This window comes from Arvicola amphibius, chromosome 8 (assembly GCF_903992535.2).
Source record: "Arvicola amphibius chromosome 8, mArvAmp1.2, whole genome shotgun sequence".
NCBI lineage: Eukaryota > Metazoa > Chordata > Mammalia > Rodentia > Cricetidae > Arvicola > Arvicola amphibius.
The window spans coordinates 1,558,386-1,685,949 of record NC_052054.1 but is presented as its reverse complement, the minus strand read 5'-3'; the positions used below and the strand labels follow the sequence as shown (position 1 = coordinate 1,685,949).

The following is a 127,564-nucleotide window of genomic DNA, read 5'->3' as shown; positions in this document are numbered from 1 at the left end:
AGCAGATAAATTTGCTGCAGAATATACATAAGGGGAAATAAGAGAATCAAGTGCACTACGAAAATATTGGAGGAATAAAAAAGACAGACCATTTTGTGAGGATACAGAATGTGAATTTTTGTTTATATTTGAGGCCAAAGACCAGTCAAACCCAGTTCTCCTTCCTCAGCCTTCTAATAGGATTACAGGTATGCAATACCATGCCCAGTAAAATGAGTCCTTTTTTTTAAGATTTATTTATTTTTGTGTTTTATCTGCATGTATGTCTGTGTACCGTTTGAAAGTGTGGTGCCCACAGAAACCAGAAGAGGGCATCAGATCCCCTGGGAGTAAAGTTACAGACAGTTTTTGAACAGTCTTGTTGTGGGTGCTGGGAATTGAACCTATGTCTGTCTCTCCACCATAAAATGAGTCTTAGTAGATTCAGAAGAAATATGTGTAAAGTATCTTCTCTGACCACAATAAAATGAAGCTAGAAATGAGTAACATAAAAAAAAAACTGGAAATTTTACAAAAATGTGGCAACGCCTATGGTACTAAACAATTAGAAGTGAAGACTGAAAATGAAAATGCAATTGAACAAAACTTAGGAAATGCAGTTAGAACAGTGTTGAAGAAATGTATAGCTATGAGACCTTCCTTAGAAAGAAGAAAGCCAAGTCTGATGTCTTATGCCTATAACCTCTACTTAGGAATCTGAGGCAGGAGAATTGCTGTAAATTAAAGGCCAATCTGGGCCTCAAGTCTCAAAAATATTAACACACACATAATTAGTCATGAGCCTGAAGCAGAGGGATTACAAGTTCAAAGACTGTCTGGGCTATGGATGGAGTTCAAGATCAGCCTGGGGAACTTAGTGAAACCATGTCTCAAAAAGTGGAAAGAGGGTTCAGAGACAGAGTACTTGCTTAGCTTATGCAAGGCCCTGAGTTCAATGCCCAGTACTGGCAGTAGTGGGGGGGGGGGGGGCTATCTCAACTGACATGGAAAGCTAGTTCCTTCTGTGTTTATCTCGGCATACATCCCCGCCAAATGACCAAATCAAGCATGTCTCTCTGATTCCTTTAACACAATCTGCATGGAAAGAACTATTGAGTACCCCTCCATCCATGTCCTGATAGCTTCTTCATGCAGGCTCTTTGTACGGCGTGTTGAGGAGCAGAAACCTGAAGGCATGTTAATAGGATATCAGCTAGAGTCCTGCTCAAGTAGAAATATACTATCGCTATTCCTGCAGTGGGCAGGAGACAGTGAATATCGCCTATATTTCCTGGCCAGCCTTTTCTGTCAACCTGACACAGCCTCAATTGAGAAAATGCTTCTATAAGATCAGATTGTAGGCAAGCCTGCAATTAGTGATTGATATGGGAAGAGTTACCCCTGGGCTGGTGGTCTTAGGTTCTGTAAGAAAGCAAGCTGGACAAGCTAGGAGGAACAAGCCAGCAGACAGCATTCCCCTCTAGCTTCTGCCTCCAGGTGCCCACTTGGTTTGAGTTCTACCTTGGTTTCCCTCTAGAGACTGTGATTCAAGATATGTAAGCCAAATAAACCCTCTCCTCTCCAAGTTGCTTTTGGTCATGTGTTTCATCACAGCAATAGTAACCCTAACTAATACATCAGGGTCACCACAGAACAAGTGATGTAGGTGGTGCCTTCAAAAGGGCAGGGAATTCATGAATCCAGTGTCACAATAGGCCAGGGACAGAATGAAGACACAGGGACTCTGCCCACTGAGCACTGTTGGGTCTGGGGACCAGCAGACACCGCAGTAATGAGCGTAGGGACAAAATATCCAGCCTCTGGTAGCTGCTGAGCCCATACCCAGTCTTTCGCCCACCCTGCTGGATACATCTAGACTCTTAGCCCAGGGTCCAGTGTCCAAAAATGGCTACTGGCAGGTGGCTGTGGGAACCCAGAGATGTGGCGTTGTGGTATTAACAGAACACAGTCAGTATGAGATAACTCTGACTCTTCACCCAGACCCCTTGAACAAACCCCACGTTCGTGATGGTGGAAGGCAATATTTGACATCTCATCCATCGCAGAGATGATCTGAGCCCTGAGGTCGCTGTGTCACACTGGCCAGAACTCAGCAAGCATGAAAACGCATTTCCAACTTTTAATTCCTTGCCCCCTCTCAGGACACCATCACTTCCCCCTTGATCCCATTCACAAAGGAAAGTGTGGTTTCTACTATAAAGAGCCACATAAACTGGGAGCTGAAAATGCAGACGGGCAAGGCAACAGCTGCTGAATGAGGCCGGGCGGCTCCCGCGGCTACTGATGTGGCCTCTGGTTAGGCGGGCCTGAAGCAGCACCGCAGCGTTCGTAACCACACAGAACACTAATTTCAGTCAGTGCCCTCTGACAAAGCACCCCAATGAGACGGGAGAGAAGGAAATGTCAGGTTATGTCCCGGGCCCACCTCCCGCCCACCCTCCATCTGCGCCTGTGTCAGGGCTCACAGGAACATATGCTGCCTGTTGCCCACTGACCATCTGTTCACAGGGCTGTGAAGTGTGCCCGTTACCTTGGAGATGGGACCCTTGATTGGCGCAACACCGCACACATTTGCTGCTCAGGTTCCACTTTTATCTGTGCTCTGGAATGGGCTAGGGGAGGCAGAGGGAAAGGGGGCAGAGAGGAGGGAAGTGTGAGCGGAGAGGCCGGCCAGGCACCAGGGAACGCTGGAGGAGGGGCGGGTTCCAGGGTGGGCTGGGAAGAAGCTTTCCTAAGCATTCCTGTTTGTTCTCCCCAGCACCCCACCCACTGCAGGGTCCCCACTCAGGCACAGCTGGGGATGCTGCTGATGAATCCAAAGCAGGGATCTGCCTCTCTTTCCCAGGGCTCCTTGGGCCTGGCTCCAGCACAGAGTCCAGCTCAAAAGCTGGTGTCTGTGGAGTCTCAGCCTTCCATCCAGGCTCTGCCTCACGATGGGACATCTGTCCTCCCCGCCCTTCTGGAGTTAGTGTGAGGGGAGACAAACGAGCTGCTATTAACAACAATCAGTCCTGGAAAACATCTCTTGCTTAGTTTGGATAGTGGAGGGGGCTCTGCCATGGTCCCAGGGGGAGTTCCAGATTTCTGGCAAGGGTCAAGAAATTGGAACCACATCTTTTAACAAGGTCACACGGCCGCCATCCCAGCATAGGACAGTCACCTTAGCACAAGGCCAGGGTCAGAATGGGTTCTGCTTTTTTTCTTATTAGAAATCTGGGGGCTCAGGCTCACAAAGTCTCAAGTCTATTTTCCTCTGCTGTCGCACAGGCTGGTAGCAACCTAGCCAACATGTAGGATCCTGGGGGTGCATGACCACAGGGACCACATTCAGTGCTTCATCACATCGGGCAAATGCGTTGGCATCCCCAGCCAAAGGAAAGACTGGACAGCTGTGGTCTAATTGCCCAGCTTCCCATAAGCTCTGCTTGGGGCCTCTGGAGCCTCTTTGTCACTGGCAAAGGAACAGTGCCTCAGGGAATATGTCCCCAGGGAGCCAGCATCCCTATAAGTTTCCATTTGGGACAAGGAGAGAGCCCTATCTGAATGGCATCACCCCCTTGCAACCCAAACCCTCACATTCTTAAAGGCCTTCCAGAAATGTCCTGGCCAGTGTGCTGGTGGTGGTCACAGCTTCCAGAATCTTAATAAATCTATTTTAAAAGTTTCTGTGCAGCATTAGAAAGTACTGAGACCTCAGTCAGGGCCTGGGCCTTAAAGGACGTCTTACCACTTCATCCTTCCCCAGTTTAGCAGGGCCTGCTCTCTGTCTTACCTCCTGAGTCCTCCAAGGCCAAAGGACCTCTTCTGACCTTAGCACCAATATCTCAATACTGTCTGTTCAATGCCTGGCCAAGTCTATGAGAATCTTGTTTTGAATATGACAATCAACCTCCCTAAAGACTGGCCCTTACTCAGTCAATTGTTTATCATGACAACTCTTTAACCTGGAAACTCTTAAACCTAAATAGCATCATTTAAATAAAATTAAAATTCAATCTTTAAACAACTTCCAAAAGACCAAATGTGTTGGGCACCAAATAGGTGTGAGAATAAGTCAGCCTGGAGTTTTTACCAACTCCTGCTGAGACCGAGGCCAATTTCTTTGCCTCATTTACATGTTAATTCCCATTTAAATAGGTGTGCAAAAAAAGGCCCAGCTCTAAGGATAAGAACTTCAGGGTCACTGTGGCTATATAGTAAGTTTGAAGCCAGCCTGGGTTGCATGAGACCCTGTATTTAAAAATAAATAATAGATGATAGAAAGATAGATGGATAAATAGATAGATGATAGATAGATGATTGATAGATAGATAGATAGATGATAGATAATAGATAGATAATAGATAGATAGATGATAGAAAGATAGATAGATAGATAATAGATAGATAGATGATAGAAAGATAGATAGATAGATAGATAGATAGATAGATAGATAGATAGATAGATAGATGATAGATAGATGGATGGATGGATGGATGGATAGATAGATAGATAGATAGATACTCACTTCCAGACTATCAGTATAAGCAATGAGAAATGTCGGTTCTCAGTTGCTGTTTTTTCTGACTCCACCCCTGCTTTTCCTGACACTGACATAAAGCCTCAAGTTTTCCTACAGAGCTAATATAGCATTTCTACCTAAGAGTAAAAAGACAGCTTCTAAAACCATGTTTCTCAGCCTGGCGATTGTGACCCCTCTGATTTTGAGTGATTCTTTCATGAGAGGCCTAAGACCATCTTGTGTATCAGATATTTACATTACAGTTCATCAGAGGAGCAAAATTATGAAGTCACAACAAAAACAACTTTATGGTTGGGGTTCACCACAGCATGAAGAATGGCATTAAAGGGTTGAAGCAGTGGGAAAGTTGAGAACATTGTTCTAAATGCTGATGTCTCAATGGCCATGCCAAATCTTGCTAAGACCTTGGCAAACTGTGTCTCATAGCTGAGAGTTACTTAGGCAGTCTAAGGGTAAAGCCTTGTGGAATTACCATTTAGTAGAACAAGCAAGAGCAACAGTGTGATCATTTAGAGTTAGACACAGACAAACAGGTGAAATTCAGGGCCCACCCAGTCTCTGTTTTAAATTATTGATAATATAAGGGATCCCTTGTGTATGCTGCCGTATAAAGGGGATGCTGGTGTGCTCTCAGTCAGACCAAATCTAAGTCTCTGTGAAGAAATGTCCAAGAATAAATAAGAAAACCCTATAAAAAGGGGAAAAATGAAGAAAAAAAGTGATAGAGGAATTCATTCTATCAGAGAGTAACTTCTCTGAAGTGCTGTTTAAAACTATGTGCTACTGGCAAACGAGTAACTAGAAAACATCAAATTTTCAAATTATACGAGAAAGATATTTAAAGTACTATAGGATTTTCCCGTGATGGTGTTGAGTTGATAATTTCCTAAAAATATGACAAAGTTTGTCTGAATTCAATTAGAATCAATTATAGGCAGATCAGAGATTTAAATATTAAGGATGATGTGGGGGCGGGGAACAACAAAGTCTACTAGAAAAGAACCTGGGAGAAGTATTTGTTATGTGTAATCATAGCACTCTAAATATAGTACAACCAGAAGCTACAATAATAATAAATATTATTCCACAAATTAAAAATATTTCTGCCTAAGACAACAAAAAGAAAGGAGTTCAACAGTTCATGAAAGATAAACTACAAGATGCTCCTCCTTCATGGAAAGATACCTTGTAACAACGCCACTGCGAGCCCCACAAAGGCTCCATTTGTGGAGCGCAGATTCAAGCTGACTTTCTCCTGCACTGCAACCCTTCCTGAGGGAGGAAGATGTGTCCACGTCCATCAGAATTAGAGCGACACACGGAAATATCCCAGATGTTCTGTCTCTGGGAAGTGATTCTGACAGAGCCTGTGTGAGGTTGTTCATGAAGGCGTCAACTATCCTAGAGTCCAGGTCTAGGCACCTGTAGCCGTATATACCACTGTTAGCTGGGCTCACCTGTTACAGCAAACTACCTCCTTGTTCGAGGTAGACAATGGACTTCAGTGGAAACTGGTAAGACATTGACACCAAAGGAAGCCACATCTCTTTTTAGAAGTCAAAATCTGGGATGAAGTTGCCCCCTGTACTAGTTACTTGGCTCACTGATAGGAGCAAACTCCTGATGAGATCAGTGCAAAGACGGAAGGATTTATTCTGGTTAGTTTGGCAAAGGAAGGCATGGGGTAGGGGTCAAACAGAAGCTTCAGGCAGAAGCTGAGAAACTGAGAAACACCCACACAGTAACTCCAGTTCCAGGGGACGTTATTTTGTCTTCTGATCTCCTTGTGCACCAGTCATGCGTGTGATGAACGTACATGCAGGCAGGCAAAACATTCATACATGCAAAAAATATATCTAAACCATTTTTAAGAGTTATGTTCCTTTTGATATTTAGAAATAACTCACCTGACTTCCCTGAAAGTTTTGTTCAAGGGCACACACAGCAGACCCAGAAGGCTGTGACTGGATACCTCTCTGCCCCAACCTTAAACAGCTTACCTGTGACAATGGCCTGCCTGTGTGCCTGCCAGTAACCTCTCTCTCCATATAGTCCAAGCCTCTATTAAAGAACCAGGGTTAGGCAAGACAAAATGTGTGGGAGAAGACCTGGAGGTCACCTACCAGACCCCCACATGGGAGGAGTGAAAGGACCCTGAGCAAAAGTCACAGATCTATAAGTCTGTGATCCATCAATAGAAGCAAAATGTTATTCAGAATATCTGTAACATGCCAGGAAGCAATGTGTGTGTGTGTGTGTGTGTGTGTGTGTGTGTGTGTGTGTGTGTGTCTATATCTGAGAGGGGGGAAGAGGGAGAGACAGACAGAGAGAGAGAGAGAGAGAGAGAGAGATCTGCCTCTTCCATCCAGGCACATTGTTGGAGGCAAGGAAAGCAAGGAGTTGGTCAAAGACAAGTGCTCATAGCTCTTGCTGTCCACAGTAGGCAGCCCCGTGACAGTGGCTGGATCAGTTTGTGAGCAAATGAGGCAGGCTAGGGTGGCCATTCTTGCTGACCACACCCACCCTCAACACTGCGTCCCCAGAAAGACACAGCAATGCTGTGAGGCCAGCACCCAGTTTTAGTTTTGCACACAGAGATCAGGATTCTATTTTCACTATGTGATGATTATTTAAAATATGTTTTCTTAGTTAAATAAAACAGTTGCTCCTTGGCATGTGGTAGCAAATGGCCTGGTCTGTAGCTGGGGTGTGAAGGGGGTGTCTGTGGCTGTATGAGTCCCTCAGAGAGAGTACACTCTCGGGAGCTTGAGAATGCTCAAACAACCCCTGCCCCTGTCCCATTCTCTGGCTCACCTCCTGCCACGTCTCCTCACCAGTTCCAGCCTTTCCCATGCCATTCCCATTCTCTGCAAAGATCAAGCTCCCTACCCTACCACCTCCAGCTTGGAGCTGGCCTATCTTCTGTTTTCCGGAATGTCCTTCCCTGAAACCTGTGTCTGCTCCCACCATCACAGGAGAAATGCAACCAGCACGTCCACAGCTCCCAGGATCCTGTGCAGTGAGAGAACACCCATTGCTCCCTAGCTCCTGCCTCTCTTCCCAACAGCCTCACAGATTCTTCTCTGGAAAGCCATGGCTCATCTCCCATCTGCATGTTCAACGACATCTTTGCATCGTCCTGTTCCTTAGCCTCTGTGTTAAACAGATCATCACCTGGTGCTCAAAGTTCCATCCTGCTGTGACCGGACATTGGAGGGAGCCAACTGTGATGGGCCAGAATTACCCCCAGCCAAGGCTTACTCCACCTAGTTCTCCATGCTTCATAAGTGAAAAAGGAATCCACCTTATAGAGACAAACAATATAAGCACATGCCACACTTCTGTGCTCATCCCATGTGTCCACACACTACACACAAAACATGCCCTACACATGTTTCCATATGTACCACATAGTCCACACACAAACATACACACACACCATATCGTCTACATGCACACGCCACATGTTTTCACACAATCCACACAGGCACACACACATGTCACACAGGCACAAATACACACCAATATCAGGTGCTTCTGGGGCCCTAACCTCCTCCAGCTCCAGTCTTTTGGTTCCATCATGGGTTCCTGCTGCTCTTTCTCAATCATGCCTCTAATCTCCTGCCCACATCTGTGCTAAAATCCAAGTTAGGAGTTAGGAGTCTGGTTTCCTCTTCACCAACATCAACACCAACACATGAAGGACTCTGGGGCTCTGTTTGCCCATTCTGCGTCCACTGGGGGTGGAGTCGGGCCAGGAAGAAGAACCTGGTCAGAAGCCCGTGAGTTCTTACCGCTGGCCTTTCCCAGGCCCAAACTACTCTCTATGGTAGTTCCTGCACCTGTGGCCACGTCTTTTATACTGTGTCCCTCACCCTAGTGACCTCTGTGCCACCTCTACTGTGGCTGTGAGTCTGCTCCCCATGGTAGTGTCACATAAGACTTCACAAATATCACCGGAGAGGGTCCTCCAAGACCTGCCCGACAGTGACAAGGACAGCAGGGAAGGCTGCAGTTTCAGAGTGGTTCCATTGAGTTGCCTATGGTCTGTCTTGTATGTACTCTCTACGTGCATGGCTGAGGCCACTTGTGTATTGAAGATCAAAACAGAGTGGAAAGTGGGTGCATGGCACGTGGAAGGATTTTGCGGTTGCAGGCGGAGTGATGAGGAGGCTGCAAGTGAGCAGGGAAAGGTAACAGGTAAATAGAGGAATCTGCCCAGATGACAGACAGCAGGCTACCACACCTGTCCTTTGGCGTCTCCTGTGTGGGGTGCAGGACAAGGACAGGGACAACTGTTCTCACCTCTTCCACCCTTATTGTTTGAATTTCCTACAAGCTCATGTGGCTTTTGTGGGTAAAAGACAATCTTAGGTCTAAGTCAAAGAGAGGACCACAGGTCCATTTCTACCTAATTCTACCTTCTGTTTTGGCATCTATCTCTTAGCAAAAATATGATTTCCTGTGAAAGTTCCAAAGATTAAGAACACACTAAGAAAGAAAGGAATTCCTGGCCAGCCAGGGCTTTTACAGAAGGCAGAGATGAGAGAGTCATCCTATGGGAATGGCAGTCAACCTTGGTGCGAGAAACTCTCACGTCCTGGTGATGAAGGTGTGGGGATGGGGAGGGGGTGGGGGACATCTTGCAGTGTCTGAATGCTGCTGGTGGCTTTGAAGTGTTTTTGTACACACACACACACACACACACACACACACACACACACCCCGTTAGCTATTCTCACACCTAGTTCTGAAGAGCAGGGACCATTTCTTCCCTGACCCCATGTCCTTTGGCCACACCCTCAGTCCAGTGGTTCATTCTCACAGGCTGGATGGGGTCACTCATTTTATTGGTCAAGTCTTTCACATTTTGGTGAGATGTGTTCCAATTTAATATACCTTGGGGCTATTTTGAATGACATTGTTTTCTTGGTTGCTTTTTCAGTCTGTTGTTTATATATAGGTAGGATACTGATTTGTTTGTGTCTCAATTTTACATTCTACTTTGCTAAGTGTGTTTATCAGCTATCAGAGTTTTCTGGTAGAGTTTCTAGAGTTTTTCTCTTACAGAATTGCATCACCTACAAATAAAAAATACCTTTAAAAAAAGCAAACTTGTTCATTTTTACCTTTACAGTTTTATCCCCATATTCATCCACAGCTGCCCATTACCCCAGGTGCTTTTTGGATTGTTATGCAATATGATAAACTTGGCTCTAGGATCCACTAAAGCCTAAGTAATTTGAACATTAATAACAGACCAATTCTTTCATCATTCTAACAGAGGGCAACCACTTCCAGGGACTTAATTTATGGTTGCTGGAACTGGAGAGAATGAATCTGGCTCTCTCAGGGCCTTGACACCCTGAACCAAGCAGTAATGTGGATTTGGAGAGTGGAGGTACGTGAGACCCTTTTAAGAATGATTTTATGGCTCTAGTAACTGATGAGCATGGGCCAAGTGTGATGCTTGTTTGGCAGCCCAAAGGCTGGGTGTCCACAATACAGAGGAAGCATGCAGGTGAGTGGCCTCTTAGGTCTGGAAGGCAATGGGTTCTTTCCCATCATCTCATGTTGAGGTAAATTCTGGATCTGCTGGAACTCCCTTAAGCTGCAGTGACTTGGGGCCTGGGTCTGTTAGGTGGCCTTCGGAGCCAAGATCACCCTTGAGATGGGAACATGTAGATTTGAAAAGAAATATCTGTTATAAAGGGGAAGGATTGTGTAGGATCTGTGTCCTGGATATACCTCGTAGTCTTCCAGTCTGAACAGATGACATGCACTGCCTGGCCTTAGAGCTTCTCCCAGGACCTTACAGTTGCCTGAGAAGGTCTTCACTGACAGCCCAGCAGGGTGTGATGGGCAGGGCTACAAGGCTGCATATTGTAGAGTTCTCGCTCTTCAGACAGACCAGAGAACACGTTGCCCAGAGAGAGACCTACATTTGTAATGGGTGGGCAGAGCTATTTTGGTGTTGCTTTGTGGGGGAGATAAACACAAGGGAGTGTTATTAAGGTGAGTCCATGGAGCAAGCACTTGCCCAGAATGTTCTGTGCAGACACTGTGTTGCTCTGATAGAACACACTTCTTATTATTTTTCATTTTTAATTGTTTTTATTGAGCTGATGTGGGATCTCTGTATGCTGCGAATGCCATTGGTTAATAAAGAAACTGCTTTGGGCCTATTGCCGGGCAGAATAGGGAAAGGCAGGAAATCCAAGCAGAGAGAGGAGAAAAGAGTAGGCAGAGTCAAGGAGAAGCCATGTAGCCGCTGCAGGAGACAGATGTCAGATGCTTGAGGGAACCTTACCGATAGGCTACAACCACGTGGCGCTACACAGATTAACAGAAATGGGTTAATTTAAGATATAAACACTAGTTAGAAATATGCATAAGCTAACTGGTCAAACAGTGTTTTAACTAATACAGTTTCTGTGTGGTTATTTCAGGTCTGGGCAATCGAAAATGAAGAAGCAGCCTCTGCCTACATTGAGCTATATATTTTTCTCCACTCCCCTCCCTTCCTCCCACTTCCCCTTCTATCCTCTCCCATGATCCCCACGCTCCCAGTTTACTCAGGAGATCTTTGTGAATTGTAGGCTAGTTTTTCTTTGCTTTATGTCTAAAAGCCACTTATAAGTGAGTACCTATTATATTTGTCTTTCTGGGTCTAGGTTACCTCACTCAATATGCTGTTTTCTAGATCTATCCATTTGCCTGCAAATTTCAAAATGTCATTATTTTTTCTCACTGTGTAGTATTCCATTGGAATGCACTTCTTGATACAGGAGACAGAATCCATTTCCCAACCCAACCCCCCCACACCCTCACCATGCCACCCTTGTACTTCAAATGTCACCTGCAGAGAGACCAAGACCAGCAACAGCCACATGGGTCAAAAGATCCCTCCCTGGCTTCCAGGAGGCTCGGTCCCAGCAAGATGTCCAGCAACACACTGTCTGGTTTGTGTGCTGCAAAGGAAGCCCAGAATCGGTCTTTCCAGACCTGACAAATAACAATACAAAGTCATAGTAAATACTGAAGCTTCTCAGACATTCTTCAGGGAAACCCGAAGCCTGAGGGAGTGTTTTGAAGAGTCCCAGGAGCTTTTGTTCATGCCTGTCATCTCCTGGACAGAGCTGTTAGGTTTCCCTGCCCAACTCTTCCAAGAACAATCCCAGGGACCCACCTGAACTTCCAGCTCCTTTGTGAACTCAAGGATTTGATAGAGTTAAGCCATTCACACTTCCCTGAGAAGTAGTGCTGCACCACCTCCATCCTCTCCCTCTGCTTACAAGTGGCCCTGAGGATGAGATCAAACGGGAGTCCTGCCCTCACACAGCCAAGGAGCTCACAAATGCCCAGGTGTGGAGAGTTGTGTGGCTCAGACAGCCCGGAAGAGAGGTAAGGAAGGGAGAAAGTCTGACTAGCCACCACCAGGTGGGTAACAAGACGAAAATAAAATATGAGCTTCTTCCCACCTTAGGAGATGGTTTGGGGAGGACTAATCTCCAGGAATCCTGTTTTCCACAAAGTGACCCTGGTGGGATGTAGGAGTCTCAGAGGTCCCCACTTCATATTTTCCCAGGTGCAGCCCAGGCAGAGCTGGCAGCTGGGGCCCGCATGCAGAACTTCCTCACCAGAGAGAGCCAGGACAATAAAAAAGTAGAGAGGAGAATGTGGTAGGAAGTCACAGTGTGAAAATCTAATTCAGGAGCTAGGGTGGAAAACATGGATTAGTATCCTCTAGGTGGGAAAGTGGCCCCTTTCCATAAGTACACACCAAGAAGAGGCTGAGAGAACATAAAAGCAACATAAGCAGCTCAAAGAGCTTCAACCAGGGTCAGACAATAATGACGCTCTCACGTTAGATCTCCAGCCTCCGTGTCTGGGACAGGATAAATTCCTGTTGTTCCAGCTGTCCAGTGGTGTTGTCTTGCTATGGAAGCTTCACTTTTCCACCCTATCTACCAGATCCTGAGACTCAACCTGACTGAAATCACACATAAAGGGTACCAAGGCCGCTACCAGCTGACCCTGAGTGACAACACAATACAGAACCTATAGTGCCATATAATCCACCCATTGGTTCCCTCCTAGAGCCGTAAGGACAAGAAAGTAGCATTCATGGAATAGCACACAGTGGGGACTCACTATAGTCACTGATATCTGATGTCACACACGCACTTCAGTGACTTTATTAGCGTAGGGGTGTGCATACATAAGGAACTCTGAGCCTGACAGAATCTGTCTGGTGAACGAGTTTAGCAAACACTAAGACCCACTTGTCTGACAAAGGGAATTGTGATTTGAACTGCTATGGCCCTGGGCTGTATCTTTGATTAAATTGCTGTTGGTCACCAGAAGGGAAAACTTTCTCCTCAGGGACAGTTCTGCTGGATTAAAGGTGAGGCAAATGCAGGTCACTTATTAGTTTTGGACGAGACCTACTACACGTCTAAATAGCTTTAATCTTGTCCCTTCCAGATATAGGGCCTCAGAGCACTGAGAGTTCTTCCTGATGTGGGAAGCCATGCATTCCTGCTCAGAAAAGTTGTATTTGCTATCATGGACAGCAGTGAATGTCTAGAGCAGCCATCTAAAAGCAAGGTGTGAAAGAATGAGTCTCAGGCTCCATTAATGTAGTTTAAAGGGTGATAAATCACAGGCTCAACCTGCGTGTACCACTAAGCTCTCTGTTGGAATCCAGCTTCTGTTACGGTCTCTTCTTCCAATAGAATCAGAACATCTACTGAGTGATCAATCAAAACCACAAATGTTAGACCCCTGGCTTTCACTTGGAATATCTGTCAGCTTCCTGGCTTTTGGGTTACAGCATGAGGACTTATTCCTTCCGTTCCTACCAAGCTTCCTATAGAAAATAAACCTCAACTAGCCACACAGAGAACACACGCACTGTTAGAGGATGTGGTAATTCGAGTAAGAATGGCCCCCATAGGATCATATAATGGAGTGGCACTATTTAAAAAGATTAAGAAGGCCGGGCGGTGGTGGCGCACGCCTTTAATCCCAGCACTCGGGAGGCAGAGGCAGGCAAATCTCTGTGAGTTCGAGACCAGCCTGGTCTACAAGAGCTAGTTCCAGGCCAAGCTCTAAAAAAGCTGCAGAGAAACCCTGTCTCGAAAAACCAAAAAAAAAAAAAAAAAAAAAGATTAAGAGCTGTGGTCTTGCTGGAGGAAGTGTGTCACTGGAGATGGGTTCTGAGGTTTCAAATGCTCAATGTAGGACCAGTATCTCTCCCTTCCTTATGTTTTCAGATCTGAATGTAGAACTCTCAGCTACTTCTCCAGCACCATATCTGCCTGAGTGTGGCCATGCTTCCTGCCATGATGACAATGGACTAAGTCTCTGAAACTGTAAGTAAGCCCCAATTAAATGCTTTTTTTTTATTAGAATTGCCTTGGTCATGGTGTCTCTTCACAGCAATAGAGCACTGACTAAGATAGAAGTTGGTACCCGGAGTGGGGTGTTGGTGTGATCAGCCTGACGTTACTGCTTGTTGGCAGAATGTGCATTTTGGAATTTTGGATTAGGAAAGCAGTTGAATGCTTTTAGCGGGGCTTAATGGGCCGTACTAGTAGGAGCATGGGAGACAGTGGTGCTGGGAGCAGTGTGGATAGTGACAACCTGACTCTCAAGAGCATTCGTTGCAGGAGACCACTTGTTTGTTCCTGGCCGCCCAGACTCCTGAAATAACCACACAGAAACTGTACTAACTAAATCACTGCTTGGCCTATTAGTTTATGCAAATTTCTAGATAATTCTTACATCTTGAATTAACCCATTTCTATTCATCTGTGTTTCGCCATGTGACTGTGGCTTACCAGCAAGGTTCCATTGTGTCTGCCTCCAGTGGTGGTTACATGGCTTCTCCTGACTCCACCTTCTTTCTCCCAGAATTCAGTTTAGTCTTCCCTGCCTAGCTCTTTTCTGCTCTGTCACAGGCCCAAAACAGCTACTTTATTAACTAATGATATTCACAGCATACAAAGGGGAATCCCACATCACCTCCTCTTTCTGTATAAATGAATAGAAAGGTTTTAACTTTAACATATTAAAATTGCATATAAAAAAACTGGTATCAAGAAAGAATTACAATTACAATATTTACATATACTTTATCTTTTATCATAACTAATGAAAACTATAACTATCTATTCTTCAATTCCATCAAAGATACCAGAAGAATATATTACCTAAGAAAACAGGAAATGCATTGTAACTGCCAAAACTCTAGAATTGACAGAGACATCTTGCTGCCTAGATGGTCACCCAAAGTTCTTCTGTAACATTGTGGGCACTCATCTGTAGCCTATTGGCCAATAGTATCCAGCAGACTTTTCCATGAAGCAGGACATTTGAAGATCTATTCTGTCTTGCAATGGCAAAATCCATCAGTTGCATTCTTCTGTGTCCTGAAGAATGTCTGACAAACTCTTTCATGAAGCAGGAATCCTGAAGGACTGTCTCACTTTCTTTAGGCGACTTCAGCAGACATTTTTCTGTTGATTCTGCATGTCCAGTTCATACAGCATAACATCAAGCAGTCCTGGCAAGAGCAGTTTGTTGCCCAAATGACTAACCAGCTCCATAAGAAGCCTCTTCAATGCCCATCTTCCTCCTGAAGTAGATTGGTGCTGCCAGGAGCAGATGTGTCTCACTGTCATAAAAAGTCTTAAGTTCTTAAAACATTCTAAATGCCATATTCTGTAGTCTTTGAGAGGTTTGAAAAATGCCTATCCATCTGAAATACTTCTCTGTACATCTAGAAAATCTAACTAACATGACTATAAACTTGATTATTATAGATGATTATCTATTAACATATATTTCTTAATTATACATTATACTTTAAATGAACTGCACAAAAAATACCTTAATCAAGAGCAGAAATATAAAGCAAAATTGATCTTAAATTTATATCAATAAACCAAGATCCATACCAATGCAAAGTATCCATCTCTATAGCATATTCCCCTTTAAATGTAAACAAACATTTATAAACAATATTTGGGAATTTGGACATAGTTCTCTCCAAACTGCTTCCTGATTTTTGCTGGGCAAAGTATTTTGGGGGGTATTCACAGTGACCTTTTGGGGGGTCTTGGTCCATCAAACCACATCAGTCTAGAAGCATCCCATAGGCTCTCATCCTCTGTTGAAACAAAAGCAGAACCTCTTTTCCAAAGCAACAAATCCTTAGACCCAAATTTTGGAATCAAGATACCTTTAAAATATATAGGTTGGTTTCGCTGAGCAGCCCATACAATGAAATGTCTCTCTGTACTTAGCTCCTTCACAGTCAAAAAATCCAAAGAAAACACAATAATATACATAATCCAGACTCTCTGTGTATAGTCCATCTTTGTGTGGCTTATTTGTTTTTACTCTATTACTTTTTACTATTTATTATATTATCTTTATTCAGCCCTTGCTCAAAATATCTGCCTGAGGCTAAATTGAAGAGTTTTGGATTAATAAGATGCTGCACGTGAGTCATATAGAGATCTTTAAGGTCCCTGGGGCCACTAGGTACTTCTGCCTGAGGTCTTGTCTGCACATACGTGGCCCTAGAACCCAAAATTATTAGCCATGCCATGTAACTGAATCATAATGTAATGTATATTTGGTATGTAATGTATGTATATTCTATGCATTGTTATGTGGCAAATATGTGATCTGTTTTTGTTGTTGTTGTTGTTGTTTTAAACAAGGGATTACAGTTAATAGATTGCCTTGAGTTTCAGAAGAGACTTTGGGCTTGGACTTTCAAACAGAGTTGAGACTATTAATAGACTATGGGAACTTTTGAAGTTGGCCTGAATGAATTTTTGCATTATGAATAGAAATAGCCACTATAGACTCATATATTTGAATGCCTGGTCTTTAGGGAGTGATTACTTGAGAGAAATTAGGTGGGATGATCTCACTGGAGAAGTTATGGTCTTGTTGGAGGAAGTGTGTGACTGATCTCCTCTTCCTGCTGCCTGCAGACCCTGAGGTACAACTCTCAGCTTCTTCTCCAGTATCATGTCTGCATGTGTGTGGCCATTCTTTCCACCATGATGATAATGGACTAAACCTCTGAAGCTGTAAGCAAACCCCAATTAAATTTTTATTTTATAAAATACCTTGCTTTGGTCACGGTGTCTCTTCACAGCAATAGAGCACTGACTAAGACAGAGGGGATGGAACAAGATAGCTATGTCCCCTACTGCTCATTATAGCTCTTGCTCTGAAGTCTTGTCTGCTGAGCCCCAGGGTCTCCTCTTGGAATGAACTCAGGCCTATGCTTTAAATCCATAATTCCTTACCTACTATGGTTATTTTGCACCTATTAATCTCCTAGACATGTCTTCATTCATTTATTAAATAAATAATCAAACATATAGAGTTCTTTGCACACTGGGAAAGAATATTGTAAGGTTTCTACCAGAGAAGACCACTTAGACACAGTTTGGTATTCTGTTGGGCATCTTCCCATTTTGTCCACCTGGTTTCTTTGTGTATTTGTTGGGTTCTGGGGCAATTCAGGTTCTGAAGAGACTCCACTGGTACTAGGGATACCTTCTGGATGGCCAAGTCAGCTTCCCTGTTCCCATGGACCTCTGGGGATTTCCCTTTTGATGCCCTTTGCAGAAGACAATGGTTCCTCACGTAGCAGCCATATGGGCTCTAGTGGGCATGATGGACATGTACCATGGCAAATGCATACCCCTGTGCACACAGTGATGGATTTGCCATTCCCCCAGCAAAGTGCCTGAGTTAACTCCAGAAGCTCAGTCCCTTGTGCTGGAGCCCCTTGGCTGAGGAACTGGGCCTATACCATCCTGTCCAAGGTGACAACTGAGGTCCCAACATTCCTGAGTTTGTCTTGAACAAAACTGCTCCCATACGGTCCCTGTTCAGAAATGATGGGTTGGATTGTACCAATCACTTTCAGGAAGTTTGGGCTGACTCCTCTAGAGGTGGAGTCTGGAGCAGAAGCCAGAGACTCCTGGCCCACCAGCCCCAGAGAGGAGTAGAGAGGGGAAACAGCAGCCAGAGTGAGAGCCCTGCCTGAGGAGGGAGCTGAAGTTGCTGCAGTTCATCTTCTATTGCAGCTACAAGCGCATTGCCAGTCCTGGCACTAGGACTGCATCTCTTTTCATGGGGGTTGGTTCCAAGGGAGCTCATCTATATCCAAGGCAACCTGAGGAACTCATACCCTGCTGTGCCCTGCATCTGTTCAGTAGAATCGGATGGCCCTAGCTTAGCTGTTCTCTTGGAGAGGCTCTTTTGGGTTATCATCCGGCAGTAGGCTGACAGAGCTGATGGATGAAGTTTTACAAGAATCAGAAATGGGGCTGGTCCAGGAGAATTGTCTGGTAATGCATTGCTTAGGCATTGTACAACCACCTCTCTGGGGTCCACCTTAGGAAGGCCTGTGCAAAGTGTGGGTTGATTAGGAACAGTTCTCTTTGCCTGTCTTAGTTAGTGTTTCTATTGCTGTGATGAAATACTACAACCAAAACACCTTGAGAGGAAAGGGTTTGTGTGGCTCACACTTCCACATTATCACTGTTCATCACTGAATGAAGTCAGGACAGAAACTCAAATGTGACAGGAACCTAGAGGCAGGAGAAGATGCAGAGGCCATGGAAGGGTACTGCCTATTGCCTTCTTGGCTTTTTCAGCCTCATATTTTATTTTTTTTATGTAAACCAGGACAACCAGACCAGTGATGGCACCACCCACAATGCATTGGGCCTTTCCCCATCAATCACAAATTAGGAAAATGCCTTATGGGTTTGTATATAACATAGTCTTAAGGAGGTATTTTCTTAACTGAGGTTCCCTCTGATGACTTTAGTCTGTGTCAAGTTTACTGAGCCAACACACTGCCCAAAGTCAGTCATATTGCCCAACTTAGTCTTGTAGTATATATAAAAGACTTTTCCCACAAAAAGAAAGCATTCTTCAAGAATCAGACATTTTAGGGATTGAGCCAGGGACCTGGGCCAAAGTGGGCCTGGGACAGTGAACTCCACGAGAACAGGAGCAGATCTAGACCAGTGACATTTGCAGAGGCAGGACTGAGCCAACAACCTGGGCTAGAACAGACCTGAGACAGCAAACTCCACAGAAGCAGGTATGGGGAGCAACTGCTGAGCAAGTAGGCCAGAACCAGAGACTGCTGCAGGTCTGGACATGAGTCTGAGACCTCCGAGGAACTAGGCCTGAGCCAGGACCTCTGAGGGTCTGGGAATGAGTCTGAGACCTCTGAGGGAATAGGCCTGCGTCAGGTGCTCTGCAGGTCCAGGCTCACCCGAGTCTGGGAACTCGAGGGGGGAGATCAGATCCAGAGACCTTTGCAGGACTAACCCCAAGCCAAGAACCTCTGCAGGAGCATATCCAGACCAGGGACACTTACAGAAACAAATCTGGGCTGACAACCTAGACCAGAGCAGGCCTGAGACAGAAAACTCCACAAAAGCAGAGCAAACCCTGAAAGCACTGAACAACATCCAGGAACACGGAGTGACTGTAGTGAGGAGCTGCGGGCAGCTTCCCGCTGCCCTGCTCTCGGCCATCGGCTAGCTTATGCCCCAAAATAACATCGCACAAATTGTATTCTTTTAAACACTGCCTGGCCCTTAGTTTCAGCCTCTTACTCACGTCTTGACTAACCCATATCTAATAATCTGTGTAACACCACGAAGTGGTGCCTTACCGGGAAGTTTCTAGCTTACGTCCATCTTGGGCTGGAGCTTCATCGCGTCTGGCATCTCTCTGAGGAGAGGCATGGCAGTCTGTCTAACTTAGGAGAGGCGTAGCATCTGACTGAGCCATCTACCTCACTTCCTTCTTCCTGTTCTGTCTACTCCACCCACCTAAGGGCTGGTCTATCAGATGGGCCAGGCAGTTTCTTTATTAATTATCCAATGAAATCATCAGATAGATAGAAGACACACCTACATCAGAGTGACCACCTGGGTAACTAGACCCTTGGCACTGACTGTACCATGGGGAACAACCATCTGAGCCTTGAATCCACTGGCACATAGAAGATTAATCACCAAAGTCACAGACAGCACCAACCACACCAATTAGAGAAAAAGATGAGTATACAAGGTAACACACACACAACACCACAGAGAGCAACAGGGCACCAATAAAATCTAGAGACCCTACAACAGCAAGACTTGAATAACCAAATATAGATGAAGCAGAACAATGACCTAAAAAATAACTTCAGGAGAATGTTTGAGACTCTTAAAGAGGAAATGAGAAATTCCCTCAAAGAAATGGAGGAAAAGACAAACAAAAAAATTGGAAGACATCAGCAAATTCCCTAAAAATAACTAAGGAAAAGCAATCAAACATATGAAAGAAACTATTCAAAACTTGAAAACTGAAATAGAAGCAAAAAAAAAACCCACAAGCCAAGGGAATTATAGAAACAGAAATCATGAGAAAATGGTCAGAAACCACAAGTGCAGGCATAAAGAGCAGAATACAAGAGATGGAAGAGAGAATCTCAAGTGCTGGAGATACCATAGAGGAAATAGACTCATCAATCAAAGAAAAAAATAATCTAACAAAAGCTTAATGCAAATTAGCCAGGAAATATGGGACACTATGAGAAGGCCAAACCTAAAAATAATAGGTATAGAAGAAGGAGAATTCAACTCAAAAGCACAGAAAATATATTTAACAAAATCATAGAAGAAAACTTTCCCAACCTAAAGAAAGATATACCTATAAAGATACAAGAAGCATACAAAACGCCAAATAGACTGGATTAAAAAAAAGTCCCCTAACCACATAATAATCAAAACACTAAACATACAGAATAAAGAAAGAATATTAAGAGCTACAAAGGAAAAAGACCAAGTAATATATAAGGCAGACCTATCAGACCTACACCTGACTTCTCATTGGAGACAATGAAAGCCAGAAGGTCGTGGTCAAGTGTTATGCAGACATTCAGAGACCACAGATGCCAGCCCAGATTATTATACCCAGCAAAACTTTCAATCACCATAGAAGGACAACACAAGATATTCCATGACAAAACCAGATTTAACTAAAACCAAGCCACAAACCCAGCCCTACACAAAGTACTAGAAGGAAAACTCCAATCCAAGAAAGTTAGCTACATCAACAATTGATGTCACAGCAGCAAATCCCAAAGAAGGGAAAAACACACAAATTAACATCACCAACAACGAAAACTAAATTAACAGAAGAAAGCAATCACTGGTCATTAATATCCCTCAATATAAATGGACTCAACTCACCTAGAAAAAGATACAGGCTACCAGATTTGATACCAAAACGGAATTCATTCTTCTGCTGCATACAAGAAAACATATCTCAACTTCAAAGACAGACATCACCTCAGAGTAAAGGGTTGGGAAAAAAAAATTCCAATCAAATGAACTTAAGAAACAAACTGGTGTAGCTATCCTAATATCTAACAAAATAGACTTCAAACTTTCAATCAAAAGAGCCAAAGAAGGACATTTCATATTAGTCACAGGAAAAATCCATCAAGAGGAAATCTCAATACTGAACATCTATGCCTCAATTACAAGGGACCCTCATATGTAAAAGAAACATTTCTAAAGCTTAAATCATACATTAAACCCCACACACTAATAGTGGGAGACTTCAACACTCCCCTCTCACCACTGGACAGGTCTATCAGACAAACAATAAACAGAGAAATAAGGGAACTAACAGATGTTATAACCCAAATAGACCTAACAGACATCTATAGAATATTCCAACCAAACAGAAAAGAATATACTTTCTTCTCAGCACCTTATGGAACCTTCTCAAAAACTGACCACATACTCAGTAACAAAACAAACCTCAACAGAAACAAATAAATTGGAATAACCCCATGTTATCTTATTAGATCACCATGACTTAAAACTAGAATTCAACAGCAATACTAATTCCAGAAAGCCCACAAACACATGGAAATTAAACAGTGCTCACCTGAATCATCAACGGGTCAAGGAAGAAATAAAGGGAGAAATTAAAGACTTCCTAAAATTCAATGAAAATGACCACACAATATACCAAAGTTTATGAGACACAATGAAAGCAGTGTTAAAGAAAGTTCACAGCGCTAAATGCCTACATAAAGAAGCTGGAAAAAAATCTCACACTAGTGAATTAATGGAACATTTGAAAACTTTAGAACAAAAAGAAGCAAACTCACCCAAGAGAACTAGATGGCAGAAATAATCAAATTGAGAGCTGAAATCAACAAAATAGAAACAAAGAAAACAATACAAAGAATCAATGAGACAAAGAGTTGATTCATTGAGAAAATCAACAAAATAGACAAAAGGCAGAAAAAGAATATCCAAATTAACTAAATTGTAAATGAAAAGGGGGACATAACAATAAACACGAAGGAAATCCAGAGAATCATCAGGTCATATTTCAAAAACCTGTACTCCACAAAATTGGACAACTTTCTGGATAAACGTTACTTACCAAAATTAAATCAAGACCAGATAAACAAATTAAACAGACCTATAACTGCTGAAGAAATAGAAACAGCCATCAAAAGTCTCCCAACCCCGCCCCCCAAAAAAGACCCAGGACAAGATGGTTTCACCTCAGAATTCTACAAGATTTTCAATACTCCTCAAATTGTTCCACACAATAGAAACAGAAGGAACATTGCCAAACACTTTTTATGAGGCTATAATTACCCTGATACCCAAACCACATAAAGACATTACTAAGAAAGAGAGCTACAGATCAATCTTACTCATGAACATTGATGCAAAAATACTAAATAAAATACTGACAAATCGAATCCAAGAACACATCAGAATCATCATCCACCATGATCAAGTCGGCTTCATCCCACAGATGCAGGGATGGTTCAACATATGAAAATCTGTCAACGTAATCCATCATATAAGCAAGCTGAAATATAAAAACCACATGATCATCTCATTAGGTGCTGAAAAGCTTTCAACAAAATACAACATCCCTTCATGATAAAGGTCTTGGAGAGAGCAGGGGTACAAGGAACATACCTAAACATAATGAAGGCAATATACAGCAAAGCAACAGCCAACATCAAACTAAATGGAGAGAAACTCACAGTGATCCCACTGAAATCAGGCACAAGACAAGGTTGTCCACTCTCTCCATATCTATTCAATATAGTTCTTGAGATCCTAGCTAGAGCAGTAAGACAACAAAAGGGAGATCAAGGGGATACAAATTGGAAAAGAAGAAGTCAAACTCTATTTGCTGATGATATGATACTTTACATAAGCAATCCTAAAAATTCTACCAAGGAACTTCTACTACTCATAAATATTTTCAATAATGTAGCAGGATACAAGATCAACTCAAAAAAATCAGTAGCCCTCCTGTATACAGATGATAAATGAGCTGAGAAAGAAATCAGAGAACCATCACTCTTCACAGTAGCCACAAACAGCATAAAATATCTCGGAGTAACTCTAACCAAACAAGTGGAAGACTTGTATGACAAGAACTTTAAATCTTTTTTTTTTTTTTTTGGTTTTTCGAGACAGGGTTTCTCTGTGGCTTTGGAGCCTGTCCTGGAGCTAGCTCTTGTAGACCAGGCTGGTCTCGAACTTTAAATCTTTAAAGAAAGAAATTGAAGACACCAGAAAATGGAAAGATCTCCCATGCTCTTGGGTAGATAGAATTAACATAGTAAAAATGGCAATCTTACCAAAAGCAATCTAAAGATTCAATGACCAGTCCTGGGTCATAATAACCTAGGTTTAACAGCATTCATGACATGGTACTCAACAGTGCAGCAAAGGTGGGCATCAGAGCCACTTCACACCCTGGCCATGGTTGGCCACAAATCTGCAGAACGTACTAGCCAAGCCAGCCAGCCACGGGGCCGAACACCGGTTTTCATGGGTGTTGCCTTTGCTTGTGAGTTCTAGCCTCGTATCTTAACAACATGGGGGCTATCCCAGGCTTCTAAGCCCACCTTGTTGTGTTTCCTTGGTTTCACACTCCAGGACAAGCTGCTGCCTTGTGCAGCCATGTGACATCTCTCAGGTCCTCTCCTTTTAAGGCTACCGGGGATCTAAGCCACAGGTGGGAAGCTGGACAGGCAACCAGCATGCAAGAGTCACCATGACACATTGCTTGAATCTGAAGTTTCTAAAATGTAATCTGGACCACCTGAGCCTCCCAGAGATGCTCAAGTGACTTTGTTTCTGCCACCTCTATGGGTACCAAGCAGGACCATGTGCTTAGCATGAAGCACAGTTTGTGAGCCTCAGCTGTGTGAGTTAAATGTAGCCTACAGCTGTCGCTGGCTCACTCCAGAAATAGTCTCCGAAGTAATAAAGATAACGGCAGAGGTGAGGATGAAGCTGTGGGTAGTGAACCATAACTACTGTCCCTCAGAATAAAACCCGTGACTCAAGAGCTCACTAGCAGAGAGCTCAGAAAACAATGCTAAACTGTAAAAGAAGGCAACAGTTATTAGAGCGACCCATTGCTGAGATAAAGTACTCTGACAAAAGGCAACGTGTAAGAGAAAGTATTGTAACTCACAATTCCAGGGTATAGTCCATCACCGAGGAGAAGACAGACAGCAGGAAGCTATAGCAGCTAGTTCATCCTATCTGTAGCCATGAGCATAGAGAGAAGTGGGAGTAGCTTAGCAGGTAAAGAAGGTGCTTGCTACCAAGCTTAATGATTTTTTTGTTTTGTTTTGTTTTGTTTTGTTTTTTGGACAAGGTTTCTTTGTAGCTTTGGAGCCTATCCTGGAACTAGCTCTTGTTGACCAGGTTGACCTCGAACTCACAGAGATCCCGAGTGCTTCCCGAGTGCTGGGATTAAAGGTGTGCGCCACCACTGCCCAGCAAGCCTAATGATCTTAATTCCACCCCAGGGACCCGCATAGTAGAAGGAAAGAATCTTCTCCTGTAAGTCCTCTGACTTCTACACAAGCCCCCTGACCCACAAAACAAACAAACCTAAAGACTTTAAGTTTAAAATTTTTAAAAAGAACAGAGAGAAATGATTACACGCATGCTGAGGGCATGGCTAGTTCCTACTCCTACATAGTCCAGCAGCCAAATCCAAGGCATGGTGCTATCTACTTTCAGAACAGGTCTTCTCATTTCAACTAAGGCAATCAAGAGTAATTCCCCACAGACACACTCAAAGACCAAGCTGAACTACAATCCCTCACTAAGACTCTCCTCTGTGGTTCTAGGTTGGTTGACTTGAGGATTAAAACTAACCATCATTACCATAGAAAAGGCTTAGCAGTCAAGAGCACAAACTTCTCTTGCAGAGCACACAAGTCTTGTTGCCAGCACCCATGTCCACTGGTTTACAATCACCTATGACTCAAGCGGTAATCCAGCCCCCTTCTGACCTCCTTGGGCACATAAACACATAACTGGGCTGGTGGGGGTGACTTAGGAAGGAAAGGCACCAACATGCTGGAGGATCTGAGTCAGATGCCTAGGATCCACGTGGTGGCAAGAGAGGGCCAACTCCCACAGGCGGCCTGCTGATCTCCACACGTGCCATGGCACACTCATCCACCACCAAATACATAAATATATAAGCCAAAACACTAAAATAACAATAAATCTTAAAAAGCCCTAAGCATCGTAACCAGTAACTGTGGAAAAACTTGAGCATATGAGTGATATTTGTACCTAACATGAAGGTAAGATGACAGTGTAGGAATATGAAAGATGAATTTTTTTGGAGAAGCTGAGATGAGATAGAGCTTCCTGACAAACAACACCCATTGGACTGCTGAGTGATTGTAAGAGGCTCTCACCAGACCAGCAGGAAGATCCTCTGAGGGAACAGGACAAGTTGCTTAGAAACTGCAAATTAGGACTGGAGAGATGGCTTAGTGGTTAAGAGCATTGCCTGCTCTTCCAAAGGTCCTGAGTTCAATTCCCAGCAACCACATGGTGGCTCACAACCATCGGTAATGAGGTCTGGTGCCCTTTTCTGCCCTTCAGGCATACACGCAGAAAGAATATTGTATACATAATAAATAAATAAATTTAAAAAAAAAGAAACTGCAAATTATTGCATGTTGACATAAACAGAAGAAAACAAAACAAAATGATACTCTGATATTACAAAAATATTTCTGGGGCCAGAGAGATGGTTCAGCTGTTAAGAGCACTGACTGCTCTCCCAGTGGAACTGGGTTCAATTCCCAGCACCAATATGGAAGTTCAAAACAGTCTGTAACTCCAGTTACAGGGGATCTGACACCCACATACAGATATAAATCCAGGCAAAACACCAATTCACAGAAAATAAAAGAATTCTCGTTTTGTTGTTGTTGTTGTTGAGTGTTTTTGTTTTTTAAAAGAGAGATGGAGGGAGAGAGAAAAAGAGAGAAACAAAGGTTTAGTGGGTAGAGCAGTGGGGAGGATCCGGGAGGAGTTGGTGGAGGGGAAATGTTGTGGGATATTGTACACTGTGTGAAGATGTATGTATTGCTGTGATTGGTGTAATGAAAAGCTGGACGGTCAATAGCTAGGCAGGAAAGTACAGGTGGAACTTCCGGGGAGGGGGAGAGAGAGAGAGAGAGAGAGAGAGAGAGAGAGAGGAGAGAGAGAGAGAGAGAGAGAGAGAGAGAGCACAAGGAGGAATCGAGGTGTACAATTTTGCCAGCAGACTTGGAACAAGTTTGTACTAAGAGGTAACCAAGTCACACGGCAGAACATAGACTATGGGTAAATTATGTTACAAGAGCTAATTGGGGAAAGTCAAAGCTGAGGCCAAACTTTCATTATTAATAATAAGTCTCTGGGTAATTATTTGCAGGCTGGTGGTCCAAAGATAGTCCAACAATTTGCTACATGAAAATATATTTATGAAATTTTAGTTTTTAATTGAGCAACAGATCTTTAGGGGCTGGAGAGATGGCTCAGCAGTTAAGAGCACTTGTTGCTCCTGCAGAGGACCCAGGTTAAGTCCTTAGAGCCCACTCAGTGGATACAACCACCCTTAACTCCAGTTCCAGGGGATCTAATGCCCTTTTCTGACCTCTGTGGGCACCAGCACATAATGTGATGTAAATACATACATTTAGGCTAAAGCACTCATACACATAAAATAGAATACATAAATCTAATTTTTAAAAAGATTTCCATCCCACCCCCTTATTGTTTAGATAGTAGAAACAGGCTTAAACTACTTTTCTAAATAATTAGACTTGTTCAGTCGGCAAAAAAACCAAACAAATGTAATCAAGTCTCTAAATCTATCCATTTATAGAAGAAGAGAGCAACCAGAGACAACAAGAACATGGGGACTTTGCAAGACAAGCCACCTTGTTTCTTTGATAAGTAAATTGCAAGTGAGTGAAGGTGTGAGGGAGTGGGGACTTCAAATCTGAACAAGCTGTTAACAGACACTTCTGAAACCATCAAGGGCATTTTAGCAGATGGGATATTCGATACTGAGGAACTACAGTTAATCTTGAAGGTATGGTTAAGATACTGTGACATGATTATAAAACATAGTCATGATCTTTTGGAGGCACTGGAATATTTACAAGATAAAATTATAGACATTCTGAGATTTGTTTCAAAATAGTCTGGTGGAGAACGAGGCAAGGTTAGCTGTGAACAAACAGCTGACGACGTGGGTGAGAGGTACCTGAGGGTTTCTGTGCTGGTCTCTGTGTTATTCGTATGTATCTTATGATAATAGACAGATGTGAACCAACAAAGATTCAGAGAAATTCAAAGGAAAAGGGGCTTGTGTGTAGTGGTGTTTTCAAACAAGCACACTCGGCATTTTAGTGATAAAAAAGTTGGATAATGTTGTCCACTCCACAAGTATCCCAGTTTAGACATGGCCTATCTAATGATGATTATATACTGGTTAAAGTGGAATACTTATACTTTAAAACATGTCTCTTATCAACTCAAGCCAAGTGCCAGCGGGGCTGATTAACAGACAACAGCCACAATAATTATAAATATTTTATGAAATTTGGTAGATTCTTTTGGAATCATACGAAGTTTGAGCTATTAAATACGGAATTCTAAATTTATGAACTTCTGTCCTAAAATTTAAAAATAAATGATAACAATACCTATAAAATGGAAAATCATCCAATATTAGGTCACTCTGTTCATCTGAGTGGCTTTTTCTTCTATATTAACATATTTATGTTTTCATGCACTTGTGATTGCTCTGCACAACTCTGTGCTCTGGATATTTCGTTTCCCTTGTGCCTTAATGTTCTGCCATGTTGCTCTAAGGCCCTCGGTGCCTCTGTCTCCAGCGGTCACACAACGTTCCATGTAGCCATATGAACTACTGAGCCGTCTGCATTGTCACCCACTCTATTAGTCAGGGTTCTCTGAGGGAACAGAACTGATAGAAAGAATGAATACATATTTATTTATATATTAATAAACATATACCTGTATTTATATATAAACTGTTCTAAAATTTAAAAATGAATGATAAAGGTTCATTATATAAGGAAAATATAAAATTTAAAAATCATCCAACATTAAGTCAGTTTATCAAGCATATATATATATATATATATATATATATATATATATATATATATTTCAGTTGTTTTTCAGTCCACAAGGCTATGCGTCCGGATAGTTCTAACCTGGTGCTGTAGTCCCAGAAGACTTCTGGAGAGGGGCTGGTCTTCAGTCTGCATTGGAACCAAGAAGAAGCGCATTCTGACAGCAGTGAAGGAATTGCCTCTGCAACAGGACAGATGGGGTTGCCATCGGAGTGAGGGCAAGCATGGGAAAAACAAAAGCTTACTTCTCCAGTATCCCTTTATGTTCACAGCACCAGAAGGTAGCGCCCAGATTTAGCGTGGGTCTTCCCACTTCAAATGGTCCAATCAAGAAAATCCCTCACAGGTATGTCCGGATGCTTGTGTTTTAGTTGATTCTAAATGCTGTCAGGTTGACAACCAAGATTAGTTATCACAAGTACAGCCCCTTGTCAACCTGACACACAATCACATAGCCAGCCTTCTGCTATGCTTAATTTACAAATGAAAACAACAGCCAGGTCATAATTATACCTAACATGCTGTAACTATATCAAATACAACCAAAAACATGTTAGATAGTTTAGAATAGGTACCAGTGTCCCTTGAGGAACACTTAGTCTTTGGGGGCTTCATAAATTAAATGATAATAACTATACTACCTCAGTTTGTTACATTACATGATAAAGAAATAGGAAAGAAAACACAAATATATGCTTTATATATGTATGTACAAACATATTTATTTTTCTTTTTTTCTTTTTTTTTTCTGATACATGGTTTCTCTGTGTAACAGCTTTGGCTGTCCTGAAACTCACTTTGTAGACCAGGCTAGCCTCAAACTCACAGAGATCCACCTGTCTCTGTGTCCTGAATACTGGGATTAAAGATGTATACCACCACCTCACGGCTGCACAAACATATTCTTAACAAAATAGGACAGAAACATCAAGTTAAACCACTTTGCAATTTACATGGTTTCCAGAGCCTCTGGAAATCGCTGTACTTCACCAGGGCTGCTCAGGATCTGGTCCTAGTCTCTCCTGCCTCTGACTCACACTGGTTCCCACAGAGTCGCTGCAAACAGCAGTATTCCTACTAAGGAGTTTTCCAGGGCATGTTTCTTTAAGACTTTTGAGCCCTACCTGGACTCCAAGTGCTGTGTAGGCTTTGTCATGGCTTCAGAAAATTGCAGAGACTCTGAAAGTTATACTCCCAAGGGCAGAGAGAACAGACTAGTGAGTTTGGGCTGTAGATGTGTGTTCCTAATATTCTAAACGAGGTGAAAACTCGGTAAGAATACCACACAGCAGCAATGCTGTTACAATTAATGCTCAACAATCCATTCTAAAAGCAGATACAAATACCAATATGATGAGAATTGAGAATGTAGAAGAAATCATGATCTACCTATTGCTTTTGAAATAATTAAAATTAAAATTTTAAAAATAATTAAAAAAAAACTAGGCATGCTGCTTTAATTACAGAATTTAGGAGGAAGAGGCAAGAAGATATCTGTAAGTTTGAAACTGGTATATATAGCAAGTTCCAGGCCAGCAAGGCCTGTAGACATAGTGAGAACCGATCTTTAAAAAAAAAAAAAAAAAGTACATAGCTCCAAATAAATCCAGTGTTCTGATTTTTGTGCCATAGGCAATTCCCTTTCTCCTCCTCCTTCTCTGTCTTCCAGAACAAACACATAACTAATACGCCTCCAGTACAGTTACCAACAGTTTTGTTGAGTTTATCTTCTTCTGTCCTTTGCACTTATTTAATATGTGAATAATCTGAGATAAAAGCATCCACAAATTGTCCCTTTTCCAAGTTAAAGAAAGAACAAAATTCACCCCTGCAGCTCAAATTCTCCTTTTTCCTGCCTACTACAGAAACTAAACTCAACCCTGGGGTCTGAGGGCAGCAAACTGGGGCATCAGAGGTAAATCCACAACACCATCTGGTGGCCTCTGGGAGAGTGACATGGTGTCTGGCAGTCTTGAAAGAGTGACTTCAGCCAACTCTGTAGAACATCTCAAAGCAGGAGTCAGGTCATGGGTCTATTTGAGGCTACAGTGGAGCCCACAGTTCAAATCAGCTGTGTTCACCAAATTATCAGCCTTACGGACAGTAAACCCACCTTCCATATCATAAATATTCCCTTCTTATGGAAGAAATATTTTCCAAAGATAATCCACAAGCTCTAGGAACCACTCAAGAGCAAATAGTAGTCCTAAGAGAAAACTTTTTATCTCTAATTACCCACGTTAAAGAGAGAGAGAGAGAGAGAGAGAGAGAGAGAGAGAGAGAGAGAGAGAGAGAGAGAGAGAGAACTGAATACTTAACGATGCACCTTAAATAAAGCCTCAGGAAAAAAAAAATGAGAACAAACCAAACCCGAAATCAGTAGATAAGGAGAAACACTTAAGGGTAGAAATTCATGAAACAGAAATGACCAAACAAAACAAAACAAACAAACAAACAAAACCAAAAAAACAAAGAATCGGTGAAATGAAGTTAATTCTTTAAAAAGATAAATTAGACTGACAAACCCTTAGCTAAATTAACCAAAAGACACAGAGTGCAGAGCTAAATTAGTAAGGTCAGAGATGAAAAGTGAAGACATTACGACAATAGCCCCTAAAAGTCAGAAATTCATAAGAACATATCTTACAAATCTATATTCCACTATTGAAAAAATCTAAAGGAAATGGATGGAATTCTAGGTGTATATGACTACCAAAATCAAATCAAGAACAAAAAGGTACCAAGTCACGTGGCTAACAGACAAGAATTATAGGCTAATGTAAGGTATAAGAATTAGTTAAGGGCTGGAGAGATGGCTCAGCGGTTAAGAGCATTGCCTGCTCTTCCAAAGGTCCTGAGTTCAATTCCCAGAAACCACATGGTGGCTCACAACCATCTGTAATGAGTTCTGGTGCCCTCTTCTGACCTGCAGGCATCCACACAGACGGAATATCAAATAAATAAATAAATATTAAAAAAAAAGAATTAGTTAATAAGAAGCCTAATCTAATAGGCCAATCCATTTATAATTAATGTAGACCTCTGTGTGGTTCTTTGGGACTTAACGGCTACAGGACCAGGCAGGACAGAAACCTCTGCCAACAAAAATGGTTTTAATATAAGAGATGTCATCCATGCCCACAGAAAACTAGAGCTGATAAACACCTTCTAAGTGTCGGGTTACAGAATTAGCATATGAAAAAGCAGAATGCCAATGACAAGCCTGCTGAGGAAGAGTCGGGGACAGTCCCATTCACTCCTGCCACACACAAACTCTCTACTCTCTCCCTGCCCCTCCCCATCTTGGTTGGAATAAACTTAACCAAGGAAACAAAAAACCTCTATAAAGATACGAAAGAAAGAAACTAAGGAAGAGAAGAAGAGACTGGAAAAACCTTCCATGCATAGGGATTGGAAGAATTGATATTATCAAAATGACCATCTTACAAAAAAACAATATACAGATGTGTGCTGGCTAGTCTCATGTCAGCTTGACAAACTAGAGTTACCTCAAAGGTGGGAAACATAATTGAGAAAATGCCTCCACCTCCATAAGATCCAGCTGTAAGGCGCTTTCTTTATTAGTGATTGATAGGAAGGAGCCCAGCCCATTGTGGGTGGAGTCCTGAATTCTATAAGAAATCCAGGCAGTGGTGGTGCATATTTTTAATCTCAGCACTCTGGAGGCAGAGGAAGGTAGATCTCTAGGAGTTCAAGGCCAGTATGGTCTACAGAGCGAGTTCCAAGGCTACACAGAGAAACCCTGTCCCAAAAAAAAAACAAAAAAGGAGAAACAAAACAAAACAAAAAAAAGCAGGCTGAGCAAGCCAGTTAGCTGTACCCCCTCCATGGCTTTTGCAACAGCTCCTGCCTCCAGAATCTTGCCCTGTTTGAACTCCTGGTCTGGCTTCCTGATGAACAGATGTGGAAGTGTAAGCAGACTAAACCCCTTCCTCTCCAACTTGCTTGTTGGTCATGGTGTTTCATCACAGCGATAGAAAATAAGACACAGATGCAACACAATTTCAGTAAAAATTCTTGGACCACTCTTGAGAGACATAGAAAATAAACAAACAAGCAAAAAAACAATCTTAAAATTAATATTGAAGCACAAAAAGACTAGAAATTGCCCAAAAAAACTCAGAACAAAAAGAATACAAAAATCACCATACCTGATTTTAAGTTACACTACAGAACCACAGTAATAAAAATGGCATGGTACTGGCACAAAACCAGACATCTAGATGAATGGAATAGAGGACACAGATATAACCACGCATCTACAGTCACCTTGTCTCAAGAATGATGCAAAAAAAAAAAAAAATACATTGGAGAAAAAACAATCTCTTCAGCAAATGCTGCTGGGAAAACTGGATATCCACTTGTTGAAGAATGGAACTTGATCCTATCTCTTATCCTGCATAAAGATTAGCAATAAATGAATCAAACAACTCAACTTAGAATCCGAAACTTTTATAGCAGCAAGTAGGCAATAGTGGCTAAGATCGCTGACGGCTCTACCAGAGGATCTGTGTTCAATTCCCAGTACCCACAAACTATCTCACAATCTGTGTAACTCAAGTTCTAGAGCATCTGATACTTTCTTCTGATTTCCATGGTGCACAGAAATATATGCAGGCAAAACATTTGCAAACATAAAATAAAATAGGGAGTATGCATCACCACATAGGCATAGGTAAGAAGGTTATGACAGGGCTCCAGTTGCATAGGAAATAAGGATAACAATGAACAAACGAGAAGCTGAGAAAATAAAAAGCTTCTGTGTAATAAACAGCCAACCAAGAGAAGAGCAGCCCACAGAATAAAGAATCTCTGAGAGCTGTATACTTGATAGAAGATTTTTATTTAGAATACACAAAGGCCAACAACAACAAAAACACACCAAGAAAACAGTGAGAACCTGTTGCATGACAGACTTTAGAGAGGCAACATACATGTCTACTCATCCTAGATAGGGAGTCCACAACAGGGCAAAGTATGGACATCACAAAGTCTGACTTGGTGAACCAATGAGTTTTATTGAGGTTATTTATAGGAACATGGGTGAGGGGTTAGTTATAGGAGCAGAAATGACTCAAAGACAGCTGCATCCCCAAAGCCCACCCCAGCATGGGCGACAACTTCCAAAAGCTGGAAATCTGGAGCACTCTGCACAGCCTGCAGGCAGCCCAACAGGTTGGAGAGTGTCTTCTCCAGGTGCCTCAGTTGGTCTAAGCCTCTTCCGGAAAGATCCACTGGTTTCTACTTCCAGGCAACTGGTGTAGTCTCAAATTCTTCTCCGCAGCTTGGCCTGACTGAGAATAACTCTCAACAGTCTTTATTGTTTAATCTTGGAGGGAGGAACCTAGAGAATCTGGTCAGTTTCAGGGACTTCCTATAGGCATTTTGATTTATTTTGTGTCTTAAAGCACTTACCCCGCAGGATGGAATGTTTCAACAAGAAAGGAAATTGCCACACAATACTACCGAAATTCCATCCCTGGAAGGAGAGAACTGACCTCCATATTTGCATCATGGCATGTGAGAACAAGTGTGAGCACACAAAACTAATTTTAAAAAGAACCCATTTTTTTTTTACTTTTAGTTTATTTTATGTGTATTGGTTTTTTGCCTGTATACCACATGCATAATTGATTCTCTGGGTCTAGAGTTAGCGTTTGTCAAGAATTACCATTGTGGGTACTGAGAACTGAACTTGGATCTTCTGGAAGAACAGTTAGTGTTCTTAATGGCGGCATCATCTCTCTAGCCCAACATCCTAATTTTTAAAAGTTGGTTAATTAGCCAAGTAGTGGTGGTGCACACTTTTAATCCCAGGCAGAGGCAGATGGATCTCTACAAATTCGAGGTCTGCCTGGTCTATGAAGTGAGTTCCAGGACAGCCAGGGCAACTCAGAGAAACCCTGTCTCAAAAACAAAACAAAACAAAAAATCGGTTATGGAAGTGTTTTTGCTTCATTCTGTTGCCATGATAAACACCAGGATCAAAAGGTAGAGGAAAGGGTTTATCTGGCTTATACTTCCAGGTCACAATCTATCACTGGGAGAAATTAGGGCAGGAACTCAGGGCAGGAACCTGAAGGTAGGAATCCTGGAGGAATATTGCTTACTGGTTTGTTCTCCGGCTTGTTCAGGGGCTTATAATCAGCTAGGTTTCCTAGACAGCTCAGGCCTACATACCTAGGGATGTTGCTGCCCATAGTGGGTTGGGCCCTTGAAAACCAATCACCAATCAAGACAATCTCTTACAGACATGACCACAGCCTGATCTGATCAGGTAATTCTTCACTATGGTTCCTTCTTCCCAGATGATTCTAGGCTGTGTGAAGTTGACAAGAAAAAGAATCAGGATGCTCCCTCCTTGCCAGTTTAAAACACACAAATCACTGTTAAATATTTCATTTCTTGTTTGTCAACATATTCTCATGTAGTATCATAATATAAAATACAGTACAATTTTGAAAACCCCATAGTCTTTAAAAAATTCCAATGCCAATTCCAACCAGCTGAGATGGTTCAACAGTTAAGGGCATTCCAAGAGGAACTGAGTTCAGTTCCTAGCACCCACGTTAGAAGTAACTCCAGATCCAGGGAATCTGAGACCTTTAGTCTCCAAGGTACCTACACACATTTGCAGGCTGATCTCAAGTTAATTTGAGGTCAGCCTGCTCAGCAGAGTGAGTTCCAAGACAGTCAAGGCTACAAAGAGAAACCCTGTCTCAAAAAACCATGAGAGAGAGAGAAACCAACTACTTGATAATCTAATTAAAAATACAATATCAAAAAGTTTGAAAGGAGGTACCCTGCATGGATAGATGATCCCAGAATGGTTTATTAAACAAAAAAATCCCAGTGCCAGGCTTGGAATACCTTCCTATGAATTATTAGGTCCCAGGTCCCCCCAAAACAACAAGCTGTTGTTCCCATTGCTCTTAGTGCCCACCAGAGTCAAATGGTAAAGTCCTAATGCTGAAGATACCATATACTGTGGATGCAGGACTTGGAGAAATCCTACTAGAATTAAGATGGAAGCTTCCTCCTTGCTGGCCAGCTTCCATGGTGCTGAGAGTTGCTACATAAACAGCTGAAGGAAAACAGTCTGTCCATCTGTGGACCTGACATGCTGTAACAACATGCCAGCCAAGGTGTGGCCACTGGCGCAGTAGTGGCATGACCATTATAGGGATAACCATCTGGTTTCTACTTGGGTCTGAGATCTGCCCCTCAGGAGGGAGTTCATGACTGGTACTGTGGACCTGGTCAAACATCCATGACTGAGGAGGCCACAGGCCAAGGTGAAATTATTGCTTGTTTTGCCAAAAGGACGTTTTCAGACTGCCTCCTTTTTTATTGTTATTATTTTAAGACTGAGGACCATTTATTAGATTTTAAAATACAAATACCAAGACAGGCAAATTATTAATATCACAGCTGCCCAGAGGAGGGGACTTAGAGAAAGTAAGCCAGCAAGGTGGTCAACGACAAGGGTAGGGCTCAGAGAATAAGGAAGCCCAAAGCACTGGGGAGTTAAGAGTATCCTCAAGCTCTGGCCACCATCTCAAAAAGAAGACAAAGAAATAATTATGTCTTTCTGAGTTGGGACTTAATAAGATAGGCAGACCCAACAGAACTTCATGGTGGATAGTAGGGACTATACTGTGGAGTAGGAATTCTGGGAAGGAAAGCTGTATTATTGTAGGTGAATCTGCTGTCTTAGGTGCAGACATAAGATTCACTCTCCACTACAGCAGTTTTACAAGTTTGTCTAGCAGCCTCTTGGACACATGTTTATACTCAGACTACTAACCTGAGCCTTGGTCAGATTAGCTTTACGCAGTGATGACAGTTAAGACAGAGTCATGGCTGGTCACCGTGCTAATAAGTGCTGAGTTATCAGTTTTAATGAGGCAGCAATGTTTTCCCTTCCAAGTCTCTTTAACCATATACTAGATGGGAAGGAAAGAATGCATGGGCTGGATGGTGATGAAGGAGAGCGGTGAGATGCTGTCCCCTGGGCATGGCCTGCTCAGAGCACTCATGAACTCTCATAGCTACAGTTGACCTTACAAGGCCAGCACAAGACTGAGTCTGTAAAAATTTACATCATGGTTTGGGGAGGAGCTAAGGGGTCTGGACATGTCTTTACGAAGTTATTGGCAGTTGATGGCTGATAGGTGAGGAGCCATTGACTTCTGCCTCAGTTAGGGTTATTATACTGTAAAGAGACCACAACCAAGGCAACTCTTACAGAAGAAAACATTTAAATGGGGCTTGCTTACAGTTCAGAGTGAGTGTGTGATCATCATGAAGTGGAGCATGGCAGCGGGTAGACATGCGTGCTGTGGCACATGTGCACCTCTCCCACATAAATAAAAAGCAACATGGCAGCTGAACTCATGCTACAGTAAGGCACAGACATGTGACTCGACCACTGAGCAGAGGGGCTGAGCCTGTCTGAGTGCTCACAGCCACAGTCAAGGCTATTCCTTCCTTGGGATAAAATGAACGTACAGATGCAATCTTGAACTGCACATAGATCCACTGACGCTAACAGACAAATGCATAGTCATCTTGTGGATGAGACAGTATCTCATTACCACTGATCTTAGGGAACAGAGCGCAGATAAGAAGCGCAGTAAGTTTCCTTTTTTAAAATCAACAATTTCCATTAGGTTCTTTCAATCCCTTCCATTTTATGCAGCAAGAATAAAATCATCCATATAGAGGTTGATTAAAGTGTGTTTACAATCTTCATTAAAAGCCACCCAGATAATTGAGTTAGCTCTAAGAATTACATGACAACACATTCTGAACCTCAGCAACAAGGCCATGCCAAAAGGCTTCAGAAATTGTGTTAAAATAATCTGTAGCTAAAGAGAATTGAAAGACACTGACAAACACAATCTTTATATGATCTGCTGTGGTGGTTGAGGGATCCACTACAGAAGACCATTCAGACACAGGTTCAAGCAAGAAAGTCTTTATTAGCCAGCAAGTGACTACATTGGATGCATTGGATGTCCGGGACCTGAGCCTTTCTCAGGATGAGCACGCACGCACGCACACACACAAAATATCCTGGATTGACATACCTCAGCTACCAGCAACAGTTAGTCAAAAATTCTTGCCCAAATGCGTCACTTTCTCATGTTGCTCCTTCCAATCCTTGACTATCCAGCCAAACCACGTTTCAGCCCAGGAATACAATTACACAATTGACCACTTCTCAATCCAAGCAAAATGTATGGCCACATGCTTTGGCTGAGGTTTTACCCATTGCTAAAATTTCCCTTCACCAGTATCTGTCATGACTGTAATGATGCAGCTGCCCACTTCTAGGTGGTGCCTGCCCAGCATGCCGAATAACCAGAAAATCAGGCCCTAGTTACCTTTTCTTCAGTCAGCCAATCATAAAGCATACCCCATGAAGCTGTAAGAACATGCTTGGGAACAGAAGACAATGTAACAGGAATAGAAAAAAAGGTAGCTAGGCAACTTCATGTAACTTGCTTGTTCTCTGTCTATTTGGACCTGATCAGGTACAAACCACTTCCATTTGATAATGGATTGCTGCTCTTCACATCCAACTTTTTGGCTTGGTGGGTCACCTAGTACCCAGCAACCTGGGTTTTTAGTTTATTCCAAACACACTCAACTTGACAACCGAGATTAGTCATTAAACTCAGGAGGCACAAAACCTTGGGTATAGCCACAACATAAACCGTGTGGTGGTGAACACCTTTAATTCCAGCAATTAAAGGAAGTAGGAACAGAGGTCCTTAACTACATAGCAAGGTTGATGCCAATATGGTATACGTGAGATCTTGCCTCAAAATAAATAGGTAGACAGACAGACAGACAGAATAAAAAGAAGCAAGAATAGGGGCAATTTGTCATCTCTCCAGAGGCAGAACAGATTCTCCTCCTCCCCTGGTCATCAGAACACAGGTTCTCAGCCAGGCATCTTGGCTCACACTTATAACAGCACTTTGGGAGGCAAAGGCAGAAAGATGACTGTTTAACATTAGCCTGGGTTCCAGTATAAAGCTGGAAGAACAGTACCCTGGAAGTCCTATTCAGTTGAGCCTCAACTAGCTATGCTTACACTAACTCTGGAGAATGTTATTGTGGCCTTGACAGTTCTGTATCAACTCCCCTAATAAATCCCTTCTTATTTGGTCCATTTGAGAGCTTAACACACACAAACACCAACATCTGTTATATTCCGAAGCCTGGAAGACACAGCAAATGTATTCATAAATTCTTGACGTATTTACTGGTTTGGGTAATTTTTTTTGGAAGGGATAAATGTAAGGAAATTTGTCTGGCTTTTTTATCATTCTTAAAACACCTGCATATACATTTACTGTCAAAAACACTCCATATGTGGAAGGAGCTGTGGGCTGCGTTCCTGCCGCCAGGCTCCCGGCCGCCACACTAGCTTATGCCCCGAAATAACACACAAATTGTATTCATTTAAACACTGCCTGGCCCATTAGCTTTAGCCTCTTATTGGCTCTCACATCTTGATTAACACATTTCTAATAATCTGTGTACCACCATAAAGTGGTGGCTTACCGGGAAGATTCTAGCCACCGTCCGTCTTGGATAGAAGCATGGCGACTGCCTCACTCTTTCTTTCTCCCAGCATTCTGTCTACTCCACCTATCTAAATCCTGCCCTAAATCAAAAAGCCAAGGCAGTTTCTTTATTAACCAGTGAAAGTAACACATAGACAGAAGACCCTCCCATATCACCCATACGATCTCCCCTTTTTATAAACAACTGAACTCTTTAAACATTACCAACTAGCAGTAAATGCCACCACACTTGAGGTAGTTCTGTAGTTGGGTGAGCCCTAACATTTACAGTTCATCTTATTCAAGTGTTATAAAAGTTAAAATGCAGTTTTGCTTAAAAGGTGCTTGCTGCCAAGCCTGGTAACCCATATATGACCCTCAGTGATGTGGGACTTCCCTCTGCATGCCATGATTATGTTCGATTGCCATTGGTTAATAATAATTTGGCCAATAGCTTAACAGAATATAGCTAGGCTGGAAAAGATATATAGAGTACCAGCAGCAGGAGAGACTCTGGAAGGAACTTTACCAGTAGGCCACAACCACGAGGAGATACAGATTAGTAGAAATGGGTTCATTTAAGAGCTAGAAATAAGCTTAAGTTATTGGCCAAACAGTATTGCAATTAATATAGTTTCTGTTATTATTTTGGGGCTGGGAAATGAACAAGCAGTCTCTGACAATAACCCAGGACCCACCTGGTGGAAGAGAGCCGACACCCTCAAGCTGTCTTCTGTCCTCCACACGTATGCCAACAAACACAGATGCAAACAATTTTAGTCAACAAGAAAATTCTTTAGCCAGAAGGTAGTGGGACACACCTTTAATCCCAACCTTTGGGAGGCAGAGTTTGAGGCCAGCCTGGCCTACAGAGCGAGTTCCAGGACAGTCAAGGATAGAAGGCTACTGAGAGAGAGAGAGCAAGCCTGTCTTGAAAAACCAAAAAACTAAACCAAACCAAACCACCATCTCCCTAGTCCTGTTTTCGTCATTCTTCACAGCTGGAGATGGGCGTATGGCTCCTCCAGGTGACCCAAGTTTGGATGGCACCATCTGACAGCTCCTGAACACCTGTAACCCAGCTCCAGAACTGACACCCACTTCTGGCTTCCACAGGTACCTGCACACATGTGGCATATATTCGCATAAGCACATACAAAATGTAAAGTAAATATTAAAATAAATAAGCAAACCCAAATAAAGAAAAATTCTTTTACTGAAGATTTTATTTTTCATTATATATGTACTGCCTACTGAGGACAGAGGAGGGCACTGTATCCCTTGGAACTGGAGTTACAGGTGGGTGCTGGGAATCAAACTTAGGTCTTCTGCAAGAGCCACACTTTCTGAACTGATGAGTCATCTCTTCAGCCACAAAGGAAGAAATTCTTCCCAATTTGTCACACCTAGAGAAGACACTGTAAGAAAACGAGCACTTTTCATGCTTCTTTTTAATAAACACAAGCTTGTATACAGCTCCAATACACGGCTGACAATCAGTCTTTCCGGAGGGGAACAGTCTCCTCCCTGATGCCCTCCTTGGTCACAATACAGATCCTGAGGGCATCGCCAGTGTACACGTCCCTCTCAGCTGCAGAAATAAAGACATCCTTCACCAGCCGCATAGCTCTGTCCAGAGACAGGGGCACGTGGTCCACATTCTGCATATTTTTGAAACCAACCTGGAAAGACAAGAGACTCGTATGAAGCATCCCAACATCCACAGCACACTCCCATGTCCCAGGATTTGTACTGATGCCCAGCATCCCACAGCACACTCCCCCGTCCCAGGATTTGTACTGATGCCCAGCATCCACAGCACACTCCCGTGTCCCAGGATCTGAACTGATGTCCAGCATCCACAGCACACTCCCCCGTCCCAGGATTTGTACTGATGTCCAGCATCCACAGCACACTCCCCCGTCCCAGGATTTGTACTGATGCCCAGCATCCCACAGCACACTCCCGTGTCCCAGGATTTGTACTGATGTCCAGCATCCCACAGCACACTCCTGTGTCCCAGGATTTGTACTGGATAGAACAGGTTACATTAGGATGTCAAACTAAGAATATTCTAGTTCCAGCTTAAACACACATAAATCTGGCAAAGCTCTCAACTTCTCAAGAGCACAAACACTGAGACACAGACACTGTGAAAAAAAATCATAGTAAGTGGGGAAGGGGTGATGGAGTAGTCTATGTGTTGCTTTCATTGGTTAATAAAGAAACTGCCTTGGCCCTTTAATAGGACAGAAAATTAGGTAGGCGGAGTAGACAGAACAGAATTGTGGAAGAAAGAAAGCAGAGTCAGGCAGATGCCTCAGGCAGTCGCCATGCCTCTCCTCTCCATGCCTCTCCTCTCCGAGACAGATGCGGGTTAGGATCTTCCCAGTAAGCTACCACCTCGTGGTACTACACACATTAATAGAAATGGGTTAAGCAAGATGTGAGACTTAGCCAATAAGAGGCTGAAACTAATGGGCCAGGCAGTGTTTAAAAGCATACAGTTTCCGTGTAATTATTTCAGGTGTAAAGCTAGCCGGGTGGTGGGACGCAGCCCGCCACCTCACTACTACAAGGGGGAGCCAAGACCGCCCAGAATGGCCATTAAGTCCGGTAAAAGGCAGCTTCATCAGAAAAACTTGTGCAGGTTATATGGGGGAGGGGGGGCTGAGCTGAAAAAATACTTCCATCAGACTGGCCTATATAGATGAGTCTGGTGGGACATTTTCTAGATAAAGATTGATGTGGGAGGATCCAGCCCATTGCGGGCAGGTGGTCCTAGGCTGTATAAGGAAGCAGGTTGAGCAAGTCATGGGGAACAAGCCAGTAAGCAACATTCCTCCATGGCCTCTGCTTCAGTTCCTGCCTCTAGGTTCTTGTCCCAACTTCCCTCCATAGAGTACAAGTAGCTAAGCTGAAATAAACCCTTTCCTCACCAAGTTGCTTTTGGTCGTGGTACTTTTTTAATGGCACAGGAAAAAAAACTAGGAGAAGACATTGAAATTGAAGAGCATGAGCTATTCCTGACTAAAGTGTGGATCAGGTAGAAGACATCATTTCAGGCGAAAGCAATGGCTAGGTATGTTATAGGAGAGATGAGATGGACAGATAAACATCAGAGGGCAGGGGACAGGAATCATGAGCAGCATGAATTAGATAATTAGCTTGGAGGATGAAAGAATTATTAGAAAACCCAATAATGCAGGTCTGAATCTAGGTGGAATGTAAAATAGGGATAAACAGAAACAGTAAGGGTAATGAGGGAAGCATTCATGTGATTTCAGGTAAAGATAGCATGGACAAGACCAAAGCCATAACAACAACTGCAGAGAAAGAGTCTATGAAGCCACAGAGCAGATAAAAAAAAAGGGCACCAGAAAAACAGAGAAAAAATGGTTTGGCAGGCAAAACCATCAAGAAGACCTTAGCAGCATTTCGGCTGGAGGACACCACAGCTGCTTTAGCTGCCACAGGCAGAGGCCATAGGCAGGCACACAGGTCACAGTACCTGGTTGTCAAGCAGAGGCTGCAGCATGGCACTTGCTGAGCCCCCAGCCTTGAAGGAGTCTCTCTGGTAGGAGCCCACTGGGTCAAAGCTATACACAGCTCCCTTTCCTAAGGAATAAAAAGTACACATTACACCATGAGAAATACTCAGAACATGATACAGAGTGTTATCGACCTGGCCACTCTTTTGGCAAAGGTTAGAATACATTTTCTGTTGTGCAGTGGACCCCAGCAGACTATGTTTTTTGGTTTTTTTTTTTTGTTGTTTTTTTTTTGGTTTTTTTTTTTTTGTTTTTCGAGACAGGGTTTCCCTGTAATTTCTAGAGCCTGTCCTGGATCTAGCTCTTGTAGACCAGGCTGGCCTCAAACTCAGAGATCTGCCTGCCTCTGCCTCCCGAGTGCTGGGATTAAAGGCATGCACCACCACCGCCCGGCTCAGACTATTTATGGAATAGGGTTGGAGATAAGAGGTTCACATCTTGATACCCCAACACTGTGGCCAACTTGCCTAGAACTAATGTCACTGACAACCATTTCATGGCCCTGAGCAAGCAGGCCATTCAGACATATTAGGTGATGATGACAGGCCTTTATTTCAAGTTCTAATCAAAATCTTCATACTATTACTAACAAATAAGCTTGTGTAGTTTCAGCATAGACCTGATAGTTAAAAATTTTCTTAGAGCTGAATATAAGTAAAAATACCAAAAACTTACTGTTTATCTTTTTACTATTAAGTAAACATACTCTTTACCAACATACTGTACAATTCATGCGTACCACCTAGTTTGATGTCAACTTGACACAAGCTTGAGTCATCAAAGAGGAGGAAACCTCAACTGAGGAAATGCCTCGTAAGATTGGGCTGTAGGGAATCCTGCAGGGCATTTTCTTAATTGATTGATACAGGAGAACCCAGTCCAATGTGGGTAGGGTCATCCTAGTCTGGTGGTTCTAGGTTCTGTAAGAAAACAGGCTGAGCAAGTTATGATAAACAAGTCAGTAAGCAGCATCTCTTCATGGCCTCTAGGTCAGCTCCTGTCTCCAGATTCCTGCCCCTTCTGAGTTCCGTCCTGACTTCCAGCAATGATGGAAATGTAAGCCAAATAAGCCCTTTCTTACTCAACTTGCTTTTTGGTCATGGTGATTCATTTCAGCAACAGAAACCCTAAGACACCACATTTTAGGCTAAGGCAGGAGGATAGTGAATTTATGACCAGACTCTGATCAGGTAAGAACCACCCGTTGCCAAACACCAGCAAACCCAATTTAATGGTAACATTTAATCATTTACTTAATATAACAAAACACAAATGTTATCAGGAAGAGTTTTATTTTCCCCAAAATGTTATAGCTTGTTTTGATCTACTAGAATGATAATGAATAACTTAAAAATAGATTATTTTAATATATATATTTAATATATTCACATGTGAATGTCCACATCATATGTATAAATGTTTATGGAGGCCAAGAGATTCCTTGGGGCTGGAATCATAGGCAACTGTATAACACAGGCCAGTATGTGTATGACGGGCTCCAAACTCAGGTCCACTAGAAGGACAGCAAGTATTCTAAATGCTAAACCATCTTTCCAGCCCAAGCAACTTTTTAAAAAGAGAGAGAGACAGAGACAGAGACAGAGAGAGAGAGAGAAACATAAGAAACCAGCGATCCTTACAAACTCCACTGAAATCAAATTATGTCTTTTGGAAAAGCGATTTGACATCAGTATCTGTCCAATGTAAGTAAGTAAAGAAGCCCATACCCATGACACAAAAATAATTTCATTTGCAGAACAGGATTTTGCCTAAAAAAATTGTAAATATAAATTTTTTACAAGTGCATAAGAAAAAATTAAATTACAGGTAGCTGATAAGGACTCATTTTTTTCTGAATTTCACATCCACTAGCCAACTATGTCAGACAGTGAGGCTGAGCTCCCACCAAGGAGATGAGGTGCAGTCACAGGGATAAAATGGGCCCATGCTGGCCCTGCTGTGCTGCTAGCCTCGTTTGGGTTCCGGTGCATCTTTTGCAAACAGAATTGCCTTGCCAAGATACTCTGACTGTGTGTGTTTCTTTGTGAAACACTGAATGAAGTTATTTATTGTTTGTTTCTAATATAAGCCAGGCAGATATTTTTGCAATGTTCAAAATGGCAAAAAACTTACAGAAATCTTAAGTTATTAGAAAAGTGGCATTCACTCACAATAGAAGCATAACATTGTTTTAAAACGAGATGAAGGAAGGGGGACGGGAGAGAGGGGGAAAACTACAGAGGGAGTTCCAGGACAGCCAGACTGTTACACAGGGAAATCCTGTCTCAAAAGGAAAAAAAAAAAAAAAAAAACTAAGATAATAACAATTCCCTGTCCTCACCCCCCCCCCAAAAAAAACTAAAGAAAGCACCTAATTCTTGGAGCCAGACTGCTCCACCTGTTGCAGCCTGTCTGTTGGTTTCAGTTATATACTCAACCTGCTCAGAGTGCTGAGAGTGAGCTAACATATTGCTAAGACTGGGGTCAGTACTAGAAAGACGGATCAGAGGGTAATGGCACTTGCTGCAAAGCTGGTTGACTTGAACTTGATCTCCAGAACCCACTTGGTGGTGGCGAGAACCAGCTCTGGAACACTGTCCTCTGACTTTCCCATCTGCACCATGGCCAATGTTCCCTGCTCCAACGAGTAATTTTAAAACAAACAAAACTGGAAGGTACCATATACTTATGTATCACTTGAGTTTTATCAAAGAAAACATCACTACAATTTTAGAAAAGATCTTTTAAAAAAATGTGTGCAAGTGTTCTGTCTGTATGCCTGGAAGTACACGACCCTGTGTGCATGTACGATTGTCTGTACACTTGTACATACATGTGTGCGTGTCTGAACAGGCCCCAAGAGGGCATGGAATCCCTTGGAACTGACATTACAGACCTCTGTGAGCTGTCATATGGGTTAGAAACTGAACCTGGGTCCTCGGAAAGAGTAGCCAAGTGCTCTTACCTGCTAAGCCATCTCTCAAGCCTTTTAAAAACTGTGGAGCCAAGTGTAGTGACTCCTGACTGTAACCCCAGCTGAGAAGTTGAGACAGGAGGAGCATAACAAACTTAATGTCAACCTGAGCTACAGTCTGAGAGAAACCATCTTAAAAAACAAACAAAACCCCCAAACCCCAACAAACCATGGACCATTCACAGGGTCTGACTTCCCATGGTAATACTGGGGACCAGATCCCTGGTAAAATCAGAGACCACCACAGAAGCAGCCTCAACAGTCTCAACAGCCCCGAGGTCCCCAAGAACACTGAGGCTGTAAGAACAACGCTCCCACTCTCCCTTCCACCACACAGCACCACAGCAGGGGAACCTATTATAGCCAGGGGGATTTAAGAATCTCACCTTTCAACTCAGAATATATGTGTCAGCAATCATTTTACAAGTATAATTTTATCTTTTTAATTTAATATCTACTCTAGCATATGTTTCATAATGGTTTAGCTTTTGTTTGTACATAAGTTAGGCTCCCCACTCCCGATGCTGCCCCTTCGGTATTTAGAGATAGGGTTTCTCCAGTAGCCCTGGCTGTCCTGGAACTCCCTCAGTAGACCAGGCTGGCCTCGAACTCAGAGATTCTGCCTCCCCAAGATCTGGGATTAAGGGCATGTGCCACCACTGCCTGGCTGTAAAGTAGCTCATAAGACCTGATCTGGTAACCCAGTTTACAAAGGCAACTTTTTACTCTTCAGCCACCCCTCATATCCCCTCTCTCCTACACCTTCTCATCCTTGATTGACCTTTTCTCTTCTCACTTTATCCTAAAATTCCATATCTCAGACAATCTCTAAAATCTGCAGACTTAACAGTATTATGCTTTCCCTTCCTAGCTACTTCACCCACCTTGAATTATTTTTCTTTACAAAGTTGACATAATACTTAATCCTTATCCTTTCCTACCCTACTTCCCTTCCACTCCTAATCTTATTAATTAAAATCCAAAAAAGTATACTGTATACTACCCTTGGTGATTTATCTCCAACAGTTACTGAAGTCTGAAAGGACACCATTATTAAGTGGCTAATAGAACAACTGCACAGTAGTAATATAGTACCCACTCAGGACATGAGATGGAGCTTAAATGAAGAACCCAGAGCTCTTGAAGGAACTATTTCTAAATTATAAACTATCAAACCCAAGTACCACCTAAACATTGCAATTATTCCAACTGAAAGAATATAGCTAATAAACAAACAAAAATCACCAAAACATATCAGCCATGCAATTCACAATGCAATAAGCAGAAACTAGAAAAGCAACACAACGTCAAAAAGAAATCAATCTGATAGCATTTACATCTAATCACAGTGAGTTAAATGCAATTCCAAAAAGAAAATACAAAACAGTAAGTATGTTCAAAGGAGCAGAGTCGGATGAAGTTGGGGGGGGGGGGGTCTGGTTGGAGGCAGCGCGGCACCTGCTGCTCTAAGTTTGGTTTCCAGCACCCACATGCTGGCTCACACTCTGTAACTAGTCAGGGGATTTCATGGTCTCTTCTGGCCTCTGCAGGCACCAGACATACATGTGGTACATATAAATATATGCAGATAATCACACATAGAAAATAAATCTTAACAAAAAAATCAAGTAGGCAGTGATGCCTATATGAAAGAAGAAAAAGCAATGCGGAATGCCAGAAATAAAACACATAAGTTAATAATAAAACTGTAACGTCTCAGCAGCAGAATGGATCATGGAGATCACAGATCATCTGAGCTGAAGACAAGATGGGAAAACTGCGACAACCCCCACGAACAGAGGTAAGATATTAAGAAGGAACCGGGGAATCCCAGGATATCCGAGGACACGGGCTAGAGACACAGAAGAACTTGTTCTAGTGGCAAAGAAAACATTTTTAAAAGAATCCTAACAGAAAAATTTCCAGAATTAAGAAGAGACATCAAGGCTGGGCGGTGGTGGCATACACAAAACCCCAGCACCCAGGAGGCAGAGGCAGGAGGATCTCTAAGTTTGTGGTCAGTCTGGTCCACATAGTGAGTTCTAGGAAAATCCAAGGCTACAGAGAAAACCTATCATGATGGAGGAGGGTCCTCTGTCTGCGTGTTACTTTCATTGGTTAATAAAGAAACTGCCTTGGCCCTTTAATAAGACAAAAAATTAGGTAGGCGGAGTAGACAGAACAGAATTGTGGGAGAAAGAAAGCAGAGTCAGGCAGGCGCTTCAGGCAGTCGCCATGCCTCTCCTCTCCATGCCTCTCCACTCCGAGACAGATGCGGGTTAGGATCTTCCCAGTAAGCTACCACCTCGTGGTGCTGCACAGATTACTAAATATGGGTTAAAACAAGATGCGAGAATTAGCCAATAAGAGGCTGAAACTAATGGGCCAGGCAGTGTTTAAAAGAATACAGTTTCCGTGTAGTTATTTTGGGTAAAGCTAAGCCGGGTGGCGGGACACAGCCTGCCGCTCCCATCACTACACTATCACAAAAAAACCACAAAACAAAAACAAACAAACAAAAACCCCACTATACAAAACAAAGTGAACACACTGACAGAGTAGAGAAGAGAAACATATAAAGTCACAGACAAAGGCGGACCCATAAGGGAAACACCATCTAGACCCTGGAGGTCCTGACAGGAAGCACTGGGCTCCAGGCTCCCATCCTAGAGCACAGGACAGCACAGCAAGTCTTTGGAGACTTTAGCGGACTTGGGGCTTTAGGCTGAGTGGGCAAGAAAGAACTGAAAACTGACCCTCAACAAAGGTTCCAGCTGTAAGCTGAGAAGGTACATGGAACCTGTAATGTATTATATGCATATATGAAATTATCAAAGAACTAAATTTTAAAAATTATAGTAGTAATAATTTGGTAGTTTAACTACAGCGGTATGGCAGTATACTAGTTATAGTAGTAGTAATTATGGTAGTTTAACTACAGCGGTATGGCAGTATACTAGTTATAGTAGTAATAATTATGGTAGTTTAACTACAGTGGTATAGCAGTATACTAGTTATAGTAGTAGTTATGGTAGTTTAACTACAGCGGTATAGCAGTATACTAGGATACTGCTAATGACTGCTAGCTAGAGACAGTACATCACTCTTCATGATGAAGAAACAGCCCTGAATTAACAGGCCATTATAATTACGGCTCCATTACAAAATACAGGGGAAAAAAAAACATGAAGAGAACACAAAACTTCTAATAAAGTACAAAAAGTAACAAAACTAGTATAATAATAAAAAAACCTTAGACCTTAAAAATTAAAAGACACCAGAAATAAAAGCAACAACAGAATTAAAAAAAATAAATAAATAAAACAAAAAAATCCTTGAGGGAATTTCCAAAAAGCAGGACAAGAAAAAAATATGAACTATTCACAAGGCAAAAAAATAAGAATGGGCAATATCTAAGCTGCAGTTATGGAAAGAATAGGGAGTGACAGACGAGGAGAATGAAGAAGAGGAGAAGGAGAAGAAATTGAAGCCAGAGAGCCACTGTAAAATACCAACACGAGCCGAGGAAAAGCAGGCATGAAACACAGACTCGAGCAAGGGGCAAGGCATAGGACTTCTCTCTGTGCGGGGGGGGGGGGGGGGGGGAGAGTGGGTCCACCCTGGGGAGAGAAGGCCAGGGGTGAATGCACCAACCCTGAGGTAAATGCCTCACCTACATCCCATCTCCAGAGCCCCTTGCTGGGATCCAGCTAAGGAAAGACACATCAGTCACAGAGACTCATTTCTTTTTAAAGTTGCTACTTTTTAAAAATTATTGTGGCTTTTAGTCATATAATTTTTTATGATTAAGTTTGTTCTTTTGACAATTTTATACATAAATGTATGCACTTTAACACACAAACATACACAGACTGATTTTTCTTTTAATGATTTATTTATTATGTATATAGTGTTCTGCATGTACACCTGCAGGCTAAGCCAGAAGAGGGCATCAGGTCTCATTATAGTGGGTTGTGAGCCAACATGTGGTTGCTGGGAACTGAACTCAGGTCTTCTAGAAGAGCAGTCAGTGTTCTTAACAGCTGACCCATCTCTCCAGTCCCCACAGAGTGATTTTTCTTAAGACATAGTAATCTTAAAACAAAAAAAGTCTGGGCTGGAGAGATGGCTCAGTGGTTAAGACTATACTTACTGCTCTTGCAAAGGACCCAAGTTTAAGATTCCTTAGCACCTGTGGGGAGCTCCCAACATCTCTGAAGGCATCTGCACAAACATGCATCTCACACCCCACACACAATGAAAGAATAATGTGCAATGATTTCTTAAGAGTTTCCATTATGTGCACCTGTGTGGGTGAAAAGATGGTGTGCCAACTACAATGACCCTTTTCTGGACACTGAGGGGCACCTGGGCATCAGCACTCACAGCAGTGTGATTCGCGAGCAAGACCTCGGCAAGCTCAAGCCAACACAGAGAAGGGACGTGGACATTAGTCCCCTCTACCAAAGGAGTTTTTGTCAACTGACAGCTGTTTATAGAGGGAGAGCTGGTTTTCTTTAAGGGTATGTCCCCAGGCAGGCTGACCACATCCTAGTGGAACCCACACATCGAGAGTATGAGTAGCAAAAACTGCACTTATTGAGGCTTAAAAAAAAAAGAAAAGGAAAGAAAAGGAAAGAAAACAAAGAGGCCCCGAAGCTGGGTGGGCATTAGGGAGTGGTATACCTGGGAGGAACTGGGGAGATGGGCAACTATGATCAAAACATACTATACAAAGTGCTCCAAGAGCTGATGACAGTGAGGAGGGGGTAAATGCACACACACACACACACACACACACACGCACACGCACACGCACACACACACAAACCTATATTTGTTGTTTTGTTTTTTGAGACAGGATCTCTATGAAGTCCTAGCTGTAGTGGTACCTGCTATGTAGACAGGGCTGGCCTCACAGAGACCCTTGCTGTGGAATAATCCTCTCGTACACTGTAAAGACTTGTCACTTGAACTGGTCTAATAAAATGCTGATTGGAGCTAGGCAGAAAGTATAGGCTGGGCAACCAAACTAAGAATTCGGGGAAGGAGAAGGGCAGTCAGGAGTTACCAGCAGACATAGAGGGAGCAAGATGAGAATACCAAGCTGCATGGCTTAGCACAGAAAACAATCATGGGTTAATTTAAGTTTAACAAGCCTGAGTTATCAGCTGAGTATTTATAAATAAGCAGCTGCCAGGAAGGGGACCGGGCAGTTGAGACAAAAATCTCTGGGATTCGGTCTACAGATCTTATGCCTGAGAGCGGGCATTGCATGTGCTACAACATCCCGCCTAATAGATGTCTTAAAAAATGTATCCTACCTTACTCTGACAGAAAAATCTAAAGATGCCTATTCTGAGAACACTGTGAGAAGTACAGGTATTAATTAACCCAAATCACCCTTGCTTTTGGAGACAAGGTCTTGAACATGAAGGATACAATCCTGCTTCAGCTGCCAAGTGCTGGGGTTATGGGCATGTATTACCATGTCCAGCTCCAAAGACTAAGAAATTACTTTAAAAAAATTTAATTTTTTTTATGTATCTTAGTCTTTTGCCTGCATGTACGACTATATTGTATAGCAGTTTCCTCCCTGATTAAAACATTCCATCCTATAAGAAAGCTAAGACAGAAGATAAACAATTCAAAATAGCTTCAGGAAGTAGCTGGAACTAATCAGATTTACAAGACCCCTCTCTCCCAAGAGAAAACAATAAATAATGCTGATAGTCACTTTCAGACAAGCCAAGCTGCAAAACAGAAGCAGAGATTGGCTGGGCTGCCTGAAAGCGTGTTGTTCAACTATCTAGAAGTGACACTCTCCAACCTGTTGAGCGACCTGAAGGCCTTACAGGTTTCCTTGAGTCACTTCTGCTCCCGTAGGGAACCCCAACAAAACGCACTAGTTCACCACTCTGGACACAGTGGTACCCACACTGGTCTGCTGTTGGCAACCTATCTAGGTGAGCAGTGTGTATGTATTACATCTCCCCCAGGAAAAGTATGCTACACAACAGGGTGAGCACCACATGCCTGCCTGAAACCCTCAGAGTTCAGAAGACGGCACCAGGACCCCTGAACTGGAGTGACAAATGGTTATGGTTGTCAGGGCTGGGAACCAAAGTCAGGTCTTGTGCAAGAGCAGGAATTGTGCTTAACCTCAGGTTCTTCCAGCTCCAGAAATTCCTTTTTAAAAACTCTTTGAATTAACTGTCTGTTATGTAACCATACACCAAATTCTGTAGGTCAAATCTGTAAGATAAAAGCTAGTAACTACCAACACATTCCAGATCCTGAGAAAATGTAAGCGACGCCTTCACTAGGTGCCTTACGCCTCTGGATGTAATTTATCCTTTCAGCTTTAGCTTCTTATACTTTCATGATCAGAGTACACAGCTGCTGCGCTAGATGGCTCAACTCCAGGCAGAAGCATACACATTTATGAAACAACACTTTTGCATTTGCCAGAAAGCAAGATGCTACCTTCTTCATCGAGTCCCCCGATGATGTTGTAGACATAGTACGGGAAGAAGCGCCGTGAGTACAGGATGGTAGAAAGCATTGCAGCAATTGCCCCGGTTGTCATGGCCTTGTTATTGGAGTGCTTGTACATCTTCACGGTTTGGAAAACAAACAAACAAAAAAACCAGGAGAGCAGAGTCAGAATCTGTCAAACTTCAAAGAAAACCAGTACATAATATAGGTGTTCCTTAGTGAAATACGAAAGCTCATTCATTTATTCATTCACTTATTATTTATTTGCTTACTTATTTGTTTGTTGTTTTTTTGAGATGGGTTAATCTGTGAAGCAGTCCTGGCTGTCCTAGAACACACTCTGTAGATCAGGCTGGCCTCAAACTCAGAGATCCACCTGCCTCTGCCTTCCAAGTGCTGGGATTAAAGGCGTGCACCATCACTGCCTGGCAAAAGTTTATTTCTTTCATGACCAAATAACACAGTATTACTAACATAAAATGATAGTTTAATTACATATATTTGAGGTGGTTATCATGTAACAAGTTTTTCAGAATAAAAACATTCCCTGGAAAAAAGAACAGACTCTTTTTTAAGACTCAGGAAATGAATAAACCTGACAAATTCCAGGACAGTTGAAATCAGATTAAAAGGGCCGTTCTCAAGGTTACACGCCAGGAAACACCCGCTGGGAAAAAGACGACTCTGCCCGTTTGCTGGTGGGAGAGTTAAGCAGCCTTCTGAGCTGTCACCCAAGCTCCGGTGGGCTTGTTGGTGATGCAGCTGCCTTTCAGGGGCCCATGTCCCTCTAAGTAACCCCTCATCTGCAGTCATCTAAAGAACTTCAATAAGCTCACTGGTCCATACGGTAGGACTCTGGTAGAACTGTTATTCTGGTCTATACTTGGTTCCCTATACTAACTGAATAAATGGTTGTCCCAGCACTCATGGAGACAGAGGCAGAACAACCTCTGTGAGTTTGAGGCCAGCCTGGTCTACTACACATCAAGCCCCAGGACAGCCAGGACTACACAGAAACCCTGTCTCAAACCAAACAAAAAGATTTTTAAGGGAAGGATGTGAAGAATACTGGTTTAAAGAGTCTGTTTACCCTGCCCTCTTCATTTCTGACACTACTAATTCAACAACACTGTAATACGCAGGGCATATATGGTGAGCCTGAGGAAGATGTTCCAAACGCATCTCGTTCCTGCACTGTGCACCCCAAATGGTATCAGCACCAGGAGTCAAACCTGACCTAATACCTGATTCTTTAAGTAAAAATTTCCTGGAATACAGCCATGTTGTTTATGCTGCCTTCTCAATCCAACAGCAAACCAGGGCAGTGGTGACAGGAATGCAATGGCCCTTGAGACTTAAAATATTTATGAACTGATTTCTTACAAAACACAAACAGAATCACTGGACTGTATTATTTGGGGTCCCACTCTTCGTAAACTGCTAGACAAGCACACTGTTGAAGGGCAGCGGTCTTGCTTTTCAAGTCTACAAGGAAAACAGTATAAAAAACATGCTCAGCCAGGCGGGGGTGGTGCACACCTTAAATCCCAGCACTCAGGAGGCAGAGGCAGGCGGATCTTTGTGAGTTCGAGGCCAACTTGGTCTACAAGAGCTAGTTCCAGGGCAGGCACCAAAACTACAGAGAAACTCTGTCTCAAAAAAACAAAAAAAAAAAACAAAAAAAAACCTCACCATTATGAGCACTTGCTGGTCCTGCGAAGACCTAGATTTGGGTCCCAGCACCTACACGGCAGCTTACAACTACTGACAGACATTTCTAAGGGCTCAGGCACCATTTTGACCTCCCTGAGTACCAGGCATACCCATAGTGAACATACATATGTGTAGACCAAACACCCATACACATAAAATAAGTAAATGAAATTAAATAATCAGGTTAAAAAAGATCTTAGGATGCCAAAACAGGAACTTCGTAATCCTGATATACTATATCCTTAAAAACTTTAAATTATCCATAAAAATAATAAACATGAAATGGGTTTAAGTTCACCATTTTTGTTGTTTATCACATGGTTTCTCTGCGTAACAGCTTTGACTGTTCTGGAACTCATTTTGTAGACCAGGCTGACCACAAAAGAGATCCACCTGCCTCTGTCTTCATAGTGCTGGGATTAAAGGCCTGTGCCACCATGCCTGGCTGAGTTCACCAATTTTTGTTAGTCACACAGCAAGCATTTCTAAAGCAAAGCCTAAGTGCTGTAAATCAAGGTCAAAATCCTGAACAATTACAGGTAAGCTGTATGACAAAAAGCAGACAAATTTTTAAGATATAAGTTATAGTATAGGATGGAATAGGAGGCACGGTGTGTCTGCTAATAAATGTAAATTTCTGAAGCTTTCAATACTAGATGTTCTAAAATACACAATGGAATAATTTCTATACAGCCCCACACATAGCAAATGTGAGTTGAGTAACTATCTCATGACTATGTGATGGATCTCCTTAAGTAACCCAAGAAGGCAGAGGATGTGGTCACCCCTGCTCACGTGTTCCTATGACATCATGCCTTGGTGATTTCTATTGAAGCTGCCGCCCTTCATCAATGCTCCAGAGATTAGTTACGCACCTGCCTCTGGCACCTGGGCTATTTTCTGCCAGAGCAGACTTGATACTTCAGAAGGAGAAGCCCCAGAAGAGCCCTCGGGCCACCTCCAGAAAACAGAGAACACGACAAAGCACAGGGGTGTAAACAGTCTGATGTGCTGCGGTTCCTTGTTATCTGTGTGACCCCAACCACCAGTGGTGGTACTGCCTTATTTCTAGGATCCTATACGTTAACTCCACCTGCTAACTTGCTCTCTCTCTAATGCAGCAGTTATACTGAGGCTCAGAAGAATCTTATGAATTATTTTGACAGGGTAGACATGTACAAAAGCACCTACCTTTAATCTTGCTTCAATAATCTTCGTCAGAGTAAGACAATCTCCATGAAAACCACTGCAGCCAATGACTGTTTTGTCTGTTCTGAAAAAAAAAAAAAAAAAAAAAAAAAAAAATCAGGAAAATTATTTGCTTATAAACAACAAAACAAAACAAAACAAAAAACAAGGCATACAAACCAACAGCTAGTCAGTCCTTTTGCAGCATGGGAGTCTACATACTAATATCATTTGGTCTTACACCAAATGAATTTTCGGTAAGTCAAAGATAAACCACTAACAGGCTAAAGAAAATAAGGGTGACTACTTTACAGTCTATGGCTGGGAACTGGGAAGATGAGACAGACTTCACTGCTTCTCATGGAAGACGCGAGCCATGCCCAGGACAGAGACACGCCAAGGCTGCTTCTTTATGCTCTACTCCACGTCTTAAACTGCTGCGCAAAGAATCTAAGCACTGCAAGTTTAACCGAGCTTTGTAATTAGCCAGGCACCTTTCCAACTGCAACCACAAAGGCAGGTGAAATGTCTTCAGACATATTTACTTATGGGTTAGAGATGGCTCAGTGGATGGTTAGGAGCACTGGCTGTTCTTCCATAGGACCCGGGTGGGGCGGGGCTTAATTCACGGCAGCCAACAACTAACTACAACTCCAGTTCCAGGGGATCCGATGCCCTCTTCCGGCCTCTGTGGACACTGCACATACATGAAGCGCAGACATACATACAGACAAAACAAATAAAATAAATCTAGAAAGAAAGGCTGATTTACTTACAGTTTATAACATTTGGGGCTATCTCGGGTATGAATTGAAAATCCTTCACTCAACCGAGTGTCTGAAGCAACAATGGAAAAATCTTCTCCAGCAATAGCCAATACAGTACTGATTAAAAAAATAGAAAAAAAAATTTAATTCTTCTGGGTGGCAACTCTCTCTTCAAGTAGGAGTGTGCTCCACAGGACCTATCTAGGTAAATCTACTAGATATAATATATCTACTAGATATAGCATTCAAATGAAAGACAGAAGTCTGGAGGAAAGGATCCCTGGCTACATGTCATCTTGGAAAGTTCCTAACCTAGTTTCTAATGGCGCTCTCCCCATTCAGCAGTTATAAGACTGAGGGCAACCTAACTACTGAAGGCCACAATTTTCTCAAAAATACAACACAGAATACAAAATGGAACTGTTCTAATATCTCCTTGGGAAGCAGTAACAGGAAAAACACTAAATCAACCTTCATCATTAAAGATCAAAAATATTCATGTATAGAAAGCACTGGCATTACAAAGCAACACGTTTGTCTCTTGGAGACCAGGTATAGATAGTAATCCTACAAGCAAGCTGAATTCAGGACCACATCAATTTCTTTGTAAGAGAGCTGTTAGGCAATGTCTATTCCTCTGGATGGAAATATCCTTTGCAGGGCGGGGCAGACTCATGAGAGTCATAAGGAGAATATTTGAGGCAAAGTAACATTCCATGAAAACCTGAGAATTCTTGGACCTCCCTCACCTCTGCCCCCAATTTGTGCACCTTGAATTCCAGCACCTGAGAGGGAAAGGTGGGCTCTGTGAGTTCCAGCCCAGTTAGAACTTCATGTGAGACCCTGTCTTAACTGTTGTGGGAGGAGGCTCTGACCAGCCAAGCTTTAAGAGATTTTCTGAATTCAGGAATTGTGAGCTACCTACAAATCGTACAGAGATCTAGAGCTTCTCTAATCATCGACTGTGTTGGGGTCAACTTTTCTAAGATACAGTTGATTCATCTTTGCTTCTCGAGGTACCTCCTAGCCCATACTCCTGTTATAGTAATCCCAATAAAAATGTATTGATTCTCCAAGCTAACTCAGTCAGTCATGGAGCAGGTAGGGGTGTGTGTGTGTGTGTGTGTGTGTGTGTGTGTGTGTAATGTCTTCCCAGGAACAGTGTGTCACACCACATTCAAAGAGCAAGGTTATCTTTATCCTGCTGTACAGTTTCGCTTACTGAAGAATCCCAGAGCAAAACCATAAAAGTAGAACCTAGATCCTCATGGCGTTTTCCCAAGCAAGTTACTGAACTTCTTTAAAATAAATAATAGATAATTAAATAACAGTAACTATCTCACATTAGCATGCTGTAAGGATTCAATAGTTGACGTCTGCCTGCTATAGGACTGGTCTCCTAGGGAGCGAACAATGTCACTGTGCCATACAGCAAGACAGCACCATGTGATGACGAAGCACTGAGCAATGGATACTTGAGGGAGAGGCCCACTCATGCCACTTATTAACTGTGTGACTTTGGATAAATTCTTCATGTTCAAACTGATGGTAACAACAGTACCTGATGTGTTACAGAGTGTGAGAATTAGTCAACGTAATTCACATAAAGCACCTAGCATAGGTCCTTCTAGGAAATAAACCCAGAAAACATTACCTAGTATTTTTACGGAGACAAGTTCTGTACTAAAGCTCCAAAGCAGAGAGGAATGGCGTTCCACAAACCATGAACAGAAACAAAAGGAAAAAAATATCACAGCAGTCCGCTCAAGCAACTTAAGGCAGTCCTTTTTGTATACCTAGGGACAGACACATTGCAAGGTGTCCTGAAGGTTAGACAAACAAGAATGAGAACGCTCCACTGGCAAAGTGAGGTTGTAAGACAATTATGGCAACAATAGTGTGTGAATTAGTATATAAATACTGTTCCAATAAGAGATGTACAGCAAGGAAGCAGGATGAAGGGGACGAAAAGGACAATACATCACCACTCTATGCAACCAAGTTTTCGTGACTTCCTAAGTGTGTTTAGTGGGAAAAGGAACTGCAACATCCCCAACTTGACACTTGACACTTATGACATAATCACGAGCATTCTGAAGGAGCAGAGGTGACCAAAAGGAATCACCACCCCGCTTGTTTTGTTTACTATCATGAGTTATGGTGAAACACAGAGTGACCTAAAAACCTTTTCCCAAAGGCACCAGAATTAAGGGGACTTTGGAGAAATAGTTACTTATATTATAAATTATAAAGAAATTATATTCCCAGGGACGAGGAATGTAAAAGTCTTAAGTGACGAAATCTGGAAGCCACAAAGATACTAGTGTCATTTTGCAGAACCAGAGGCTACTTGGCAGGCCAGTTGCAATAAATGAAATAAATGCTAATAAGAACCAAAAAAAAAAAAAAAAAAAAAAGGAGAAGGGTGAGTTACTTGAGAGCTGTAATAACTATGAGGAGAGCAATGGATTAAGAGAAACTACAAGCGGTTAAAATGTTAATTATGAGTACTGCATTCAGAACACCTTGAAGTTAACACACCTCACAACGCAAGTACTTAGCATTCAACCGCAAAATGAAGCAGCACACTGGAAAACGAAAGCTAAGAATGAATTTAAAACCAGTTCTAATTCGCACCAGTTCTTGGACAGGGCTATCTAAATGCCAAGAGCCAAGGACAAAGACTATGAGACAGTCACTTAAGTGCTCCAAAAATGTCACCATTCAAGAAACCGAAAGGAGCCGCACAGCACACTTCCACATTTATTCTTCAGAGGGCACAGCCAAGGCTACAGTCAATATTTCACTCCCTACACAGTGAACGTTCAACATTCACAAAGACATAGCTAATGTTTTTTTTTTCTTTTTTGAGACAAGGTTTCTGCTTGTAGCTCTGGCTGTCCTGAAACTCGCTGCACTGGCCATTGCCTCCCAAGTGCTTGGATTAAAGGTGTGCGCCATCACCTCCGGGCTATCTCGCTTTTCTTAACAAGCCACATTTTTTTTGATAATGGTTGTTTCAATGAACAGACTTCGATGAAAAATATCCCTGTATTGTCAAGGGTCCTAAATTCGAAGAAAAGAAAATCCCTTCGAATACTGCGAATAATTACAATGCACAAGCAATCTGAGAGTAAGAACACACACACTCACCACACACACACACACACACACGGGGAAGGCCGTCTAAGGCCGGGGACATAGCTCAGAAAAAGCCACGTCCCACAGTATAACAAAAACCTCTATATTTCACCCTTGAACTTAAACCAAACAAGCATTAAAAGAAAAAAAAATCAGTGGCCCACAAATTAAGTCTAATCAATGACATTTTCTATTTGAAATAATAACGGATCGGACGGCTCAGCGACGGAAATACCGACGCCGTCTATCAACCAGGACGAACCAATGCTAACAGGAACATCGCCCCATTGCCCGCCGGCCCCGCGACACAGCCGCCCACGGAGCAGAGGGTTAAGGCTGGAGCCCGCCCTGGAGCAAGCGGCCCCGAGGGCGACCGTGCACCGTCCGGGTCCCGGCTGCAGGCTGCATCCCCGCCACCCCGGCTCGACCAAGGTGAGCGCAGCAGACCCGAGCTTTTACCCTCCATTGAAGGCGTAAGGAGAGAACCGCAGTTGCGTGGGGCCGGTGGAGCCCTGAGGCCCCATTACCAGCTCTCGGCTGAGGTTTCGGTCAGCAGCCATGGCAAGCATCGCGCCCGACTCCTGCTGTCTCACGGCAAGATGGCCACCGGCGCAGGTCCACTTCCGGCCCCGTCCGGCCCCGCCCACCGGGCTCCTCTAGCCCGCGCTCGTCGTTGCTCTTGGAGGTCTCCGCCTGCATCCCGCCGCGCATCCTGGATCCAACAATTCCAGGGGACCTGTTTTCCAACCCCGAGAAAACATTTGGGTTCACTCGTGGGGAAACAAAAGTTAAAAGTATGGCCATACCAGAAAATTAACCCAATTACAGAGCAACGGTAACTCGACTGTCACATTGGTGTTTGAGAAGAATTAGCCGCTCCTGCTGGGTTGAAGGCTGTGTGCTATACACAGCCACGCGACCCAGGTGGCAAGACTAAGTTTCCTTAGCCAGAATCTAATGGTTAATATTGTTCACTTGACAGAATCCAGAATCACCTGGTAAAAAACTATGGGCATGTTTATGCAGGTTATTTCGGGATGGTTGAGCTGAGGAGGGAAGACCCAACCTAAATATAGATGGCACCATCTCATGGCCTGACTTTCTGGACTAAAAAAAGAAGCAAACTAACATTCATCTCCCTAGGCTTCCAGTCTGTGGACACAACGTGACTGGGACTCCGGTATGCAGAAGCAATGTGGCTTCCCCTTCTCCAGGCGTCATGCTTCCGCGTGATGGACTGTATCCCATTAAGCTGTAAGTCAAAATGAACCTTCCTTCCCTTAAGTTGCCTCCTGTCAGGCCATTGTTAAGTTTTCCTAAGTCTTACGGGGTTCCCTGTCCCTCCAGGAGAAAATAGCTACTTATTAGAGTTCATGTATAGGTTAACACCCTATACACATAGCACACAGGTACTGTCCATCACACACACACACACACACACACACACACGAGAGAGAGAGAGAGAGAGAGAGAGACAGAGACAGACAGACAGACTGACTGACTGACAGACTAAAGGAGCTCATTAATTCGTTGATAGTGCAAAAATACAAGGGAAATGACGGAAGCAAAACAAGACCTGCATATGCCTAGATGAAGAAGCACAGAAAAGACATCAAGATATATTGAAATTCAATCAAGTATCAGGAAGCAACCTAACTAGGAGGTGGTGGCATAAGCCTTTAATCCCAGCGCTAGGGAGGCAGAGACAGGAAGGAGGATCTCTGAGTTTAAGGCCAGCCTAGTCTATAGAATAAGTTCCAGGACAGGTTCCAAAGCTACATAGAAACCCTGTCTAGAAAAACAAAAACAAAAACAACACAAAATGTTTTCTTGGAACAGCCAGGAAGAGAGCTGATAGGTACAGAACTAAAATGTAAATGAATGTGTGGTTACAAGGACGCATGTTTTGTTGTCCTTCTTTAGACACAAATTAACTTTCACTGAGAACGTGATAAAGAGTATCTGCTTGCTATTCACGTTTCGATCTCACAAGTTTCGATCTCACAAGTTTCTAAGAAGCGACTACTACTATCTTTCAGCTTTATGGTACTAAGTAGAGCTTGCCAAGTACCCTTGGTAACACCGTGAGTTTAAAAACCATGGTACATTAGCAGGGCGTGTTAGCGCATGCCTTTGATCCCAGCACTCCGGAGGCAGAGGCAGGAGGATCTCTTGAGTTTTGAGGCCAGCCTTTCTACAGAGGGAATCCCAAGACAGCCAGGGCTACCCAGAGAAACCCTTTCTAAAAACAACGCATGGAAGACTGAGGCTGTAGCTCAGTGATAGAATGCTTGCTTGAGTCTGATCCCTAAAGCCACATCTCCAGCTGTTAGCTCTACACACTCCGCACCTCTCCAGCCTCTGACAACAACCAGTTCGCAATGATCACGGGGCCCGGCCCCCTCATTTCCTTTCGGAAAGGACCCACCCCCAAGCTTCCCAGGCCAGAGCGCAACGGGCGGAAGTGACGGCATCAGATTGCGTCGGGCTCCGGCGGGGTCGAGTCCGGTAGCGGTGGCGGGTTCCTGCTGGCGGTTTGACTAGGTCTCTGCGGTCCAGGTAACGGTCGGTCAGCCTTTTCTCCGCTTTGAGGGGGTCCCCGGGACAGCCGGAGGGGACTCGGCATGGGCGCGCGGCCGAGCGGGGAGCGGCGCTCCGCGCGTGCTGTGGCGGCTCGGCGAGTACCAGTCACCGGGCCACCGCTCCGGCGGGGTCTGGAAACCCTGTGCCAAGCGTGAGAGTTTCCGGGGGGGCTGGCACCGGGCGGCGCCCCACGCCTCCGCTGCTTCCCCCTCTAGGAGACCGTTTTACCCAGGCCTGCGGCCCCGCGTTTTTTCCCTCATTAAGGACAGTATGGTCAGAAGCCTTGAGATCAACGTATAAACACGCGCTACTTTATTTACGCTGTGCTCACCGCCTTTAGGCTCAGGTTAGCGTGGTTTTCCAGAACTCTTGAGTAGGCTTTTCTGGGAAAGGACGCCTGACAGGGTTAGGCAGACACTTGGGGAAGACTGCAGAATAAGTTTCTCAAATATTCAATTTGATGGCTTAGTTTCCAAAAGATGAAAACCCTGGAAAACAGCCTAAAAATAAGTTAGTGTAGTGATTATTCGGATTTTATGATACGTTGAGGAAAGATGGTTTGTCGTCTGCAGGTGTGAGATAACCTCTGCATAGCATAGGACAAATATTCGTCTTGAATAATCAGCCGGTTCAGCCAGGCCGTGGCGGCGCACGCCTTTAATCCCAGCACTCTGGAGGCAGAGGCAGGTGGATCTCTCGAGTTTCGGGCCAGCCTGGTCTAGAGAGCTAGTTCCAGAACAGGCTTCAAAGCTGCAGAGAAACCCTGTCTAATAATAATAATAATAATAATAATAACCAACCGGTTCAGTAAACTTCATTTACACAAAGTGATCTCGATAAATCACTGATTATACTTTGGACATTAAACCCAACCTTCATTATCTTTTTGGCTCAACTAAAGCAGTGACCTCAGAAATTGAATTTTCAGTCTCCAGTTTTCTCAGATTTATCTTCTCTTGACAAAGGAGCTCCCCATCTACACTTACAAATCCTTTAACTCAATCCCATTGCCTGTGTAATAACTCTCCGAATTACATCACCCACCTATAGCTGCTGTGTTACCTCCTGTAGTGACTCCATACCAAGTCTGTCACGTACTGCGTGCTCTCCTAGTCTTTGTCTGCCTTTCCCTTGTGTGTGTATGCTGATTTGTATGTTTTTGTTCCTCTTGCTAGATTCGTGTTAAATTGCTCCTGCTTTGTGAAAGATCTGGCCTTTCAAAAAGGTATGCAACTTTAGTGTTTTTCTTAATTTTTAAGAAGACTTACGTATGTGAGCCAGGTGGTGGTGGCACACACCATTAATCCCAACACTCAGAAGGCAGAGGCAGGTGGATCTCTGAGTTCGGGACCAGTCTGGTGTACAAGAGCTAGTTCTAAAGCTACACAGAGAGAAACCCTATCTCCTGTCTCGGGTAAAAAAAAAAAAAGAAGGAAATAGGTTTATGTTCGTGAATGCTTTTGCCTGTATGTGTACCACATGCATGCCTGTGGCCCATGGAAGACATAAGGGGGCACTAGATTCCCTAGGACTGGATTTACAGCTAGTTTGAGCAGCCATGTGGTGCTAGGCCTCAAACCTAGGCCTTCTGGGGAGAAACAGTGTTCTAAAGTGCTGAACATCTCTCCAACCCCTGACTTTAGTTGTGTTCTTCCTTCCATAGCATTCACTGATGATTATGTACCACACACCAGGCCTGGTTCTAGGTACACAGATCTGAAGACACGTGTGTACTGATTAGACATGTGTGATGACTATGTACCACACACCAGGCCCAGTTCTAGGTGCACAGATCTGAAGACACGTGTGTACTGATTAGACATGTGTGATGACTATGTACCACACACCAGGCCCAGTTCTAGGTGCACAGATCTGAAAACACGTGTGTACTGATTAGACATGTGTGATGACTATGTACCACACACCAGGCCCAGTTCTAGGTGCACAGATCTGAAGACACGTGTGTGCTGATTAGACATGTGTGATGACTATGTACCACACGGCAGGCCCAGTTCTAGGTGCACAGATCTGAAGACGTGTGTGCTGATTGCAGCTTTCTTACGTCTTGCCTTAGTAAATATCTGCGATTTTAGTGTTGCTAATTTTTTACAGTTATATGTATTTTTTATATTGATAAGGACTGTATCTTCTTTATCTTTGTATCTGGAACATTTTTGTTAGAGAATAATTACATTTTTCTGGTGATATCAGAAAAAGTGTAATTTTCTTGTAGCCTTAGTATCTCTTGTATATCTAGTATCTCTCAGAAATGGGCATTTCTTCATTTTTTTTTCTTTTTCTCTATTTTTTTTAAAAAAAGATTTACTTATTATGTATACAGTGTTCTGCCTGCATATATCCCTGCAAGTCCGAAGAGGGCACCAGATCTCATTACAGATGGTTATGAGCCACCATGTATGTGGTCGCCGAGAATTAAACTCAGGACCTCCAGAAGAGCACACAGTGCTTTAACCTCTGAGCCTTCTCTCCAGCCCATCTCTTCAGTTTTTCACTAGTGACTTTGTAGGAACATGGTTTGGGTCCTTTGTCCTCTGAGTGACTGTGACATTCTCTCATTGGACCTCAGAAGGCTTGGACCAGCATGGACTTAACATGACTGCAGACCTTTGAATATACAGCTTGTAACTTTGAAGCCTGTATGTCTTGTGTGATATTAGTTGATGATAAACGTTTAGAATAAGATCTGATTGTCAGGCTGGGGAGATAACTCAGTGGTTAAGAGTATTTGCTGCCTTTTTAGAGGACCTGATTTTGGTGCCCAGCACCTATATCGTGGCTCACAAATATCTGAAAATCCAGTTGTAGGGAATCCAATACCATCTTTCTGACATCTGCAGGCACTACATATGTGATGCACATACATACATGCTTACAAAACACTCATACACATAAAATAAAAGTCCTTTTATAAAGATTTAATTGGAATAACTAATGTCTGTCCTGTGTTTACTATGTGTCTATAGACTTATCTCCTCCCTGCCCCCCAACACACAGTTTCTCTGTGTAGCCTGGCTATCCTGGAACTTGCTCTGTAGATCAGGCTGTCCTTGAACCTCTGCCTCCCAAGTGCTGGTATTAAAGGCAAGTGCCACCACCACCCAGCAATTAGACTCATCTTGATTTGATAGCTAATTCAGTCTCTTCATCCATTGTTGACTCACACAGTCCTTATGGCATCTCTGAGCAAGTTATCGGTCTGCATGAACTGAACTGATGTTAAAAAAAAGTGTCTTTAAAGAATTGAGGATGGGCATTTGCCTGGTATTTATGAGGCTCTTGGTTCTGTCGCTACCACTACAAATTTAAAAAAAAAGCTGCTAATTCATAATCATACTGCATATCCATGATCACCAAAGAGATGATTTAAGAAGCCCAGTTCCAGGCATAGTTTTTATTAATGTGTTCTAAGGAGTTAAGAACATTACATTTATAAAATTAATTGTTTAATCTGTCTTTAATTAAAATTGGAACACAAAAAATGATTACCTAAAACATATTATATCCAGTTCAATATTTATGCCACTTTATGCTTGAGACATTGGGAAGGGTATAAAATAGAGCAGAATATTTAAAAACCAGCATTGATCTAATAGTGCTATATAAACAGTACTTAATAAGTGTTCTCTAATAGTACAGTTCACTTAGGAATTTGTTTTTCCTAGGTGTTCCCCCATACCCCCAAAAAGATCTTTTGCTGGGGGTGGGGTGAGGGGTTGTTGCAAAGGGCTGGTCCCTGATTCTGACTCTTAAAAAAGATGGCTCGGAGGTTAAAGTACTGCCTGCTCATCCAGAGAACCCAGGTTGGAGCCATCTCTCCTGCCCTACAATTTGATCTTAATCTAAACCTTTATAGCATACAGGTTTCAAAGTTACAAGTTGTATCTCAAGACCCATATTTATTTTAAGTATATATATGATCCCATGGTGACTCACAACCATCTGTTAATTCCAGTTCCAGGGCATCTGACCCTCTCTTCTGGGCCTCTGCTGGTACCAGGCATGCAAGTGGTCCACAGGCATACATGCAGGCAGAATACCCAAACATAAAATATAAAGTGAATTACATTTATGTCAACAGTCAGCCTGTGAGAATCTGTCCTCTCCTTTCACCATATGGGTAAACTCCGAGTGTCAGAATTGACAGCCTGTACTTGCTGAACCATTTCTTGGCAGCCCTTTTTCCAAAAGTTTTTATTACTGATCTTACCACCTTATTTTTAAGTACCATTAAAATATTTAACTACATAGTAACATAGTTTTGTTGGCAGTTTTACATGAGTCACAGGAAACATGGACTAGGCTTTTGGGATTAAAAAATATATTATCCCTAGGCTTTTGGGATTAAAGGATATATATTTCTCCAAGATAGCTTATATATATATATATGTTTTGTTTTTGTTGTTGTTTGTTTTTTGAAGTGTTTTGAGATAAGGTTTCTCTGTTACTTTGGTGTCTGTCCTAGAACTTGCTCTGTATCCAGTCTGGCCTCGAACTCAGAGATATTCCTGCTTCTGCCTCCTGAGTGCTGGAATTAAAGGCGTGCACCACCACCACTCAGCATATGTGTGTATTTTGTATGAACATGAAACTTCTTTAAACTTAAAGCATTTTTTTTCAAGCACAGCATCACTGTTTCATGGTGTGTGGAGATAACCTGGAAAGTTAAGAACGTGTCTAAGGAGAATTTGCAGAGGATGCTCTAGGAAAACTCTGAACACTGAAGGAAGTGAGGATCATGGACCAGAACAACAGCCTTCCTCCTTATGCTCAGGGCTTGGCCTCCCCACAGGTAAAAGAGCAAGAAGCGGGGGCAAGGAGAGCTGACATAGTCCCATTAAGAGAAAGCAAAAGAAGGTATACTTTAGCCACCCAAATTTGAACATGGATTTGTATGCTTCTCAAGCTTGTTTTACTTTGTGGAAGTTTCTGCTTTGGGTAGGCATGATGCGCTTCTGCTTGGGGAGTTGATTTAGAACCTAATTTAGAAGACTTCGTCTGTGTGAGCTATAGAACATTTATTTCATTTACTCAAGAAGATTCCTTCTTGACTCTGTTGCAGTCACCTCCCTAGCCCAAGATGACAACAAAATCTGCTTACAAAGTTAAACATTAATTTTTATATAAAATGTGTGTGTGGTTGCAATAGAATTAGACCTAGATTATTTGTTACTAATTCAGTATTAATTTTGCCGTCTTTTTTCTTCCTACTTCCACATAAATAGTTACTAAATCTAGCAAAGCTTGTAAGACAGAAACATAGAAAAGGCAGTTAACAGTATTTAACAGGCTTTGGTAGGTAATCCTCATAGACTGGGTTGCACTTTACACAGGGACATGCACCTTTGTATTGTCCTTACGGTCTAGATATGCTTGGGTGGCTAAGCATCTGTCTTGTATATTATAAATAACAGACTCCAGATGCTAAGTACTCATCTGCTGTGTTTAGTACCACAGAAGAAAGTGATTCATCTCAGGGTACCAAATTCTTTCCTAGTAATTCATGACCTATTATATTCAGAAAGCATCAGGTTTTACACTTTACCTGATAGCCTATACTATTAAACATTAATGTCTTAATCATTCTCTCTCTGTTTTCCACAGGGAGCCATGACTCCTGGAATTCCTATCTTTAGTCCAATGATGCCTTATGGCACAGGACTTACTCCACAACCTATTCAGAACACCAATAGTCTGTCTGTTTTGGAAGAGCAACAAAGACAGCAGCAGCAGCAACAGCAGCAGCAGCAGCAGCAGCAGGCAGTAGCAACTGCAGCAGCCTCAGTTCAGCAATCAACATCTCAGCAGCCCACACAGGGTGCCTCAGGCCAGACTCCACAGATCTTCCATTCCCAGACTCTGACCACTGCACCCTTGCCAGGCACCACCCCCTTGTATCCTTCACCAATGACTCCTATGACCCCGATCACTCCTGCCACACCAGCCTCTGAGAGCTCTGGGATCGTACCACAGTTGCAGTGAGTACCTCTTAGCGTGTGTGTTCTCGCTTTCCCTCTTCCTGTTTTTTTTATGTTTGTGTTTCCTGTCCTCTGTCCCCTGTACCAGAGGAGGCTCTCAATGGTATTACACTATTGGCTTTCAGACAGTGGATTTACTTAAGGTAATTCTACTATAGTGTGGCTTCATCTGCTCTTGGCAAGGAATTGAAGCTACAGAGTGAGTCAGTGTTCTCAGCAGAGCTTTTCCTTAGAAATGGAGTTGTGTTTATGTGTTGGGGCCGCTGAAATGAAGTTGAGTTTCATCGATACTGTGGACATTTCCCTGTGGCTAATTGTCTGAGTTACAGCCAATTGTATCACAGGCTTGTCCAATCTTTGGAGATTTGTGAGAATGGCAGCTCTTGTCTTAATAAATGTTTCTACTTAAGTGAAATAGTTCCCACATGTTAAGGGGTAGGAGGCACGGGCTTTTTTTATTTCTTCCTGAAACAACCCAAATCTAGATACTGCTCAGTAACAAGTATGTAGATTTCATTTAAGGAAGCTTGTAGCCTGACTAAAGGTTCTTTGCAGACAACACTGTTCAGTTTATGTTTGCTGATCCTCCCTCCTACTTTGAGATCAACTTTCCTTTTACATACATAATTGTCATTTGTAAGCCATGCCAGATCATTTTTAAGCTACGTGGTATATAATCATGAATCTTGACTATTACACATTGCCTGTATACAATTTTAAGATTACTTTTGATTTTTATAATTTTAGAGAGATAAGCCCTGTTAGCTCTCCTTTAGACAAAGTCTGTACTGCTCCAAACTAATTTTTCATGCGTTTTTGACTCTCACAGGCATTCTGCTTTGTATTCTGATTAGAATCATCTATTAGAGCCAGCCTAGGACATACACTTATTTCCATAGCCACGGAGCATGTACTTGGGAGCCAGAGGCTGGAAGATCTCTGAGTTCAGAGCCAGCCTGGTTTACAGAGTGAGTTCCAGCACTGCCAGGGCTACACAGAAAAACCCTGTTATTGCATAGAATGCTTCGAGACTGGGATACAATGGCATGAAACAGTCTTTTAGACCCAGGTGGGAAATGATAAATTCTGTGCCTGTGTGCATGCACTTTCCTATGTATGCTGCAGGAGAACCTCAAGAATCATATTTTCACACTGGTTTTTAAGATGGGATCTGTCACTGCTGGTTGGGTTAAGCTGACTAGCCAGTGAGCCTCAGGAATCTGCCTGTCTCTGTCTCCTTAGCACTAGGATTGCAAGTGCACGTTATCACTCTTCACGGGTTCTGGGGATTGAACTCCACAGGCTCTTTAAAATGGAGCTGTCTCCCTAGCCTGCTAGTGATGATTCTATTTAACATGACTTACAGTGGTAACTACAGAGCAGAGTACAGGTATTTTCTTCCCTTGCTAAAGACATTGAATTCCATTTTGGGAAGATTGAGAAAATCCACATCTTCTTGTTTTTACCATATTGACTTAATAGTGAGCTAATGTTGGTAGTATTTGAGAGCTCAGGAAGGCATGGCTCCTGAGACACGCAAGTTCTAGCTCCTCCACTTGGGAGTCATGTGCATCCCAAGCCAAACGCAGTGCATCCCATGGAGTCTCAGCTGCTTTGTCTGATTATGGGAATAACGGTTACCACTTTATAGTACGGTTTGGGTATTAAGTGGGAATACCTGGTATGTGGCACTTTTTAAGACATTTAGAGTCAGCAGAGTTTTTTGTTTGGTTTTGTTATTTTTATTATTATTATTACTAAAGCCTGGTGAAAAATAATAGATCATCAATCTAAATCATGTTTTCTTTTCCAAATTTCTTGCAGAAATATTATATTCATAGCAAATCTTGGTTGTAAACTTGACCTAAAGACCATTGCCCTCTTTGTTTAAAAGTTAAATATTTTAAGTAATTATGTTTTTAAATTTCTTATAGAAATATTGTATCCACGGTGAATCTTGGATGTAAACTTGACCTAAAGACCATTGCACTTCGTGCCCGAAATGCTGAATATAATCCCAAGGTCAGACCCATTTTCATGTGTTTGAGACTATATAAGATAAACAGAAAATTCTTCCTAAATCTGTAGGTGAGAAAGTTTGTATTGTGCTTGTTTCTTGATTCAAGCAAAATGAGTAGTGTTATGTTTAGATTAGGAAAAGTTCATTCTGGGACTTTTCATTTTGTTCTGTTTTCCTGTTTTTGCAGTATTGGGAGTTTAACTAGGACCTCAAACATACTAGGGCAGTGCTGACCACTAAACTAAACTGTTGTTGTTGTTGTTTTGTTTTTCAAGGCAGGATTTCTCTGTGTAGCCCTGGCTGTCCTGGAACTCACTCTGTAGACCACACTGGCCTTGAACTCGCAGAGATCCACCTATCTCTGCCTCCCAAGTGCTGGGATTAAAGGCGTGCACCACCACTGCACTGCCCGGCTGCATTCTCAGTTCTTCAACTTGTGTTTTATTGAATACCTACTATGTATATCCTCCTTCATATGTAGAAATCCATATAATGAACTAACTTTACATACACGTACGTTGTGAAGGGTACCACAAGAAGTTGGAAAACAGAATATCCCATTTATATCCTGAAGCATATCTGATAACATATCTGTGGTACCCACTTCAGTAATCCTGTGGGAGAGCTGGAGATGGATTGCATGGGTGGAGAAAGATAGGTCAGTGATTAATAATTGTTGGCTGTAAGTACAAGTTTATTACACGTTTTCCCACCTTTGTGTAACTTTGAAGGTTTGCTGATAGACAAAATTATGTGTGGTGGTATAGACACAGATGGCTTTTCTGATAGAGAAATTGCAGGAATTTAAGAGTCTGGCTTGGTAGTAGAACACTGGTCTAGCAAGGCCAAAGACTTGATTGTAATCAGGCTTTTTGTCCTTTTACGGTTTGATAAGTCATTGAGGAACACACAGTTCTGGTAAAGTCCCTGGAAGCCTTTGGAAGCCTTAGCTTCCTAGGCCTTAACCTGGCTGTTGGTCTGCGTACCCTAGCTTCAGTTTTGTCCATTGTCTTCACCAGTGAGTCTCAGTTCTCCCCCTTTGTCGTATCCTGTAAGTTGAGGTTGGCCATAGAGTCTCTGACTTCTTCCTGTGGGAGTGTCTTGTGCTCCTCACATTGCTCCTGTCACAGCTCCTTAGGTGACCTCTTGTGAAAGAGCCTCACACTTGTGATCCTGGTGGAATTCATTTATAGGCATTAGTACAGATCAGCCACATGAATGTGAAAGGATTACTTTCTGGGGCACTATTTTATAGGTTCTTCTAAAGGAAAGGGAATTGGTAAAGGACCTGAGTCCCCGATTACTTTCTGGGGCACTATTTTATAGGTTCTTCTAAAGGAAAGGGGATTGGTTGTTAGGGGTGTGGTTTTCTTTTTGACAAAGAGATTCAAGTTATGTAACTTACCTGTTGTCTCCTCCCATGATACAACTGGTATTAATGACATGCATGCCCAGTTTTGCGTGGGCAGTAGGTGGCAGTAGGGGATTCCCCTTAAAAGGTTACTCAGAGGATACAGTTTGCCTTATTGCACCAAAAACATTCAGACTGAATCAATCAGCCCTACCCACTCCCTGCCTTGTACTTGGACACAACTGGAGTATGATTGAGTAGACTGTGTTTGGTGATGTGCGTGTGCGTGTGTGTGTGTGTGTCTGCGTGTGTCTGCGTAGGTGGGAGTCTTTCTAGGTTTGGAGAGGGGCTGTATATGTATTTTTCATGCAGGTAAGGGTCTTGGACTGCCAGGTGCTTAGCCCAAACCAAGAGAGGTCCCAGGTTTCAAAACTGTTCTAGATGCTTGCCTGCCTTGTGTTTCTATCTGTAATAGGGTTGTAATAGCTACTTTATACTATGATTTCATTTTTATGGCCTCAAACTCAGACCCTTTTGTCTCCACCTCCTGAATGCTGGAATTAAAAGTGCATTTTACTGTGCCCAGCTGTGTACTGTGATTTCATCAGTTGTGTGTCATCTTGAAACTGGAAATGTGACAGCATCTAGATTGAGGAAAAGAACGAACGGTCTTAAGTATAGGAAACATGTGGGCCCCACTTCATAGCCAGGTTTTTAGTTGAGTATAAGGCTAACCAGAAAATTAACTACAGAGACTCAAATTGGCCACTGTTCACTTTTAGTTAACCAAGTTTTTGTTATTTTTTAGTATATACAGCTCTTATATCTACTTGATGAATCATTCACCATATTAAGATGGTAGCTTCATCTCATCTAATTTTGGCTTAAAGCCTACCTGTTTGTTTTCTGTTTCCATTTGCTTTATATCATTTTCCTTGCTTTTACTTTCAGTTTGCAAGTGTCCTTGCCATTGAGGTGTGTTTCTTGCAGTCAGCAAATGTTGGGATTAGAAAAACAACTAGTCTTTGTCTTTTAATTGGATAGGTAAGACCATTTACATTTGGAGCTCTTACTAAAAAATACTATATGATTTCTAGAATTTTATTGATTGTTTTTCTTGGTTGGCTTTCTCAGCTATCATCGATGGCTAGGAGTTAGTTTACTGAATCTGCATGGTTGATTCTTTCTTGGTTCTCATTTATCCATCTGTTTCTCATAGAGACTTATTCTTTCCTGAGCTCTCTGTCTCTTACTTTGTGTGTAGCATCCGTCAGTATTTTCTGCAGTGCTTACTTTGGTACTAATGGATTGCTTTATTTGGACAAACTTGGAAAGTTCAAAAGAGCAGAAAGGAGAAAAGATCAGGAGATTTTTTAAAACTGACCAATAAAAGAAATACCCAAAAAATGTAGATAAGTGTGAGAAAAGGAATAAGAAACAAAAACATTTTAGAAGATACTTTTGTTTGGTTGGTTTTGGTTTTTCAAGGCAGGGTTTCTCTATGTAGTTTTTGGAGCCTGTCCTGGCTTTATAGACCAGACTGACCCTGAACTCACAGAGATCCCGCCTGCCTCTACCTCCTGGGTGCTGGGATTAAAGGCGTGCACAAAGATACTTTTTAAATACATTGACAGGAATATCTGGTGTAGCCAGGAGAGTTTTACCTGGGATCTACAATACTTGAGCTTTCTTCACTCACAGAAACTAACCAGAAATTAGAGTGCAGCTTTGATGCGTCTTTCTGGCCGTTTTAGCGGTTTGCTGCTGTCATCATGAGAATAAGGGAGCCGCGAACAACTGCGCTGATCTTCAGCTCTGGGAAGATGGTGTGCACCGGAGCCAAGAGGTAGCCGTAAGGGTTTCTTTGTTTCTGGGGGTTGCTTTCATCAGGCTAGCGCTTTTGTTTTGTTTGTTTCGAGACAGGGTTTCTCTGTGCAATCCTGGCTGTCCTGGAACTCGCTCTGTAGACCATGCTGACCTCGAACTCAGAGATCCAACTGCCTCTGCCTCCCAAGTGCTGGGATTAAAGGTGCGAGCCACCACCATCCAACCTTAGTTATTTTTTTTTATGAAAATGAAGTTTTCATCTCAATAGAAATTTGTGGGTCAGAATGTATTAACAGTGATCATAACGGAATCATATGCTACATCATGTCCTTTAAATCTAGGACTTGTCAGTAATGTCGTAAGTTCATGGCTGATGTTTTGGTAGAATATGGTTTCTGTTAAAGACAATGATAGTTTAATTCGTTTTCTAATTTACTCTGTTTTAAGTTATTCTTAATTATTCCATTAGGGTTCTGCACATAACTCACTGTTTATCCTTCCTACAGTGAAGAACAATCCCGATTAGCAGCGAGAAAATATGCTAGAGTTGTGCAGAAGTTGGGATTCCCAGCTAAGTTCTTAGACTTCAAGATCCAAAACATGGTGGGAAGCTGTGATGTGAAGTTCCCCATAAGGCTGGAAGGCCTTGTGCTGACCCACCAGCAGTTCAGTAGGTAGGTCTGAGAGAAATCCATTTATAGTCTCCTCAGGCATCATACAGGGTGAAGCACATTTAAGACATTCAGTTTCTAAGCCTATGATATAGTTGCAAGTTGAATGTGCTACTAGTAAGCAATTATACTGCACTTTCTGCTGCCCTCACAGCCCCTGTTCCCCTAGTCACTTAGTGACACCCAAACGCCCCTCCACTGGAGTGACTTAGGTTCACTTCTGTGTGCCTTATCATTTTGTTAGTCAGTAAAAACATTTAAATACATGAATTTGTAGTTTCTTCTACCACTTGAATCTTCTTTGTCAACATACTAGCAGAGTATAAGATGGGCAGCGGGGAAGAGCTGTCCGTTATGATTGCTTGTCATTCTCTGGTGAGCATGTCCTCAGCATCCCTGCCCACAGCACGTCTCGTATCTGTTTCCTGTTTGCAGCCGCACCAGCTCCCCACACTCACCATCCTCCTCTTGCTTCAGGACCTTTGCACAGGGCAGTTTTTTTACCTGGCACATTAGGTTCAATTTTCAACGTAGAAACTCTTGTTTGAGTTTTAGAGATCCATTCAGTGTTGCTCATCTAGGCCTGCCCTGCATTTATTTCCAAGTCACACATAAAACAGATCGGTCCTTTTATCAGACTGAGCTAATCAACCCAGAATCACTAGGATAGAATTTCATTAACTAATGTCAGTTCAGGGTGTAGGCTCATCTTCGAGCTCATACTTGCTTTATCACTCTGGTTAAGTCACCCTGTTAGAAAAACTGACAGCTCTAGAACATTCCTATTCAGGGAAGTACGATATGATTGATTTCCAGGCTGGCTGCCTGTCACTCTCAGCTCTTAAGATGAGTGGTGGGATTTTTTTATAAACTAGACTTGCCCAGAGTGAATCTAATGAGGATCAGAGAACATGAGTATACAACTCTTGTCTTTATCAGAAAATGTGGATTCTGTGAAGACAGCATTACGTGATAGGACAGCATGTAGTCCATGGCATGCAGCTCTTGCTTGGTGAAAGTGTTTTCATCTCACGTGTCCTGTTTGTAGATCACTCAGTATTTCCAGTACTTCACAAGGCCTCATTGTGTTTATACAAAAACTGATGACTTCCCATTTCCTTTCTAGCTATGAGCCAGAATTATTTCCTGGATTAATCTATAGAATGATCAAACCAAGAATTGTTCTCCTTATTTTTGTTTCTGGAAAAGTTGTATTAACAGGTAAGTTAAAAGAAAAGTAGTGTACCAAAATTGCACAGAATTTTGGGATAGCGTTTCTGTCTTGGAACAGTTGTCTAGCCTCTTGTAAGGATGTTTTTGTTTACATTTTGCTTCCCATCCTGACCTCCATGGGAAGGGGGAAGAGGGAGAACCGCAGAGTCCTGCTACAGGTGTAGTCTTCAGCTAGAGTATGCGTCATGGCATCAGGCAGAGGGGACTCTAGTAAGTGACTGTTTTCAGTGGCATTAGCCCCTGGAACTTGGGGTGAGTAGGTACCATTCTGAGGTAACAAGGCTGAGAGGAGTTCCACTGAATGCCTGCAGTTGGGAGAGTTAAGGCTTCAGTCCTCAGTGCTCACAAGTTACCATGCCACTCAGGACCAGTGTGGGAAAGAACTGTGGGCTAGGGGATGGGAGTGGGTATTGCCTTGCTGACTTGTGGATCCTGGCCAGGACCAACTGTGATTAGGAAATGATGGTCTAGGGTGTTAAAAATTACCAGGTATATTTTATATATAAATTAATGGTTTTTTAAGATAGGGTTTCTCAGTAGCTTTGGGGGCCTGTCCTGGAACTCGCTCTGTAGACTGGGCTAGCCTCAAACTCACAGAGATCCTCCTGCCCTCATTTCTTCATCACAGTTGGTCCTGGCCAGGATCCACAAGTCAGCAAGGCAATACCCACCCCCATCCCCTAGCCCACAGTTCTTTCTCACACTGGTCCTGAGTTCTGGGATTAAAGGTGTGCACCACCACCTCTGCCAATCTCATTTTTTAAAAAATGCTAAAGAAAAAAATAATAAGGTTTTAAAAACAAGAGCTGGAGAGCATGGCATGGTCAGCCTGGTCTAGACAGCAAGTTTGTCTTAACTGGGTATGGAGAGAACTATACTTGTGACTTTATTTTAAGGCAGCGATGTTACTATTTTAAGAAATGTTACTTAACCATCTCATTTCTATTCCAATGTGTCTTTGTAGGTGCTAAAGTTAGAGCAGAAATCTATGAAGCATTTGAAAACATCTACCCCATCTTAAAGGGGTTCAGGAAGACCACATAGTGGCTGCCGTGCGTTATTGCCCCCCACCCACTTGTTTTTTAAACCTGTCAGTTGTGGTACAGTTGTGAGAAGAAGGACACTCGGTTACAGGTGGCAGCATGAAGTGGCACTGTCCTGGGGACGCTGGGAAGGTCACCTCCTCTGCACTGTGAGTCGCTTGCTCTGTGCTGCTACTCGGGCAGCTCTGCCCACTTATTTATATTTAGATTTTAAACACTGCTGTTGATGAATTTGCTGGTTTAAGGGACAGAACTTTTAAGTGCTCAAGCCACCTGTACAATTGGACTTTTTATTTTAACTTTTCCCCCAGAAGCCAGTTTTTATATTTCTACCAGAAAAGTAAAAAATCTTTTTTAAAAAGTGTTGTTTTTCTAGTTTGTAACTCTAAGGAGTTATTTTTGTGCCAGATACATTCCGCCTTCCCAGTATTGCAGAACTGAATAGTTGTATTAATCAAAATAAATGTACATATTTTCTTTCTCCAGAGTACTCTGCACAGAAACATGCAGCTTGTAAATTGTTAGATTTTTGTTATAAACGAAACCTTGTAAGAGTCATGTGATCATACTGTCAAAGAGATTTATTTTAGATATAATGCCTGAGACCACTGTTTTGTTTGCTTGTCATTTTTTTTTTTGTTTTTGTCTGTTGCAGTGAAAATGGACATGCCACTGATTTTTATGATCCACACTGAACACCTTCTTATTCCTTAGATACTCTATAGTGTCTGGATCTTCACCAAACTAGTTATGTTCTGTTCCTTTTTCAGCTTTTACTGGGGCCTCGTAGCTGGTAAGGGACATCGGAGGGCTCTGAGTATTTCAGATGTGGAAGCTGATGCCCTGTCCACAGATAGCTAGCTTCTCTGATGTAGCATTTTTGTCATGGGTTTTTTTCTCTTGAATACAAGGTGGATACTTATGAAGCCTTGGGTTATTTGGGAGCATTTTATGTCCTGTTTTTTAATTGTAAAAGTACATTGTGCACAGCTCAGAGTATGTGCAATCAGAAGTCTTTTTCTTTCCATCCTTAGCTGTTCTTTCCCCAGGTAACTTCCAGATTAGTGAGTGTCTCTCACCCTTCACTTAGATTATGCCTGAGCTCTCCCGTATACCTGATGTGGCAGCAGGCAGAGGGGACACTAACGAGTGACTGTTTTCAGTGGCATTAGCCCCTGGAACTTGGGGTGAGTAGGTACCATTCTGAGGTAACAAGGCTGAGAGGAGTTCCACTGAACGCCTGCAGTTGGGAGAGTTAAGGCTTCAGTCCTCAGTGCTCACAAGTTACCATGCCACTCAGGACCAGTGTGGGAAAGAACTGTGGCCCAGGGTGTTAAGGTGTGTTGCTTTTTAAATTTTTAATGTGCAATTCTGTCCTTTGGAGCTACTTTTTATCTTGTTTTTGGAAAAATATTGAATGCTTTGGTGACTTTTGTTTTTTGTCTTTACAGTCAGTGTGTCAGTTATACTTCCAAGAACAGCAATGTAATGTCCTAAATACCTTATTGAACCATTCCCTTAGTGATGGCCCTTGTTACCTCTAGTGCACTGTTATGCAGTATGGCCCAGGTATTCTTATATCTGTATTTTGAATACATAAATTTGTATAGTATACTTTTACAAGGGGAATTGATATAAATCATTTTATGTATTCCAAGTTTTGACAAATCAGTACTAGAGCCTGACCCCACAAAAGTATACAAAGTACCCTTTCCTGCACTTCCCAGGCGTTACTTATGTTTGGGAAGGACATCATTCTATCTCCAAGATGTTTTTTTTTTTTTTAAGTTTTATAATTTTCATATGGAACATTTTCATGTCATAAAAGTTAATTCTTTCAACATGGTTTCTTATTTTTTCATAACACTTTAAGGAAAAACACTGATTTATATTTAACTTTTTCCAATCTATTTATTGAGCTCCTGTTACTGCTGTTAATAGTTGAATGCATTGGAACCCTAAGTTCTAGGCACGTGGTAATTTTGAAAAGTAGTAATCTTATTTCTTCTTTCTGGTATTTATTTTTAATATTTCAGTGGCTGGGACTTTAAAGTGCCTTGCTTTTTATCCTTCTTTCCTGTTCTGTTTAGACTCCTACAGCCCAGGTGGCCGTGAACACAGTGATTCTGCCTTGCTCTCTCAAGTAGCTGGGATGATAAGCCTCATGAGCCACTGTGTCTTGCCAAGGTTTTCATTTGACCATTTCTGTATTATGCATACTTTTTATCCTTGTTATTTTTGACATACTGGGGCTAGAACACAGGATTTTGTGCCTGCAGGGAATGACCTTTGTGACTAAGCTACCCCCAGAGTAGAACCCTTTCTTTTTTTAAACATTTATTTATTATATATACAATATTCTGTTTGTGTGTGCATCTGCAGGCCAGAGGAGGGCACCAGACCTCATTACAGATGGTTGTGAGCCACCATGTGGTTGCCGGGAATTGAACTCAGGACCTTTGGAAGAGCAAGCAGTGCTCTTAACCACTGAGCCATCTCTCCAGCCCCAACCCTTTAATTCTTAAAGCCATAAGGAGATTGCAGATTAGCATGCACTAAAAAGTGTACTGTTCCTAGATTACACACGCAGCAGTCTTTCGGAGAAAGTGGCTGTCTTAGGTTTTCTATTGCTGTGATAAAATACCATGACCAAAAGCAGCTTGGGGAATAAAAGGGCTTATTTCAGCTTATAGTTGTAGTACTTCACCAAGGGAAGACGGGGTAGGAACTAAAGAGTGGCTGTGAGAGAGCACTGCCCCGGGGTGGCACCACCCACATGGAGCTGGGCTCTCCCATATCAATCAAGAGTGTATCCCACAGACTAGCCTACAGGTAAATCTTATGGAACTATTTTCTCAAGATTCCTTCTTCCCAGATATGTCTAGGTTTGTGTCAAACTGACAAAAACCAACCAAGATAGTGTAGTAAGAAGGGAATCTTGCTATATCTAGCCCAGACTGATCAGGCACTCAGTTTGTGGCCTGAGGCGGCCTTGAATCCTTGGGCCTCCAAGGTTGTACTCCTGAGTGCACTTGGCTGGGTATATTCATGTCCATACCACCTGGGGATGTTCCCAAGTAATAGCCTTTGCTGTTTATACTTTAGTATATTGACTTTTAAAAGTCTCAGCATTCAGACCCTTCTGTAATACATTTTGAGTGGACAGGATTACTGATAATTTGGGATGTGAAGTCAGACTTGGCATCTCTTGTCCTGGTCTTTTCCTGAGTTAGGTGTGTTTGTACATGTTTGCCACAAGTTGATGCCATTGCCTTCCATGGCTGTGTGCTATAATACCAGTTGTATGTGGTTCTTAGTGCTTTAGTTACCTCAAGTAAAAATGAACAGCATCTTTCCATAAAAGTAGCTTGATAAATAAATAACAAATGACCCTTGTAGGAATCTCTAAATGGTTGTGTATGGTATGAACTCATAAGCCAGGACTTTTAATAGGCTATAGCCATATAGTCAATGGTAGCAGAATGTGATATAACCTCTTAAAATTTAGGAGATTGCTAGGTTAAGATTCAGGGTGACAGCACTCGGGAAGCAGAGGCAGGTGGATCTCTATTTCGAGGACAGCCAGAGATACAGAGAAACCCCGTCTCAAAAACAAACCAGGGTGAATAAGGATGCCAGAGAAGGATGACACACAGCGTTCTCAGGTTTGTCTCAGTGTGGGTGTCTGATAACAGGAATTCACTTGTGAATGGATGAAGACTGGAAGCCCTGCTCACATCTTAAGATTCGGCCACGTGGCTTGGCAGTGAACCATATGGAACATCCCATACCTGAAAGATGGCTCCAGGACCTCCCTTCAGTCAGGTTGTTGCTTCCAGGGACAGTTCCTTCTCTGTTCACCTTCCTCAGTCCTTGTGAACGCAGTCTGTGCAGAGTATTTGTAAAGGAAAGACAAAGCCCTTGTTTCTCAGTCTCTATCAGCGATCCCCTTGGCTCTTCAAGGCCACGTGAAGAAGGGCCTTCTTAAATCCAGGCTCCTACCAAGCCTAGTGCCACGACTTCTTTACTGGCTCCTTCATCCTACTCAGACTAACAAAGTTCAGTTTTTCCTTGTTCTGGAACTAGATAGTATCGACTGCTCCAGTTTTCCCTCCCTCCCTCTTTAACCCACATGGAGGTGGGGAGTACTGCCATGTGGCAGGTTACAGAAGGAAAACACAGGGCTCCTTCCCAGATACTCTTGAGTTTTTAGTTTTTGCTTATTTGTATGTTTTATGCACCTGTATGAGCTATGCCACGTGTACTGGGTGCCCACAGGGGCCAGAAAAGGTCATCAGATCCTCTGGAGCTGCGAGCTTCCTGATTTGGGTGCTAGGAACTGAACTTGGCTCCTTTGGAAGAGTAGCAAGCCCTCTTAATAGCTGGAAAGCTGGCTCTGGCTGCTCCTGCAGGGACCCAGGCTTGATTCCCAGCACCCCTATAGCATCTACCAAGTGTCTAAGTCCAGTTCTAGGGGAACTCAGCATTGTCTTCTGGCCTCTGAAGGCACCAGGCATGTATGAGGTGCACATAACACACAGGCAAAAAAAAAAAATTACAATTACAATAATTACAATCAACTGAGCCATCTCTCCAGTATATTTCTATGTACACATATATGTATGTCTACTCCTATATCACCCTTCATTATGGATATACAAAAAATGAAATTCCCCTCATTGGACACTTGTTTTAGTAATACAGAGACATTGTAAATAGTGTATCAAGCAACAATTTTACACTTTTATAAGTCTTTGGTAACTACTTTCTTAGGATAAAGTCCTAGAGATGGAATTGTGGGGTCCTGAGGCAAAAGGAACATTTTTAAGGATTTAACCCTTGTTCAGGTGTATCAGTTACATCCTGTTTCCACACAAACTCCTCTGTGTAACCAATGCCCAGGTCACAGCTCTCAGCACAGGTGAAGACTGCCAGGATGCCCCAGTCCACACTTCTGCCCAGTCTGTCTGCCTTGAGGTAGTTCAGCAGCTGGGGCATGACCTGGGGAGAAGACAGAATAATATTTTAATACCTATATTTTGGTCCAGTTTTCTTAAAAAGTCATTATTTAAGGTCATACCTGGAATTCAAATATCCTCTTTGCACCACAGGGGCAATCTGGAATATCTTTTTCATGAGGGATATTTTCACCAGAAATCCAGATGGGTTTAATACCTCTTCCATACCTGAGAATCTAGAAGGTAACAAGGAGTATATGTCATCTAAGAATTCCCTGTGGGAACATGGTTTGAGGATCAGTGAGAGGATCCCTGTGTGCTTCTGTACACTACCAACACCCAAACCTCAAAGCCATTAAACAATTAAAATGTGTGTGTACACATGGCAGCACTCGTGGAGGCCAAAGGATAACCTTCGAGAGTCAACTGCTTCTTCTATGTAGGTCCCCAGGACCAGACTCCATCATCTGGCTCGGCAGCAGGCACTGGCCCCACAGTGTTGGAATCTCAGTGCTATCACTGCATTGTAAACAAAGTTAATAATTCATTACCATACAACTGTGTGAGTCTACGTACAAAATGTTGCCATAGCAGTCAGTACTTGGCTTCATGTATAGTCAAGATCCTTAAATATTTAAAAAGGGATATGTATGCAGTCAGACATAGTGTTTGGTATAATTGTTTTAAAAAGGGTAAATTCACTATAATCAGCTTCAGAGTGCTTTTCCTCTCTTTTGTTTTAACTTGTATCACCATTGCTAAAAACCACCTAGTGTTACAGACAGACCAAAGCTTCGTGTTACCCTGGTTGTTTACTTGCTCCAGTGTGTTTAGGAAGTTGCCTTTAGGGATTTTTGTTTATGCTTTTTTTTCTTTTTCTTTTTTTTTTTTTTTTTAGAATTCTGTACATATATAATGTGTACACAGTGTATGGGCACGTGAATCATACTGGTTTTATAAGTTTTGAGAACACAGTGAAGAGGTATAAATCCCATTTTACCTGTTCTGGTTCAAGGGCTATTTTGGATTTAAACTTTTGAAAAATGTGATCTTCCTTGGATTCATGCTTTGCCATGGAATCTAGTTCTTCCTCAGGTATTCTCCCTGGGGGAAAAAAAAAAAAAACCCAACATAATAATTACGGAATACTGGGATAATCCCCACAATTTAGCCATTCAAATGTATGGAGAACCTAATTAACATAATTAGATCCTCTGTTCAAGTAATTTCAGTGCCTGTTTGTAGGTAACATGTAATCATTATAGATCATTATATTGAATAAGGCTTCAAATTAAAATGTGAGTGGTGGCTCAGCACTAGAGCAGTGCGTCTTGGGGCTCCCTGCAGTGGGGTCCTCATCATTGCCGTGCTCAAACCATCTGGATTCTTCCTTCAAGCTTCCTCCCATCTCACCCATCAGTGCCATTTCCTATTCCACAGCCAGTTTTCCAGCAGACCAGTGGCTGCCAATACAAAGTGTGGTAACATGTATCAAAATACGACCTTGATATCCTGAGTCGGATGAGCTGAAATTCAATGTCACCATTTTGATAAATTGGGGTAGGCATTAATTAATGGCACTTCCTGCCATAAATAGCCAGGATGCATGGAGAATGTACATTCCCTCACACTGGAGTTCTCTCAAGGGAAGAAGCAAAGCCTTAAGCTACTCCACAGGTGTCCCTGTCCCTTCCTTCCCTCCCAATCTCTCCTTGCAGCCCAAACTAATTTTCAGCTAGGACAGTAACTTCAGGGAAGCATTCTGAAAATGTTTATCTTGTGAATGTTGAACATCCACAAAAGTAGAAGTGCTGTAGTTGTTAAGTATGAAGAACTAGCTTCAAATCAAATTTCAAGATTCCGCCAGTTACTTACAGATAATAATTGATGATTAATGAAGTTTCTGCTTTTCTGAATCAGGAATTGAATCTAGAGCCTGATACACGCTGGGCAAAGTTCCAAAGCCCATCCTGTTTTTATTCGTCTAAATATGGTCTCATGAATTTGTTCAGGCTTGCCTTGACCCCAGTTGGTAGCCCTATAAGGCCCTGGACTTAAAATCATCTCATCTCAAGCCTACTGACTAGCTGAGATTGTAGGTCTGTACCACTAGGATCCACTGACAAATGAGGGGTGGGGTGTGTGTGTTTGTGTGAGAGACGGTGTTTCTCTGTATAACAGCCTTTGCTGTCCTTGAACTCACAGAGATCCACCTGCTTCTGCCCCCAAAGTGCTGGGGTTAAAGGTGTGAAAACTGAACTGAATTCTTAACTATTAACCTCTTCAATTTCTGATAATAACTACTTTCTTTCGTTATTTATTTCCTCAATAGTTCTGGAATCAGTTATCTCTCTAAATAGATCATTTTATAGATCTGGAGTACCAACTATAAATGAGATGATCTAACAATTTCTAAAAATCTAAAGATTTTAAAATCTTTGTTATAGATAAAGTACTTATGAGTTGCTACCATCTTCCAATAAAAATTCAGACCTACTTTCTGCAAATCTGTACAATTTTCTCAGACCAAATATATCAATTTACTTAATAAAATAACAGCGATCAGATATAAAATGTGTAACACCTGTAATATTTGCAATCAGGAGGCAGAGTTCAAGGCCAGCCTGGCCTACGTGAGGACATGCTTCCCTAGAAAAACACGCCCATTGCTTTTTTTCCCCACTCTTGAAATATATTTTACTAGATACACATCTGTCAAATCACTGGTTTGAAGTCATGTAGAATTATGTAGACATATAATTCAACTGTTTACTTTTATGATTGCTTCTTATATAATGCTCACTCATAAATGATTGTCAGGCCCTACAATCACAACTCTTGAGCACGCCATCCCTCCTGTTAACTTCCTTTATGAAGGAAAACATTTTCATGACTTGCCACTTGTAAAAACGTGATCAACAGTATACACGAGTAGACATGACCTACCTACATCAGGTAGTTCATGTGGCGTCCATTCCTAGGTTCTTCAGCTCTGAGCCATCTCTCCAGCCTGCCTCTTCACCTTTCTAACAGTCACAAGACATTTACTCGTTTGGGCCCCTGACTCCTGGGTGCCTTCTTCCCATTGTGTGTTCTGTTACCAAGCATGAACCAAGCAACTCTCACATTCATTTTTTTTTAATGCTTAATGGCAAATGAACCAATAACTGAGTCTAATATAGTTTCTATAAACCTGACCTTGTGGTTTAGAAATTGAAATCCTACTGTCAGCAAGATCTAGAATCAAACTATAAAACTTAAGTTCTTTGTTCAAACACATGATACCCAGAACTTGGTTTCCGCCCTGGAAGCACAGGCCAAGTGTGTTCTGAGCCCGCATGAGCAACCTTAGACAGTGAAAGCTGGACTCACGATCACACGTGTGCTGGTCACTACTTCAGCCTCGACACAGCCCTAGGATATGCACTCCAGAGACAGTGACTGTTACCGAGGGCCCTCGTCATACGTCCTGCAGTTACTGTGCCATCTACAGTCTCCCATGACGCTGCTTCACCACCGACACCGGTGGAGGCTCAAGTGCATTCGGTCATAGCACTGTAAAACTTATGTGCTAAGTCCTTACCCATGCTTTCTGTAACGTCAGAATAATCTTCCATTTCTACGGCCTTAGGTATAATCTCATCTTCTGCTTCTGTTACAATTTCATATTCTGGAAACAGGAAGTTGTGATCTGGAATTGTCTGGTTTAAAGGATCTACAAGAAAGTTATTAGCATCATTAATAAACATTTAGTTTTAAGATGATCTAAAATTTTCCCATTTCTAAAGCATTTCATCAGTCTGAACACCAGTCACTATGGCCTAGGACAATCACTGTGTAGCCTGACACCAGGCATCGAGTGAAGTATTGGGCATTAAATGTATAAAGCTGCTGCCTGTAACACAGCAAGCTTAGTTTTGAGTCAGGATCTCACTGTGTAGGCCAGATGGGCCTCAAACTCCTCCTGCATCTTGAGATCTAGGATTACAGACAGGTGTTACCATCACTGGCTCAATATTTTTAAAATACATATTAGGCTAAAGTAAGATTAAATGGTACAATAAATATACCAACTGTTAATACAGTCACTTGTAATCAAAGTACTGGATATTGTACACAACGAGACTAGCCCAAGCATGAACAGTGATGAGATCAGTCTACCAAGTCACTAAAGAATTCATTCTTATCAGATCAGGGGTGTATGTGCCATTGACCAAAAGACAGTGCCACTATACATGACTGCTGTTAACTACTGTGTTTAGCTGGTTGTATTTTTGACTAGGGAGTCTAAAAGCCAATACTCAAAGCTGTCCATATGATTTCAACAACACCACTTTCATTATTAAAGTATTGATGTTACCAGTTCTTAAACTTTCTGAAGTATTTTGTTTTCTAATTTCAACTTTAATCAGAAACTAAAGTATGTTTGTGGGTTGATGGGTTGACCGAGGCACCGAAACTTCTGGAAACAGATGTCTTACCTGACTGTACACAAGCCTGCTTGTGTCCCAGCTGCCAGTCCAGTGTCTGATGCTCCTTACTGCAGTAATGCGCCTGCTTGCACCTAGAGCACGCTTTAGGGCCCAGGCAGCCACAAACCCTACAGAGATGGGCTCCTGTCTTAAGCTGGAGGCACGCACATTCTCCACTGTCTGAAGCCCCCGTCTCAGAAGGTGGCTCATATGAGTAAAACACATTTTTCCTCGGTAGCTGATTACGAAAAACTGAAACGAAGAGGTGTGGAAAGTATAAAGGTTTTCAGTGAAACAAAATCCAAGCACTTGAACCTTCTTCACCTCCTCATAAAAGTGTTATTTAAAGAGAAAACGTGGGGTTTTCTCTTTCAGGGAGGAGTTCTTACAGATGAGGGGATAAAACCGGGAAGAGAGCATGCCTAACAATGAGTTATGAAAATCTGTAGGTAGGGGCACGTTTCTGAGAGAGTTTCTATTACCCGACTCGAAATGCCCACAGCAACCGGCTCATCCCACTCCGAGGTTTGACCCGAGGCACCCACAGCCTCGGCCCTGCTCCCGGGCGGGCCGCTCACCTCGCAGGCCGGCGCAGCACGGCGGCTCGCGACAGCAGAAGAGGAAGAGGCTGCGGTGGAAGGCGTCGTCCCGGCCGGGCAGCGGCGCGTACACCTGCAGCAGGAAGGCGAGCGGGCGGCCGCAGCGCGCGCACGCCAGCGCCCCGGGCCCCGGCATCCCCGCCAGGCCGAGCCACGCGGGCCGCCCGCCCACTTTGCTCGGGAACTGCTCGCTGCGCAGCCTCCAAGCCGGTGCCTCCTCGGCGAAGCCCAGCTCCACCGGCCCGGGAGCAGCCATGGGGTCCCCGCACCGGAAGAGTGACAGGAGGCGGAAATGAACGCAGGATGCTGGAGGGCGGGGCCAACCGCAGCCTTCCGCTGCTGGTGTCTACTTCCGGGGACGGGGAGATCGGACGCTTTTTCAGGATATTTGGGATATCTGAGTTTAAGGTGTTGACTCTAGATCCTAAGACTGTTGAGGCGGGTGGGACATTCTCAGCGCTTGGATATAAAGGAGAAACTTTAGTTTGTAAGTTGAAAAAATTTGCAGGTTTTTCTTAAGACGGTTTTGTCTTTAGCAAACAACTTGTCTAAGTGGATATTGGTCGTGGTCATTTCTTGGGGGAGAACAGAAGTGTATTTCCTCCTCAGTGGAGCGAGGGGCAAGCAGGCTTCCCAAGGCTGGGATCTGTAGTTTGGTTCTATTCTGTTGTGTCATGTCAAAGACAGTTTCTTATCGTTTACTTATTTTCAAGTAACGTATACATCCTAAGTAAGGTTGTTAATCATAATTAATGCTAGAGTTTGCTGTTTTCCTCTTCTCTTTCCAAGGGAGGGTCTGCTGTCCTGCGGGAGAATTGAGGTTGGGGTAAACAAACACAGAGCCTTGAAACTTGCCCTCTCGCAGTTAAAGGATGTTCAGAACTCTGTGGAAGAGAAAGATTAACGGATACAGTTGAGAATAAGCGTTAGAAACAAACTTATGGAAATGCTTCACACCGTTGGGTGCTCCCATACTCACTGTCCTGTGTCTTGGATTTGGAAAGGATCCCCGGGAAATGGAAAGACAAAGCAAAAGTGTGATATTAGCTGGTGTAAACCAGAATTCCCAGAAGGAAGCTGTTTTCATAGCCTGGTCAACTAACAAAATGGTTTTTGTGTTTTAAAGAGTTTAGAATGTTGCTGATACTATTTCTCTTACGTTATCTTTAGCCCCTTATTGCCCAACCTTTGTGTCAGACCTAACATCCTGTAAAACAGGTAAAGACGATTGGAATGCATTAACAGAATGCTATTCTCCACCAATCAAAAGGCTAAGAATGCGTTCGGATGGCTCGGGGGCCTATCGGTGAGACTTCTCTGCCTGTGACTGACTGATGTCTCCACCAGTACATTTTTAGAATACCTAGATTTTAAATTTTCTTTATTCTGTTACTGTAAAAGCTCCACAAAACTGCTTCTACCATGGAACATTGTACTTGAGAAGACCTGAATATTTGTTCCCAAGCTATGATCACTCAAATTTAGCTCCAGAATAAATTTTTTGTTTGTTTTTCATTTTCATTTCATTTGCTTGTAGCGTTGGAATCTGTCTTGGAACTCGCTCTGTAGACCAGGCTGGCCTCGAACTCACAGAGATACCTATATCTGCCTCCTGAGTGCTGGGATTAAAGGTGTGTGTCACCTGCTGCGTCCGGAACAAATTTTAACCCCATTTGAGGTGAAAGCTGTAGTTTCATGTCAACATTGGTAATGTAACCAAATGCAGCGGGTTCCCATCTTGGTGTATGCAGAGCTAAATTAAGCACAGCCAAGAAGAGTGGAGAAAGAATAATTTCAGCAGACAACGAGAGCACTGGAGTGACAAATATGTTCATAGAGGGGTCAGCTCGTTTCTAAACATGGTGCTAAGAGTACACTCCGGGGGGGCTGGAGAGATGGCTCAGTAGTTAAGAGCACTGGTTGTTCTTCCAGAGGACCGGGGTTAATTTCCCAGCAGCTCACAGCTGTCTGTACCACCAGTTCCAGGGAACCCAACACCCATGTCAAAACAACCAATGCATATAAAATAAAATTTTAAAAAAAAAGAGTACACTCCTGGTCTTGCTCAATTTAAGGTAATTTTATTTCTTCTTCTCCTCCTCCTCCTTTTACTCCTTTTTCTTTCAGAGACAGCATTTCCATATGTTGCATATCAGACCTTTGAAACCAAACCACAGGGTGCGTGTTAGTATTCAGGCATCTGTACTGGTCCTCCCTTGGGGTCCTGACAATTCGTCCTCAGCTGCAGCCACTAAGGGCACCTCCTGTGCACATTTACTATGTTCCCTTTTAAAAGGTGTGCCTTGCCCACCTTCCATCTCTCTCCCTCCCTTTCTCCCCTACTCCCAGAGTGTCTGACCCACCTACCCCCCCCTGCACCCCCCCCCCCGTCCCCCTCCACCCCCCCCCATCTGCCTATTCTCTTCTGCCACTCCTGTCATCAGAGGCCGGTCTCCCCCCTCCCCTTTTCCCATTTCCTTTCCCCTAATAAAAAGCCCCTCCATGTGAGCCCTGTTGCATGGGTCTTTCACTCTCACGCTGTGGAGAATTCATCTTTATTACGCCTGCAAACCTACTGATAGATACGGCAGAGCTAACGCTCTGAGCGGCTCACCCGGGTTGCGTGTTCACGTTTATAGTTTGCCCAGCATCATTTTCTACCTTTTCTGTTACTGGTGGGTTTAACCTACAGACAATAAATGAGGTGAAGGGGTTTGAATTTTAGCCAACATGACTAAGCCCATGAGTGAGCATGATACACAAGCAGAAACTATGACATGACAATTATTTTGTAATATTCTGTTTTTTACCAAGAGAGGGTATTCAGCTCATGTGAGGTTATAGAAGCAAAACACAGGACATTACTCATAGCTACAAGTACAAAAAGAAATTTTAAATATTTTTATTATCAGCTATGTAGCCACGGCTAGTCTGGAACTATAGGGGATTATAGGCCCCAGGTTCACTGTCACTTCCTCCTAAGTGTCAAAATTAAAGACATGGTCCATTAAACGCTGCCCTAAGGTTATTTTCTTTATTAAAAAAAAAAAAAAAAAAAGGCTAGGGGCTGAAGAGGTGGTTCAGCAGTTAACATTGCCTTTTTTTTTGTTTTTTGTTGTTGCGTTTTGTTTTGCTTTTGAGACAGGGTTTCTATGTAGCCCTGGCTGTCCTAGAACTCACACTGTAGACCAGGCTGGCATTGAATTTAGACATCTGCCTGCCTCTGCTTCTCAAATGCTGGGATTAAAGGTGTACACCACCACTGCCTGGTTGTTCTTCAGAGAATCCAGGTTTATTTCCCAGAACCTAAATGTTGGCTCACAATCTCTGACTCTTGTTCCAGAAAATTCAGCACCCTCTTCTGGCCTTCTTGAGCACCAGGCACACAGGTAATATACAGACATGCAGGCAGATAAAACACCCATCCACACGAAATAAAATTTAAAAAGAAGAGGTAGATACATCTGGTCAGGGTTGAGGAGTGGAGGCATGCTTGGCTCAGAGTCATAAAGTTCGTGTGTGAAGTTAAAGATTGAAGCTGGATGGTCAGCACTCAGGAGGCAGGACAGAGGCAGGTGGATCTCTGAGTTCAAGGCCAGCCTAATCAACAGAGTGAGTTCCAGGACAGCCAGAGCTATACAGTGAGACCCTGTCTCAAAAAGGTGGTATCTTAGAATGCTGAGGGGCTATAGGCTAGATGGACTCCCTGGTAGACAGACAGACAGACAGGGAAAGGGACCATAGGTAGGCCATAAAGGTATCAAACTTCCAAGATAGCCAGCTTGACCCTCCTGACTTGAGACAAAAGTCTGGTAGCTTCTACCAAAGCCCTTGTTAGCTTTTTTTCTCCTGCCTGAGGCTCCCTGATAGGCTGGCTAGGCAAGTATGAAACCAGATCACACAACTGTGGACTAATCAACCATGCCTTTCTTCCTGTCAGCCTTCTCTAAATTAGGGGAGGAAACTGTGGGGGGAAGAGGGGGAAGGTCTGGATTTTTTGGCTTCCCAAGGCGTGTCTGTCCCCGCCCTGACCCGTTTCTCCCGCCCCCGCCCCTCTTGGAGAGCCTTTTTCTCTGTGTACCCACTTCCCTTAACTACCTGATCTTGCTTCTGTAATCAGTTCAGCTGCTGTGTCCCCCTAAGGCAGGGTTCCTGAGACCAGCCCCAAGCCAATTTCTCAAGCCCTTTTTGTAGGACAAAACCATAGAGAGCAGCTTTTGCATGTAAACATGTTTACAAAAATGGGACCAGGCAGTTAAGGAAAATGGGTTCTGAAACAATGGAAAAAGGAAAAAGAACGTTTCCAAGAACAGATGGCTCTGGGGGGTTGGTTTATGGCATCTATGGTTACTAGGGTAAGATAAATCCTGTCTTTTTTTTTTTTATTTTCGACACAGGGTTTTCCTGTGTAACAGTCATGGTTGTCCTGGAACTGTTGGACTCTAGCGTCCAAACACTGAGAAGGAGTCGCCCCCAGAGACCACCTCTCCCACCACAGCCGATGCAAAAGCATGAGGATTTTATTAATTCTGTCATGACAGGGTCCCTCAGCATTCGGGAAGCCAAGAGACCCCCGACTAGCTGGTACAGGCTACTTTTAAAGGAGAAGGCCATAGAAGCAAGGGGGGTTGTGATTGGCTTATTTGAAAGGGCTATTACCAATAATTGGCTGGAGAGCTGTTGCCAGATCAGATGAGGTAAGAGGTCATTTTGACCCCGTTTCCCAGGGGACTGAATCAAAACATACCTATATGGGTAATTGTTCAGGAACTGAGTACGTGCATGTGTACCTGTTAGGTCCTTGGTTCCCAGGGGAGGAGGGGAAGCACTATGGCACAGAGGCTGAGAGGATTCAGAATTGTCAGAAATGGCTTCAGAATTGTCTTAAAGTCTTACAGAACTAGCTCTATAGACCAGGCTCGCCTCCAACTCACAGCGATCCTCCTGCCTCTGCCTCCTGAGTGCTGGGATTAAAGGCACGTGCCACCACTGCCTGGCAGAAGATGAATTTTAAATCTGTACCATACCTTCTGGTAGCAGCCCATATGAAAGGACGTAGAAGAAGAAAGATTTTCATTTTTTTAAAGATTTTTTTAAAGATTTATTATGTATACAGTGTTCTGTCTGCATGTGTGTCTACAGACCAGAAGAGGGCACCAGATCTCATTACAGATGGTTGTGAGCCACCATGTGGTTGCTGGGAATCGAACTCAGGATCTCTGGAAGAACAGCCAGTGCTCTTAACCGCTGAGCCATCTCTCCAGCCCAGATTTTCATTCTTTTCTAGCTTGCTCTTGTCAGAAATATTTCAGCGCAGGTATGTGACTTAACGTGAGTTCGAGAAATGAAGACTCAAAGACACAGAGAGAATGACCTTAGCCTCTGAGGCTGCAGGGGCTCAGTCCCAGTGAACTGCAGTGCCGTCCTCTCTGCATCTTCATTTTCCCTATATTTACACTTTAGCTAGTAGATTTTCATATCTCAAAACAAACTGATAGAAGCTTCTGACAATACAGCGCCAGGTGCGAATACCTGATTCATGAGGTACCATGGCGTTCCTGGTTTCCTCTAAAGCAAGTTTACAGTGTGTTTAAAATATATATGTAGAAAAGAAAAAGGATAGCCGGGAGGCAGTGGCACATGCCTTTAGTCTCCACACTCGGGAGGCAGAGGCAGGCAGATCTCTGTGAGTTTGAGACCAGCCTGGTCTACAAGAGCTAGTTCCAGGACAGGCTCCAAAGCTACAGAGAAACCCTGTCTCGAAAAACCAAAAGAAAAAAAGAAAAATGATAAAGTCCTTAAAATAAAAAAGAGTAGTTGGCTGTGGTGGCACACACCTCTAATCCCTGCACTTGGCAGGCAGATCTCTGTGAGTTCAAGGACAACCTGGTCTACAGAGTGAATTCCAGGACAACCAAAGATACAGAGAAACCCTGTCTCAAAAAGCCAAAAATTAAAAATAAAATAGGGTTTAAAATAAAACCACGTAAAGATGAAAAGTACACAGAGAGTCTGAATACTGTATGTTATTGTGTTGTCTTTAAATTGTTTGATGACTGAGGAAGGAGCAAAAGCTGATAAAAGACATTTGATTATAAATGCTGCTGGATTAATCCAATATATATATTTTGAAAATGCTTTGACTTTAAAAATTTAAGTCCAAAGGTATGTTACTTTGGAGAAGAGGTTTTGCTTTTGTTTCCACAGGAAATGAGGGACTATGGATTCATTCTGTGTTAAGAAAAATCAGGTTTGTTCAAGGAGAAATCTCTGATAGGAGGAATGGCCCAGATGTCTGAGTTCTACATTCACAACAGTTCAAAGACTGCTGCCTGAGATAATCAAGCCTCATCGGATACTCCAGTCAGGATTTGATCATAATTCTAAATTTTCTTTAGGTCCCCATAAGATTATCAGTGCTCCCAACCAGCAGGAAGTAGCCTGGAAAACTATACCCACATTCCCAAAAATGGACTATGGATGCTTGCCTTTGTTCAGAACGTTGGTTAAAAGTTGTTATGGATAATGGTCAGGAGAAAAACTAAACAAAGGAGATTAGATTCAGAGTTCTTGTTTTTTTTTTTTTTTAAAAAAAAGGAAGGGGGAGTGCTGTGGGACAATGGTTTGTAGCCTGTCACTTGTATTTTAATAAAATGCTGATTGGTCAGTAGTCAGGCATGAAGTATAGGCATGGCAACCAGGCAGGAAGTAGAGGCAGGGCAACGAGAATTCTGGGAAGAGGGAAGTTTCAGTCTGCAATTGTCACCCAGACACGGAAGAAGCAAGATGTGATTGCCTCACCAAAAAAGGTACCAAGCCACGTGGCTAACACAGACAAGAATTATGGGCTTATATAAGTTATAAGAGTTAATAAGAAGCCTAAGCTAATAGGCCAATCCATTTATAATTAATGTAGTAGACCTCTGTGTGTTTCTATGGGACTGAATGACTGAAGGACCAGGTGGGACAGGAACCTCAGTCAACACTGGGTTATGCATTGTTCCTGCTACATGAAACTGGCAGCATCAAAGGGGAGAGCTCAGAGCTTCGGTAAACACCACCTGGAAATACCAGGGAAACAGTAGATTAAGTACAACACTAGTTTAACTGAAAAACTCTGTTAATGAAGATTGTAAAGTAAGGCAATCTGTATCTGAGTTTTACCTCAGGATTATAAAAAGTCCTTTGTTCAGACCTAATGCTTAGTATACACCTTACTATAAAAAGGTGGGTTCAGAATCTGACCTTTGTAAAAGCCTTACAAAATCCATCTCTGGCTGTGGTTTCAGTTAGCTGATAAGCTTTTTGTGCCCCATGGTGTTATATTTCTTTTTTAATTTTAATTTTAATTTTTTTCCTGGAATAAATTTTGCTTCTGTTTTATTAGACTTGGTGGTCTATCCCCATCTTTGTACGACCCCTGCGGACCCAACACTTAGCAGCAAAGATCAACCTTGGTGAGCAGGGAGAACACCTTTCTTACCCAGAGTCTTGGCTTTTATATTTTCTATAGCATTTGAAGGTCCAACCCCAAGCATGATGACCTTTCCTATAAGCTTATTTTAATGAAACACTACATTTTGGCAGCAAACAAGAAATTGAACCCTCTTCCCCCAAGTTTTAGAAATAGGGTCTTACTTTGTAGCTCTTGGCTGGTGTGCGACTCTCAGTATAGTCCAGGCTGGCCCTGAACTATAGAGATCAGCCTGTCTCTGCCTTCTGAGCGCTAAGATTGAATACATGCACCACCACTCCTGGTTCTCACCTGAAATCTTAGTAATATAACAGAAACATGGTTTATTGGTTTGTGATTTTTTTTCAGGGTTGGATGTTGGGCTAGACTTAGCAGGGAATTCTTTTTTCATATTTATTTATTTATTCATTCATTCATTTGTTTATTTATTTACTTATTTATTTATTATTTATTATGTATGCAGTGTTCTGCTTGCATGTATCCCTGCAGGTCAGAAGAGGGCACCACGTCTCATTACAGATGGTTGTGATGTGATTGCTGGGAATTGAACTCAGGGCCTCCTGAAGAGCAGCCACTTACCCCCTAGCCCTCACTCTAGCCCCTCAGCAGGGAATTCTGGGCTAGTTTTGGCTCTCCAAGGAAGCAAGCTACCGACCACTGTGCTGTTAGCAGCCACAAAAGGTCTGGGGGTGAATCAGTTTTAAACTCTTCTTCAACGTGCTCTCTCTTTGATCACATCTAAGTTTAAGGACTGTTTGCTTATGGGAAGATTAAGGAGGCTCCAGTTTCTAGGAAACTGTGAGGCTAGGGGAGGGAGTCTAGAGAAATGGGGTTAGTCTCCTATGGCCTTTTATTATGATTTTCTAGCTGCTATAGTTGTCAGAGACTCATAGTGAAGGAAATCAGCTAGTTCCTGTCCCTGTTAAACATCTGGGATGCAGGCTGATTAGCCCCAGAGTACTTATCTTTTCTTATTTTTACAACTTTGCCACAAGGTATGTGAGCACTCATTTCTGCCACATTTTCTTCCTGGATTGTGACTATACCTGAGCATGCCCAGAAGTGTGTATTTTTTTGGGGGGGGGGGGTGTTTGCTTTTGTTGGTTTGTTTATTGAAACAGGGTTTCTTTGTAGCTTTGGCACCTGTCCTGAAACTCGCTCTCTAGACCAGGCTGGCCTTGAGCTCCCAGTGATCTGACAGTCTCTGCCTCCCAAGTGCTGGGATTAAAGGTGCACACCACCACCATCCAGCTCAGAAGTGTGTATCTTAAATTGAACGTACTAAGCTATGTACCCACCCCAAACGCCTTTCCTATATGAATATGTATAGACTGCCCAACTAAACTTCGTATCTTTGTTCAGGGAGAGCACATCATCTTTGAGAGCTGTGTGTTCCTGCTTGGAGGCAGTGCAGGTCTTCACTCTTCTGTGTACTGACTATGATCTTTGGCTTTGCATTCAGCAAACTCAGACTTTGAGCACACTATGTTCAGTTACAACTCCTGGGACAGTGCAGTCAGAGAGTATCATCCTGCGGCTCTGTGGTCAAGAGGTGTCACTCAGGGTTGTGTGGTCATGACATACCACACTGGGACTTGCTGTTTATGAAGTTTCAGTCCTGGGACTGAATGGTGGTTAGCTGTTCTTCTAACTGTTGTATTGTGATGCCCATTAGGGTCACAGTCTTTCCATGTAGAAGCTTTTTATTCTTGTTGCAAAGGATGAACGTGGGAGGAAGAACTCTTAGTTATATTTAAAGATGGGTCATAGCACTTCAGTTTGTCAAACTGGGGACATGAGACACAAGATGAGGGACAGAGGGTACAGTACTTCATGTCTATGCTGTCTGTCTTCCTCAGGCATAGTGCCATCCCCTGTGGTATTTCTAGTAGTATAAGTAAAGAATATTCTTTATTTTAGTTAACTGGGCCAACCCCCTGCCATTTGTTTATCTTCTCACAAAACAGCTCTTAGATTTGCTGAATCTTGGTATTGTTTTCTTTGTTTCTATTTCATTGCTTTCTGCTCTTATTTTAATTATTTCTTGCCATTGACTGACTTTATATTTGGTTTGTTTTTGTTTTTCAAACTTTTTGAGTTGTATCATAAACCATTTATTTGTGCTCTTTCTGATTTTTTTTTCATGTAGGTACTTAGAGCTATGAATTTCTCTCATAGGAATGCTTTCAGTGTGTCCCAGAAGTTTTGTCCTGTTGTGCTTTCCTGTTAATTCAGTTCCAGGGAGTTTTTAATTTTTCTTGATTTCTTCTTTGACCATTCATCATTCAGTAATGGGCTGTTTAATCTTCACAAGGTTTTATATTTACTAGAGCTTTTGTTGCTGCCAGTTTTGTTTCATTACATTGTGGTTAGATAGGACACCAGACATAATTTTAATCTTTTTGAATTTTTAAAGATTTGTATTATATTTTAGAAAAGCTTCCATGTACTGCTGAGTAGAATGTTATTCTTGGATACAAATAAAATATTCTATATATATTTGCTGGGGGAGGCTGCTTGTTTATTTCTCAGCCACCCAGACTTCCAAAATAATCACACAGAAATCTATATTAATTGCAATACTGTTTGGCCAATAGCTTAAGCATATTTCTGGCTAACTCTTTTTTTTTTTTTAAAGATTTATTTATTTATTTTGTATACAACATTCTGCCTCCATGTATGCCCACATGCCAGAAGAGGGCGCCAGATCTCATTACAGATGGTTGTGAGCCACCATGTGGTTGCTGGGAATTGAACTCAGGACCTCTGGAAGAGCAGACAGTGCTGTTAACCTCTGAGCCATCTCTCCAGCCCCTCTGGCTAACTCTTATATCTTAAATTAACCCATTTCTACTAATCTGTGTATTGCCACGTGGCTTTGGCTTACTGGCAAGGTTCCAGTGCATCTATTTCCAGTGAGTGGCTCCATGGCTTCTTTCTGACTCTGCCTACTCTCTCTCTATAACTCTTTCAGCCTGATTTTACTCTGGTAAGTCATTGACCGAAAGCAGCTTCTTTGTTAACTAATGGCAATAAAACATATTAACAGCATACATCACTTCCCACATTATATATCTGTTGAGTCCATTTGACATATTATCTCAATTAATTCTGACGTTTTCCTCTTTACTTTTTGTCCAGATTATCTGTCTATGGAGAAAGTGAGGTTTTGAAATCTTTTCCTATTAGTGGATTTTTGTTAATTTGTGGGTTTTTTCTCTTTCTTTCTTTCTTTCTTTCTTTCTTTCTTTCCTTCCTTCCTTCCTTCCTTCCTTCCTTCCTTCCTTCCTTCCTTCTTTCTTTCTTTCTTTCTTTCTTTCTTTCTTTCTTTCTTTCTTTCTTTCTGGTTTTTCAAGATGGGGTTTCTCTGTAGCTTTGGAGCATGTCCTGTAACTAGCTCTTGTAGACCAGGCTGGCCTTGAACTCACAGAGATCCGCCTGCTTCTGCCTGGAGTGCTGGGATTAAAGGCGTGCACCACCACCGCCCGGCTAATCTGTGTTTTTAATTCCAGTAGTAGACTTCTCATGAAATTGGGCACCTCTGAGTTTGGCAAGTGTTTGTTTAGGGTATATGTTTTCTTAGTTAGCAGTCTTCTTTATTAGAATGAACTTTGTATCTCTTCTGATTAATTTTAGTTTGAAGTCTATTTTTGTCAGTTATTTAGATAACAACACCTGCTTGCTTCCTGGTCCTATTTGATTGGAATATTTTGCTTATCCTTTTACTCTGAGGTAGAGCCTATCTTTAAAACTAATATGTGTTTCTGGTAGACATCAGATAGAGAAATCTTGTTTCTTGATCTGTTCAGTCAATCTGTGTCTTTTGATTGGAAAATTGAGGCCATTGATAAAGTTTTTTTTATTGAGATACGTATGTCAGTTGTCATAGTTTTTTGGCTTTTTGTTGTTGCTGTTGTTTTCTCAGTGATATTTTGTGTCTTAATAATTCTGGCTTCATATTTCTTTTCATGGTCTCTCTTCTATGTTCATTCCTCTCTTGAAATAATGTTTTCTGTGTTTTCCTTAGGTTCAGTTTGTTGGATATAATTATTTTTTTTGGTTTTTCGAGACAGGGTTTCTCTGTGGCTTTGGAGCCTGTCCTGGAACTAACTCTGTAGACCAGGCTGGTCTCGAACTCACAGAGATCGGCCTGCCTCTGCCTCCCGAGTGCTGGGATTAAAGGCGTGCGCCACCACCACCCGGCTGGATATAATTTTTAAAGGTTGTTTATGTTGTGGATGTTTTTTCTTTCTCTTTCAATCATGGCAGATAGTTTTGTTGGGTATAATATTTTGGGTTGGTTGTCATAGTCTTTTAGGACTTGGAATTCATTGCTTCAGGCTTTTCTATCTTTCAAAGTTTCTTTCAAAGTTTCAACCATCATTCTAATGGGCTTTCCTTATATGGGACTTAAATTTTTTTCTCTTGAAGTTTTCAATGCATTTTCTTTGTTAAGTATACTTAGTGTTTTAACTTTGATATACTGTGGGGATTTTTTTTCTAGTCCTGTTTATTTCCTGTTCTGTATGCTTCTTGTATTTGTATGGGTATCTCTTTCCTTAATTAGGGGAAGTTTTCTTTTATGATCTTGTTGAAGATATGGCCTATGCTATTGACTTGGGATTCTTCTCCCTTGTCTATGCCTAGAATTCAAAGGTTTGGTTTTCTATGGTGTCCCACATTTTCTGTGTGTTTCTTTCCTGTATTTCTAATGTTTTTCATTCTCCTGTTTATTTGATCTAGAATCTCTGTTTAATCTCTGAGACATGATATTCTGTCTTCTATTGGATTCTCTCTACTTGTAAAGCTTTCTGTAGTGTGGTGCTGTGGGCAGGGGGCAGGCCTGCTTTTCGTCCTGCCCGGCTCCTGCCCGGCTAGCTTTACACCCGAAATAACAACACACAAACTGTATTCATTTAAACACTGCCTGTCCCATTAGTTTCAGCCTCTTACTCACATCTTGATTAACCCCTATCTAATAATCTGTGTAGCACCACGAAGCACAGGAAGAAGGAAGTGAGGTAGATGGCTCAGACAATTGCCTTGCCTCTATAGCCAGATGCGATGGAGCAAGCCACCAGGTCAGATATGCTGAATCTTCCCCGGTAAGACACCACTCATGGTGTTACAAAGATTATTAGATATGGGTTAGTCAAGATGTGAGAAAGAGGCTGAAAATAATGGGCCAGGCAGTATTTAAAAGAATACAATTTATGTGTTGTTATTTCAGGGCATAAGCTAGACGGGCGGCGGGAAGCCAGCCCACTGCTCCCCACAACAGAATGGCGCCCACATGGATAACCGAATCCACAGAAAGCTTGAGAAAGCTTGGGAAAGAATAGATTAAAGCTCTGTTTTTCCGGTCTGGCAAGCAAGCACTCTCATCTAAGAGCGGCTTCCTGACTCAGCTTCAGCTGCAAAACATTGCAGCTCTTTTAAGAGGTTCGGCTACGAAACACTTAAATGCTATTGATGAAAATTAACTGCATGCTTTTCGGTTTTCAGCCGTAGCAGGAAAAAAGCTGTGTCGTTTTAAAATGCCAGCTTTCTGAGCCATCCTGCCAGGGCAAACTCTGACTCTTTGAAGCAGGCGGTACTGACTATGGAGCTTTTGATTGTTGTTTAACACTGTTGCAGCTTGCTTGCTGGCAGGGACCTTGAACCACCAAAGAGTTGTGGTACCTCTGCCATGAGGCTGGAAAGCTAGGGAATGGGCTGGATCTAGCCGCCAAAGTCACAGCTTTAGTCCTACTGATATTGTTTGGTAAAGTAAAGACTCATGTAGTCAGAAAGAGAGATATACAGTAAAAGAAAAATTCAAAGTCAAAGAAAATGTCTAAGTGGTTTACACTGTGTTAAAAATATATGCAGGCTAAAGATTAAAGTTCTTAAAAGTAAAAAAAAAGAAAAAGAAAAAGAAAAAAAGGAAGTAGTTTGTTGTGGTGGTACACACCTTTAATCCCAACACTTGGTAGGCAGAGGTAGATTGACCTCTGTGACTTCAAGGTGTGGCAGCACACACCTTTAATCCCAATGCCTGGGAGGCAGAGACAGGCAGATCTCTGTGAGTTCTAGGTGTGGTATCATACGCCTTTAATCCCAGCATTTGGGGTGCAAAGGCAAGTGGATCTCTGAGAGTTCAAGGACAGCCTGGTCTACAGAGTTATTCCAGGACAAAGATATACAGAGAACCTGTCTCAAAAAATAAAAGTAAAAATAAATGAAATAGAGGTTAAAGTAAAGCCATATAAAGATGGAAAATACACAGAAAATCTTGATACTATATGCTATTATGCTCTCTTTAAATTGTTTGAATGCTGAGGAAGAAGCAACAGCTGCTAAAAGATATTTGTTTATAAATGCTGATGAACTAATCCAAGAAAGATATCGTGAAAATGCCTTGACTTTAAAATTTGGATCTAAGGACATAATGCTTTGGAAAGGAGTTTCTTTTGTTTTTACAGAAAATGAAACCCTGTGGATTGCTTCTATCCCAATGTGGTATGATAGACCACGCCCTCCTGAAAGGTTGCTGTGAACACCTTCAGAAAATTACTTCACCCAACTGATGACTGAGATGAACCTGGCACACAGGTTACACCATGAAAGATCTGATTAACAGTGTCCCCATTCAGCAGGAAGCAGTTTGGAGAGAAATAACTACGTCCATATTCCCAGATATTGTTTATAATGTTCTTTTACATTTAAAGGGGGATATGATATAGATATGAATAATTTGCATTGATGTGGATTTTGCTTTAGTGATTTAAATTTAAGGTCAATCTTGTTATATGTATATGTATTTCTGATACTGATTAAGGTATTGTGATTGTGTAGTTCATTTAAAAATGTAATGTATATAGGTTGTTAATGGATAGTTATCAATAATAGTCAAACTTGTAGTTATGATAGTTAGATTTTCTAATGTGCATAGATATATTTTAGATAGACATTCTTCATATCTTTCAAAGACTGCAAAATATGGTATTTAATGTTTTAATAACTTAGGACTTTTCATGACAATGAGATATGTCTGCTCCTGGCAGCACCAATCTACTTCAAGAGGAAGATGGGCATCGAAGAGGCTCCTTATGGACTTTGTTAGCCATTTGGGCAAGAAACTGCTCTTGCCTGGACTGTTGGCATAAACTGAACACAAAGAACCCACAGAAAGAGGACTGATGGACTTGCCTAAAGGTGAGATGGTCTTTCAGGGTTCCTGATTCATGAAAGAGTCTTTGAAACATTCTGCAGGACACAGCAGATACTGACTGAACTGCCTTTGAAATTTCCTGCTTCATGGAAAAGTCTTCTGGATACTATGGGCCTGTAGGCCGAAGATGGATGCCCCAACAGTACAAAAGAACTTTGGGTGACTGTCCAGTCGGCAAGATGTCTCTGTCATTTCTAGAGTTTTGGAAGTAGCTTACTTCTTGTTCACCTAGGTAATATTGTGTTCTTCTGGAGTCTTTGATGGAGTTGAAGAATAGATAGATAGTTATAGTTTTCCTTTGTTATGATAAAAGATAAAATAGATATAAATATTGTAACTGTAATTCTTACTTGATAACTGTTTTGTTATATGTAATTTTACTATGTTAAAGTTAAAGCCTTTCCTTTTTGTTTAAATAGAAAAAGGGGAAATGATGGAGGCTGGTCTTCTATCAATCTGTTGATTTCATTGGTTAATTAATAAAGAAAACTGCTTGGCCTAATAGGTTAGAAAATAGGTGGGTGGAGTAGACAGAACAGGAAGAAGGAAGTGAGGTAGATGGCTCAGACAATTGCCCTGCCTCTACAGCCAGATGTGATGAAGCCAGCCGCCAGGTCAGAGATGCTGAATATTCCCCGGATGACACCACTCATGGTGTTACAAAGATTATTAGATATGGGTTAGTCAAGATGTGAGAAAGAGGCTGAAAATAATGGGCTAGGCAGTATTTAAAAGAATACAATTTATGTGTTGTTATTTCGGGGCACAAGCTAGCCTGGTGATCAGGAGCAGGGCTGCAGGAAAGCAGCCCATAGCCCCTCACTACAGTATGCCTTGTGAGAAACCTGGGAACAGACAAACGGGACTGTCCCCAGGATGACCTAAGCCCCCACCAATAGAATTACTGTAACTATGCCCCCCCACATGTAACCTGTAAAAAGAAAAACCTATAAAAGCTGAATGAAGAGTTTGATCGGTGTGCTCAGTTGGCGAGATCTGCTGATGCACCCAAAGTCACCTGTGTAATCAATAGACACCTCTTGCTGATTGCATCTGTTGCCCGGGATTATTAAGTTTGGGGGATCTCATTGCCCTTAAATTTGAGGGTCTTTCACAACCAACCAACCAACCAACCAACCAAAGACCCAAAAAATAAAACACAGCTGTGAAGAAAAGTAATAAAAAGGGGCTGCTCCGCTGACACAAAGAAATCCAATTAGGTCAAATCAAACCAAATCAAAATGGCCATTGTTTTATTAAGTACGGCGCTCTCGGGTGGCCAAGCACATGGCTGGGAGACAGGACAGCCAGAAGTCCATGCAAACCCGGATCCACATGATTCTCCTTTGGAAACCCACTTAAATATCCTGTGGGAGTATGCTGGGATTTGGAGTCCAAACTAATGCAACTCCCATGCCAGGGGCACTGGGATGGATGCCAGGGGCTGGAGGCTACACTCCAGACTTAACAACAGCCAACAACCAAAACAAACAAAAAAGACATAAAAAAAGAAAATGGACATTTTTCCATTTTTCTGAATATATATATATATAGTTTTTAGAGACAGAGTTTCTCTATGTAAAAGCCCTAGCTACTGTGGTACTTGCTCTATAGACCAGGCTGGCTTTGAAATCACGGAGATCTGCCTGCCTCTGCCTCCCAAGTGCTGGGATTAAAGGTGTGCCTGCCCAACCATTTTATGTTCTTGAGTTTAGAAAAATCAGACTTGTCAGTTTTAGTAGAATAAGTGAGAAGATGTTTAGAGGCTACATTTGTCTTCCTGTGATTGTTGAGGTGTGTTTTTATTGCTATTGGCTTTCTCATCCTTCTTGAAAAGATAGGACTTCTCCCCTGTGTGTGTCCTCTGGTGATTGATGAGGACTGACTTCCGTGTAAAGCCCCGCCCACACTCCCTGCAAACATAGGGCTTCTCCCCTGTGTGTGTCCTCTGGTGAAGGATGAGGACTGACTTCCGTGTAAAGCCCCGCCCACACTCCCTGCAAACATAGGGCTTCTCCCCTGTGTGTGTCCTCTGGTGAAGGATGAGGTGTGACTTCTGTGTAAAGCCCCGCCCACACTCCCTGCAAACATAGGGCTTCTCCCCTGTGTGTGTCCTCTGGTGAAGGATGAGGTGTGACTTCCGTGTAAAGCCCCGCCCACACTCCCTGCAAACATAGGGCTTCTCCCCTGTGTGTGTCCTCTGGTGAAGGATGAGGACTGACTTCCATGTAAAGCCCCGCCCACACTCCCTGCAAACATAGGGCTTCTCCCCTGTGTGTGTCCTCTGGTGAAGGATGAGGTGTGACTTCTGTGTAAAGCCCCGCCCACACTCCCTGCAAACATAGGGCTTCTCCCCTGTGTGTGTCCTCTGGTGAAAGATGAGGTGTGACTTCTGTGTAAAGCCCCGCCCACACTCCCTGCAAACATAGGGCTTCTCCCCTGTGTGTGTCCTCTGGTGATTGATGAGGACTGACTTCTGTGTAAAGCCCCGCCCACACTCCCTGCAAACATAGGGCTTCTCCCCTGTGTGTGTCCTCTGGTGAAGGATGAGGACTGACTTCCGTGTAAAGCCCCGCCCACACTCCCTGCAAACATAGGGCTTCTCCCCTGTGTGTGTCCTCTGACGCTCATTGACATTTGACTTATCATTGAAACATTGTCCACATTCTCCTTCAACTCTTGAGACTTCTGATCCAATAAATGATTTGATTGCATCCTCTGTATTTGTTTTCTGGTCTGTTCTGAGCTCTTCTTCCATAGTTTTCTTACTTTCCTCAGATCTCATTTTTCCTTTGAGTGTGCTGGGAAAGGCTGTTGAAATCTGTCTTGTCCATTTATGCATGGGTTTGGACTTTCCTTTGACATCTTGACTTCTGACCTTGTCATTTTTGTTGGGTGAATCAAAATGTTGCTGTTCCTGAAGCTGATCTGGACTGGGATTCCCTGGTTTGGAGTTTATCCTTGAAGATGCTCCTGAGAAGATTTGAGTGCGATGATTGCATTGCACATGTTGACTAAGGAATTTTGGACTCGAGAAAGCCAAAGAACACAAAAGACAAGGATGGATCTCTGTCCTTAATTCTGCGAAAAGATGAAGTTTTTTGCTTAGAGTGAACATAATAAACAAACTGCCTAGGCATCTGATTTTTTTTTTTTTTTTTTTTTTGTGGTCAAGCCTATCCCACTACTCAGTCTGCATGTGTTAACAACACAAGCTCAGCTGGGTCTGATAATTCATGACTGGTCACTTTCAGTTCAAGGACAACCTGGGGTTGGCTATGGGGTGAAATTTTGTCTCAAGACAACAGCCAACACAAATTGCCTCCCATCAGGTGCAAATTGTGAGTGCATTCCCTTATTCCATATTGTACATCTTTTACAGAAATCTATAAAAGCTCACATTACATGTCAGCCAGACTATGCAGACTACGGTCCTCCAAGTAGGATCAGAGGCAGTTTTACTTCTGGTATAAATGGTGCGGCAGTGAGCATGCCCTACAAATGACAAGTGTCTTCTAGGTTATATCCTACCTTACCCAGTTTCACTTACTTAGATCCTGAGCCCCTTTCCCCATGCACTCTCCCCACCTATTTCATTCTATTAAGACACAGTGACACTTCCTGATTTAGGTGGAATTTCCTTTCATGGTTTTTCCTAAGAAGGGAAAGGTATGTATGTGTTAAACTGGAGTTCATCCAGATAGAAGATTGACATCTGTGGGCAAGTGGGTAGATAAAGGCAACACAAGTGAATATGAAATTGTTTTCTCATTCAAAAATACATATTCAACTGGGAAGTCTCCTGAAGTAGAATTCAGGTTAGAGAAGGCAGAGTGTGCTGGGTCCTATTGAATAAAAGACCCTGACTTCTGCTGCCACAACTTGGCTATGAATTGTCTTTCTCAGTAATCCACAAATCTTAAAATGAAAGTTAATGACTACTACCTTCTTTCCTGGCCTTAATTCCACTCCTGGTTGATCTCAGCTAAAGATTTCTTCTGCTGTCTTTCTGAGATGTTCTAAGAGCTGTTTTAACCATCTTAGAAACAACTTCATGAAGATTTGTAGAAAAATATTCATGCACTGACCCTTTCTAGGTTTTGTCATCCTATTGAAGCTAGGCTTCACACCAATGCTCATATCATTTACTCTTACCCCTCTTCGAATAAGACAGAAAATCCTGTTTCAAAACATATCCTTAGTCAAATACCATTAGATAGACAACTCTTTGTATGCACTCCTCCTTCCCCCACATCTCCGGAGACTGAAGCAATTGCTAAGGTGATTGCACACTGCATTATATTTTAGAAAATCAACCAAAGCATCATTTTAGAATGGAGAACTGAAAACACCACACTTCATTCTCCACTGTCCTGGAACCAGTCACAAGTGACAAGCTCTACATTAACAGGCTTGTGTGCATTTCTCTGTCATCTACTTCCTTCCATTAAGTGATTTCAACCTGTTCTCAAAAGTTCAAACCTTTCATGTCTTGAACCAGTTACAACAGCTACTTCCTCTGTGAGATCCTTTGACCAACTGTTTGCCCCTCCCAAATGTTATCTTCCTTCAGTATCCATTATATTCACCCCTACTCCACAGGTTTCTAAACATTTTTCCTGGATTACTTTTCTTCAAAGCCAGAGTCAGTTCCTGACCCTGCACAGATCTGTACAAGTATGCATGTTTCCCTAGCTCGTGAGTCAGCTTCCAAAGAGCAGGCATTTCAATCATTTTGTTAATTTTGTATTTTTTTTCCTCCTAGCACAAAGCCACAATTTACTCGACAACTAATTGACATAATGCATGATGACATATTCATATTATTTACAAATAAGAAGGAAATTAAAAAAAAAAACAAAAAAGACCAGAATAAACGAGTTCAATAAAAGAGTTGGTGGGTACTGAGAACTTTTCTTCTTTTGCCTCTAATCTTAAAGTCCTTGAAGTAAGAGAGTCAGATATGTATGAATAAAGTATCAGTATAAACCTAGCTTCAATAGGATGACAAAACCTAGAAAGGGTCAGTGCATGAATATGTTTCTACAAATCTTCATGAAGTTGTTTCTAAGATGGTTAAAACAGCTCTTAGAACATCTCAGAAAGACAGCAGAAGAAATCTTTAGCTGAGATCAACCAGGAGTGGAATTAAGGCCAAGAAAGAAGGTAGTAGATTTGATTCCAAAGAGGAATTGAAGGAGAGCCTCCTTCTGCAGCCAACCACCAGTTGAGTGTTCAGCAGTAAATTGTGAAACTGACTTATTAGTAACTGACTTGCAGAATCTGAATATTCTAGAAACTTCACTAAAGTCTCTTTACTATTGACTGAGCATATACTGTTTTTAGACGCTGTGAGCAAGCATGAAAATACTTCTGAGAGGAAGGTCTGTGTAAAAGATCTTCATTCAGTAGGGCATATGGAAATCTCAAGGTTGCAACAGGTCTCCCAGTCCTACTTCTAAGGGATGTGGGAGCAACATTCCAAGAACCAGCAGAGATTTCGTGCTTGCAGAAAACATATTAATGACTGTTCTTCATTGCCTTCAGGCAGACTTCAAGTTGATGTCACATTCAGGAGAAATAGTAACATATCAGATGACTCCCTTAGTCTTTCACCAGGAAACTTCCACCTTTGCTGAAGAGCTCAACTCACAGACAAATGATGCCAAGCCCCTGCACATAAAGCTGACACCCAAAATTATGCCAGGAAAAAAAAAACAGAGGAGATTGCTTCATAATGCTTCTATTAAGGGCAATAAACCTTCTGTTGAATGCTTCTTGCAAAGTGGAAATGACCCAAATGTTAAAGATCATGCGGGATGGACACCATTGTATGAAACCTGCAGTCATGGTCACTCAGAAGTAGTGGAATTGCTGCTCCAGCATAACGCTTTGGTGACTACCACTTGGCTATCAGAAAAACTTACCATTCCATGATGCAAAAAGAATGGGAAGATATGGATACTGTCCTGTGGTGCCTCCAGGAATGCTGCTGACATATTTGGTATGTGGCCCATGGGTTATACAGACTTAGTCACTGTTCTATTGCTGTGAAGAGACACCATGACTCTTATAGAAGAAAGTATTTAATTGGCAGGCTGACTTAAAATTTTAGGGGTTAGTACAGATGATGTGGGATGTCCTTCTGTATATGTGTTGCTTTTATTGGTTAATGAATAAAGCTACTTTGGCGTATGGCATGGCAGAATATAGCCAGGATGGAAGAGAGTGTATAAGTATATATAAGAGAGTATATAAGTATATATAGAAAGTATATAAGTATATATAAGAGAGCAGGCAGAGTCCAGGAGATGCCATGAAGTTGCCCAAGGAGACAGATGCCAGATCCTTACCAGTAAGTCACAACTTAGTGCTAATACACAGATGAATAGAAATGGGATAATTTAGTATGTTAAGAGTTAGTTACTAAGAAGTCTGAGCCAATAGGTCAGGCAGTGTTATAATTAATATAGTTTCTGTGTGATTATTTGTGTCTGGGCAGCTGGGAAATGAATGAACAGTCTCCTTTTATATATATTAGCATCATGGTAGGGAGCATAGTGGCAGGCATGGCAAGCATGAAGCAGTTGAAGGCTACACCCTGATCCTCAAGCAGAGTGAAAGATACTGGGCCTCAAATGGGCTTGTGAAACCTCAAAGTCCACCCTGCCATGTGGGAGAATGGTCTGTATTCTGCCAATTATATTTTAAATAAACGCTGATTGGCCAGTAGCCATACAGGAAGTATAGGTGGGACAATCAGACAGGAAGTAGAGGCAGGTCAATGAGACCAGGAGAATTCTGGGAAGAAGGAAGCCCATTCCTCAGGGGTCCTGACCCGACCACAGAAGAAGCAAGGTGTGACTGTCCTGCTGAATAAGGTACTGAGCCACATGGCTAACACAGATAAGACTAATGGGCTAATAATGGGCTATATAAGTTATAAAATTTAATAAGAAGCCTGAGCTAATGGACCAATCAGTTTATATTTAATGTAGACCTCTGTGTGATTTCTTTGGGACTTAATGATTGCAGGAACTGGGCAGGACAGAAAACCTCAGTCAACACCCCCCAGTAACATACTTTCTCTAACAAGGCCACACTCATAATCCTATCCAAGAGTTCCACTTCCTGATGACTAAGCATTCAAATATGAGCCTATGGGGGCCATTCTTATTCAAAACACCTCACAGACAATGTGTGATCATTGTTGCTGCTACCAGAGAAGAACGAATTATTCTCAACTAACAAGTGATTGGCCATGAATGCTGGGCAGCAAAAGCATGAGCCACTGATGCTTACAGGCAATGGACTTGCTTCTGACCCTCAGAAAACACTCAGCAAACTTGAGAAAGTTCTTAAGACAAAAAAAGTGCTGAGTTTTACAGTACAGTATCACATATCATTGTTCCTGATGATGAAACTCAAAGTACTATGCCGTGTATGCTTGGGATTCTCAAATGGATGCTGGCTCCTAAAGTTTGATTGGGTAAAAGCCAGGCTGCAAAGTACTTGGACAGAAGAAAAAGTACAAAGTTCCTGAAGATCCACAGAGGAGCCAGCAACAGAAAGTCAGAGCTGTTTGATGGAGGCTATTTTCTCTGAAGAGGGTATCAAACATTGTTCACAGAACCACGTTCTTATGCTCATGACTACATCAGGGCCAACGTCCTCAGTAGAAGCCCAACTCAGACGGATACGACTCTGAAATGTCAATACAGTTGTGTGTCATGCCAATCCTGATTCTGATCACGGCTCTGTACTAAATCCATCATCTATGAATATCTGTTTCACTGTTGTCCAGAAAGGGGTGGGCAAGGAGGGCAAAGTCTGGATGGCTCCTTCCACCTGGCACATCAACTGTGTAATAGCCTTTGAATTGCTTCCTCTTGACCAATGAATGTCATACCAGGTGAAGATTTTCATGTGAACATACATCGTTTGTGAGAACCCAGCCTTTGGGATATATTTGGTCTTTCACATTCTTATGGATAGGTAGAACCATCCACATTTCCCCCTCTCTTAATTACAAAATAAAACAAATGATGCTAGATTGGGAACTCATGTAGATACCTAAACTGCTTTTAAGGCTTTTTTTTGTTCTCTTGAGGGAGGATGGGGCTCACTGATAAAGTCTTCATGAGCCATACATGAGGCACAGGGTTCCACACTGGGAACTACAAAGATGTTTTCACTTTACAAGTGGCCTGTGGCTTTTGATTGATCACATGTCCTAGTTAGGGTGGTTATTGTTGTAATGAAAACACCATGACCAAAACAACATGGGGAGGAAAGGGTTCATTTCAGCTTAAACATCCAGGTAACAGTCCATCACTGAGGGAAGTCAAACTAGGACCCTAGAGGTAGGAGCTGATATAGAGGACATTGAGAGGAGTACTTACTGGCTTGCTCAGCCTGTTTTCTTATAGAACCCAGGACCCACAATGGACTGGGACCTCTTGTTTCAGCCACTAATTAAGAAAATGCCCTACAGGCTAGCCTGCAGCCTGATCATAGGGAAGCATTTTCTCAATTGAGGCTCCCTCCTCTCTGATGACTCTATCTTGGGTCAAGTTGACATAAAACTAGCCAGAACATCATGTCTTTCAGTTTTATCAGCATCCATCAAAGATTAATAAGTGAGATGACATCAGAACTACTTCCTACTTCTGTAAGTGTTCTATTTAGCATCCTTTAGTAAACAGAATATCGTCAGATGATTTATTCTGCCTTTGTTATGATAATAGAACATCTATCTAAATGTGTTGCCATATATGAAAAGTTCTATCTACAGTGATCTTTTTCTTACATTCTGTTTTATTTTCTTATATTTTCTTGTACTTCCTTCATGTTTATTTATTTTTAAAATCTTGTGTATGTGTTAGGAAATCATGATTTGAACCATCAAATGGTAGTGTCAAAATCAGCAGTAAGCTCATGGTATATGCTTTTATTGTGTACATTTGTTGTGTACATTTGTTGTGTACATTTGTTGTGTATTTGGGCACACCACTATTTTCTGTAACTTATTTTAGTGTTGCCATTTCTTAGAAAGTCTTACCAGTTTAGAATTTGTCAAACATCATTTCATTAGATTAGAATGAATCCGTCTGGGGTAAATTTTTCTGGGCATTAGTAAAATATGTAAAGATTTAATCCCCTCTCTATTTGTTTTTTTTTTTGTTTCTTTCCCTCCCTTTTTCCTTTCCTCACTTTTATTTGTGATACTGGTTAAGGAAGTCAGAGTCTTGTGCATGGTAGGCAGTTATCTATCACAGAACTATATCCGCAGCTAAGTTTTGATTTTTTAAAAGATTTATTTATTTAAGTATGCAGTGTTCTGGGATGTATGCCTTCATGCCACAAGAGGGCAGCAAATCTCATTATAGATGGTTGTAAGCCACCATGTGGTTGCTGGGAATTGAACTCTGGACCTCTGGAAGGGCAAGCAGCCAGTAATCTTAACCTCTGAGCCATCTCTCCAGCCCTCTCTTTTCTTCTTTTGAAAGTAAGGGGTGGGGGCCTTACACATGCCAGGCAACACCTAATCCTGTATTGATTTTGAACCAGTTTTGCTAAGTTAGTTACGTTGGTCTTGAAGTCACCCAGTTTTAATTTCTTTATAAAGTTGTTAGTTTGGTGGGTAGGCAAAAGTTGGAGATTTTTCAGTTCACAACATTTCACCATATCCTACAAAAGCCATCGAAGTAAATATAGAGGTATGAGTAAGAAGAACTTCCTCTTGATACTGAAGTAGTCAAGGACAGAAGGAACCACCTGAACGTATACACACTGGCACACTGGCAGCTTACCCTGTCTGTCCTACGTATTCTCATTGTGAATGGACAGGAGCTATACTTCTAAAATGTTTTTAACGTAGAGGATTCTTTGATGAATCTTCCCAGAAATCAAAGTGTTTGTAGCACTGATTTTTTTTTTTTTTTTTTTAGAAAGAAGTACTGAGAGAACCACTGTTTGGTTGTCAGGAGCAGAACAAGGCAGCTTGACAACCACTGGATAGAAGTGCCCCAAATCAGAACATCACAGGATGTGAAGTCAATCATTTCAAGTTTCACTTACTATAAAATCTGAGATTCTGCTCGTCATTTGAAAATACACTCTGCGTTAATCCTCCTTGACATACTGCTTTTTCATGTCAACTGGTATATTATGTGAACACAATAGTTATTCCTGATATTGGCTTTTCAAGGTGAACAGTTTTGAATGTCTAAAGCTCTCTTCCCTGTTTGACTCACATTTCATTCTGAATCTGGGGTGGGGTGGGGTGGGTAACATCTGGATTAGCCATGTGAAATCTGGATATTTGAGTTGTAGTTTGTTGTTGTTTGCTTTTTGATTTGTTTTTCCAAGACAGGGTTTCTCCATTTAGTCCCAACTGTCCTGGAACTTGCTCTGTAGACCAGGCTGGCCTTGAACTCATAGAGCTCTGCCTGCCTTTATCTCCCAAGTGTTGGTATTAAAGGCATGATCCTTCATTGTCTGGTGAGTTATAGTTTTTGGTTTTTCAATTTATTCCACCTCTGAGTGGGATAAATATGTTGTATCCAGGGTCTCATTTGTGGATGAGGTTTCTGTCTGTCCCTTGCTGTGGATTCCTATTTCTAAAAATGACTCTGAGAAATCCTGTTCATGTTTAATTTTCTTTCTTTCTTCCTTTCTTTACTTCTTCCTTCCTTCCTTTCTTTCCTTTCCTTCCTTTCTTTTTCTTCTCTCTCTCTTTCCTTCCCTTCCTCCCCCTTTCTTTTCCTTCCTTCCTTTTCTCTCTCTCTCCCTCCTTCCTTCCCTCCCTCTCTCCCTCCCTACCCCCTCTCTCTTTCTTTCTTTTTGTCTCTTTTTCAAGATAGGGTTTCTCTATTTAGTCCAGCTGTCCTGAACTCACTCTGTAGATCAGGCTGGCTTCAAACTCAGAGATCTACCTGCCTCTGTCTCCCAAGTTCTCGGATTAAAATTGTGTTTATGTTTCATTTTCTTGCCTCACCCTGCCTCTCTCATTCCCCCAGCCCTTTTCACTACCAGTATTACTGAGTGCCCTAGATGCTGATTTTTATGCAGTTTGTTTATGGTAAGCTTTTTAACACTTGAGGTTGTGCCTCCTAGAGAAGTGCTTGAAATTTTCATTTTTCTCCAATGGATTTAAACTTCACTTTTGTTTACTATAAATCATTAAAAAAAAAAGAGTTGAAACACAAAAATTTTCAAGGAGAATTCCTTCTTTTCTTTGTTTTCTTTTTAAGGAACCACAGCAGTGCCTACCTCTTCTTGTTGTGAGTCCTTTCTTCCTCTTGCTTCCCCACTGAATGCCCAGTTCCTGGCCGTATTCATCCCCATACCAGACCAGAAGCTCACAACCTGGTCTGATGACCCGGCAAGTTCGATAGAAGATCTGTCTGTGGTACTGAAAGGCCACCAGGTTCTGCTCCTCATCATCCCGGGCACAGTTCACATACCTAGAGTAGAGACAAAAAAAAAAAAAAGGTTCCATATCTGCGTCTAGCCCCTTAAATTGTGCTCCATATCTCCATGCTCTGAAATTTCACTCTTCCCCTCTCTTTTCAAAGAACCCTATGTTCTCATCTATCTCTTTTATAATGTTATGTACATCCTAACTCCAAGTCCTGCTACTCTGCCCAGAGCCCTTTCTTTCCCCAAGAGCCCAGCTTTCAAAGCTGTTTCAGACTTCTGACTTTACCGGTGACAAAGCAGTGACTGTCTGTTTCTCTAAACTCTAAATCTCCCAGTTTATACCTTAGAGCTTGACACCAATTATGTATTCTGTTTCTAGAGTCTTACATTTCATCCTACATTGACTCCCAGTTTGTTTGAAAATTCTCCCTGCTACCTGCCCAGTTTACCATAAGAACCTGAGAGGTCTCTTAGCTGGACGACACAGAAAATAGGGCTAAAGATATGGCTCAGTTGGAAGAATGCCCACCTATATACACAAAACGTAGGGTTCCACCCCCAGCACCACATAGAACTGGATATGGTGGTGCATGCCTATAATCTGGAAATGCAGTCAGGGAGATAAAAAATTTAATTCATCCTCTACTACATAGGGAGTTTAAGGAGAACCTATGTTACTTTGTCTAAAAAGAAAGATAACAGAAAAACCATAGTTTAATTAGACTTTCTATCTTCTAATCAAATAAGACTCCCTCACAGAAAGGGGCTGGGGTACACAGTATCTGAAACTACATCCTTCCAGAACCCAGTACAGATGTCTTTGAAGCTAAGGACATTTCCTGCCCTCACAGATGGAATGTCCTTTGTTATTTCAGTACTATGTATTTCTCAAAAAAAAAAAAATAGACTTACAGCCAAACTTTCCTATAGTAAAATATCTGTAACATTGTAACATGTCTCTTGTAAGGACACAAGCAGTATGATCTGCTCAAGTAATCAAATCTGTTTTCTGAACTGGAACACAAAGTAAATGCTTCATAAACACCGAATAAATTATAAACCTAGTGTTTTCAATGAATGTAGGCGCCTTAAGATTTGCTGGGTATTCCAATTTTGCTAAGCAGATTTTTGCTTTGATAAAAGTTAATGATAATATTAGTAACTTATTTTTTCCTGACTGTTAACAAAATGAAAGAATACTGTGCGGAGAAGAGAAATGCAGAGTATGAGAACCACAGAGGGAGTCATGATGAAATAGAAAGGGACAAGTTTTGTGGGACAGCCTTTCTTGGAGCCCAGAGACCTAATGGCCTTACCTCATCCAGTTGGCCTGGGACTCATCCTGCCCATCCACATACTCATAGCAGTTTCTCCCCTTGGTGATCTGAGTTTCAGAAAAAAGATGTGCTAGGCTCCGGGATGACAACAGAGAAATTATGTCACTCCACCCCCATCAGTGCTCCTGAGCTTTGGACTCTGCCACTTACAGGGCCCCACATGATGCTTTGGATCCTGTGCACATGTGTTCTCTTTGTCTCTGTGCCACCCTATTCCTATTCACCCTCAGATCCTGAAGCAGGACCTCCATGATTGTACGAAGACGATTCAGTACAATCTTAGTACAAGACAAAATTAGGCATGTGGCCCCTGTCTGTCTTAGTGTCTCACACCAGAATCATAGGAAGGAAGAGGGGAGACAGAAGATGCAGGAAAAGGAGGCATTTCTCACCAGCCAGGAGTAGCCACTGTTGGCTACCTCTTCATCGTCTGTGATCTGGCCTTTATAGGGGCCAAAGTGCAAGCCCACGGGCAGGTCAGATGCTTCATTCCATACTCCAAGTCCAGCCTCAGGGATGCCGGATGGACCAATTCTCAGTCCAGGGGGCAGACTGAGGACTGACCGGTTGGGATGCCCCCCGTCCACTTCACTGTCTTTTATAAATATAGGAAGCCCATGGTTGGGACAACTGTTGATGAAGAAATTCTGGCACTTCTCACAATCTAAGATAAGAACAGCAGGGATTAGGGAAGGTGGATGAACATTCCCAGATCTGAAGGTCTTCAGAAAGACCATGGCACCCATGGCATTTCCTCTCAGTTTGAACCTAAGTCACTTAATTTAACCAAATTAAATGCCCGTGTTTAATAGACGGACGTCCTGGGTGGCCAGGAGCATGGCAGGGGGAAGACATAGGGGGCACACAAACAAACCCAAAACCACATTTTCCTTTTTTCAGCGCAAGCCTAAATACCTAGTGGGAGTGGTCCTGACCCTCCCCAGGGAGGGGTCAGCGCTTGGCAGGCTGGGATGACATTAACAGTCACTACAGTAGATACCAGATGAATCATACCAGGACAGAGCAGCCTTCTACATGAGAGGCCCTGACGGACACTTACAGAGGTAGTCATCGTCTTGGGGCTCGCTGACCTCTTCATAGGCAAGGTCCTTCCTCTCTCGCAGACTGTACATCTTCACTTCAGCCTTCTTTCTCCTTGGTTCTGGGTTGGAGGACAAAGGAGAGTTAAAGTTTGTGGACCTGGAACATTTATCTCTATTTCTTCAGAAAACCTAAAATTTGGGTCTGGAGAGAAAAACTATAGCATTCCCACTCCCAAAGCCGCAGCTTAGACAAGACCAAGCTCAGAACTATCTGAAGTTCACTACACAGACCATTCTAAACCATTCTCATCAACCTTCCTAGGTAACCTAGAGGGATTAAAGTTTCCAAATTATTTACTCTTACTTGGTTTTTGTCCAGAGTGCTGTCCAGAGTCATTTCCTTCTCCAGAAGAGGACACTGGTTTCTGGGCAAGTTCTGAACCACTTGTATCCAGCAAATTTTCTATTCCAGGCACTTTCTTCACATTAGATTCACTACTTACTGGCATTCCAGGTGCTTCCTTTAATTAGAGGCACATATAAAAACACAACAGGCATTTCTGTAGCTTATGACTTTCCACATGTTTTCATGTGTTTCTTTAGTTAATGTGTGAAAAATCCTTGGACACATGTGTGAACTGTCTAAATAAGAAAGAGAAAAAGAAGAACCTAAATGGGCTGCAAATCTAGGGCAAGAGGCCATGTACTAGGCTCTCTCTGTTCAGGCTTCTTTCAGGTTGGAGGGAGGGATACTTGGGAAGGCTAGCTGGAAAGCCAACGAAGTTGGTGAATGAAGAGATTCTTACAGAGAGAAATAGGGCATAGAGCAGGAGATACTTGATGAGATGTGAAATGTAGGAAATGAAGGAAAGGTAAAACAGACCTGTAAAGGAAAGTGACAGCAGGAGCGTATGTGGGGATAGAATGGAGAGGCTCAGCAGAAGTGTACTTATATAACTGATACTGCAATTGCAAAGTGGTGTGTTGAAAGTAGCTGACTCTGGAATTAGGTTGTTTGTCTGAGATGGTCTCATTTTGTAGGCTGGTTTCAAACTCACAGGACTCCTCCTACCTCAGCCACTCAAGTGCTTGAATCACAGATCTGAGCCATCATGCTTAGGTTGACTCTAGAATTAGATTAATTAGTTCTTGTACTACTTTTTCCAAAAAATTCACCAATTTTCTCAATCATAAATGTATATACACACGAACTGTTTATTTTTAAAGATTTATTTTCATTTCCATTTGTGAGTGTGTGTGTGTGTGTGTGTGTGTGTGTGTGGAGTGTGAGGTTCTGTCAGGGTCAGAAAAAGGCATTCAATCTCTTGGAGTTGGAGCTAATTGCAGCTTTGAACTGCCTTGCTAGAAACCAAGCGCAGGACGTCTGGAAGAACAAGAAGTGCTATTAACATTGAGCCTTCTCTCTGCCTCCATAATGCTAATTCTTTTTGTGATACTGAATCGAACATGTGTAACTGAATGCAATATTAATGTGAGATTAATGGCTTTTCTCATAATCTCTCCCACAGATGACATTTCAATGGAATAATGTATGCCTTATATGGAAGTCTTACATCATTTTCTCTTTCAGGACTCACTATATCATTGTGTACACACGGCTGACCTGGGACTCCTTATGTAGACTAAGCTGGCATCAAACTCACAGGAGTCCTTCTGACACTGTTTCCCACATAATTATGAGCATGCAGCACCATACCTGTTTAAGTCATTTTCTTATTTGTGTATCTCTTGCTGTCAAACTTCAATATTCTTAGGGCTGAGAACTGCTCTTTCTTATCAGAATGGTCTCTATGAAGGGAGGATCACATCCCCTTTATCTGTGCCATCCAAAGTAAAATCCTCTTCATATCTGTAAACTACCCTTAGAGTATATTCGTGTATTTCCCACTTTGACATAGCACTAGAGAACCAAGGTAGAGGCACTCAGGTGCATGCCGTGAAATGGCTAACGCTATGACTTTACTAAGTTGTAAAGAGCTTGTGCAAGCTTTAGAGAAAGAATTCTGAAATTGACTGCACCCCTACTTGCTATGATCTTAGGCATTATTACTGGACATTTCAATTCCTTATCTATAAAGCAGTTATAACTTACTCTCTGTCTCAAAGGGTTTGCTAATTTAAAATGTTTACAATCTGAAATATTGTGAAAATAAAACAAGTCCAGTTGCTATTGTTGACGTTCTTATTGGTTTAAATAATGGTGAGAGCAGATGCAGAGGAGACTAGGAAGCAGCAGTTCCCGGTGCTCTAAGCCTCTTCTCTCATCTGTGCTTAGATCCACGAGGAAAGTTTTCTTGTGTGTAGGATTTGGAAAGGACTTACCTTCTGCTGTTTGGCGTGCTTCACTCGGGAAGGCACCCAAGGAGGACTACCTGAAAGGTGATGAGAAATCAATCACTGTTTTGGTTTTGATGCTTATTTTTATACGTGGCATACTCAGCAAGGACAAAGAATTCTGAATAATTGAATGAAGACTTCAAGGACAACCCATGAGTGATATGGAAATTGGTTTCAAAATATTATTAACCTTATTTTCTATTGGGGGCATTGCTGATTTTAAGTTTATTCAAAAGTAGACAAAACTCATCTCCTCTTTGTGTTCATAAGGTATCTATTGCATTTATGTTCAAGTAAATAAGTCAATTGACCTGAGAAGAAGAAGAAAAAAAACTGAATAAACCAAGAACAAGAAGAAATCAAGTACACATTAAAAAGTCATGCAGTGAAAGGACATTTTCAGTATCATCCTCAACCATGAAAAGTTGAAAATCTTTCCTTTATGGTTACAGCAGGCATCAAAGATTCCCATTCTTGCTATCTCCACTTGCTATCTCAGCACTCGGGAGGCAGAGGCAGTCAGATCTCTGAGGTTTTGAGGCCAGACTGGTCTACAAAGTAAGTTCCAGGACAGAATCCAAAGCTACACAGAAAAGCCTTGTCCTGAAAAACCAAAACCAAAACCAAAAAATAAATAAATAAATAAATAAAAAGGAAGAAATACAAGTCATCTTAACTTGAAAAGAAAGAAGTAATTTTATAAATTACATTGTCTTTTACACAGAAATTCCTTAAGATTCCACTAAGAATTTCAGGATATAAAATAAACACTTAAAAATCAGTTGTGTTTTTATACACCCACAATAATAATAAACAATAATCCAGGAAGGAAAAAAATTTAAAAGCACATCTAAAAGGTTAAAAGAATAAAATATTTAGTTGTAAATTTAGTCAAGGATTTAAAAGATTTGGACAGCAAAAATGATAAATCATTACGAAAATAAGTTAAAGACTCAAATAAACAGAAAAATAGCCTGTGTTCGTAGCTTATAAAACAATATTACAAAAGTTTCTATTACCTCAAATGACCTACAGATTAAATGTATTCACTACCAAAATGCCAATGTCATATTTTGCTGAATTAAGAAAATATCAAAATTGGGGGCTAGAGAGATGGCTCAGAGGTAAAGAGCACTGATTGCTCTTCCAGAGGTCCCGAGTTCAATTCCCAGCAAACACATGGTGGCTCACAACCATCTGTAATGAGATCTGGTGCCTCCTTCTGGCCTGCAAGTATACATGTAGGCAGAACACTATACATAATAAATAAAATCTTTTTTTTAAAAAAGAAATTATCAAAATAAATATAGAATCTTAAGGGAATCAGAACAGTGCAGGGTATTGTGAAAAAGAACAAAGCTTAAGATAACTCAATGCGGGTTAAAGAACCACACTTAAGGCATGACAGTATCTATAAAATCATTAGAAGAAAACTAGACAAAAATCTTCATAACATTGAAAACGTAACTGATTTCCTGGATATAATACCAAAAACATAAACAGAAATAAAGATTACATTAATCTAATATCAAACGAAACAACCGAATGAAAAGATAACCTAATGACTAGAACAAACTATTTGCAAATAATATATATAATAAGGGGTTAATTTCTAGAATACATAAAGGACTCCTACAACTCAATAACCACAACATCAACACAAAATAACTTAAAAATAGATGATTAGATTCATTTGTTTTTCCCAAATCAATTATTTTTGTATATAAGTTCTATTTCCTAATATTATATTTGGAAGTTAGTTACAATAAGGTGACCCCTGGGAGTGGTCCCACAATGACTTTAGTTCTTCCCTAGGTAGAGAGAGATTCTTCTCACTTCTACCAGCCATGAACACACAGAGTTCATGTGAACATACAACGAAGATCCCGTACACTCACAGAAGGAAGTCCTTGTTGAAATCTGACCAGAGTGGCACCCTCATGTTGGGTTTCTGGCCTCCAGAACAGCAAGAAAAATATTTCTGCTTAAAAACTTAGTTAGTGCCTGATGGTTTGTCATGACAGCTTCAGCTGACTAATTAATATAACAACAAAAGGAGTTGAACACACACTTCTACAGATACCTAAGAGGTCAACAAGCATAGAGAAAGGTAATCAACACAACTGATCATTGGGGAAAGGAAAATTAAAATCCCAGTGGCATATCTTTACTCTTCAGGATGCCTACTTATTAAAAAAAAAAAAAACTCATAAGAAGTAATGGCAAAAGCCAGGCGATGGTGGCGCACGCCTTTAATCCCAGCACTCGGGAGGCAGAGGCAGGCGGATCTCTGTGAGTTCGAGACCAGCCTGGTCTACAGAGCTAGTTCCAGGACAGGCTCCAAAGCCACAGAGAAACCCTGTCTCGAAAAACCAAAAAAAAAAAAAAAAAAGTAATGGCAAAGACGAGGACAAACTGGAATGGTTGATCACTTTTGGTGGGATATAAAATGGTGTAGCTCTCATAAATAGTAAGTCCCTCCAAAATTAAAAGAGAGTTTTTACGATTCAATCTGATTTCTTTATGTACATATAAAAAGTGAAAAATCTTGAACATTTTCATATCCATGGTCATATTAGCATTATTCATAATGAGCAAGAAATAGACTAGACACTAGGTAAGGAGCTTGTGATAACTATTCTGGGTTCGACATTTCTTGTTGATGCCCAGATTTGTATATATTACATGCTTATTGTATATATAAACAGTACACAATTACACAATTTTCAGTTATTTTAAATGTATAGGGATAACTTCTTACTATATTTTGCCTTGCATCTTGTTTGTTTGCTGACCTCTGAGTCTTGAGGGGGAAGCTAGTTCTGAGACATTTCTGTGGGAACCTCAATCCTCCTGACCCCTCACCTTGCTGCTTGGGTGTCCATTCTTCATCAGAATCCTCACTGTCTTCTATCTGGGGCTTGATCGCTTGCCTTTGGTAACACATGAAAGCTGGTCTAGGTGCTTTGAGACCTGAAAAGAAGCAAAATGTTCCTCTTAATAAGGAAGCAGGCCCTAGAGGAAGGAACAAAAGAAACATCACAAGGCCAGGTGGGCTTTGGATTCACACACAAACACACACACACACACAAACACACACACACCAAAGTGTCCTCTAAGCTTGTCTCCATGGGAATTGGAGACTTGCTTTTTACCTAGGCTGATCTGACCCAAGACTTCTCGTTACCTATAGAAACCAGCATCTTATAGTTCTTTTTCACGTTCCTATAGCGAATTTTCTCCCACTCTCCCATCTCTGCCCATTCTTCTTTAGAGAAGTATATGGAAATATCTTTGAACTCATCTTTGACCTGGAAGAAAAAATAAGAACAAAAAACAGAACGTGCAGGGCAGAGCATGGGACCCTGGGGTGGTCTCAGTGATCACATTTTCTTGCCATTCCCAGAAGCTCGTTTAAGCAAACCCTGGATGTTACCACTGATAAAGCAGTTGCTGACTAGCCTTTTAGCCTCTCACATATCAGAACACCATCCTGTCACAGGAAAACCAGTGCAGTGGTGCAGGCTAGGAGTCTGTGGTCCCTCTGCACACACGCCGCATAATACTTCCGGCTCTAGGACAACCTTGTACCTTGGGCTTCCACTCGAGTCTCGCTGCATCTCCCTCCTGACTATTCTCTTCCAGTTTGTGGGTGCTCATGGTTCAGGACATTTCCCTGGGGAGGTCCAGGCTCCTGTGGTCCTACGAATGGAGAAGTAACCAAGGCTCATAGGCGAGTAGGGAGGCCCAGCAGCACAAGGGAAGTGTCTGGAGGAGGGAATCCATGCAAACCAACACAGCTGGTTTTTGTTTGTTTGAGCCTCTGTGGTCTAGGAAGGCACAGTGGATCTTAAACCTAGGCACCGACCCCACTTCCGGGTTAGGACCCGTGTTAGCAAGTGGAGGATTCCCCTCCGCGTCTGTGGAATGGGGTTCCAGTCCTGTCCCAGCCACCAGGGCAGAGCACTTGCCCCTCCCTCTGACTGACATGCTGGGTCTGGAAGACCTGTTTTCATGTCAGTGGACTCAGAATCCTGGGGACACGGGGTTGGAGTCCCTCTGAGATCTGAGGACCCTCTGGCTGAGATTTTTAGTTTAGGGAATTGGGATCTGTAGGCGGGAGGAGTCTTTCAGGCTGTGAGAGACAAGGTGTGAGTACTTTCAGACTGAGGAGATTCGACAGGCTTATTTCAAGAAGATTTGGGGTTTGTCATGTTGAAGGTATTTGGGGTCCTGCTGGGTGAGAGAATTTAGGATCTTGGAAACAAATCTTTTGTTTTGTTTTGTTTTTTTCGAGACTGGGTTTCTCTGTGGCTTTGGCGCCTGTCCTGGAACTAGCTCTTGTAGAGCAGGCTGGCCTCGAACTCACAGAGAAATGGAAACGGATCTTAAGGAGAGAGCTCATCGGTGCTGAGGGTGTTGGGGTCTCTGGGGCTCGGGAGAGTCCAGGGTTCCTGTCTGGAAACTTGGTGTCTCTGTGGAGAGCTACCCGGGGTCCTCAGGCAGAGGGTGGGGTGGTTCTGCGCAGGTGCATTTGGGACTAAACCAAAGGGCACGTGTGTGCGTGAGTAAAGCTGAGGTGTCCGCGCGTGTGTGCATGAGTGTGTGTGAAGCTGAGGTGTGTGTGCGCGTGCTAGTATGTGTGACGCTGAAGAGTGTATGTGAGTGTGCGTGCGTGTTGGAGTATGTGTATACGTGAGTGCGTGTGTGAGGCTGAGGTGTCCGCGCGCGCGTGTGAGGCTGAGGTGTCTGTGCGCCCGTGTGTGAGAAGCTGAGGTGTCCGCGCGCGCGCGCACGTGTATGTGTGGAGCTGAGGTGTCCGCGCGCGCGTGTGAGGCTGAGGTGTCTGTGCGCCCGTGTGTGAGAAGCTGAGGTGTCCGCGAGTGTGTAGCTGAGGTGTCTGTGCGCGCGCGCGTGTGTGAGAAGCTGAGGTGTCCGCGCGCGCACGTGTATGTGTGGAGCTGAGGTGTCCGCGCGCGCGTGTGTGAGAAGCTGAGGTGTCCGCGCGCGCGCGTGTGTGTGAGAAGCTGAGGTGTCCGCGCGTGTGTGAGAAGCTGAGGTGTCCGCGCGTGTGTGAGAAGCTGAGGTGTCCGCGCGCGCGTGTGTGAGAAGCTGAGGTGTCTGTGTCCGCGCGCGTGTGTGGAGCTGAGGTGTCCGCGCGCGCGCGTGTGTGGAGCAGAGGTGTCCGCGCGCGCGTGTGTGAGAAGCTGAGGTGTCCGCGCGCGCGTGTGTGAGAAGCTGAGGTGTCCGCGCGCGTGTGTGTGAGAAGCTGAGGTGTCTGTGTCCGCGCGTGTGTGAGAAGCTGAGGTGTCCGCGCGTGTGTGAGAAGCTGAGGTGTCCGCGCGTGTGTGAGAAGCTGAGGTGTCTGTGTCCGCGCGTGTGTGTGAGAAGCTGAGGTGTCTGTGTCCGCGCGCGTGTGAGAAGCTGAGGTGTCCGCGCGCGCGTGTGTGGAGCTGAGGTGTCCGCGCGCGTCACGCCGAGGGGACTCGACTCTAACTTAGCGGAACCCAGAGGTCGCCGGCTCCCGAGGCGTCGCGTGCGCTCGCGGTCCCGGACTCCGTGTCTCGCGCCCCCGCCGACGTCCGCCCGCCGCGGGACTCCGAGGCTGACTGGCGGGAACAGGCGCCCAGCCGGCCGACGGCGGGAGCGGGGTGGGGGGCGGAGCTCTGCTTGTCAGTCACGGGCTTCCCTCAGGCTGCCCCGCCCCGAGCGGGGCCCGGCGCGCAGGCGCAGTGTCGTCCTCTGCCCCGCCCCGAGCGGGGCCCGGCGCGCAGGCGCAGTGTCGTCCTTGCAGAGCGCCCGTTTCTCTTGCCGCTCGTTTTTGGTTTTTTTTTGTTTGTCTGTTTTTGCCGGACTAGGTTCTCCTGAGCTGTGTCCAGACGGCAAAGCGTCCTGAGCGCGCGGGTCTCTCGCGTGGGTTTCTTTCCCTCAGTCTCCAGCTGCGGCTGGACACCGGGAAGCCATCATCGGGTTGGAAACCTCTGGGACCGGAAGCCCAGGTCCAGCCTGAGATACGTAGCTAGTCAGATATATACACAAAATCAAACGGAACAGATCTGTGTCTCCTGAAAAGAACGTAAAACTCTTGTCAGGCTCTGAAAGGTTTTTGATACTTAACGGAGCCACCAATTTCATAATAATTAAAAGATAATAAAAACATAGGTTTTTCTAAAATTTTTCGTGAAGTGCTAAGAGTGCCTTGTTTAATATAAATCGCGATTAGAGCCTGGAGGAATGGCTCAGCGGTTAAGAGCACCGACTGCTCTTCGTAGAGGTCCCGAGAGCAGTGCCCTGGGGTCTTGGCCTGTGATAAAGAGTAGAGCTAGGCGGGGGAAAACTAAACTGAATGCTGGAAGGAAGGAGGTGGAGTGAGAAAGAAGCCGTGCAGCCCTGCCGGAGACAGACACCACAGCCACGTGGTGATACACAGATTAATGGAGATGGGCTAGTTTAGGACATAAGAGTTAGCCAGAACTATGCTTAAGCTCTTGGCCAAACAGTATTGCAAATAATATGGTTTCTGTGTGATTATTTCAGGAGTCTGGGCAGCTGGGAAGTGAACAAGCGAGCAAGCAGTCTCATAGAACACTTTCATTTGAAGATATGGCCCACATTAAATGCAGATATCTTCCTCCCTTAAGGTCCAGATTGAAGGTGTGTGCCTTCCCACCTCAAAGGTCTGGACTAGAAATGGATTCACCTTCCTCAAACCAAGCAAAAGATCTCTCACAGGTGTACTCCACTTCTGCATTGTAGTTCATTCTAGATGTAGTCAAGTTGACAACCAAGATTAGCCACCACAACTCATAGAATAAGCTGTTTGGGGATTCTCAAGATGGCTCAGTGGATAGACTGATGACCTAAATTTGATCCCTGGAACTCACATGGTAGAAAGAGACAGCCAATTTATACACACAGCTAAATAAAATGTAAAACATTTAAAAAGTAAGCTATCTGTTGCCTTTGAGGTGAGCACCGTGTTTTGCATTGGCAAAGAGTGACTCCTTGAGTTTTACTCATCTGCTAGGTTGAGAGAGAAAACAAACAGAAAACACTATTTCAGAAATGATTCAGAAACATTTCAAGCCTACATTGTGATCCTGGAATGTTGTGTGGAAGTTTCTTCTGAAATTGAAACATTTCATCTCCCAGGGAAGCTCCTTAAAACAGAAAGTAAACCGCTAAAAAGAGTTTCAGGAAGTCTCTGAAACTGAGCAGATTTAATAGTCTTTATAGACAATACTGCAGTCACTCTCAGAGAAGTCAAGCTGCAAAGACCAGCCCCGGTGCCTGGAAGTAGAGACCAACTAGACCAGATACCTGGAAGGAACGTAGACCAACTGAGCTATCTGGAAAGGACATTTTCAGTCCTTTAGTTGACTTCAGGCTGTGTAGTGTGCTTCAGGTTTTCAGTGTTTTTGTGAGCTGTCACCCATGCTGGGGTGGGCTTTCATGATACAGCTGTCTTTGAGTCATTTCTGCTCCTGTAAGTAACCCTGATAAACTCACTGGTTCACCAAGTTAGACTTTGGTGGTTGTGGAGTCCCTATCTGAGTAGATTGTGTGTGTGTTTCTCCTCAGGAAAAGTCTGTCACATCATGGTGTTACTTAGGGGTGAACATCTGCATTTCATATTCCAGATATTTCAGGGATTCTGATCCTATGGTTGATATGTGGTACAAAACTTGGTGCCATTGCTGTTATTGTAAAACTATTGATTCAGAGGAGTGGCTAGCGTTGAATGATTACATGATTATTAATATGTTTAATAGATTACTAGTGAAGGCTGTCTTGTAACTAGATTTCTCCACAGTAAACACAGTAGAACATCTCTTTCATGAGAATGAAAACAAAATGCAATAACCTGTCTCAATATGTTCTTCAGCAAAGGGAATCATAGGCAGGGATGCTCAGCAATGGACATTCTTGGGCTTAAACCCAGGTTTTACCTTTCCTCAGAATGCTTCATATTGGTGAACGAGCCATGGGAATCCCAGACTCCATTCCATTACTTAAAAGGCAAACATTATCAGAAGTGTCCAGGTCCAGGCCAATGATATTTACAAACAAGTTTTTCTTGATGATAAATTGTCTGTCTCCCTTTATTAGATGTCACATGTCGCTCCTATGAGTGTGTGGCTTTTTAGAATGATTCATTTTGTATATTTGCCTTACAATTAAATTGGTTTCATGAAAAAACATTATCAAAATACCAAAAAGGCCCATCTGGGCTGTGGGCTGCAAGATTCAATTTCCATACAAACCTTATAAGCTTGAGAATTTTTACTCTGCTTTGTTAATTAAAGGATACTTTTATTGTTTTATTTTATGTACATGGGTGTTTTGCCATCATGTATGTCTGTAGTCTATGTGTATGCCTGGTGCCTGAGGAACCCAGAAGATGATGTTGTTTGTCTTGGAAGTAGAGTTACAGACAGTTGTAAGCTGTCATGTGGGTGCTAAGAATGGAATCCAGGTTTTCTGTAAGAGCAGTCAGTGCGCATGACTATTAAGCCATTGTCCTAGTCTCTGAGACTTTTTTTTAAAATAATAATAACAGCTTTATTTTGATGGAGGATTCTCATTGGCTAATAAACAAACTGCCTTGGCTTTTTGATAGGGCAAGATTTAGATAGGTGGAGTAGACAGAACAGGAAAAAGGAAGTGAGGTAGATGGCTCAGACAATTGCCCTGCCTCTCCTCTCTGGCCAGACTGCCGTGCCTCTCCTCAGGGAGAGAGACGCGATGAAGCCAGCCACCAGGTCAGACGTGCTGAATCTTTCTGGGTAAGACATCACTCGTGGTGTTACATAGATTATTAGATATGGGTTAAAGCAAGAGATGTGAGAATTAGCTAATAAGAGGCTGGAACTAATGGGCCAAGCAGTGTTTAAATGAATACAGTTTGTGTGTTGTTATTTCACATGTAAAGCTAGCTGTGAGGGAGCCGGGTGGCGGGATGCAGCCCACCGCTCCCAATCACTACATTATTCAGCTTTTAGTAAGAGATAACAGCAAGAAATGCTGCTTTGGTATTGAAGTCCAGAATTCACACAAAACACAATTCACATCAAAGTTTGTTGGTTGGTTTAATGTAAAAACACTCTGGCTTATAGCTCAGCAGGAAGATCATCCCTATCCTTTCTTAACACCAGGGACATAACGACACAGGTCCTTAGTCTATGATGTTGACTTCCCCAGGTGGGAAATGATAAGCCTGAAGTTATTCTTAAAATTAAGGGTTGCACGAAATTACTCCTGCCCAGAAGTCTTGGTACACAGAGGCGTGTGTTGTGATCTGCTGGAACGGAGCCACGGAACAACGATACAGGTCTCCAGATAATAGAGTCAAAGGAAAATAACCCAAGGATAATAATTCTTTCTTGACCCATGTTACTTCATCCCAGTTACTGCTGGTAGGATCTAGTTCTTTTGCAGGCTTTTGATTTATGAGGACTCAGTTGCCCACTAACTGGTAACCACATTCATGACAGTGGCGTAGGTCACAACCAAACAGCTTGCTTTATCACAGCAGAGACTGCGGGGAGCCAAACGTTTTACAGAAGGTGGGTCTCACAGACGTTTGCAGCAGAGACAGCCTAGCCCTTTTGCCTAATCTGCCAGTAGACCTAGGGCACTTTTGTAACACATAAAGGGATGGTTACCAGAAAGTGAGGATTATTGGCGGTTCTTCCATTAACTGCACACCATATGGAGATGCTGTGACAAACCTGTCAGAGTTTACTGAGTTGTGTAGACTTCCCAGCTAAGCTGGGTGTGACTTTAGTTTGGAAGCAAGGACATGTCGATGGAATTAATTTAGCTAAACCAAAATTATACTGGAATGCCAAATGTTCTTATTCCAGTGTGGCCAGCACGCATATAAGAACAGATAACTACCAGGCCATGTTAGACTTCTGAGCGACTTAAAGAGATGGAAAGTAGAAAAAGAGGCAGCGGCTTACCTTCAACAGACAGGACCACGTTTATCAGCGCACACAGTTGAGGGTACACTCACATTCATGGGTGGTTGAGGTGGCCTACAGAAAGAGACAGCTAGGACCACTTATAGGGACGAAAATGAATGTAGCGTGTAGCTTCCATTTCCTCCTGTAGTCCTTCCCTTCTGGAGTTGCCTGCCCTAGGTCTAGACGGGCTAACCAGCAGATAACAAGATGATGTGTGGTCTTGTAAGGATCTTGTTTTAAAACAGGGGAGACACTCCTTTGTTCTAAACTTGAAAGGATATAGAAAATCAGGGAGTGGGGGGGACAGGGTTGTAGATTCTTCCTTTAGCTGCTTCCTGATGAGGAATGTCATTGTTGGAGGGGGGTAGTCTTGGGTCTGTTGAAGAGGGGTCCTCTACTTTAGCTGCAATGGATCATGGGATTGTCGTCCTGCATTCCGGAGACACTAAAGTGGGGGGGGGGGGAATGTCAGATGGTCCAGGGCTCATTGTTTTTCTTTTCAAAGGTCACCCAAACCACTTTCAAGGGAGTGAAAGCACCAGTCTTCTTCTTTAACTGCTTCAGTCTGACAAAAAATGGATTAGGGGACAAGGTGAGCAGCCATTAGGGTGCCTCAGAAGAGGGTCCACCCAGGGAGCCAGGATAAACTATAACATTTGACAGGGATCCAGAGCATAAGTCAGAAGCTGACTCTGAGATCCTCTATTGGGAAAGATGATCTATCTCCCTGTCATGTAACACATAAGAATAATTCATATTTTCTGTAGACAAGGAGGAAGCTTTTCTGGTTGGCCTACACAGCTGCGGGCAGAAGCAGCAGGCTTTTGGCAGGTCTTATCTCCCTGTGCATTCTTATCCTGTAGTGTGCATCCCTCTCCATAATGGAACCCACTCTGTGGAACTGCAGTCAGTCCAAGGAAACCACTTGGGCTTGTGGACATCCTGCTACGCAAGTGTATTACAAATTAACTAATTTTACTCAATCATTCACTTCTTCATAACCATTTTTAAAAATATGTATGATTTTGAATATTATTTAACATTAAGCAATTTTCAATCTTGTTTTAAGCTTGTTTTGAGTTATTCGCTTTAGGCTTAATTTTAAAAACAAGACAAAAGATTATATAATGGGAGGTAAAAATTGGTTTTTCCCTCCAAGCTTGGCTCTGTAAATAAATTATGTTTATACTTACCATGACTACAAACATAGTTCTGAGCACATTAAAGAATCTGATTATTTATAAAGTGACTAACTGTTAACTCTTGAGTCTTATTATCGTTAACAATTTGCAATAAGTTAGTAACTTTTACAAGATTAGGATTTCATAATTTTGTTATGAGGAACCCTCCAGAGATGACCACTCAGATGGAGTTTTTAGCAAATTGAAAGTCTTTATTTCTGTTCCCCTCACCCCTTGCCACCTGCAGCACTCCAGAGAGCAGGCCTGTTCCCCA

At 42.5% G+C, this 127,564-nt stretch overlaps 4 protein-coding genes across 12 annotated transcripts; 1 reads left to right on the top strand and 3 right to left on the bottom strand.

The window, feature by feature from the left end:
- Nucleotides 1-39,915: 39,915 nt before the first annotated feature.
- Psmb1 (proteasome 20S subunit beta 1) lies at nucleotides 39,916-59,159 on the bottom strand. Its single transcript, XM_038339832.1, has 6 exons — nucleotides 58,999-59,159; nucleotides 55,408-55,515; nucleotides 54,635-54,716; nucleotides 51,719-51,848; nucleotides 42,219-42,325; nucleotides 39,916-40,389 (listed from the first exon to the last, which is right to left on the bottom strand). Exons 1-6 carry the CDS (start codon nucleotides 59,106-59,108, stop codon nucleotides 40,204-40,206), a joined length of 723 nt encoding a protein of 240 aa, XP_038195760.1. The 5' UTR covers nucleotides 59,109-59,159; the 3' UTR covers nucleotides 39,916-40,203.
- A 65-nt stretch (nucleotides 59,160-59,224) lies between these two features.
- Nucleotides 59,225-75,324, top strand: LOC119820429 (TATA-box binding protein). 8 transcript variants are annotated; one of them, XM_038338731.1, is made up of 11 exons: nucleotides 59,225-59,333; nucleotides 59,683-59,793; nucleotides 60,961-61,098; nucleotides 62,298-62,347; nucleotides 65,768-65,932; nucleotides 66,745-67,118; nucleotides 69,053-69,140; nucleotides 72,244-72,335; nucleotides 72,823-72,990; nucleotides 74,114-74,208; nucleotides 75,185-75,324. In XM_038338731.1, the coding sequence occupies exons 5-11, from the start codon at nucleotides 65,879-65,881 to the stop codon at nucleotides 75,262-75,264; spliced, it is 951 nt and encodes a 316-aa protein (XP_038194659.1). In that variant the 5' UTR covers nucleotides 59,225-59,333; nucleotides 59,683-59,793; nucleotides 60,961-61,098; nucleotides 62,298-62,347; nucleotides 65,768-65,878; the 3' UTR covers nucleotides 75,265-75,324. The 8 variants fall into 8 exon arrangements, with proteins under 8 accessions (XP_038194659.1, XP_038194663.1, XP_038194662.1 ...); XM_038338735.1 differs by having other exon boundaries at nucleotides 65,763-65,932; XM_038338732.1 differs by having other exon boundaries at nucleotides 59,253-59,374.
- Nucleotides 75,325-78,811: 3,487 nt separating this feature from the next.
- Pdcd2 (programmed cell death 2) lies at nucleotides 78,812-85,567 on the bottom strand. 2 transcript variants are annotated; one of them, XM_038338730.2, is made up of 7 exons: nucleotides 85,475-85,567; nucleotides 85,272-85,387; nucleotides 84,703-84,945; nucleotides 83,805-83,936; nucleotides 81,222-81,325; nucleotides 80,344-80,457; nucleotides 78,812-80,264 (listed from the first exon to the last, which is right to left on the bottom strand). In XM_038338730.2, exons 1-7 carry the CDS (start codon nucleotides 85,546-85,548, stop codon nucleotides 80,088-80,090), a joined length of 960 nt encoding a protein of 319 aa, XP_038194658.1. In that variant the 5' UTR covers nucleotides 85,549-85,567; the 3' UTR covers nucleotides 78,812-80,087. The 2 variants fall into 2 exon arrangements, with proteins under 2 accessions (XP_038194658.1, XP_038194657.1); XM_038338729.2 differs by having other exon boundaries at nucleotides 85,272-85,567.
- Nucleotides 85,568-102,760: 17,193 nt separating this feature from the next.
- LOC119820674 (histone-lysine N-methyltransferase PRDM9-like) lies at nucleotides 102,761-119,813 on the bottom strand. The gene is given in 10 exon segments (XM_038339188.1): nucleotides 102,761-103,008; nucleotides 111,254-111,447; nucleotides 112,720-112,787; nucleotides 113,133-113,404; nucleotides 113,801-113,902; nucleotides 114,148-114,304; nucleotides 116,127-116,176; nucleotides 119,007-119,114; nucleotides 119,329-119,452; nucleotides 119,733-119,813. Coding segments are annotated over 10 exon segments (1,404 nt in total).
- Nucleotides 119,814-127,564: the final 7,751 nt, after the last annotated feature.

What these genes read in the sequence shown, in the direction of transcription:
- LOC119820429 (XM_038338734.1), top strand. Translation starts at nt 65,879, where the DNA reads ATGGACCAGAACAACAGCCTTCCTCCTTATGCTCAGGGCTTGGCCTCC. An exon ending in AGGGCTTGGCCTCCCCACAG is followed by an intron (nt 65,933 to 66,744) that starts GTAAAAGAGCAA and finishes TGTTTTCCACAG; the next exon opens with GGAGCCATGACTCCTGGAAT. An exon ending in ATGCTGAATATAATCCCAAG is followed by an intron (nt 69,141 to 72,243) that starts GTCAGACCCATT and finishes TGGCCGTTTTAG; the next exon opens with CGGTTTGCTGCTGTCATCAT.
- Psmb1 (XM_038339832.1), bottom strand. Translation starts at nt 59,108, where the DNA reads ATGCTTGCCATGGCTGCTGACCGAAACCTCAGCCGAGAGCTGGTAATG. An exon ending in CCTTACGCCTTCAATGGAGG is followed by an intron (nt 55,516 to 58,998) that starts GTAAAAGCTCGG and finishes TTTTTTAATCAG; the next exon opens with TACTGTATTGGCTATTGCTG. An exon ending in TTATTGAAGCAAGATTAAAG is followed by an intron (nt 51,849 to 54,634) that starts GTAGGTGCTTTT and finishes CAAACCGTGAAG; the next exon opens with ATGTACAAGCACTCCAATAA.
- Pdcd2 (XM_038338729.2), bottom strand. Translation starts at nt 85,548, where the DNA reads ATGGCTGCTCCCGGGCCGGTGGAGCTGGGCTTCGCCGAGGAGGCACCG. An exon ending in TAGCCCTTGAACCAGAACAG is followed by an intron (nt 80,458 to 81,221) that starts GTAAAATGGGAT and finishes GTTACCTTCTAG; the next exon opens with ATTCTCAGGTATGGAAGAGG. An exon ending in AGAGGATATTTGAATTCCAG is followed by an intron (nt 80,265 to 80,343) that starts GTATGACCTTAA and finishes TCTTCTCCCCAG; the next exon opens with GTCATGCCCCAGCTGCTGAA.